Source organism: Aedes albopictus, chromosome 2 (genome assembly GCF_035046485.1).
Source record: "Aedes albopictus strain Foshan chromosome 2, AalbF5, whole genome shotgun sequence".
Taxonomy (NCBI): Eukaryota; Metazoa; Arthropoda; class Insecta; order Diptera; family Culicidae; genus Aedes; species Aedes albopictus.
In genome coordinates this window covers 73,272,399-73,394,294 of record NC_085137.1, presented here as the reverse complement: position 1 = coordinate 73,394,294, position 121,896 = coordinate 73,272,399, and the positions used below count along the sequence as shown (strand labels likewise).

Below are 121,896 nucleotides of genomic sequence, written 5' to 3'. Positions count from 1 at the left end.
TGCTGTTTAACATTGCTTTAGAGGGTGTAATAAGGAGAGCGGAGATAAACTGGAGTGGATCATCGGATGTCCCCTCAGCCATCTTCAAGTGTAGCTGCGCCAAGCCGCTCTTTCGTCGTTGGTAGGGCAACTGCTAGCTTGGGTTTAGTAAACTAAGCATTATTTGTGGCGACACTTTGAGCGGAATGTTGGAACCTTATCGAGCGACCACTAATGTTGTTGCATGAAGTGGGTGACGAGGTACATAAGTAATATTACAGCGTGCTTAGCCGTAATTGCAATATTTGAAGCACCCCAACTGTAAAATTTATTTACTGTACTACTTCATCATACTTTGGATTGGAATTCGCTTTTATCCATCTTGTTACAGAACACAAAATAGTTTACAAGGTTCACCACGAACACACCAGAAAAAAAAAATTTGTAATATTTTGTCGATTTCCTGGTGAAATATTTCAGTGAAAAGAACTGTCACTGAAATATTTCCAGGGACTATAAAAACACTTCAAAGCGTTACAGAAAGACAGTAAAACCATATTACCTACAGAATACCGATATAGTCATAAAATGATTAAGTCATTGCTGTTTAACGTCAGTGAAACCTGATGTGTATCAGTGGAAAACACCTAACGGCTGCAGCAGATCTTCTTCAACAGATGCCTGCGGTATATTATTCATGTATGATGGCTTCTCAATGTTGTGCTGTTATGGCCAGATAAAACCCATATGGAACCGTCTAGGTCAGTACGATTCAAATTTATTGAGGATTGGCTTCATCCACAAAAATAATACATATATGTATTCTAAAGTGAAAAGGGGCTTAGTTTCTCTTTCTTTCTCTATGCGTATCCTGGAGTACCACGTTTTAGAATTAGAGCTTCAAGTATTAGAAAATTCTACATATTCGAGTACGTAAAATTAATAATCCGACTACGACTCATATGATTTTTAAATCTCTTTCTGATTCCATCGGTTTATAGGTTTAAATACTTCCATCGCATCTTTCAATATATGTATAGGTAATCTATCCTCTGTGATTAATGTTTTTCTCACATTCTTTTAACAAGTTAATCTAGCCTAGTCTCCAGAACAATATCTTTAAAAGACTTACCTTTTCCCCATCGGGCTTAAAACTCGTTCCATCAACACTTGTTCCACCTTTTCACTAACACGATTTAAATATGTATCGGATTCCATTCATTCACACACGTTCCTGAAATTGCTTCTCTGTCGATTTCTGTTGTACCGAGTCCCATCGAAACGAAAACGTTCTACTACATTCAACCGAAAAAAAAAATGAGCCTGTGAGGGTGTCATCTCAAATAAAAGAAAACAAAACAACTTAAAAATCTGAACGCCTACCTGTGTGTGAGCGATTTTTGTTTTGCCAATTTCTTCTACATTTTATTGTTGTTGTTGTTCCCTCCCAATAGGATAAATACTACCACTAGATAATGGTTCTATATAAATTATATAACAGTTTTTTCTTTATCTTTGTTTTCGCTACTATCGCTGTTCTGCACACTGACTGCCCCGCCAAATGGTGGACAATAGAGCTGTTTCTTTTTTGCGTTCACAAAGATTTTCAGATTCTGAAGTCTACTTTCATATCTTGATTGGTTTCTTTGCTTGTTCGAAATTTTCGGATGTTTTGAAATATCAAAAATATATTTATCATAATTAACAGGAATCCTCTAATCAAATTACTGGAGGAATTGGTTGCGGAATTTCGGATTTCGGGAGGAAACCTAGAAGAAATTCTTGAAGGAGTCCTTGGAAGAATTACTACGAACATTTTTGGTAGAATCCCATTGGAGTCCTGAGAAATCCGTGAAAAAATTGCTGCTGCAATTTGTTGAAGCATTTCTGGAGGAAATCACGAAGAAAAATTTGGAAGACTTGGAGCATTTCCTGTAGAAATTCTAGAATTTCCTGAAGGAGTCATTTTAAAAAATCCTGGAACATGCATAAGAAAAAAAAAATCAGAGAACCCCTTTTAGGAATACTTGAAATAATTCTTGAAAGGATTGCTTGAGGCAGCCCTGCCTGATAGAACTTCAAGAGTGATCCTTGAAGGAAATCTTTGGAAACGTTCCTGCGGGAATCTTTGATGCAATTCCCAGAAAATTTTTAGAAAAACTTCTGAAAGATCTCTTTTTAATTTCCTGAATACATTTTTAGATATACTTCCGGACGAATTCTTAAAAAAAACCTGCAGAAACCCTCGAATGAATTTCTGGAGTGAGACTTGTAAGAGTTGTTAGATAAACTTTGCTTCGGAGAAACACCTTGAGAAAATCTTGGAGGAATCTCTGGATAATTTCTTTGAAGTGGATAAATTTCTGCAAAATTAATAGAGGAATCCCCAAAAGTCTTTGGCAGTACTTCTACAGAAATTATTGGAACAATTATTGGAGGATATTTATGAAAAACTTCTGGAAAACATCTTGTAAGAATTCCCGGAGGATCCATAGGAATATTCTTGGAGAAATCTTTGAAAACATTTCTGAAGAAGTTGGTGGAAGAATTTCGCGAAAAAATGAAAATTTCGGAGCATCTTTTGGAGGAAATCCTTTAAAGAATTCCTACTGAAATCATTGGAAGAATCTAGTTAGGGGTCCTTGGAAAAACTTCTGGAATTATCCTTGGAAGAATTCCCAGAGACATTTTTGTAAGCACTTCTGGAGAAATCCATGGAAGAATTCTTGAAAGAATACTTTGAGAATTTCAGAATAACCCTTGAAGATTCTAGAGAAAACCCTAATAGAGCTTCTGAAGTAATCCTTGGAGGATGTCTTGGAAGAATGTTTGGAATTCCTGGAAGAAACCTTGGAGAAATCGCAAAAATCCGTGGAAACATTTCTGGAGGAGCAAATTTTCTGAAGGAATTTTGAGATAAACTCCCGGAAGCATCCTCGAAATAATTCCTGCAAGAACCCCCGGGGAAAATTCTGGATGGAAGCTCGAACGAACTCTTAGATGAACCGTTGAAGGAAATCCTTCGAAGAAATTTTCTGAGAAAGCTTTGAAATTTATCTGGAGGAATGAAGGGATAAATTGTCGAATAAGTCCTTGAAAAAAATTAAGGGGAAATCCTTGGCAGAATTCATGAAGGAATCCCCAAAAAGAGTCCAGGAGAATCCATTGGAGAAATTTCTGGACGAATCTTTGGAAGAATTCTTAGAAAAAAATGTTGGAGGAAATTCTCCTCTTAGAATCGTTTTTGAATCCTTCTAGGATGGTTCCTGAATTTATCTGAGATGACGCCTGAGTCCTTCTGGTTCGATTCCAGAATCCTTCTAGAATGGCTCCTGAATTCATTTGGGATAGTGTTTAAATCCTTCTAGTATGATTTCAGAATCTTTTAGAGATCGTTTTAAAAAGGGATGGTTCCTGGGGGAATCGGCTAAGACAAATCCCTGGGACTCCTGCAAAAATGGAAGAATTGTCAGAGGATTTTTTTCCGTCTAAAGTAATTTCAGAATCCTTCTGAGATGATTCATGAATCCTTCTGTATAATACCAGAATCATTATGGGATATTTCCCTCATCTTTCAGGGACGGTTTCTGACACCATCCCAGGAATTATTCCAGAAGGATACAAGAATTATCTCAGAAGAACTCTGGAACCATCCCGGAAGGGTTCTCTCTAAAGAAGTATTCTAAGATGGTTCCAGATGGTGGTGGCTCCTGGAGGAGTTCTTGAAGGACTTCTTGGAAAACTCCTTGATGAAATTCTCGGAAGAATTTTTGGAGAGTTTCCAGAGTTCTCCTGATGTAATACCAGAATTGTTGTGGGACATTTCCCGAAACTTTCAGGGATGGTTTGTGCACCATCCCAGAAGGATTCTGGATTCTGTCTGAGCATTCCAATGTGGATTCTTGTAGGATATTTCCTGAATATTTCAGGAATGGTTTGTTGCACTATCCCAGATGGCTTCTGTAACTATTCAGGAACCATCCCGGAAGGATTATTTCTGAGGATTTATTCCATAATCGTCCTTCGATAGTTCCAGAATCCTTCAGGGATGATTACTGAGTCTTTCAGGGATGATTCCAGAATCCTTCTGAGATGGTCTCAGAAGGTGGTGGCTCCTTGAGAATGTCTTGAAAGAATCCCTGGAAGAATCGTTGATGGAATTCTAGAAAGAATTTATTGAGAGATTACTTCGTCTGGAATAATTCCAGAATTCTCCTGATATAATACCAGGATTCTTGTGGGATATTTCCCGAATCTTTCAGGGGTGATTTGTGGCACCATCTCAGAAGGATTCTGGAACTATCCCAGAAAATACAGGGACAATCTTAGAAGTATTCTTGAACCATCCCGGAAGGATTATTTCTGAGAAATTATTCAAGAATGCTTCTTGGATAATTCCAAAATGGTTTTCTTCGATAGTACCAGAATACTTCAGGGATGATTCCTGGTCTTTCAGGGATGATTCGAGGATCCTTCTAAGAAGGTTTCAGAAGGTGGCTCCTGGAGGAGTTCCTGGATGAATTCTTGATGGAATTCTCGCAAGAATTCTATGAGAAATTCCTTCGTCAGGAATAATTCAAGAATCCTCCTGATATAATACCAGAATCCTCCTGACACAATACCCGAATTCTTGTGGGATATTTCCCGAGCATCCATCCCTGAAGGATTCTGGCATCATCCCAGGAGGATTATTCGGGTATAAGTATTCGGGAACCATCCCGAAAAGATTATTTCTGAGGAGTTATTCCAGAACCCTTCTTCGATAGTTTCAGAATCCTTCGGGGATGATTACAGAGTATTTCAGGGATGATTCCAGAATCCTTCAGAGATGGTTTCAGAAGGTGGTGGCTCCTTGAAAATGTCTTGAAAGAATCCCTGGAAGAATCATTGTAGAATTCTAGAAAGAATTTATTGAGAAATCCCTTCGTCTGGATTCTAGAATAATTCCTGAATCCTTCTTATGTAATACCAGAATTCTTGTGGGATATTCCCCGAATCTTTCAGGGGTGATTTGCGGCACCATCTCAGAAGGATTCTTAAACTATCCCAAAAGAATACAGGAACCGTCTCGGAAGTATTCTTATACCATCCCGAAAAGAATATTTCTGGGGAATTAAATATTCCAGAATCTTTCATGGATAGTTCCAGAACGGTTTTCTTCGATAGTACCAGAATACTTCAGGGATGATTCCTGGTTTTTCAAGGATGATTCCAGAATCGTTCTAAGATGGTTCCAGAAGATAGTGGCTCCTGGAGGAGTTCTCGTAGGTGTTCCTGGAGTTGATGGAATTCTCGAAGGATTTCTTGGAGAAACTCCTTCGTCTGGAATAATTTCAGAATCTCCTGATATAGTACCAGAATTCTTGTGGGATATTTCCCGAATCTTTCAGGGATGGTGTTTGGCACCATTCCCGAAGGATTCTGGAACTATTCGGATCGAAGTATTTGGAAACCATTTCTAAGGAGTTATTCAAGAATCCTTCTTCGATAGTGCCACAATCATTCTTCAATAGTTCCATAATCTTTCAGGGATGATTCCTGATTCCTTCTGGAATGATTCCAGAATTCTTCTGAGAATGGTTCCAGTAGATTGTGGCCCCTGCAGGATTTCATGAAAGAATTTCTGAAAAAATGCCTTGAAGGATTTGTAGACATAATTCTAAGAGGAATTCCACCGTATGGTATATTTTCAGAATCCTGCTGATGTAATACCAGAATCATTGTGTGATAGATCTTTCACGAATCCTTCAGGGGTAGTTTTTCGTACCATGCCCTTCGGCAATCATCCCGGAAGGATGCTTTCAGAGGGCGCATTTCAGAATCCTTCTTGAATAGTTCCACAATCCTTCAGGATTGATGATGATTTGAGATGGCTCCAGAAGCTGGTGGCTCCTGGAGGAGTTTTTCAAAGAATTCCTGGAATAATTCTTGATGGAATTCTCGGAAGTATTCTTGGAGTAAATTCTTCTGTTAAAAATCCAGAATCCTTCATGGTCCTTCTGGGATGGTCACTGGATCTTTCTGTGATGGTTCGTTCCTGAATCCTTCAGATGAAATTCCAGAATCGCTCTTGGATGCTTTCCAAATTGAAGCGTTTGAAGGTTTGTTGAACCATCCCAGAGGGATTCTGGAACTATCCGAGAAGATTACAGAAGCCATCTTAGAAGCATTCTTCAACCATCTCGGAAGGATTCCACAATCCTTCTTGAATAGTTCCAGAATTTTTTTTGGTTTGGTTGCAGAATCAAATTAGAAGTTTTAAAATCCATCTCTAAAGGATTTTTTTTTCGGATGGCCCTTGAATCCATCAGGGATGATCCCAGAATCCTCTTAAAACATTTAAGAATCTTCTTGCTATGGTTTCAGATTTTTTTTAGACGTTCTAGAATCCTTAAGGTATAATTCTAACAAAAGTTCTAGAATACTATAGAGATGGTTCCTAAATCCTTCTGAACTAATTCCAAAATACTTCGGAAATAGTTTTCAAAATGCTTCAGTGATGTATCCAGAATAATTCTGATATGGTCACAGTATGCTTTTGAGATGGTTTCAGAAGCCTTTTGGGAATAGTTTTAGGATATTTCTGAAACTGTACCTGGAACATTTCTAAAAGTATTCAAATCATCCTAGAAGGACTTCTTTAGATATGTATTCTAAAACAAAAACAGTAGGATTCTGGAACCAATCCATACCCATAAGGATTCTGGTAATATTCCTGAAGGAACCTGGAACTATTTTTTGAGAATTCTGGAACTTTTTGAAAGGATGATGAAGGATATCGTTTCGCCATATTATTTGATATAGAGCTTTAGTAAACTTTAGAAAGGGGACATTGGATGCCAATCAAAGTATGAATGTGATGTTCAGAATCTAAAAACCTTAATGAAAAGATGAAACAGTCTAGTGGACATAGATCACACTCTGTAAAACAATATAATATCCTAACAACAGAAAAAAAAAACACTATCAACACAAAAAAACGGGCTAAACGCAATAAGGAATACTATTCTGTCTGTTTCTCTGGATATACATATTTCGTTTGTCTTGGAAACTCAAACCTAGTCGGAGATGAAACCTAAAATGCACATATCTACCATCTATATACCGTACACTATACAAACTGTACACCCAAAGTATACAGCTACGACGAAGCACCACCGGCAAATCTAGTGTTGAATCTCAGTCGAAGGTGGTCCACTTGCCGGGCGCTGCTACCCTGGTGCTGCCACCTACTGCAGAGGGGATGATACTGCTGCTACTGCTGGCGTTACTCGGGCGACCACCACCACCATTCGCAATGCCGAATTGTTTCAAACTGCTACCGCTGTCCCTATTGGCTGGAAGTAGGCTACTACCGTTAGCCGTCCCTAGAAGACTTGTCACGTGATGTTGTTGTTGTTGCTGCTTGCCGCCGTTGATGCTACTACTACTACTAGCGCTATCTAGGAGTGAGAACTTATCTAGACCGTAGTTTCGTAACAGCTCGAAGTCGTGATTGGGGATTTTAGCGGAACTGCTACCAGGACTAAAACCGGGGCCAGTCCCTGCACCTGAACCGGGTGGGAAGTTCCCTTGCGAGAGCGAGTGCTGATGGTGTGCTGCCGGGTGATGATGATGGTTGTTGAAGGTCGGCGGGGCGTTGAAGGACGACGACAGTGGCGACGAGGTGGCCGATTTGGTGCCATGAAGATAGGGTGGTGTAAAGTAAGGGTACACGGGATTATTGAAACCGTACGTGGCCGTTGGGGTCTGCGGCTGGGGTGATGTGGCGGCGCCGGAGGTTAGTGCACTACTGCGAGCCGGTTTCGTGACGGCGGCGGGGATTGGTCTAGCTTTGTCGTTCAGGGGATCAAAGTCCTCCAGCTCGAAGCTGGAGTTGGTGGTGTCCAGATTGATTAGGTCGTCGGAACCATTGGCCCCGTTGGATTGTCCGTCCGTTCGGGACGCGGGGTGATGTGCGGATGATGAGGGGGCATTGGCGGTAGCGTTAGCGTCAGCCACATCGACGTTAGACTGTGGAAGGATACGGTAGATCGGTGTAAGCGACAGGTATTTGTGAACAGACGTGGGTAGAGGGCGGGAAAGGTTTAGGCGGAGGTTGAGGGGGGTGTATTTCTAATAATGTTCGAATTAACTGCATTTTTTAGAACTAAGCTTGTGCTTGCCTTAACCAGTGATAGTAACAACGATGAGGAATTCATTTCAGCACACGATTGTGCAATTCTTTACACAAAGACACAGTTTAAGCTTGGACATCCCTAGAGAGAATTGTTAGAGGAATCCTAAGAGAGAACTCCAGTAGGAATCCCCAGAGGGAACTCCTGAAGGAATCCCCAGAGAAGTCCATAAGGAACTGAGGAAGCCCCAGAAGGTACTCCTGTAGAAATTCCTAGAAGAATCCCCAGAGCAAAAACTCCAGAATGAATCCCCAAAGGGAACTCCTGAAGGAATCCCTAGAGAGAATTACAAGAGGAATCCCCAGAGGGAACTTCTGGAGGAATCCCAAGAGGGAACTTCTGTAGGAATTCGCAGAGAGAACTCCTGGATGATGTGAAGCTATGCAACATAGGCTTGCGAACAGCATGTCGACTCAGTCCCACACAGATGAATCCCTAAAGAGAGCTCCTGGAGGAATTCCTAAAGAGAATTGCAAGATGAATTTCCAGATGGAACTTCTCGAGGAATCTCAAGAAGGAAGCTCTGATGGAATTCGCAGAGAGGACTTCTGGATCAATCCTTACTAGGCCTGTCCAGCTTTTCAAAAATGTTCTCTGATTCTCAAGTCCACCCCCATATTTTGATTGGCATCCTAAAAGAAGTAACTGGTCAAAATTTCAGCCAAATCCGTTGAAATTAAGAGGTGCATCAAATCAATTTTGTGTTTTTCGACTATTTTTGAACTTCAAAAAATCATAACTACTCTAAAACATGTCAAAACTTAATTCTTTCGGCAGAAATTAAAAGCTATACTTGTTTTCTACAACTTCTCCGAACAACGTGTGCCAATAAAATTGAAGGAAACATGTGTAATTATCACATTTGTAATCAGAAAAACCTTAAAAAGTTGATTTTTTGATAGATTTCGTTATGGAACACCCTAATATACTTAATAAGTTGGGTTTTTCAAAACGGCATCATATTCTCCAATGTTTTTTGGTTATTTGCTTCTTTGACACCAATGCTGTAGGAGTTGAGCAAAAATTACTAAAATTCGTGAAAGTCAAATGTGGCCTAAAAACTAGCTTTTTGGAGGCAATCACGTTGTGGCGCGAAATTGTACTGAACGTAGTAGCTTTGCTTTCTAGTAGTTTGCCTTGGCTACCCTCTACCACGGGTGATAACAAACAAGCGCGATGACAGGTGTTGGCTATCATATCAGTGCTGACGCGATGCCACTTTTTGCGCGCCAAAGCGTGATTGCACCCGAAAAGCTAGTTTTTAGGCCACATTTGGCTTTCACGAATTTTAGTAATTTTTGCCCAACTCCTACAGCATTGGTGCCAAAGAAGCAAATAACCAAAAAACATTGGAGAATATGATGCCGTTTTGAAAAACCCAACTTATTACGTATATTAGGGTATTCCAGAACAAAATCTATCAAAAAATCAACTTTTTAAGGTTTTTCTGATTACAAATGTGATAATTACACATGTTTCCTTCAATTGTATTGGCACACGATGTTCGGAGAAGTTGTAGCAAACAAGTATAGCTTTCAATTTCTGCCGCAAGAATTAAGTTTTGACATGTTTTGATGTAGTTATGATTTTTTGAAGTTCAAAAATAGTTGAAAATCACAAAATTGATTTGATGCACCTCTTAATTTTAATGAATTTGGCTGAAATTTTGACCAGTTACTTCTTTTAGGATGCCAATCAAAATATGGGGGTGGACTTGAGAATCAAAGAACATTTTTGAAAAGCTGGAGAGGCCTAATCCTTACAGAGAGCTCCTGGAGGAATCCCTAGGTAGAATTGCTAGAGGAATCCTGAAGGTATTCCCAGAGGGAGCTCCTGAAGGAACCCAAAAGAAACTCCTGAAGGAATACCCTGTGAAGTCCATGAGGAAGCCCCAGAAAGTACTCCTGTAGAAATTCCTAGAAGAATCCCCAGAGCAAAAACTCTAGGATGAATCCCTAAAGGGAACTCCTGAAGGAATCCTTCGAGAGAATTGCAAGAGGAATCCCCAGAGGTAACTTCTGGAGGAATTCCAAGAGGGGACTTCTGGTGGAGTTCGCAGAGAAAACTCCTGGATGAACCCCTAAAGAGAGCTTCTGGAGGAAGAGTCCATGAGGAACTCCAGCAGAGGGAACTCCTGGAGGAATTCGCAGAGAGAACTCCTGGAGGAATTACCAGAGAGAACTTCTAGAGAAATCCCTAAAGGCAATTTTTGGCGGAATCCCCAGAGGAAACTCCTGGAGGAATCCCCTGAAAGAAATCCTGGAGAGAGCTCCAGAGAAAACTTTTGGAGAAATCTCCAGAGAGAACTCCTAGACTCTGGAAGAATTTCCAAAGGGAACTTTTGGTCTCTAGAAGAATCTTCAGAGGACATTCCTGGAGGATTCCCCAGAAGAAAATCCTTGAGAAATCCTCAGAAGAAACTCCAGTACAAATTTCTGGAGGAATCCCCAGCGAGAACTTCTAAAGAAATCCCCAGAGGAAATTACTGGATGAATCCGAGGAGGCAACTCCTGGAGGAATCCCCGAAGAGAATTGCTGAAGGAAGCCCCAGAAGGAACTGCAGAAACTTCTATGGAAATTCTCAGAAGGAACCCCTAGAGGAATCCTCAATGGGCAATAAGTGGAGGATTGCTTGAAGAAGTCATAGAAGTTTCCTTGAGAAACATTTGCTGTAAAAATAATGAAGTTGAGCCCAGATACACTTAAAAGAAACTCTTCTAGATTTTTCTTGACGAGCTATTCCACAGACTTGTCCGGGAATTCTTACGGAGGTTTTTTTTAGAAATTTATTCTGGAACTCGTGCAGCCAAGATTCCGAAGTCTTTCAGGAGTCCATGTACAGATTTACCCCAGAAATTGTTTTAGGGACTTACCCAGATACTCTTCCATTCTCTATTAGGAATACCTTCAGAGTATTCTTCTTCTTCTTCTTCTTCTTCTACGTCCCCACTGGGACTTGGCCTGCCTCAGAGTATTCTATAATAATTATTTCAAGAATTATTCGAGTCATAACTCCAGATATTTTTACAGAAATTCTTTCAGACATCGCTTAAGAAACTCTTTACGAGCTTTATTCAGGAATTTTTGCAGAGAATTCTCTAAGAAGCTCCAGAAACTCGTCAATTTCGTCAGGAGCTCTTCCAACGAATTACCATGAATTACTCTCGAAGTACCTCCAGTGCTGCTTTTAGAAAAACTTCTAGGAACTTGTCCAAAGATTGTTGTAAGAATTTCATTGTTTTCTAGAAATTCCGCCATAAATTTTTCTTGAGTTTCCTTTGAAAAATGCATCGGAAAATGTTCCAAAAAACACTTCAGAGAGTTTTCTGGCGTTCTCCCAGATAAACCTACAGAAATTTTTAAACAATTTTCTCCAGGAATTCATTCACGAGATTCTCTTATGATTTCATCAAGCATTTCTCTAGAAGTTCTTCCAGAGATTTCTCAAATTATTTATTTAGAGACTTCTCCAGGGTTTTCTAGTGGAGTCTTTGAAATAATTCCCACAGTAATCTATAGTAGAACGTCTGAATTTCAGAAGGCTTGGAAAAATCCCTCATACAGTTTATATGAGAATGTCTGGAGACGTTTTCAAAGAAAATCTGTATAAATCTCGAGAAGAATTTTTTAAGTAATATTTATAAGAATATCTGGAAGAATTTTTAAGCAATTCTGTGAAAAAACTCTGGAAAAAGAGGAATTTATAGAAAAATTATAGTGGAATTCTGGGTACATTCCTAGAAGAATTTCTGGAGAAAGCATCGCTGAGAGAGATCTTGCAGAAGCTCCTGGAGAACTTAAAATTTTGACTTTATGGATGTTGACTTTCTGGAAATCTCGGCTTTCAGTCTCTGAAGAATTACTGGATGAATCTCTGGAGCTAAAATCCAGGAGGAATCCAGGAGGTTTCCTGGAGAAATAATGGAAGGTTTCCATGGGGATTCTTTGAAAGCTTCCTGAAAGATTTGCTGAAGAGTTCCTCTAGGAAACTCTGGAGTAAAACCTCAACAACTGTCTAAAGGAATTTTTAGAATAGTCTCTGAAACAGTTCTAGAAAAAAATCTGCAGAAACTCCAGTTTTCTAGAGAAATCTATGGAGAACATGCATGAGGAGTCTCGGAAAGAATTTCTGGTTGAATTTTCTGATAGATTTCAAGCGGCAATATCCTAATGAGTTCCTGGAATAATTCGTGCAAGAATCTCAGACACAACTTCTAGAATCTAGAGAATACTCCAGAGAGCAACTCCAGAAGGAATTTTCGGAGGAATCCCCGGAGGATTTCTTTTAGAGAAACCTGGAACCTGGAAGATTCTCAGGGCTAACTTCTAGAAGAATCTGTAAAGCACTTCTTAGAGTAAACTTTAAAGGAATTCCTCGAGGAAATGAGTTCAAAAGATTTCTGCAGGCATTTCCAAAGAAAGTGTACAAGATTTTTTGGCTGAATCTCGGGTGTAATTCATGGAGAAATCCTTGGAAGAATTCCTCAAACGGTATCTAAAAGAATCTCTGCAAGAATTTTTAAGCAATTCTGCGGGGAAACTCTTGAAATATAGGAATTTTTACAGAAATCGTGGAGAAACTGGATGGAAAGCATTCTGAAGCAAGCATCTCTGGAGGAATTCTTACAGAAACTCCCCAAGAATTTCCAGAGAAGTTCCTTGAAGAGGAATCTGGAGGAATCTCTTCCTAAATGTATCTTTGTTTAAAATCTTAAAGGAAATACTGAAACAGCGTACCTCCAGCTTGCAGGAATTCCTAGAGGAAGCTTCCAAGAAATTTCTCAAGCAATCCTGTAGGAACCCTCAAGTGAACATCTGGAGTAAATCGTGGAAAATTGTCTGAAGAAGTTTTTAGAATAATCTCTACAATCAGTTCTGAGTGAGTCACTGGAACAACTCTTGGAGAAATCTCTAACGAAATTCCTGCGTTTCCTTGGGAAATCTATGGGGAAAGATTTCACGTGAAGAATTTAAGAAGGACTATCGGGAAGAATTTGTGGTTGAATTCCTGAATGATTTCTCAGATACAACTCAAAGAGAAGACTCTGGAGCGACTCTAGAAGTAAATCACGAATGAATTTAGGATGATTTTTTGGATAGCTACCAGAAAGATCTCCTGAAAGAATCTCAGGACTAACTACTAGATTCTTAAGCATTTCTAGGAGTAAACTTCAAATGGTATCTAGAAAAATCTCTGCAAGAATTATAAAGCTATTCGGTGCGGGAAACTCTCGAAAAAAAAGAATTGTTGGAGAAATTATTATGGAATTCCAGATGGGAAGCATTCTGGAAAAAGCATCTCTGGAGCAGTTTTTGAAGAAGCTCTCCAAGAACTTAGTTGTGGAATTTCCTGAGAGTTCCTGAAGGAATCATGTAAAAACTCCTGGATAAGTTTCTGAAAGAATTCCTGAGAGTCTTTAGAATAATTTATAAAAGAATCTTATCCCTGGAATCTTTGTGAAATCCTAGAATATTTCCTGGGTGAATCTTCGGAATATTTTGTAGAATTTTAAGAAGATTCGCTTTAAGAATTCCTGGTTAAATACAAAATGCAAAAAATAATCAAGGGATCTTTGGGAGAATTCTTGGAACAATCTCTGGAAGATTTTTTGGAACAACCCCTGAAGAACTCTGTGGTAGAATCTCTGAAGGAATTTCTGAAGGATGAAGAACTCCAAAAGAAATCCCTGGAAGATTTTTGAAGGAAACTCTGGAGAATTCCTCGAGCAATGTCTGATGGGATATACAGGGTGTTAGGTTCATGAGTGCAAACTTTTTAAAGGGTGATAGAGGACCATAAATGGTGAAAAAAATTGTTCTACGCATATGGTCAAATCTCAACCGTTACGTAGTTATTGGGCTCCAAATGTTTTTGACACTTATTGCCTTACCTGGCTATAACTTTAAAATGGTCAAACTTATCGCAGTTTTTTTACTCTTATTCGAAAGATTATTGAATTTTCTATCAAATGGCATCTTTGAACCGATTGGTTTAGCTAAATAACTAAGTTTTCTAGAGCAAAATAGCTAAAAATAGCGTGTTTTTATTTGTTTATGTCCATTATCTTTAAAACATGCGTAATAAATTAAAATTATTTCTTTGGGAAAGTTGTGGCCCCTGTTCCACTCTACAATTTGTTCTTTGACGCCAAACTTCTAACTCTTATCGTTTACTTGCAATTTTGATTTAAATGTGCAGCACAGTGCGCAAAAAAGTGCTTACCATGATGATTGCAAATTTCTGATCTGAAATGCGACGTTTAAATCAAAATTACAAGAAAACGATAAGAGATAGAAGTTTGATGTCAAAGAACAAATTGTAGAGTAAAACAGGGACCACAACTTTGCCAGAGAAAGAATTTTAAATTATTACGCATTTTTCAAAGGTAATTGACAAAAACAAATTAAAACACACAACTTTTAGGCTTTTTGATCTAGAAAACTTAGTTATTTAACTAAACCGATCGGTTCAAAGATGCCATTTGATAGAAAATTCAATAATCTTTCGAATAAGGGTTAAAAAAGTGCGATAAGTTTGACCGTTTTAAAGTTATAGCCAGTTAAGGCAATAAGAGTAAAAAACATGGGGAGTTCAATAACTACGTAACGGCTAAGATTTGACCATATGCGTAGAACAATTTTTTTCACCATTCATGGTCCTCTATCACCCTTTAAAAAGTTTGCACTCAGGAACCTAACACCCTGTATAGAGGAATTCCTTGAGGGAACTTCGACGGAATTCGTTGTGGAAACTCCAGAAGAATTGCTAGCGCAGTCTCTGTAGGAACTCCTGCAGGAATCTCTGGAGGATTTCATGAAAGACTCTTTGAAAGAATCACGGAAGAACCTTTAGAGACGTATCTAAATAAACATGTAGGAATGAAAACTATAAAGTTAACATATGAATAATAGAGTCCAACATGAAAATTTCCTTGGCTAAGTTTTGGCGAATTTGCAAATGTGAAAATAGTCAATAATGGGGCACGTTCGGTGTAGTACTAGATTTGTAGTAATGAGCTGAATTTTAGTATGGTGAGAAGGTCAATTCTCCGTTTCTGCAATGAAATGGTGCAAAAAGCGTGGGTATTATGATTCCTTGCCTAATTTGATGCTGTTTGAGCAAAACTTTGGATAACTATATTGTTTATGTTGCCAGAAATGGAGAAAACAACAACACTGTTGCCCAAAGTTTTACTCAAACAGCATCAAATTAGGCAAGGAACCATAATACCCACGCTTTTTGCACCATTTCAATGCAGAAACGGAGAATTGACCTTCTCACCATACTAAAATTCAGCTCATTACTACAAATCTAATACTTCACCGATCTGTCCTATTGACAAATACGGTTTCCTGTAAACAACTGCAAAATTGTCCATAGAATACAAAACTAGAGCTCCAATTATAATTAAGTAAGAACATCTAATGAAAAATAATAGTTTCATTTAAAGAATCTGTACATTGGAGCAACACATTACCCATTCTGGTTTTCAGATCAACCATTTCATAAAAATAAACATATGTAATTCATTATAGATTTTTGCGAATCATCCAGCTGAGTGGAAGATAACTAACTGTTAACCCTCTACTTCCCATGGTTGCTCTAGAGCACCATCGATTTTCGACGAACTCCGGACAAACGGAATTAGATGAATATGATGCAATAATTTTTGGAATATGGTTATAACCTCATAAGGTTAACCCAACTACTACCTACTTGTTTCAATAGTTGAACTATTGATAAACAATCAAAAACCTATTGATTTACAACCAAAATTTTTTTCATTGATTTCGAAAAATTTAGCCAATTTGCAATAACTTTTGTTCTACCACTTTTTTCGGAAACGCTTTTTTGGCATAGATATAGCCGTTCAAAGTCGTGGGAAGGAAAGGGTTAAATTCTAGACCGTTCACAAACTGTCGAAATTTGCGACAAAGTGGCTCGTACTCTCGGTGAGACTCGAGCTTGCAACTCCTACTCATTAGACAGGCGCGTTATCATTACTCCTCTAGAAGCCTCGAATTCGAGTTCAACTCCAATAAGCACATGGTAATCTCTTTTTTTTTGTGAATCACACTTCTTTCAGATGAATCTGATATTCCCAAAAATGTGTTTTAAACTCTTCAGGGTTTCTCAAATTTTAAAGGATGTATCTTTCTGTTTCTTAAGGAAGGACTATTGATATCTATTATCTTGTCATCGATACTCATAGGAGTACTGAATTGATGCAGTGAGCCTCATCGTCGTTACTATCACAATAAGCTATAGGAAGTAGGAATTTGAAACAATTTTGAACAACTTCGCTGAAAAAGGGGTAATCATTATCATTAGTTGGGCTTATTGATACATTCAAACCAAGAGTGTAAAGAAAACCGTAGTTTCGTCTCAAACTAATACTATAGAAAAGCGTAAATTCTGAGTGCAAAATTGTGCTTGAAAAACTTGAAACTTTTACGATATTATTACGGTTTGAAACATTCACACATACATAAAAAAGAGTGAAAGAAATATCTGAAAACGCAGACACACGCACACATACTGGAGCTAAAAGAAAAGATAAACAAATTACACAAGCAAATGGAAAGAAAAACAAGCACGGTGATATAGGTAACTGAGAAGTTAGAACGTAAAGCTGCACGGAACAATGCAATGGATGATGTCTTCGATGGTGGAACGACAACTGATGATGATGAGTGAGCGTCTGACTGAACTGAACACCATCAACGAATGAACGAACGAACGAATGAACGATGAGAGTCGCAGTGACTGCTGGTGCTGATGCGAGAAGTGATGAGAATGAATGAAGTAATCTGAGTACACCAACTCAATGATATGAGAGCGTGAACATTGTGTGAGCGAGCACAGCCCAACCATGAAGCTTGAAGTGTGCTGATGGATGGAAGCTCTGAGAGAGGTGATCGTACATCTAAGCTAAGAATTGCACAGTGAGAGCCACTAGAAGCTAAATTCATATACAGGTGAGAGAGAAAATCAAAGTCTTACTCAAACGGTGTGATTTGTGCGTTTAGTAGATTCATTCGTTTTTATTGATATGGTGATGTTGGTTGGGTTGCTGGTTAGTTTGGGTTCGTTGGTGACTTTTTCGTTGTGGCGCTCTCTCTGGTTCTCTCGCTCATCGAAAATTGTGTACGGTTATTCTCTTCTATTGGTTATTGGTCGTAGCGGCGGCAGCGGTGGTGCTCGTACGGATGGCCGTTAGAAGGGCCTTTGGCATCTTTGGCACGTTTCGAGTTCAGTTGTTTTTTTTTTGTTTCGATAAGGTTGGCGAGGGGTTGCAAGAATGTGTTTTGGACAATTTTGTACACGGAGTGTTTGAAAAAGAAACGATATATGCAATATGGATAGAGAAACAGAGGTATCGTTAGGTTAGTGCGGATAGCATTCTTCACGGGTTCTGCCTGGCTTAGAAAAAAAAATGCCATGGATTTGGATATAGACGCTCATACGTCGTAGTTTACGACGGTGTGCATGCTCAGTTTACGCTCAATGCGGAATCTCGTCTTGGGATTTCAAATCAATGTTAGAGGTGTGGGTCATTCAGATTTCGGGATTTGAGGAAAAGGTTGTAGTGATACATAAATTATATAAAAAGAAGAAAAATAGAGTAAACGGTTAGCTATAGAAACAGCAGGGTTGATTTAGCCTAGTGTTTGGTGTAAGCGGATCATGGAGAGCATCGTGTTCTTGGAAATAATTTTGTACATCATATAGCTTAGATCATTCAGAAATGTTATACTCGTGTGTAGCTGAATTCTGTCTGCTTTCTGGATTTCAAACATTAACTTTTAGAATGTCATTGAAAATATCTCTTTTTTCGTCGGACCGGTTTAGACAGGAGGTTTCACCCTGAATTGCCAGGAAGAGAGACTGCCGCGTATTGTTAAGAGACATGAGAGATCATGATGTACTTCTCAGAGCCTTACTGAGAAGAAGCATACTCAATAAGGTCGAAATGTCAGCTACAGGCGTTTCTAAATTACAGAATGATCAAAGCTTCATTCACTCACAGACACACATTCACCCTTTCGAATACTATAAATATAAGATCAAAACCTTCATGAAGGCATCAGAAGCTTTTCGAAACGTTTTCGGCACGCACACTCTTACACAACCGTTCGAAAGACCAATATTGGGTACGTGATGGCGGGGGCCTAAGGATTCAGTCTTTCCCAAAGAAAATTTCCAATATTCACAAGCACTGGGTTGTTTCAAAAGCAATGCATGAGCAGATAGTACAATAGCAAGCAATGGATGAAGTAGTAAAGGAAGTAGGAGTAGAAAAGCGGCATTACCTCTTTGCGGAAGGTGGGCTTCGGTGCCAGCGGTGGCCTCTGCGGTGGCTGCGGGGCCGGTGGCTTATGATGGCTGTTAGCGTGGTGATGGTTGTGATGAGTAGAGGGAGGATGTGGCAACGTGTTCGAGTGTTGCTGCACGGTCGCGTGACCCGGTACCTCTGCGCCGGTACCGTTCGATAGCAAATGATGGTGGCCGGTGGTGGTGATCGACCGACCGATCGGATGATGATCACTAGATTCGAGTACGATTTGGCTACTAGCGTCGTTGTTGGTGGAATTATTTGGCGTTAGGGTGATCAGTTCGTCAACGTCAAACTGCGTCACCAGGGGGTCGTTCCGACTCGCCTTCAGTGGCGGAGGAGGCGGTGGCGACGGAAGCGGTGGCGATCCGGTCGTGTTCGGAACCGAGGAATGATTTGGCTTCGATTGCATCATGGCAGCGTGATGTAGGAAATTGTTATAGTTTCTATAGGGTGACGCCGAGGTCGACGAGGAAGACGAAGGGGGAGACATTGGCGGGGGTGAAATCTGGATGGCGGCGAGGGCTTCAGCCGCCGTTTGGAAGCGCCTCGGGGGCACCGGCGGACATGGCATGTCCGGCGAAAGGTCAAAGTTGTGATCGTCGTTGTTGTTGTAGTTATTTTCCACACTGTGGAATCCTCGATCTCCGTTGACCTCCGGCGTTCCGTTGTGGAGATCCAGCTGTAGAAGCGGTTGTGTGGAGGCTTCATGTATTCGGGGCAGTCCTGGGCCTACTCCAGGGGGACTCACCGGAGCTCCCGTTCGCGATGAGGGCCGATTCGGTGAATCTAGGCTGTACGTCGGCTTGAGCTATATGGGGGTTGAGGGGATGTTTGTGTTTGCGCATGATTCGTAGTTGATGGAGCACGAACACATGGACGCGTGTTTTGAACGTGAATGCATGTTACACGAGATATCGAGGTCGAGTAATGGAAACAGAGATATGATTGAATTTTTGAGTTTTTAATGACACAAAATGTGTTTTCGGAGAAAGAGATATGGGAAGCAGAAAGTATAAAAACAAGATTTAGACACACGAAAAGGTAGAAGTGTTTTTGGTGTGTTTGTTAGGTTTGTATGTTTGTCCGAAGGATGTATCTTAGTTCTAAAGGTAATTTAGAATTTGGAGAGCATCAAAAAAGTGTTTTAAAAATCCATCACCAGTGACCGACACCGTACAAGAACTCAAACAGCTGTTACCTACCATATTAAAGTCCAATTGTAATCTAATTTCATGTTCTGAATACTATATTGAACCTTTGCATTGGCTAAAAATGTCAACTAAGAACAACAACCATTTGAAAAAATCGAGCTGTACATAACACCATATTCCAATAGACATGTGTATGCATTGCATATTCTGGGACAGCTTATCTCTAGTACCACAATTCAGACAAATGATGCTGAGGCTGAAACTAAATATGTCAATATCTGGTCGAAAATCTTTCAAAGATCACGCCAGCAATTCACAAAGAATCTCATCACAATTTCTACAAGGATTCTATCCAAAATATCTAAAAAAATTCACTAAGGATTCTCTAGAAAAAAACTGCTAAGGATTAAGATATTAATACACAGAAAATGCGTGGAGGATCTTATAATGTCTTATAATGTATCAGGATTTGTCTAAGAACTCGCAACCCTAAGTATTCCAAAGACCCTAATCTAAGTGTGCAACAAAGATAACGCCAAGGGAATCCGGTCAATGCTCGAGATGGAGTTTGTAAAGCATTCCGTCAGGAACCCCTCAAAGGTTCTAGCAGAAATCTTTCAAGATCGTGGGAGGAGCTCGTCAACCGAGGATTATGTCAGGAATCCGATAAGGATTGTGCTAGACATAATGGTAGACGCCAGGTCTACATTGCCAAGAATTACCCGGAGCGAGCTTGTCATAAATATACAGTGTCGGACAAAACAATAAGACCACCAACCATTTTTCATACAACATGGCCAAGTTTGACGATGTGATGCTCGGTTTCTAGCGAACCGATTTGGCTGAAATTTTGACAATCGCCATAGAGTTACGCAAAATTTGATTTGTATTTAATTGATTGAGTTCCGTTCACTACATCAAAAGTTACAGATTTACGAAACGACAAAATAATAGGACCACTTTCAGATTGCCATTACCAAAGGATGCATCAAAGTATCTGATGATTGATATTCTAGTACTAAAATTAAGGATGTCATTTAAACTTGGGGACATTTGAATTGACCACAAAAAACCAGCATAAAAATCTGATGTTTTTGTTTTGTCGCACCGTATATCTGTAACTTTGGAAGTAGTGAACAGAACTCAATCAATTTAATACAAATCGAAATTCCCGTAAATCCATGTCGGCTGCCAAAATTTCAGCCAAATCGGTTTACTAGAAACCGAGTACCATATCGTCAAGCTTGACCATTTTGCATGAAATAGGACCGGTGGTCTTATTTTTTTGCCCGTCACTGTATATACATGAATTTCTGTCTGTCTGACCCTTATGGATTCGAAAACTACTGAATCGATTGGTACAAAATTTTGTATGGGTAAGTTTTTGAGACCGGGGAAGGTTCTTAGCATAGTATGAGATTCTTCCCATTTCTGAAAAAGGGGTCTCCCAAACAAAGGAACATCTCTAAGGAGTTGCATGTCAAAAGACACAATGGGCAGGCAGTAAGACGTTTGCCGGGACAGCTAGTATGCAATTAAAGGGATCCTTCAACTTTTATTAAGGCTTTACGGGGCGTCATCAGAATGATCAGTCATTGCTCTCAAACTTTGAAGATGCAAATCTCGAGTTCTATACTGCATGAAATGGGTTCAACAATTGATCGTTTGTATGTGATGAACAATCGACTAAGTTTTCAGTTCGATTAGTCCACTGGAACTAGAGATTTGCATCGTCAAAGTTTCGAGGGTGATGATGATGACAGTGACGGAAGATAGCAAAATTAAAACGGTGTCCCGTATCACCTTAATGCTGTTCGACAGGAAGTTTTAGATCTTACGCTTTGCAGCTTGCTTTGCAATTATCTGTTATCAGATAAGATCGCGAACTGGCATGTTTCTGATGAGGAATCATTGCCAGATCACAAACATATTAGGTTCGCTTATAAAGCCGGACCAAATTTAATTGAAAGCTATAGAAACCCAAAGAAAACTAACTGGGACCTCTACCATTCATTAAGGAAATTCATATAAGGGTGAACAGATCTTGTCATGCTAGCTGCCCAACCCGACAGAGGTAATTAACAGGGATGTCCCTTGATGGAATGATAAGCTGGCAGAACTGAGGAAGAAATCTAGATGGTTGTTCAATAGAGCAAAAGTTACATCTGATTGGGTTCCCGAGCAAAGTCCAGCAACAAAATTACAGCAAATCGAAAACATGATTTGTATTCAGCAACAAATTGATATCACATTTTGATATCATTTTATCTTTACTTAATTTGATTTCAAATTTTGCTTTCGGTTTGCTGTCATTTTGAATTAATGTAAATATTTAGTGTTACAATAGTTTTTAAATCTTTCAGGCTTTTAGTAAACTATGTGAAGTAATTCTAGGGATATATCATTAGTGCAATTGTATTATTGCATTTAGGATTTGATATCAACCGAAAAACTCTACATTCAACGATTTTTCATTTTTCTTGCGCTGATAACAAAAAGAGATATCAATTTGCTATCATCGATAGCAGGAATGGTTTTCAATTTGCTGTCACAGGAACATTTTTCTGCTCTCCTTTTTGATGTTTTAACCGTTAAAACGACCAAAACGACAACAACCTGAGTTATCAAAATTTGCAATATCACAACATCAAAATTAGTTTTCATTTTGCTATCAGACTTTGCTCGGGTTCAGTATAAACAAGCCCTTACAGAATACAACAGAGAATTGAGGCAAGTCAAACGGAAGGACCGGAGACGGGTATGTGAAGACATCAATAAGGCTCCTATAGATGCAAGGTTCCATAAAGTCCTTATTCGGATGAAGAACGAGGGTCGAATGGGCATTGAGTTCTTTCAAACGTTTCGCATCTGCCAGGAAAGATGGAATTTTCCCAGCTTTACTTCAACATGGAATAGAGGCAATTTGTGCAATCTTAACCGAAATATTCAGAGCCAGTATTACTTTAACCCTTCTTGTGCATTAGGGTCATTTTTTTGACCCAAACCGTGCACTACGTCAGCGAGCTGCTACCAACGTAAGAAGGTTTACTTACATACCTAACTCAAGTAACATTTCTTAGTCAAGTAGACGGGAAGCGATGATGGTTCTCAACATAAAACCAAAATAAAATGTAGTAGGTTTTATGACGGTTCTCAAAACTTCTACAAGATTAATTAGTCATCACAATGTTACTTGCGAAGGCGTGGCGTAAGGTTCGTGTTGCTTTTATCCCAAAAGCTGGCAAACGGAACAAAACAATTCCAAAAACCTTCAGACCCATAAGCCTTTCTTGTGTTCTGTTAAAGACCATGGAGTTTAGTAGAAATGCCTCTTTGCAAATTTCAATATGCTTATCAATGGGTAAATCTACAACAATGACGCTGCAGTCGTTGATGAGCAAGGTTGAGAAATCGCTTCAAGCCTAGGTAGTAGCCGTGGTTTGTTTTCTCGACATTGTGGAAGCATTCGACAATGCCTCCTACAGCTCCATGCGTTCAGCGATGGAAGCAAAGGGCCAGGAGAAACGCATTATTGCATGGATAACATCTATGCTAGAAGATCGGGAGATTTCTACTGATCTCGGAGGTGTGCGGCTATCTGTTAGATCTATGAAGGGCTGTCCTCGAGGAGGAGTACTATCGTCCTTACTGTGATCTTTGGTGGTGAACGAACTCCTTAAAAAGCTAATAAATCAAGGTTTTGATGTGATAGGATACGCAGATGATATGGCCATTTTGTTACGTGGGAAATACGGTACTACGATTTCAAATCGGCTTCAACGTGCGCTGAATGTTACTCTCAAATGGTAGAGGAAGGGGGGATTAGACGTAAACCCTTTTAAAAGTGTTATCGTTCCTTTTACCAGAAGGAAGAAAGTACATCTTACTTAGCCTTCTTGGGATGAAGTTCCAATTCCAATTCAGTTCTCGGAAGGAGTTAAACATCTCGGTGTAGCTTTGGAATTTTCATCTAAACCAGGTAATAACTAAGGGTACAAATGCGCTTTGGGTTTTATTAAAACAGTAGAGGATTGGATGATTACGAAGAACAATTATGATGTTCCCTTTCATGTGATTAAACCAAGCCGCATATTTGGGATTCTGATGGGCCAAGTTTATGTCCAGGTTCTATTGTATTTTATACTGATGGGTCTAAGATGGGTGAAAATACTGGTGCTGGAGTTTTTGGCTCCGGTATAAGTAAAGCTATACCAATAATGGGACGTAGTCCCACTGTGTTTCAAGCAGAAATTCAAGCCATATTAGAGTGTGGTAATACTTGCCTGAGGAGAAATTACAGATTTGCAAAAATCTGCATCTTCTCAGACAGTCATGCTGCTCTAAATGTGCTAAGGGCATTCACGTGCCAGTCCAAGCTAGTGTGGAGTTCCTTTCGAGATTTTTTCGGTGTTCTTTTGGGATTTCTGAGTTTTTTTCCTGGAATTTCTACTAGGATTTCCGCAGGAGTTTCCCATGGGGTTTCTGCTGCAGTTTCTCTCGGGATTTCTTCCAGAGGTTTTCCCGATATACTTCCAAAGGTTCTCGCTGGATTCATCCCGGATATCCCTCTAAAATTTATCCAAGGTTTCCTTCGGACATTTTTCTTATTAGTGTTCTGCAGAAGTTCTTCCAAGATTTTCTAGCAGAGTTTTTCGACATTTCTCTTGAATTTCCTCACGGGATTTTACCCGTAGTTGCTCTCACGATTTCCCCTAGAGATTTTCAGAATTCCTCCTTGAATTTCCATAATATTTTTCTTCCCGAATTACTCCCCTAGAGTTTTTTTCCGAGAAGTCCCATTTTTTTCGATTTTTTTCCAATAGGACGCAATCAGTGAAGTACTAGATTGAAAGTAGTGAGCTAAATTTTTGTATGGTGAGATGATCAGTTCTCCATTTCTGCAATGAAATGGTGCAAACAGCGTGGGTTATATGTTTTCTTGCCTAATTTGATGCTGTTTGAGCAAAAGTTTGGGTAACTGTGTTGTTGTATTAATAATTCTTGCAACTTCAACAACACAGTTATCCAAACTTTTGCTCAAACAGCATCAAATTAGTCAAGAAATCATATAACCCACGCTGTTTGCACCATTTCTTTGCTAAAATGCAGATCTGATCATCTCACCATACAAAAATCCAGCTCACTACTTTCAATCTAGTACTTCACTGATTGCGTCCTATTAGCTTTTGTGGAGCTTCTCGCCTGATTTCACCTGGATTCTCTCCGTTATTTCTCCAGGAATGTCGTAAGTTATCCCAGGACACATTTTGAAGAAAAACTTTAGGAAAAAATCCCTGCAAGAACTACGGGAGGAACTATTGAAGAAATCCTGAAAGAAACATGCAGGATCTCAGGGCAACTTCTGATAGGGATACCGGGAAGAGCTCTGGGATTAATACCGTGAAAATTTGTTAAAAAATGTTAGATGGATCACTGCAAGAAATCCGGTAAACAAGTACGATAAAAAGTTTGAAACAAGCTGTGAAAGAAATCATGGGAAGAACTCTATGAGAAATATCCACAATAGCACCTGCAGAAATACCAGAAGGCACTTCGGGAAAAAATCTTATGAAAAAGTTCCGGGTAAGTTCAGAAAACTCTGAGAAACATCCCACGACTACCACCGGAAGTAATTTTTTGAGAAAAGTCCCGGGAGAAACTACGACAGAAATTTGCGGTGAAACTTCAAAAGTAATTCGCTGAAACTCCTGTGGAGATCGATGGAAAAACTCTAGAAGAAAGTAAAAGAAAATCGGGAGTACTTACGTTCCTTTTAATTCCAGCTAAGTGCTGCTCTAGCACGATTATCAGGATTCCTTATTGCTTTTACTTGTTTTTCGAATAATCATCAGGAGGAATTATCAACAGCCACAAGTTTCCAGTAAGAAACTTCAGCATTACGAGAAAAATATTAGTTTTGACAGTCTGACTACAACCACGGACTAAAAGCTCATATCAACAAATGAGTAAACACTGATGTGGTACAGTCACAGTAGAGGTTTCAAAGCGCTTGAATCGAATTGCAACCATCGCGCAACCATAATGGCAATGTTGCATTCTGAATGTATTGCAACAAACCACCGCAAGCGACACATGTTTGTCCCACCTTGAACAGAATACGATAAACATTTGATAGTGCTTTTAGACATTTTTAAGCTATAACAGTTAACTTCGAGTAGGTGAACAGTTTTGAATTCGGCTTCTGTTTTGTCACCAACAAAAATTTTCGAGATCATCTATTCCAAATTTTCGACCACCCAGTCCTGCAGCGATCAAGATGGACAAATTCCCGTGACACCTAGGTCTGAGAGATCGTAGAGCTGTCTATATCTTTCTTAGGTGTCCAACTAACCATCCTTTCCCATCCCTCAGCAGTCGCAAGGACGTGGCCAGGGCAGTTCTCGACCATTGGATGATTGCGACAGTCTTGTCTAAGAGTAAGAGATTAGTCCCAAATTTTTTGTGCTATGGTTCGGACCGGAAGGAGGCAACCCCCATAACAGCGGTCTGGGACTGTACCACCTACGAATTTGTGCGACTCGCTTAATGCTAATGCTAATGCTAACAAAGATTTTCGAGATCATGTCATTATCTTTACTAGTTGAGACGAAGGATAAACTCCGTGTCTTCTTTGTTATTTGTTTTGTGCTCTTTTATCCAACAATTCCCGTCTCTTGTTTTAGTGAGTTTCTAAGGAGTTTCAAGACACAAAACAAACCTACTGGTGAACTCATGAACGCACCCGACTATGATTCACGAAGTAGCTCTGAGCTTTTTGCAGTTAAATGAAAAACGCATTTACTCGACTGGCAGTTCTGTTTCTCAGGAACAATGTAGCACAGAACATTATTTTGTCCATCATAAAATCATTTGATTGTCATGAAATGTACTTTTGCTAGTTTTGCTTCATACGCACAAATCAGGTGGATGCGAATGAAGAACTCACACAAGGATTATTCTTGAAACCATGGTATTCTGATTGTTGTTCACGATCAGAACATTCTCATCTCTGGTTTCATGAGAGCTGCAGATTTCAGATGGCTTCCAAGGCGTTTCAGGGGAATTTCCAAGGGGTTTGTGGGGGTTTTAGGAATCTATACATGGAGTTACAGGGAAGCTTCAGAGGTGATTCAAAGCGTTTCAGGGGATTTTAGGGGCTTTCCAGGGAGTTAAAGGGGATTTCAAGGCGTTTCGAGGGATTTCAGGGGACTTCAGGGGGTAATGGAGAAGTTTTCGTAGGTTTCAGTAAGCTTTCAAGGATGTTCCAGAGGGGCTTCAACATAGCCGATGCAGTGAGCATACGGGTATTCAGCACGACCATGCTGAGGGTGACGGGTTCGATTAAGGGTCGGTTATTTTCTTGACGTTCTTGGACATATAGTATCTTCCTGCCTGCCACACGATAAAGCGTGTATGTTATACACAAGCAAAATAGTCATTGATAGAGGAAGCTCTCAATTAATAACTTTGGAAGTGCTCATAGAACACTAACTAAGCTAAGTAGCAGGTTTTCAGATTTCACCGATCTTACTGTTGGGATTCACCAGCATTTGTAAGTTTTATAAGTCCACCTTATTGCTGATTTGAACAGTTGTGCTTCTGCTATACTCGTAGATATAGCTTCAAAACTTACCAAAACATTATTACGTATCTTAGATTTTTGGTAATATGTGATTTACTTCATCCAACGCTGCTAACATGCACGTAATTTACTGTTGATATGAGTGGAGTATAAACTATAAGGTGTATTTTATTAAACTGCGTATTAGATCTTAAAGCAAGATGCATTTTTATGATTATGTATTAGATTGCATATATAAATCGAAACCAGTCAAACTTATTTGATGCTCTTTCACTTTTTTTGTTTTGCCAAAGCCTATTTTTCCAATTTTACTATCCGATTGCTTTTCGACGGTGTTTCTAAAGTGAGAAGTAAGTGTTAAGATCCAAAACCAAACAAAATGTGTAGATTCCAAACCAAAAATGAGACGCTATGCTAACCAAAAAAACTGAAGTAAATTCTTGTTCAGTCTTCAAAAAACTAATTCAAATCAAATCGAAAAGAAAACTAATCTCAAACCAAGCAATCATCATTCGCAAGACAAACCTAAAAGCAAAACTCACGCAAGGTGGTGTTGGTGGAGGTGTCGGTACTTACATTCCGGTTGACGGCCGGCGACTTGAACAGCGCCAGGTGCTGCAGTTCCTGCATCAGATTCATCTCCGACGACGAATTCGAACTGGTGGGACTGAGGCTGAGCGAGGGACTCCGCACGTCGCTACTGCTGCTTGTGCTGTTGTAATGGTTATTGTTGCTGTTGAAATTGTTGTTCATGGCGCTGCTGCTGCTACAGCCGGTGATGGTGTTGTAATTGTTATGGCTACTATTGCTCATCATGGCGATGTGTGGCGAGTTGTACAGCGACGTGCTGGAAGGGGTGAGCATCTGGTGGTGATGGTTGGCGTGGTGGTAGGACGAATCGTCCGGCAGGGCAATCGTTTGCGGCCGTTTGTTGAAGACGGGCGAGTTCGGGGCCGACTGGTGGTGGCCGACGTCGTACTGGGACATGTGCGAGTGGATGCTGCTGTCCAGCTTCGATTTGGGTGGGGTGGTTTCGCGGAACTTGGACCGCAGGCCTTTGTAGGCCGTCTTCATGCCTTTGCCACCTTCCTTGACCTGTGTGCGGATGGATTGGGGGTTTGGATGAGTGAAAGAATTTACAAGATCGCAGTGGGTACTAACGAACGGATCATTTAACGGTAATAAGCTGCATATGTTTCCAGAGCGATGTTTCGATAGAGAAGATCAATGAATACGCAAATTGTTTGATCCGTTAGCTCATTTTCTCCCACTGCGTAATATTATAATAAAATAGGAAAACTTAGAGAAATAGAAAAACCCACTCACCGATTTGACGGCGGATCGTACCGCCGGATTGGTCTTCGCGATGAATCACACGGATGGTGGACAAACACACACATGATGAGCAAAGGGGGCACACACGCGCGATCATGATGACAAATCGGGAAGCCAGTCGTGATGGTGTGTTGATGAGTATAAGCGCGCAGCATCGGATATTGAGCGAGAGAAACGAAAGGTTTTTCGCATTAGAAGCCGCAATTGAAGATGAGATTTTTGATGTTTTTGCGAGAGTTTTTCAAAGCCGAAAAGTGTGATGATCGATGATGTTGCACCATGCCAGGCAATGAAATGAATATGGAACGAGAATACAATTGGAAGTTATTTTTTGGAACGAACTTGAAAGATTTCAAATTAGGGTGAGGTGATCTATGTACAAAATAAAAATAAAACTGAAAGAAGTAAGTGGAACAGCCATAGTTTATTAAATCTAACATACTTAAACTAACGTATCACAAATTAAGTATACATAAAAATATAATACTGATGTAAAAATGTTCAAATATAATTCCATTATTTTCCGAACACAATAACAATTTACTTAGGACTAGTGTTATGGTTGAGATGTATCGTACAATTCTGAATTTACTATAAGTTTCCAAACAGTTTGTGCGTAAAAGGGCGGTTGTAATTTAGGTAAAAAATTTGAAACAAAATAGGGGAACTTACGTATTTTCGGCAGTTTTGTTCTCTTCGTCATGAGGAGTTTTTTTTAAAACCTGTTGAACTCAGAGTTGTCCTCAAATCCTTCCCAACCAAGCTGAATTATATGCCCAAAATTTCAGGCAATTTGGTCCACAAAAACCCCCTCGATGACGAAGAGAACAAACCTACCTATAATACCCTTCGTCACCCTATATTTTAACATCAGTTAGTTGTCGTAAATGAGAGCAGATAAAGAGATCCTAGAACTGCCTTAGGATTGTTTAAAATTTAGGTTAATATTAAGGAATGCAATGATTTGAATGAGTTATGAGAGTTTCGTATCATGTTATGGTCACCATTTCTTTCAAACAATGTCATGGTCGCAGGCCCGGATTTAAGGGGGGGCAAAGGGGGCAAGTGCCCCGGGCCCCCCGATGAAGGGGGCCCCCCAAGAATCCGAAATACGATTTATATTTTTCAACGAAACCATATGAAATTCACGTGAATGAGCGTTCATATTTTATACAAAGCCCCTATAGCCACAGCTGTTAAGGTGTGGATATTCAGCATGACCATACTAAGGGTGACGCGTTCAATTCCCGGTCGTTCCAAGAACTTTTCGTAAAGGAAAATCCTTGACTTCTTTGGAAAAGAGTGTCTTCATGTCTGCCACACGGTATGCACATACGAAATGGTCATTGACAAAGGAAACTCTTTGTTAATAACAGTTCCACAGTTACTGTGGAAGTGCTCATAAAACACTAAGTTAAGAAGCAGTGACCCAGTGAGGACGTCACACTAAAAAAGAACTTATAATAGGATTCCTAAAGGTATCTAAACTATGTTTGGCCATTTATCTGGATTTTCTCTTAAGAATAATTCGAAATCAAATGTTTCATTATTTTTGGTGCAGTATTTGAAAATATGCGATTTTCTCTAAAAACCCTTGAAAGTTCTTATCGAGTGGAAACACTTTTCCGTGACTACAAGTTGCTACAAAAAGTGTCTCTAAGCAGATTGCAAGAAATATTAAGCTTTTGAGTAATTGTACATCAATATAAATTTCAATAGTTTCACAAATTTATCTATTATTTCACAATGATTATACAATTATACATACGTTTGTTGATTATATGATTATATTTTGGAAACAAATGTCTTATACTTATTTGCATCAGGTCGCTGCTATCATGAAAAAGAGAAGATGATGAATTCTGGAGATGTTTGGAAGTTAAGGCTAGTTTTGAAAACCAAGTGTCCTGGAAACTGTAACTTTCCATATCTTTATGTTTGGTTTTACTGAAGATATTAAGATTTATTGCTACAGTTGCTCCCAAGAGACTAATCTTTATATAATCTGAATTTTGAAATACTCGTCGATCCCGTGCAATCTCAAATAAAGTTGCTGCATGTTTTAGTATATTTTTAACTGAACGCTAAGTTCTTAAACTTGTATAAATGTTTTCAATTTGGATGAAAGTTTAAAATATATGTATTATTTGAACGAGATGTCATTTACGCTAGCATTTTGACATTTGAGTCAAATATCAAATTAAATGTTCGAATAATTTTCTATTTGTCGGAGTTTTGGAGAAGTTCAGAAATCAGAAGCTTTCAATATTAGGTCTAAAATAATACATAAGATTAAGAAAAAAACGTAATTGTATGGTTCATTTTTTTCGAAATTTTGATTCTGGGGGCCCACTTTTTAGGGTTGCCCCGGGCCCCCCGAGGCCTAAATCCGGCACTGCATGGTCGCCATGTTGTGCAAGTGCCTGAAATCGCGTAACTGTTCAATATGAATAGGAAACCCAGCAAAAGTGGGTCTGATATCCGGTTACAGGCAGATTAGCTTGTACAAGTAGGTATTGAGAAAACGGCATCTGAAGTTTACTAAGTAAAACTTAAAAAATCGCCATGATTTGAAAAAAAAACAATATTAGGGGGATTCACTTAACAGCGTAAACCTCTCATTGAAGTTTATTCTGATTAAACGTCACGATCACCAAGACAAACTTTGATTATTTCATTCGCAATTTCATAACCAGAAAATCATGGCTTAAGCGCAGTTTCGAGTTCAAAAGGAATCGCTCAAGAAGCTTCTTGAGCGATTCCTGGCAGAAACTTTCTACGGTGACTGCCATACGAATTGTCATTTCTTCGCAACTACGTACTGCGATGGAAGAAAAACGGTTTCTTGGGCGATTCATGCAAGGAATTTCCCATGCATCAAGATAGGCCAAGAAATTCCTTTTGAACTGCAAACAGCGCTTTACGCAGCAATTTCAACTGTTTAGTGAGTCCTCTTATTATATTTAAGAATGCAACCATTTAAACGAATTATATATTTTTTATTATAACATGTTATGGTCGCCATTTCATGTAGATACGGTCATGATCGCCATGTCATATCAATCAATTGCTTGCCCAACTTCGGACGGAGGATGCAACAACCGAAGTATTACTTAGAATATGCATTTCCTTTAGATGATTGGAAGCAAAGGGGTGTACCTAAGCGACAAAAAACCACTTTCGAGAAAACGAGACTCATCGTTTTTCTTCTCATACAAAATGTATATTGAAGCCCTAATCAACCCCTTTTTTCTCCGATATATCGTATTTTTCCTAAACAATGTAAAAAAAACCATGCAAAACTTCTGAAAAGCTTGAAATCTGAAGAATTTTATGATGTGTTTAACTTCAATTCGACAAAAATAATGGCACTTACACCCCTATGCATCTGGGCCTCTCTTTTAAAGTCGCATATGTCGGCCAAATCAACTTCAAGCATAATAACCGAAGCCAATGCTTATGATAACATTTGTTATAACAGGAATGCTTTTATAGATGCTACAGCAGTGCTATCATGGTAAAATCAGAGCTGATTACTTATGTTTTACAACTCTCGGTGGCCTTATACTAGTACGGTATAGAAATGACTTCAGTAGTTCGCACTAAAAAGATTTTTTCGATGGTTTTTCATAATCTGAATGATAGTAAAGAAAATTAGAAACTATCACTCCTCTAAACAAAACCTCTCAAAACTCTAAAAAAACGTAGGCCCAAAATAAATAACATATTTTGTGAAAATATCTCATCAAAACAAACGAGTGATGCATCCCTGTGGGATTTTTCATAGTAATTTCATAAGTAATTTTTGAAGAAATCCCTAGAGGTTTCCAAAGAAATATCTTAAAAAATTAAAAAAAGTCCCTGATGAAATACCTTAAGAAATGATTGGAACATACTGAAGGAGTCTCTGGACATATGTCTCGAAGAATCTCAGAAAAAAATCTAAATGAATTACTGAATGATTTTTTTCAGAAATCTCAAGTCCAATTCCTGCAGAAATCTCTGGAAGAATTCTAGAATAACCTGTAAAGGCTTATCTGAAGGAAAATATCCAAAATTAATTCTTAAGGAAATGTTAGAAAGATTAACTGAGAAATTTTTGGAGGAATACCTAAAACACTCCTTGGGAAATTCATGATGGAATTCATAAAAGAATCTTCTGAGATATTTTTAGAACAATTCTTAAAATTCCTGGTCGTCTTTCTGCCCTGAGGAATATCTGGAGACACAAAATCATAGACCTCTGTGAATATTCCTAGAAAAATCTGTTGATGAAATACCAAGAATTCCTGTTGAAACTACAAGGAAAATTTTTGAACTAGTTTCTGAAATAATACGTGAAAAATTCCTAGCGGTATCCTTGAAGAAAACCCTCAGTAATTTCTGAGAAAATAAAAACATCATTTATACATCTCTGGAGGAATCTTTGAAGAAATAGAGACATTCCTTTGGTAATTTTGAATAGAATCCTTGGAAAAATTGCTGAAGAAATCCATGGAGAAGTTCATCTGAAGAAATCCCTGAAGGAATGTCTGAACAAACCGCAGCAGGAATTTCCGAAAGCATTTCTGAAGCAATTGCTGGAAAATGTCTGAAGGCATTCATGGAAAGAAATAACTGAAGGAATCCCTAAAGAAATTTTACTAAAAATCTCTGGAAGAGTTTCTAAAGAAACCACCGCACTGTAGGAATTTCTGAAAGAAATCATGAACCAATTTTGGAAGGAATTCATGGAAGACTTCTGAATTTCTGAAGGAATCACTAGAGCATTTTTTGGTGGAAGGATTTTCTGGAAAAAAAAGGAAACTTCAGGATTTTCTTAAGGACAAACGTCTTGAAATCCCGCTTCAGCAGTGCATCAGAACTTCAGACGCACAAATCTCAAGAAGCAAGCTTCAAACAACAGTGCGTTTTATTATTCTGTTCTTGCTCACTTGTAATAAGCTTAAAATAAAAAGCTCAGGTGCGTTGGTTTTGTTTACGAAAAGATTTGTGCTTTCGAAATCGTGAGTAGGTGCCAAAGTCGACCATTGTTGCGGCCATTCCAGGATTCTAACAAGTCTGTCCTTAAGGTGTTCCCGGAAGAATTACCGAAGGAAACTGAAGAAATGTCTGAATGAATGCTTGAAAGTATCTGAAGCAATATTTAGAATATACTGAGACCCATTTATAAATGAATTTCTGAGGTATGTAATTTGAAATAAGGTAATTTTATTATGAAATCTCTAGTGGAATTCCAGTAGAAATGAAAGAAGGATTTTATGGGAAATTTTTGGAGGAATATCTGAAAAAAAAACTCTTTGCAAAACTCCTGATAGCCTTCCTAAAATAATGTTTTGAGAGTTTTAGAACAATTCAAGGAGACAACTCTTCACAAAATTCCTAAATGTATTTCTGAAGGAATCTCTGGACGAATATCTGGAGAAATAAATTTATAAACCTGGAAAATTTGTTAAGACACTTCTTAAAAAAATATAGAGGTGTCCTTGGAAGAAATCCTGGAGGCATTCTTGCGGGAATTTTTAATATAATCCTTGGAGAAATTACTAAAGATATTCTTTGAGAATTTTATGATGGAATACCTACAAGAATTCCAATTCCGGAAGAAATCTCAGAAAAAGTGTATGCAGATGAATTTTATGAAATAATCTTTAAAAATCTCAGAAAGAATGTTTAAAAACCTAGGAAAGTATATTTAGAAATTTCTAAAATAATTAATGCAGAAATTACAAGGAAATGCTTCTGATAAAATTTCTGATCAAATTATTGAAAAAAAAACTTGGATAACCAAGGTATAAATCCTAGAGGAATTTCTTAGAAGAAAATATAAACAAATCATGCAAGAATCTCTGGAGAAATCCCTGGAGATATTCCTCCGGAAATTTTAAATAACATCCCTGGAGAAATTGCAGAAGAAATCCCTGGATAAGATCACCTACACAAATTCCTGACGTAATCTCTAAAAGAGTGTCTGACGAAACCGCAGAATGAATTTCCGTAGTAATCTTTGAAAAACCTCTGAAGAAATTTCAGGTTAAATGTCTGAAGGCCTCCAAAAATGGCTTCTAAAGAAATACTTGAAAGAATTTCTGAAAAAAATCTTAAAGGAATAACTGAAGAAGTTTTTTACAAAATTGTTGGAAAAAACCTAATGGTACCGCTGGAGGAATTTCTGAAAGAATCCATGAAGCAGAAGATTTTCTAAAGCAATGCTTGGTAGAAATTTTTGGAGGAATCACTAGCGACATTGTTGGAGCAACCCTTGGAAGAATTTCTGAAGGATTTCATGGAAAAAACCATGAAGCAAGCTTTGGAGGAGTTTCTTAATGAATCTCTGAAGAATTTTCTTGAGGAATTCCTGGAAGAATTTCTGAAGGAAACAGGAGATATATCGATCCGTGGAGGAATTTCTGCAAGATTTTCTTAAACCATTTATACTAGATAAGTTTTTGAAGGAATCCGTGGACAATTTTCTAAGAGAATAAATGCAGCAATTTGGGAAGCAATCCATGAAAGGTTTTCTAAAAGAGCTCTTGGAGAAGTTTCTGGGAATTTCTAAAGGAATCCCTAGAAGATGGCGAAAAATCTGTGGCGCAATATCTAAAGGAAGTTATCTCTGGGAGAATTTCTATAGGATCTCTAGAAGGAATTTGTAAAGGAGTCACTGGAAGAATTTCTCAAGGAATCCCTAGAATTTTTTTTGAAGAAATCGCTGGAGGCGTTTCCGATAGAATCCGCGAAAGGTTAAAAAAAAAACGTTCAAGTTAATTCTGAAAGAATCCCTATAACATTTTCTAAAGAATTCCATTATAAATACTGAGAAGATCCATGGAAAAGTCTAAAAACTATGAAGAAATCCTTGGAATAATTTCTAGAGGAACCTCCGGCGAAATTTGTGAAAAAATTATTTGAGGAAAACCCATGAAGAATTTTCGAAAAGAATCTATCGAAAAAATTCTGAATGAACCCATTGTGAAATTTTTGAAAGAATCCCTGGAGGAATTTCTGAAGGAATCCCCAGAGAAAAATTTTAAAATCAATCCCTGCAAGATTTTTTGAAAGAATCGCTGCAAGAATTACTGAAGGAAGCCCAGGAGGAAATTTAAAGGTAAATTTTCTAATTTAAAACCGTTTGGTCGCTATTCACCGCTCATGCCCCATTCACTGCTCGTTTCATACGATTTATATTCAAATCGTATGAAACAAGCGGTGAATGGTGATCTCACAGTACTTGGAGAAACATCTAGGAAAATTTCTGTAGAAGTCTCTGGAAAACTTCCTGAAAGTATCTCTATAAAAATTTCTGAAGAAATCATTGTAGCATTTTTTGAAGCAATCCATGCAAGCTTTTCCAAACCAAAATATTGAGAAATTTCTGCATAAATGTTTATATAAATTTCAGAAGGAATTCCTGTTTTGGAGATTATCTGAAAACCACCCAAAAGAAATTCTTAAGAAATCTCTGAAGGATTATCTAATACAAGCAATCTCCTGCAATCCTTGGAAAATTTTCTAAAGGATTCAATGAAAAAAAAATCACGTAGGAAATTTTGGAGAAATTTTATAATGATTTCCTGAAAGATTTTTTAAAGGAATTACTGGGAAAATTTCTAAAGGAATCTGGAGATATATCTGATGGAATCAATGAACGATTTTGTAAAGGAATCCCAGCAGCAATTTTCATGGAAGATTTTATTAAATCCATGGAAGATTTTTTAAAGAAGTACATGGAGGTGCTTCTGGAGGATTCTCTAATGAAATTTCTGATGGAATCCCCAGAGAAATTTGTAAAGGAATCCCTAGAAGATTGCGAAAAAAAAAATCTGTTGCGCAATATCTGAGGGAAGCAACCCCTGGATGATGTTCTTAAGGAATTTTTGGGAGAATTTCTGAAGGAACTCTTAGGTGAATTTCTAAGGGAGTCATTAGATAAATTTCTTAAACAATCCCTGGATGATTTTTTGAAGAAATCGCAGGAATAGTCTTTGGAGGAATCCATGGAAGATTTTTTAAAAATTACGCTTGTTGATAGAATTCCTGGAAGATTTTCTTTACGAATCCATGGAGAAAAAGAAAAAAAAGAAGAAAAAAATGAAGAAATTATTTGAGGAATTTCTGTAGCAAGCCTTGGATAATTTTCGAGAAATTTCTGAATAAACTCCTTATGACAGCCTTTCTCAAACTTTTTTACGAACACGTGTATTTCTTATGGAGCTGGTGGGTCGCGACCAATAGTTTGAGAAAGGTGGCCTTATGAAGATCCTAGACGAATCGGAGGAATTTCTGTAGGAATGCCTGGAGCAAATTCCCAAATTAATCCCAGAAATATTTTTTGAAAGAATCCCTGGAGGAATTACTGAAGGAAGCCCAAAAGGCAATCTCTGGGAAACTACCTGAAAGTCTTTCTGTAGAAATTGTAAAGAAATCTTTTGAGGAACTTCTGTAGCAATCCATAGATTTTTTTAAATCCCTCGAGAAATTCCTGAAAAAAAATCCCTGAATTATTGAAAGAAATCCAGGAGGCATTTTAAAGTCAAACTTCCTGGTAGTCTCTCTGTAGAAATGATTTTGTAATATTTTCTAAAGTAAATCATGGAGGAATAGCATTTTCTAAAGCAATCCATGCAAGCTTTTCAAAAAAAAAAAATGAGATGTTTCTGGAGAAAAGCTAGGAAAATTATCAGAAGCAATTTTATGGAGGAATTTTTGGAAGATTTTCTGAAAAACCATCAAAAGAAAATTCTAAAGGAATTTCTGAAGGATTGTCTGAATGAGGAATCTCCGGCTAAATATTTGGAGGAGTTTCTGAAAGAACCCCTGGAGGAATTTCTGAAGCAGCTCTAAAGAAAGTTGTCAAATAAATCTATGGAAGATTTTTGAAAGAATTGTTGGCAAAATTTCCAAAGGATCCCTTGAGCAATTTCTGAAGGATTTTTCGTAAGATTTTCAGAAAAATCTGGAATTTCTGAAAAAATCAAAAGGATTTTTCAAAGGAAAAATTCCCAAGAATTACTGGCGAAGTTCTTGGTGAAATTTCTGGAGGCCCAGGATGAATTTCTGGAGAAATTAACCGAGAAATTAGAGGACGAACTCCTACAGAAATATCTGAAGAAAATCCGTAAGTAATTTATGTAGAATTCCTCTAGATTAGCTCCTGGATCAACTCCTTGAGTGATTTCTGAAGGAATATGCAATCCCCGAAGACATCCCTAGAGGAATTTCTGGATAAATCCCTGGAGTTATTCCTTGTAAAATCATTGGAGGAAGTCTATTGGGAAATCACTGTTAGGATTTTAGAGGAAATTCACGGAGGAATCCCTGAAAAGAGTTCTGAGAAATATTTGGAACAATCCCAGTAGAAATGGCTTGCGAAATTCTAGAATGGATTGCAGGAGAACTCCTAGCAAGAATAGCTAGAATAATCTGTATTAGAGTTTCGGAAGATTCTCCGGATATATGGCAGAAATGCATGATTTTTCCCTTCTCAAGTTCCACAGACAACATCCTTACTCTTTTACGTTATTTGTTCATTTTGAAACCCATAAGAGCAGAATATGAGCACAATAAAAAGAGAAATATGTGATTTCAAATATAATGCGTACTTTGGAAGGTGAAATAAGTGCCCAAAAATATAAAAATACTAAACCAATGAGATCATGAATAAAGCGGTGTAAAATTGACTCTCTGCCTTTCGGAAATCTATAGAACAAGCGCAATCACATAAGAACACCAATCTGCACAGAAACAGAAACTAATTGACCAACACCATATGGTCACCACATAGAACATAAATCAGAAAACGGACAGTACCTTATCCTTAAAATTCTTCAGCAGATCCTTGTACTGTTTCACCTTGCGTCCGGATTTCTCCGCATACCGGAAGCACTCCACTTCGAACTCGTCGGAAAAGCCCTGGCCGGTGTTCAGCATGTCCAGCCGTTCTTCGATGAACTGTGAAGGATAATAGATGCTCAATGTAGGATTCCAGCTAGTAGTGTTAGAAAGACTGAGGATCAAAAACTACCTGTTGGAATATCTGCAACTGCAGCATATTGGCTAGGAATGGCCTCAGATGCGACGGTCGGGTGTCGATAAACGTTTCCGGATCGAAGGTGATCTTGTCGTTGAACTTTACCGCGTCCCGGTAGCCGCCGATTAATTGCACTAAAATACCTGTGACAGAAAAAATAAAAAGATTGGTGATCTAGTTGGTGATTTAGTTAACTAACAGTAACATTTCACTCACCTAAAAATATCTTCGACACCCGGTCCCCCCGATGTTCGGTCGAGTTGGCCAGGTGTTTCTTGAGCGAGGCGACCAGTTCCGGTGGCATGTTTTTCACATCGTCGAACGGCGTTTCCAGCGCATCCGGCGTTCGCTTATCACAGTTCAGTATGACGACGTCGCCGATCTCCTCCTTGCGGAGCGACCTGTACACCGCGTCGGGGATCCCTATCAGGAAGGGCATCGGCGCCCCGAGGATGTCCTTCATCTTCATCGGCAGCACCGGGATGAAGATGTGCTGCCACACCATCGGGTAGAGGAATGCATTGGCCGCCTGGATGCAGGACGAGAGCACGTCCAGCCGGCGGGACATGAAGATGATTCGCCGCTCTGCCAGCATCGCGGCGAACACACCGATCATGGCTTTCGGATCCACAAAGTTGTAGTACAGGTTGAGGTTGTGCTGGAAAGGGAATTTGGATCTTGTAGGACAAATAACGGACATACCGGACAAACCAAACTCACGTTCTCCGGTATACTGGGAAGAAGGAACTGCTGGGGCCTCTGGAAAACGAAAGTCTGCACCGGCCGGTCGTACTGCAGCTTCAGACATCCCCCCGGTTCCGGCACTCCTTTGTTGTACGCTTCCGCTAGAAATGACTCGAATTCACTCTGGGAGTTTTTCCGCACATCGGCCAACACGTTCAGGAAGCGGATGAAGGTGTCGTGCCAGGGCAGGTAGGTGACGATGACCATCGCCGTCGGTGACTTGGGATCATGCCTGCAGAATCCGAACCGCCACTTGGAGTCGATGTTGGTCAGTACGAACGAGTGCACCTGGATCGTTCGGTTGCTGGCGGGAGTGGAAGGAAGAAAACACAGGTTAGATGAATCATGCCGTTTTTTTTATTTATTAGTCTGCTGGGCGCTGGCTGAATACTGAGTGTAGGAACGTGCCCGGAGATAACAACAGCACGAAACGGAGAACCAGTTCGGAGATATCAATTTATGACTCACTTTTTACGCTACCAAGTGTATTGGTCAGTGACATACTGGTAGGAATACGCGGAATCGAATAAATTAGAATGTTTATCAGCTGGAAGTAATGTATTGATTCAGCAGATAATGTAGGTTGATTCTGTTATTCTGTTATAATCAACGCACCCCCGGGCCGTGGCCAATCTGCGTTGAATCGCTGGGCGATACGTCTACCAGTAGACTTGTATCTGCCCTATGCTAAACCGATTAGCATAGCAAGTCCTTTCCACTGATGAGTAGGCTCGAATGTCCCGCTCCTCCCTAACCCATAGGGGGAAATAAGGAGTTTTCAGTTTCAAGTTTTGCATGAATCATGACACCAACTCTTTCTACCATAATGCTTTAAAAATTCTGAAATAAAAGAAAACTAATATGATGAAAATAATTGAGATGCAAGTTTTTATACAAAATTTAAAGATCAGTTATTTAAAGGTGAATTGAAGAAATGTTAAGTACGGTACCTATATTATAAAATGTTCCGCACCGCCACGAATGTGATAAATAAGCAAACACATAAATATTCTATTTGCCTAGTAGTAGAAAGAGTTGCGCGCCTGTTTATAAAAGTTTTTACTTATCTTGATTGCTCCGGACAATTTCCGTTTGTGTTTAGAAACTTCGTGGGTGTATCTTCAGAACTATGGCGTTTTCTGGAATTAAAAAAAAGGAAATACTGGGCCGCACAGCTCCGCGGCCCACTTATATTAGTATAAACATATATATATATAGGACGAAGTGGTCAGTTTTTGTCGATTTCGTCAAGTATGCGTCTTAAGTCTTGAGTCTTGATCACCCGTTGGCTTCGAATCTATAAGCAAGCACTATTAAATGCTGCACTTTCACACTATTGGTTTCGGTTTCTTAGTTATTTTAAATTGATATGGCAAGAAAACATTATTAAGCATTAGACATTCAAAACATATTAGGGTTTACTCACAAAACAACTATCACATATGAAAATACTGATATTGAAAATTAAAATTAATATTAATCACAAGTAAATACAATGTCAGCACTGTGAATGAGCAATTTGAATACACGAGATACTATTATTTGTTGCATATTGATTGTTAAAATTAACCAAATAGTGGAAAGCCCAGACAACAATATTCCAAGTCTGCTGACTCCAGAAAGATCCCAAGATTCGTCACAAAGCACAAATGCTTTCATTATGATTCACAACGACTCTCGCAACCCTTCCCGACTCAACCGACTGGAACTGTTTTCTGAGTATAGAAACTACTAAGCCCTAGCAGGTTCCTCCTGTTTATCGAGCATTTCTGATAAATCAGCTATACTCCATCTGTAGCAGCCGGTTCACAATGAACCGCTGGAGGCGCATTAAAGTGTTAAAGGTGATATTTTCATTACAAGAATTATAATTAACTTCCTTCACTTAAATACCGTCAAACCCTGTGATCTTGGCTAGGGAGAAAACAGTTACGTGAAGTTGTATCAAAATTCTACAGAGTGTTGGGGAAGGGAAGGGGAAATAAACATACTTCTTCCTACTCCTAGCAGTTCGGATCTTCTGTTCACACTGTCATTCCAACCTTCTTTCAGTGTGAAACGTTTCTGGATCTGTAACGGGTGGTATCACTTTACGCTACTCTTCTATCATGAACATAGATAACTACTTTTAAAAATAAAAGTTTTGTCCTACTACCTATTTTATACCTGAAAGATGTTAATTGGTCAAATGTTTCGTTCAGCAAGTCTATGTCCATATTGATGATACAACCTTTTATTAATGAGTAATAATGTTGCTTACAGTTGTGAGGCAATATAACATTCAACTCGTTGAGTGCAAGTTATGAACCTGCAGAAAATTTCTTATTAGGCTGTTACCTCTAAAACTACTAAACACATATTGAAACGTGAAATTGTATTGTAATAATTGATCCTAGTCTTAACCCTATCACTGGAACGCGTTTGAAGCAAATTGATATTGCTAATGATTTGGTTGGGCATTAAAAGTTTTTTTGGTTTCGACAATAGTCACATACTATGCCCTACGACATTGACGATTCTATTGTCTATGGCTCACCTATTTCGTGCCACCCAGCAGGGACTTGGTCTGGTACCCAATTCAGTATATCCGCTCCACTTAATATACCGCACCTCTTTTGATTTGTGATATATTACGCGGAACATTACTCTCTTCATTCGGATAGCGGCTATATAACCCATTGGATTAAAAGCCTCCATCAAACATGAAGCGATTAATCGGAGACTGAAGACTCTATACCAAATTTGGCTCAGAGACAGGTAATCAGTGAGGTCAGTTTTTCTCGTTTGTCAGAGACGATTGATACGTATTAAGACAAACTTTCCACTGCATCTGCCAGCAATAATCGGTGATCGATCAACATTCCGAGTACCCCAATTTACACAAGAATGCCAAGGATCACCGCTCATGCTTTACAATACAGTTGGAAAAACTAGAACAACACCTGGCCACAATGATGCATAAAGCACTAAAGCGGACCGGAAGTGTTGGTGAGCCAGCCCCCACCATTCAGCAGATAATGTAGGTTGATATGTACATTTTGACATGCTGTACATCACGGGATAATTGGGTTCTTTAGGGGTATCCGGATTATTCTATAATCAGATTCTCCACCCAAACATTAGTCGGAATCCAAAATTTCATAATTTTTGGAGTGCGGGAACTATTTTTAAAATGCATTTTAAGTTTGTATGGGAAAATTTTTTTGTTCGGGTCGAACTGTCATTTTATCGATTGAACTGTCATTCTATCGATGAAAATTAAAACTATTTTGTTATTTTAACCATCATAATAAAGCTATTGGAATCCAATAAAATCACGTTATACTCAGAAAAATGAGCTCTATCGATTAGGATATAGAAAATAGCAATATTTTGTTCACTAAACAACCCAATTCATGAGAAAGTCGTACCATTCAGCGAAGTTACTTGATATGCACCAGTTGCCTTCTTAGAAATTTTTCTGTAAAAACATACCGTAAACATAGCTTCTAAAATACGGTGGAGAAGCATTAATGCAATTGGAGAACACTACACTGGGTTATTCCCAAGATTTGGGAGGAGGAAGTATCGTGTGTCCCATCTACAAATAGGGTGACAAGTTGGATTGCGGGAACTACCGAGCGATCACACTACTGAGCGCTGCCTACAAGATACTCTTTCTAATTATATGCCGCCGTCTATCACCGATTGCATGTCACAATGAGCCATTTTACGAGACGTTTCGGATCAGCTGATCGCTCATTTCATGAATGAAAATTTGACAGGAGGTTGCGCGCAAGCCCGTGAGTGTTAATATCAATATCAACACTGTTGTCGTTTCGTAAAATAGACTATAGATCTAAAAACTGCTTGCAGTGACAGACCCGAACAGAAATTTAAAAAATACCTATATATCGATTGCAAGAGAGTTCGTGGGGCAATATCAGGCTGGATTCATGGGTGAACGCGCTACAACGGACCAGGAGTTCACCATCCGCCAGGTGTTGCAGAAATGCCGCGAATACAACGTGCTCACACATCACTTGTTTATCGATTTCAAATCGGCGTATGATACAATCGATCGAGAACAGCTATGGCAGATTATGCACGAGTACGGATTAAACTTATACGATTGATCAAGGTGACGATCGAGGAGGGATCGAGTGATGTGCGTAGTTCGAGTATCAGGGTCCCTTCGAATCTCGTAGAGGGTTACGGCAGAATGATGGTCTTTCGTGCTTGCTGTTTAATAAGGAGAGCGGGGATAAACACGAGTGGAACGATTTTCACGAAATCTGTTAAACTGCTTGGTTTCGCTGATGATATTGATATTATAGCTCGCCAAATTTGAGACGATGGCGGAAACGGCGTACATCCGGCTGAAGAATGAAGTCAGGCGAATCGAATTAGTCATTAATGTATGGAAGACAAAGTACATGATGGCAAAGGGCTCCAGGGAGGACCCTACGCAGAGTGCGGAACTGGAGACAAACAGCCATGGACCGAGTGGAATGGAGGCGGCTACTATGTACAGCAGAGGCCACCCCGGCCTTAGCCTGATCGGTAAGGTAAGTGAAATGAACATTTTCCAGAGAAAACTTTCACGCTTATTCCAAGAAAATGTACAAAATTGTATGTACCGTAAAACGGGGTATCTTTGATAATGCGGGTAACTTTGATAGTGCGACAGGCACTGTATAGTTTATCTTATAACTATGATTCCTTCAACCTGTTAAGAAAAAAGGCTATCGTAGATCAATACTATACATATGAAAGTTCATCTTAGACGTATTTTCAATAAAACTTAGTTTATATACAACTTTTTGGACAAAAATTTTAAACTGTCGATATTTTTGTCATTTGTCAACCTCTTCAAACAATCTGCTATATGACTTCATTTCAACTATTTTTTCAATGAATGGACTCTTATTCTCGATAGAATCATCATAGTAGATTCCAAATCTGGCCTTGAATCTCTTAACGAAGTGTGTTTTTACGAAATGGAAGCAATTTTGTAAATTGGGACAAAAATCTCCATACATCGATAAACGCCTAAAACTATGCAATGCCCTTGTAATTTCATGTAGATAAATTTGTGTTGTTCAAAATTTGTTAATAAAACAATCAAATACTACCCAAAAAAGGAAAACCCACCATGAATAGCATGTAATCATATGTTGATGTACCGTTAAACACATATTTTTACAAAGATAGTGATTTTTAACTGCTTAATTCACTGTGTTTTTCGCTCAGTACTTCGCAAATTTATTTTTATACGTAGAATTTATCAAAAAATCAATGTTTTGATATAAAAAAATCTATCTGATATATTCCACAAGGCTTCTCTCATCGTGTTCATACACCTAAGATTTCAATCTGTGATTATTATTATTATTTCAGATTATCGAATCTTTAAATTGCAATTGATAACTGATACCCCAGTACTTGTTTTAAAAATATAAAACTAGGGGGAATACTGTAACATGGAAAAATATTAAGAAAATTCGCTGAAAACCTATCAAAGTTACCCCGTTTTACGGTATATATTCAATTTTCTAGCATATATTATGCAGAACTAGATATTTAGACCAGAATAGGCATGAGGCTGATGAACGTAAATAGATGTGTTGACCACATTAACTCTTAAGTCGGTACTCGCAGAAACCCTTTGGGCCACATAGATGGAATTTCTTGGAAAATTCTTGATGAAGTTTTCAGAAGAAGTTAAAACGGATATCATTGATTTATTTTGTGGTCAAATTCTGGTTGATGAAGAAATTTTAAGCGATATTATCTGAGAAATTAAGAAGAAATGCTCAGAGCTTTATTGAACGAGTTTCTAAATAGATTTCTATGAACGATAATTCTGAATATCCAAAGCGATGTTAGATGAGCTTGTAACAAAACTCTAAATTTCTTTTAAATATTTCATAATTAAAGAGTCTATGAAGAAATTCCCAAAATATTTACAGATATTTTCATTTACTTCCTGGCTCATTCTTCAAGTCAACGGGAGAAGGGCTTTTTGTTGACTATCTAGAATTCTGGAATGTTCAGATTTGGCAGTCACAGGATCAATCGAATAGTTATTTTTTCTCCTTCAGCAGGCTATTTGATGTATTTATCTCCTTCTTTCTCAGGAAACTTGTGTTATTATTTCGTTTTCAATAAGCTTCATAAATGTGTGATCTGTCAGCATGAAATGTTAACATCAGAAACAGTTTCTGGTATAAAAAGTAATAGGGAATCGCGCCACTTGGGCGGTGGCTTCTATAATCGTCTGTTTTCCACTATAACTCAGTGAAATTTGAACCAATTGACACAACTTTTGGAATGTGGTGAGATAGGTATAGTATCTACCCGTGTACAACATTTCAAGTCAATTGGTTCAAATTGACTGAGTTATAGTGGAAAACAGACGAATATAGAAGCCACCGCCCGAGTGGCGCGATACCCTATTTTCCTTTTCTCCGATCTAAACAGAACAAGGGCAAATGTTTTTGTTGCGATTACGCCTGAGACAGCACAGCCATAGTCTCGACTGATTATGGATTTTATTCTAAGATAAAAGTGTCCCGATCAAAAGTTTGGGGTCACCCCCTCAAAAACATGTCATTTTTTTAGGCCCATATTTTCGCCAACTTGCGTCCGATTTCGAAACCCTATGTCTCATTCATGAGATAATAAGTCAAAGAAACTTTGAACATGATTTAAAAGAAACTTTTTCAAAAAAAAATGTATGTAAACTTAACCCAAAGTTGCCAAATTCTCTAAAAAATGAATATAAACTTACGGCAGTGTCGCTGGAAATTGGGTCGACCAAATTTTAAGATGAGAGCGGTAATATGACCCATTTTCTATTAGCTTTCAACTGCTTTTTACAGAACTTAGCTAAACATTCTAGAAAAAAAGTTAGTAAGTCAATTAATCCTTGATGTCATCGACCAAAAGTTTGGGGTCACTATCGTAAAACATGGAAAAGTGATTTGTTGATATCTTTGTCATCTTTCATTCAATTTTAATTCTTCTTGGCTTATTTGAAGCAAAATGAATGATACTTACTGCATAGACATTGAACCACACACATTAGTTGAAATTCGCATACTAAAACGTAAAGTTGCCTCATTTTTTTAAGTGTGGTGAAATGTGTTAACTTTACATACATAACATTTTTATGTTACAAAAATCGTTAAATACGTTAAGTTAAAGACATCAAACGTAAATTTAGTTAATTATCTTTGAAATGAGCGAAAAAGAATTAAAATTGAATTATAGATGACGAAGATATCACCAAATCATCACCGATATGTCATGTCATTATTTTTAATTGCTTGTGTTTGTAAATGCCAAATTTATCACGCCTAACTTAAGATGGTTTTATATGCCAACATTTGAACTAGTTACTCAATAAAGAAAATAATTCACATGGAAAAATATTTGAGTTTTTGGTCTAATACACGGTATTAGGAGGCACACGGTGTTAGAGCATGGCACGGTAGATTTTACACAGTAACGCACCATTCCAAGGTGATCTACCCACGTTACGGGGCAGTAACGGGGACTAACAACTAACAATAATACCGAAAATGTTTGGCTGTATCGAATCCGGCAAGTAAAAGACACATATGATAGAGCAGCAAGTAGAGAATCGTGGGAGACTTGAGAAACTAGAGAATATTAGTTATAGACAGAACTTACATTGTGACGCAGTTAAAATAAGCAACAACTCAGTTACTAGTTCCCAAATGTTCAAGCTACCCTTCTACTACCTACAATTTATCTCTCTGAATGCCCTTCAAGTTTCTTTCAATTATGACAAAACTCGGCCCAATTTCGATCCGCTGAGTTGCATAGTGCATATCGATTAGCTTCATCCATTCTCGGTAAGGAAATCCGTTGCAATCTCTTCCGTCACCAGTGCTGCTTCCAATTGCATTATGGCAACGACAAAGACACAGCGCTAAATGCCGGCAAATGCATTTATATATAGAATCCATTGCATTGTGGAACGCACATCACGCTACAGCACTACAGACACAATTCGGTTGGTTGGAGCATCCCCTACCAGCGGAACCACGTGTGCCAAATATACCATCTATGTATACATGGCTAATCGACAAAGGCAGGCGAGACTACGATTGCGAAAATAAACCTCGAACCATCGTTAGCAGCACGCAGCGCCGATATCGTCTTGCCGCGGCCCGGCTACTGAAATGCGTGAATAATCGAATGGTCGAAAAATAAGCGCTTGGAACGAAGTTTTTGCATAATCACGTCAACACCCCGTCCGTCGTCCATCCGATCAAACCAGTCAACTTCAGCTGTTGGAGTAGGTGGTGATGAGGTGAGGTGGAACGGAAAGTGGACGCAAAACTACGACGACGATGATAAAAACAAAAACCGATGGATCGTCGACACACCATTGGCATGGCGGTGATGCAGCATTGAATCAACAGTAGTAGCAGCAACAGGCTACAGGAAATAAGCAAAAGGTTTTTGCGACGATTGGAAGATTACTGCTGCATTGTAAATAATCTTGAAATACATCTTAACCATGTGGAAGCGCATATCCATCAGATATGATGGCCTGTTCCTTCAACTCTTACGGTAGAAGATCCATAATCAATACGACCCAAAAACACCCGGAGTGGCATTCAGCAAGACCATGCTGAGGATAACGGGTTCGCTTTCTGAGCGGTCCAGGATCTTTTCGTAATGAAAATCTTCTTGAGCTCTTTGGGTAAAGTGTCATTTGGCATTGAAAGCTTTCAGGTCATAGGCTGCAAAGCAGGTTTTATTCCAGTTGGGACGTAACGCCAGATACAAAAGAATATCATTACGATCAGCCGGTGCAGATATTCAAGGTCCGTCAGGATGGGTCCGACTTCGTGCCAATGATCTCCGCACTATTCAGGCGTTCGTCAAAGTGCTGCTACCACCTTTCCATCACTTCAAGCTGCATTGTCAGGATATTCTCGTTCTAATCTGTGTACATTTCGAACCATGGTCGTCCAGAAGTCCCAGTAAGCTTTCGGTAAAACTGTCGTGTGTTTTTCTGAGAACAACATAACAGTTCCATTATGTGGCCTCGCACTCATTTATTTTTTCGGACCGCGTCTTTCTTGCGGAAGACCCTGATTAGCTGTTGCAGTTTTCAAGATACTCATGTTTTATTGAAGGTGTTTTTTATACCGATTGTCATGGTAAGTAGAATTTGTATTCTATTGACACATCAATTGGGCTACCACCCGAAACAGTGGCAATGTTGTTCTGCGAATGATGGTAATGAACGGCGCACGGCAAGAGGGGTCGCGTTGCGGTGCGTGGTACCTACGGTGGAAGGCGGACAAAACAAATATTGCGAAGAAATGGAAATACGGTGACGCGCATTGAGGTGTAGCACCGGCGCGGCGGACAACCAACTGACTGGAACCAAACCAGAACCAATACGATGAAATATGATGATTATGGCATCGCACGTTGTCGACGACTTATTGTGTATACTAGTGGGCATTGGATGACTGAAGACGACTGCAGCCCGATCAGCGCTATTTGTATACAGGTGGGTAGATAATACCGACGCAAATCAATTGCCCGGTTGACCTACGACTGAGCTTCACAGGTTATGATGTAACATTTATGGAATAATAATTCAAACGTTGCTAATTGAACCAAAGCTTGGAAAAATATTAATTCGCATGTTTTGTGTGTTGGGAATCCCGGTTAACAAACTCGAATGTCTACTGATTCGGTTGCAGACAAATTTCCAAATGATTCTCCAAGTCTTTATTTATCATCATGGAAGCTTTTGAAGAAGCTTGCCTTCTGCGATCTGTGAAGGTTATATGGTGAGTTGGAAGTTGGAACAGACGTCGTTAGGCTGGATGGGAACAAGAAATCTCTTGGATCAGCTGAACGGTCCGGCTGAAAATACTTAGCGTTTGAGTCAAGTCAGACGGTTGAACGAAATTGTAGCAAAATCTAAGGATTTCCGAGTGAACAAGCTTTATATGACAAATGGCGATTTTACTTTCTCTGACGATGAAATTCCAGAATGCTTATTCACTACACAACACTTTCTCGGATGTGTAGATGTTACATCTCCGGATAAACCAGATGACTGTATTATAGATACGATTCCTTGGTTTCGGCTCGGAAATGCCGTGATGTTCATTTGGCTAACATGCCTCTTTATGTGAACCAACATGCTTGCCAATCTAGGAAGTCCACTGCGATTCTTTCACACATATGCCTTTACTCTAATCAAACCGACAATTGTACCGACATCGACAGCAATTCCCCACATGAACTTCCACGTTACTCAACTTAAGGTGACCAAACCTTCCCGTTCTGTAAAAACAAGTTTCACGTACCAGTTGGAGAATGCTAACGTACAGACTTACACAGCTTGTTTCAGCAGAGTGGAAACAAAACTTGCTTCTCAATCAGTCGGATTGACGTGTGTCTGCTGGACTTCCAACAAGGTGTAGTTTTGAATGAATCATCCATTAGCGCAAACTTACCACATACAAACACGCCCCTTTGTTGACGGGGGATCTCTATTTCAAGGAAATCTTTCGTTCCACACATCTCTAGGATTGGTTTTTGCGAACTGTGAGCAATGGCGTGTAGCGTGTAGCTGGTGAGGAATATCACGCAAGGTGTAGTGTTCGCGATTTTTCTTCGCTGGATGTAATAAATACAATAGTTTTGTTAATTAATTTTCGGGTAGGTTAATTTGTCACCAGTAGGACACACAACGTGGACACCAAGCCCATCTAACATTGAGAGACTGATTAGCACGTTCCTTTTTCGTTTGGTATGGTATGATTCGTTAATCTGCCTAATTGGACAAATTGGTACAATTAATCAGCTCGTCACGCAAACTTCCTCTTAAGGGAGTTAATGATGTGCGGGCTGCTTTGCTGCGAAAACTGGATGAACTGGGCGAAATCCCGTTTTGATCCACTTTCTTCGGCACGGGCAATCTAAGGCGGTGAATGTGTGACGCGGGTCTAACGACTTAAGTAAGTAGCTGCTGAAGCTCTCACTGATTACTATACTGAACTAACACCACACGCCATTCCATTCAGCGAATATAGAGGACGGTGGTCGATAGTGATTCGGTCACACTTTTATTTTGTTTCTGATAATTATTTATGATGATTCTTTCTCCAAGTTCATTCCAGCAATGCTTTACTTGATATGTTGTGGTTTTCTCCTTATTTCACAATTTTGATGCATGATTGTCTTTATTGTTTTTCTCCAAACTTTTGTGTAGCATACAACGAAGATCAGTGAACTCTGGTTTTGTTTGCTGTGCTTTTTGAGCATTTTACTACTAATCAACCAGTGATTGTTAATCTGGCGCTAGCTAATGGTGATCAAGATGCCTTTGTCTCACTATTCGGTCTCACAGTTAACCATCCTCCCCTACGTCTCTACACAAAGTTCCAGAAACAGGAAGCTTGACTCCAATTTCAAGCGTTTCCTACTTGTCTCTAGCAGCGCGATAGCCTACAGCATTTGAGATTCAATGACTTGGCTCAGATTGATGATCACCACCATCACTGTGCCGGCCCGGTCGGATTTCTTGGGTCATTTTACCCGGTGTGCGAGAGGCCACATAGTTGCAGTTGTCGTTTTCTTCGGTCGCCCAGTCAACCAGTATGAGCGCGGCCGGCCAATCCATTGTTGCTTTAATAAAAAATAAATTAAATTATTAGTCCGGTCGAGTCGAGTCAGGCTTTGACTAACCGGTCAACCTGCTTACTTGCAGTCGTCTGCTTTTGTAAGTAAGGAGAGATAATCCAGGCCTGCCGGTTCGTGCCGTATTGGTTCAAGAGCGTTGCGGTGGGTAAGATACGGTTGGCGTGTTTTAGGTCATACGAGGAAGTAATGGCGAGAAATAGAGTAGACACAGGCCATAACTATGCCACAACAGGCAATGAGCTATAATAACAATAAAAATCAACACTAATCAAATCATTGAGGATTCCAAATCAACGTCGTTGGACTTCACTTGGTAGTGTGTGAATAACTCTATATTTATATGATATTAATGCAAAGCGTTCTTCATAAGAAGTTGGAAACGAACACACAGTTTAATAAACATGCCGAAATAACACATCCGTGACTGTGATCATTCTTTCTTAACCTTTCAGGACACGCGCCATCAAGCAACCGAATCTGCACCGCGTTCGCGCTGTATACGACGAGCGAGGTTTTTTGGTAGTGTTGTACTTTTTACAACAGCGCGCGTCCTGAAGGGTTAAAGATATTGAAGAACAGAATGACATGCGAGAATTTTACGAAACTGTTAATGACGTGTGGAAAAAAACAGCACCTTATCCCGTCCTGTGCAATGTTCGACAACATAACTTGCTTTCAGATGGACAGGTGTTGTTGAATGGAGAAAACGTTAGCTACTTTACTTATTTTCTGTTCTGAGCACCCACGTTGGTACAGAGGACCGAATTGAAAGATCTCTATCCTGGACGATCGCCAGCCTGTGGCAAGGGCAAATTTCAGTCAACTTGCTTGATTTCGTTGTTGAGGCTGCACCGCCATAAATCTCTGGGTCTACCTCTGCTGTTCTTTTTTATTATTAAACTCGCAAAGGCAGCCTCCGCCTTCTTAATCCGTGCACCTATCGATCTTGGTGCCGCCATCGGCCGCCATTTGGCTACCAAGATATTGGAAGTTTTCGACATTCTCCACTACTTGTCTAGCTACCGTAAAGGTTGGAATGGTTGACTTTGTTTACATCCAAAATCATCGAGTTTACTCTGCAAATCAGAGCGCCGTTGAGCTAAGAGACTAACATTATTAGCCAGTTCGAAGTCATTTAGGTACTCCCAGTGGCGTCTCGTAACATCACTTTTTACCTGTTCAACGACCCTAAAACTTGTAATTGCGGAGAGTTCAGGTTTTGAATCCAATTGAAAATGGATGGAAACGGCTATTCTCGTCATTCTCTACAAATTACATGCCAATTTATTGAGAAAATTCAAAAATTTACATTTTTTGAACAGGTAGATTTGAGGTTAGGGAATCGCCACTGGGAACTCCATGGTTGGAGGAATTCTCGAATCGAAAAATCTCGAAAAATCCCGAATGAACCTCTGATTACATTTTCGATGGAATATTGGAAGGAATCCACATAGTAATCTCTTATGAACGATGGAATTTGTGAACAAAAATCTCCAAGAAATGTGAGAATCTATTTTTGAAAAGATTTATGGAGAGAAAAGTTTCCCAAAGAATCTCTGTAGAAAATTTAGAAGTATTTTTCAGAAGAATACCTTTAGCAATTACTATAAAAATTCTCAGAGGAATCTTTGAAGGAATGAACAAAGACATTCGTGGGAAAAATCTTGAAGGAACTTGTGAAGCAACTTCCGTAGAAATTTCTGTAGCAATTCACAATAGAGGAAAAAAACGAAAATGTAATGGAAAACTCTATGGAAAGCTCTATTGTCTTTATTGCTCATTATGGGTTGCCGTTCGCCGATGTCCAAGTATCCGGGTTCATCTGCGTCATGGGCTCACAAGAGGGTCAGTGTGTCAGGTGCTCTGAGGGGGAAAGAGCAATTGACGAAAGTGCCGGGGCTGGAATTGAACCCATGACCATCTGCTTATGAAGCAAACGTGTAGCCACTACGCCGCGGGCCCCGGCAATGGAAAACTCTTGAAGGGCAACATTTCCAAATATTATAAGAAGTAATTGGCTTAGCAATTTCTGGAGTAATTTTCTAAAGAACATCTGGAGCAAATTTTGAAAATATCTCTCGAGCTATTTCGAAATCGAATGCTTTAGAAATTTCTCATCCGGAGATCCAGAAAAAACCTTTGGATGAAATTTTGAAGGAGTATTTGAAATAATGCTTAAAATACTCGCGGGAGGAGAAAAACAGATTATTTTTTTTGAAAAATTCCAGGTAGAATCTAATGTTTGAAACAATCTACAGAAGGATTCCCAAAAAAAAAAAAATGTTGCGGAATTCATTGTTACGTGATATAATTTCAAAAGAATATTTATTAAAATAACGAAGTAATTCTTCCAGAAATCTTAAAATAAATTTTCAAAGCCGGTTTTGAAGAAATAAACATTTTTTTAATTCTTCAAGGAATCTGTTCAGAAATTTTCAAATGAATCTCTGGAGTAGTTTCCGAAAAATCTCTGTTGATTTTTCCTTAGAAATTTCCATAAGAATCTCAGAAGGAATTATCGAAGAAATCTCTAAAGTTATCCTATCCGACCAAAATACTGCATAATTTCAGAAGGAACTTCTAGAGGATTGAACAAAGAATGTTTGTATAAAATTCTTAAGCAATCTGTAAAGGTAATACAGTAAAAAAACTGAGGAGGCATGGCATGAACGAAGAAATATCTGAGAAATTTCTTGATGAATTTCCAAAAATGCTGAAAAATAAATCGCAAAAGAAGCTCTGAATAAATTTCCGATGGAATATTTCGGAGTATTTCGTAAGAAATTTCCCAAAGTAACTTGTGGACATTTTTTCAAATAGTCATCGAAAACAATCCCGAAAAATCTCTGGAGTAGTAAACGAAAAATCTGTGGGGAAAGTCTGCGGATAAATTTCCGAAAGAAAATTAATAATAATTCTATGATTTTCTGCAGTATTTTTATCAAAAATCTAGATACATTTCTGAAAAATTCCAGTAGGATTGTACAAAACAATTTTGTTGCTAGAATTTAAAAATAAATTTTGGAGTAATTTTCAAATTGATCTCTCTCTGGAGAAATTCTCAATAAATCGCTGAAGGAAATCCTGCAAAAAAAAAACCTTGAATAAATTTTTTATGAAATATTTGAAGGAATTCCTAAAACCACCTTTGGAGATCGGAAGAATAAACGAAGAAATTTGTTGGAAAATCGATATAATCATTGCGAAAAAGGGGAATCTCTGAAAGAGTTCCTGGAAATGTTTCCTTAGAAATGAACGAAAGAAACTCTAGAGAAATTTGAGAATCATATCCGAAGCAATTTCTGGAGAAACAAGAAACGTTTTTAGGAAATTATGAAGGAAATTGAAACAATACTCAAATTAATTTCTGGTGGAATTTCCGAAAAAAATATCGCATAAGGCGCATAAAAGAAAAAAATCTTTGGAGAAATTTCTAAATAAACTTCTGAAGGAATTCTCGAAAAATCTTTAGAGGAAATCCCGAAAGAAGCTCTGATTTTTTTTTCGATGGAATACTGGAAGGAATTCCTAAACTAATCTCTGGAGGAATAAACTATGACATTTTTGGGGGCAAATTCCCGAAGAAATTAGAAACTCATTTTCTGTAAAGATCTCAGGATAAATTTCCGAAAAAAATCCAAAGGAAATTCTTGTGTGAACGTGCTTTTGAAAAAATTTCTGGATTCAGTTCATTCTCAGAAGTAATTTCTTAAGAAATCTCTTTATCAATCGCTGGAAAAATTCTTATAGGAATCTCTAGAGCCATGAACAAGGGATTTGTGAGGAAAATCTTAGGGAAATTCGTGAAGCAATTTTCAAAGAAATCTGTGTGTTGGTGAAAAAACTGTTGAATGACGAAATTGAAAGTAATATTAGAAGTAATTCACTCAGCGGTTTTCCTAGAGAATCTTTTGGGCTGTTCTTGAAAATACCTTTTGAAAAATTTATGGAGGATTTCCCGAAATAATTCAAGAGGAAGTACTAAAGGAACTTCCACATAAAATTCGAAGGAATATTTGAAAGAATTCTTAAAATACTCTGTGGAGCAAAATACCGAAGCAGCTTTTTCGAAAATTCCAGAATTAAACTAATCTTCAGAGGAATTGTTGGAACAAATCCTAGAGAATTTACAAAAGAACATCTGGGAAACTGAACGAAGAAATCTTTGAGGAAATTCATTCAGAAATCTTTAAATAAATTATAAAATACATTTGTGGATAAATTAACAAAGCATTGGGAATTTCTTGAAGGAAACTTTGCAACAATTCTTAAAAGAATCTCTGGAAAAATTTCCGAAAGAATCTGGTGGAATTACCACCACTGTGTAGAAATTTCCGTACGAATCTCTGGAGGAATGAACGGAGGCATTCTTGGAGGAAATTCTGGAAGATTGAACACAAATCCTAGTTTTTCAACATACCTAACTGATTAAATATACAGCTCTATGAACCTCGCATACGCCGAACATCTTTGTCGAAGAGTGTCGGACGCTTGGAGAAAAAGTTATTCTTTAAAGACCTTCCGAGCTAGCTTCCATTTACATTTACCATGTAAAAAAAATGTAAATGGGTCAACGTTGTATGAAAATTTAAATTTGATCAGATTCAATCAAATCAAAGTTTTCCGGTGCCATTTGAGGTCTTTAACAGTTGTGCAAGATTTGGGAAGTTTGTATGGGATTTTATTTTATTATATATAATTTTGTTTTATTATCATATTTTATTATATTTTTCTTGAAAAATATCTCATATTTTTCCTACACTATATAACTGATTATGTAATAGTATATCCCACGATGTGCCGAAAACTTTGCTGATTTGAGATTTCATTATTGATGTCTTGATTGATGTTATTTCTATCTTTAAACGATCAGAAAGCCATAACATTTGTCGCCAGTCTCGGATTGCTTTGCGATCTTCGACAAAGTTTTTCGGGACATACTAGGCTATACTTTTAAATCACTGGTTACATGCTTTCACACTAATTTTAATCTCTTATTAGAAAAACGCAAAAAAGAAAGGTTTCCCATTAAGGTGGCCCACATTTATATAATAAAAAAAAAATCGAAAAATATCATGTCTTACCTCCTAAATCAGTTTTTTTTACTCCCAGAAGGTACGTTCAAAATTTGAGCTAAATCGGTCAAGCTTAAAGGGGTGCTCAACAGGCTTCAAGTTTGTATGGGAAAACGTGACCAAATGTATGCAGAAATCTTAAGTTTTCGACTTAAGCCACCTAGCGGCAACCGTAATGTCGTTTTCGATTTTAAACCTGGGTCAGAGCTGATCCTGACTCGCAATAACCCAACGAAAACGGATCTGAAACAAATCGAGTCAACATGTAAACATTGTGTAAATCAATCAAATTGTCAGTTGCACATTTTCGATGATTTCTTCCTTTAAGAAATTAAACTCACGAGGAAATGTTAGTTGACACATTAATTAATCAATTCAAATCACATTTAAGCGAATCCTTTATCTCTAATATGCTTGAATAGTTGAAAATTTGGATTTTTTGGTTTTGTTTTGATGGATTGTTTACATCCATTTTGACAGATGAGCCTCGATCGGGTTGAATAGGAAAAAATCAACAGAGCGAACCTCGCCAAGTTTTGGTCGGATCTGGGGCGGATCCGAATCCGACTCGATCGAATAAACGAACGTTTTGACAGCAGTTAGGGCGGATCCAGAGCGAAAATTGGTTCTCTCCACGAATAAACGAAAACGACATCAGTGTTCAACAATTAAACCCTTTGGAATTATTGTTGGTGCAACTTTTTTTTACAGTCGTCGGATCACTTTGCGGTCTTCGACAAAGTATTTTGGCTTATAGTCATCTACAAGAATACAAAGGGTTTAATAATTAAACACTGACAGCGCCACCTAGCGGCAATAATCGGAAACTTAAGATTTCTGCATACATTTGGCCAAGTATTCCCATACAAACTTCAAGCCTGTTGAGCGCCCCCTTAGGCTTGATCGATTTAACTCAAATTTTGAACGTAGCATCTGGGAGTCCAAAACAACTGATTTAGGAGGTAAGACTTGGTATTTTTCGAATTTCTTGTTTTTCATATAAGTGTGGGCCACCTTATTTCCCATATAAAATCCTATACAACCTACAATCGCGATGCGCAAAGTGAAAGCTATATGATCGCGTTCAAATGTTTGCACAGTCATTCAGGACCCAAAATTGAACTAAAAAGAGAACAGAGAATTGAGTTCAACAAAGCTAACAATCAGTTGCTTTTATATTTTTAATGCTATCAATGATGAATTGCTCCACCTTAAGTCTTTACGTGGCGTCATCAGAATCATCAATAATTGTTTTCAAACTTTGAAGATGCAAATCTCGAGTTCTACTTCATGAAATGGGCTGGAAAATCGATCGTTTGTATGCTTACATGTGACGAACAATCGTTTTAGTTTTCAGTTAGATCAGTTCACTGGAATTAGGGAATTGCATCATCAAAGTTACGAGAGTAATGATGATGCAAGAAACGGAAGATAGCAAAATTAACCCGTATTACCTTAAAACGAATAAGCGTGAAACTCTACATCCAATCAGATAGATGACCTACAAAAGATTGGCACTAGCTATCAATGTGACGTTCCATTTGAAAGAAATCCGAGTAGTTACGTTACAAAATTGGCACTACAATGCCAATTGTACGCTCATTCTACACTTCCAGTGAGACATAATGACATCATGGAACTAATTACCCATCCGGTCCTTAGGAGGTAACGACGACGTGTGCGCGAATGTTATCTCTGACTCGGATCTCCGTTTCGTTTCGGCTTGCTACCTACATATTTCGCCTCCATTCATCGTAAGTGACAAATTGCATTCCTAGACACAAAAAGAAAACATCCGAAGCCCCACTTACCTTTCCAGGGAGCAGGGAAATGCGAACGCCGGAATATCGGCAATCACCTTGGCATCCTTGAACGATTCCGGAAAGCTCTGTACGATGTAGCCTGCGTTTTTGCCACTACTGCTGTCCGCCGTCCCGTTGCTATGTGCGGACGCCGAGGGGCTCGCCGCCGAGGTCGGTGTGGCTGCCGTCGTCATCGCAGTCCCGGGAGCAATCTCGCACCAGTACTCAAACAGTCGGCTGACATCCTCCCTGAAAAAAGGAAAATGAAAAAAAAAAAATGGATAGAGTACATGAAACTTTGCTGTCGGTTTCAAACTGTGTCACGTTGAGGAAGTTTTTCTTCGGTGTTCCACACTACCGATCGAGAAGGCATCTAGGGCGGCAAAATAGTTGGAGTGGAATCGATTTCCCTTCATCTAGGATTTCCCGAACAATCATCCTGTTACGCTGATAGTTGATGTGATGGTACGACAGTGGAGAGAGGTTTTTGGTTTTCGTTACTTAATTTCAACGGAAATTATTAATACAGTATTATCATGAAATCATTCTGATGTTTCTTGCTGAGAAGAAGCGCAATTGACGAGTATTTTCGAAATTTACAGTTTGGTGATAGGCAAAGATGAATTTCGCTTGTCAGCAGTCATATGGGTAACCCGAAGAAAATTGCAGCTGTTTACTGCTAGAGCGAACATTGATTGTTCGTAGGCAGATATGGTTGTTGAATGGGTATGATGTTATTTATGGAATAGTTTAAAATCCTACCAACAAAGTTACGGGTAGGAATGACCATTCCATTCATCTGCCGGGCACGTATTTCAACAACTTTTTTTCGTGGAGGGTAATCCCAAAAAAATATCATCATTAGATTGGGAAACTCTGATGACCCATCGCAGTATTGATGCTCCCATTCCAGTCTATTATTGTAAGCAGGATAGGTGTAAAAAAGGGGCCATAAGGAGGCTGGTTGAAGCCGAGGCTGGAGATTGTTTCAGGGCACACCTTGTTCTACAGCACCCAATCTCAACGCCACGCCATCTTTGTCACTACCAGTGAATCAAATTTCAACCATCGCGCAACAATAATGACAATGTCGCAACCTGTATTTGTTGCGACAAAACAACCCATGCGACATAAGTTTATCCCAACTTGAAAATAATGGGATTAACATCATACATCACGAGCTTAGAGATTTTTAAGCCTTGCATTGCGATTTTCGAACGGTAACTTCGATTCGGTAAACACTGCCACTCCGGTGCAGCTCTATCATCAAACAGTTTCGACTTTGTGTTAGTAATAATTGATTATTCACGAGTTGAAAAGTACGCAACAAATTCAGCTTCCGTTTTGTCTGCAACAAAAAATTTCGAGATCATGTCATTATCTGTCACCAGTAGGGATAAAGACTAATCGTCGCACCTTTTTTGTTGCTTGTTTTGTGCCTCTTTTGTCTGACAATTCTCTTCACTGGTCACTACTGTAGTAATGCGAGGGAGGTTTGAGAAATTGTCGGGCTCAGAAGAAGGCAACCGTACAGCTTACGGCCGACCTAGATGAGAGCGGTGTCGAGAGGAGCACGGACCGGGGGTGATTATGGGTGGGCGGTAAGCTTCTATACCACCACATCGTAAGCTATACACTCATACCACAAAACGGACGGCCGTAATGGTATGGAGGGGCAATCCTGTTTATGGCTTTTGCTCTCAGCTGGTTGACTTCCGTCCGTACCGCGTTTCTCCACTTGACGTAGTTTCAACTATACCTACTAGGTGGGTATAATAGGAAGATAGCAGGAGGAAGCTGAGCTGGTTTTTCCAACAGTGTGACTGTGACTGGCTGGCTGGCGAGGTTGTTTCATTTTATTGCATATTCATTCAGCAAACGCATTTTGCTTTGTGATGCCTATTCATTGGGGCCGTTTTCCCGTTGTAAATGACCAACACAAACTACTGTTTCTGGTGGAAAGGTCCCCCGTGCCGTTCCGTGGTGACCGTCATCGACCACTGTCATTCAACTTGCTGCGCTGACAGGGTTGCCAGTTGGATTGGTTGATAGTCAAACACAATATATAAAAAAAATGTTCAAAAATAATGTATACAATAGATAGGTAGTGTTAATATTAATGATTTATTCCATTGAACCCCATTGTGGGTTTTTTTTCTCGGTAGAGCGATGGAAGCGCTAGTGCGAAATCCGGGAGCAGAATCGCGCGACAATTATGGTCTTCTACAAAGTTTTTCCTGATAATAACCCGACCAGAAGCACCTAACAAGATAATAACAAAATTGTAACAACCATTGTTAGAAATAACAGAATTTGATATAATTTTGTTGTAAGGATTCTTATATGTGAATGACCATAACAAAATTGTAACAAAATTTGTTATTATTTTAGAAACAAAACTATAACAAAACATTTATTATTTATTCAAACAGGTTTATAACAAAATTTGTTACATTATGCATATTAAAATAATAGCCTATAACATGATTTCGTAACAGATTTATTATAATATTTGCTATGATTTTTGCAACAAAATAATTTTAAAATTTGTTGGATTTTTGTATTGACGCGAAAAAGTTTGATCAATTTTCGTAATATTGACCATTCGAGCCAAAAGATTAAAAACAAAACGTTTAACATAGGTAGCACTCATTTATGACGCAACGCAACGCTAAAATCGTCATGTTTCAACTCCCCCTCCTCTTCCGGTACACTTTTTATATGAAAGCCCTAAAGTTTTTGCATTGATCGTATCGCTCGATTGTACTTCCCCCTCTCCCTTGAGCGATACGTAATTTGTGGACGGCGTCACATTTCTTATAAAAAAAGTAACAGAACTTGTTATCATTTAGTTTTAATCTACCAAATTCACAAACAAGTAGTGTTTTGAAGCTATCGTTATGCGATATCATTATAGCTAGAAGCTGTACAGGGTGCGGTAGGAAAAAATGCGAAAAGTTCAAGGCACTATTACACGCTAAATATGCGATATGTATGACCATTTTTTCATGACAGTATCAGTCAATGTCTATATTCTAGCACTGAAAAATAAAAATGAACATATTTGATGTTTAACATGTGATAATGTAAGCCTAATAAGCGGGTATCAAAAAACTGCGCGCCCAATGGTCATTAAACAAAATGACTATAACAGTATCAAAATTAGCTTAAATTCCATGAACAACCAGACCACACTGATCCAGAGCCATGTAGTTTCACATACTAGATGAAATAAGTTCATATATTTGATGATATTGTAGAGAAAATTAAAAAAAATGTTTTATAAGATACGAAATTTAGCGACCTGTGAACTTTTCTGCGGTTTAAAAATTCTGATTGTCTTCAGCTTCAGGCGCCGCCCTGTAAAGGTTAGTGACAAAAAAGGGAAATTTTTTAAATAACTTTTTAGAAAACTAGCCTATTATAGATCATGGAACGTTAAAACATAGATTGGTTAATGTCAAATGGACGAAAACGAGGTTTGAAGTTGAAAAACACTTTCGCATTTTTTCCTGCCGCATACTGTAGTAAAAAAAAACTCTTGGGATATCAACATGGCTTTTTAACAAAATAAACTGTAAGCTGGATATAAAGCTGCAAATCAAATGATTCACAGATATCTGTTTTCTAATTATTTGGGAATCTTTTATTGCACTTTAATCCAAATCCGGAATAGTTGCTGGATGATATGCCAATCGAATAAGAATCCAACCAACAAAACCGTTACTTCAATACAGTTTATTGTGGAATGTGAAATTAGAGTGCCGATGGAGAAAAAGGCTAACAGGAAAGAAAAATCTTCTCTAATGAACTTTGCGTAACTTCGAAAATGTGGAAAAGCCGCGTAGAGAAAGTCGTGTAGAAGTGAATCCACTATAAAGCAAATCTGCGCTAAATCGGTAAACGACAAAACTTTAATACCTCGGTTTCAGGCGAAACGTAGCTAACGTATTCAGCATAACAGTATACATAACTGATATTACGTGAGAAAATATCGTTTGGTTTCGAGAGTAACTTTTGAGAAGAACGTATGTATTTGACATGAATGTTCTTGAAAAACTGTTATACGGAAACTATTCGTATCAGAGAAAAAGTGTCTGAACAAATATGGTAAGGAAACAAATGGAATTCATGAAAAAATAAACGCAGAAAAAGTTTTTTTACTCATAAAAAACATATTTTAACACAAAAATTCCAATTTCCAAAATACGTTATTTTTTAACAGTGTATAATTTTGAAGGAAACTCGGGTATTTTGTTGACAAAATGAAACATGGAGCAAACATTATTTAAAAAAAAGCTAACAGTTTTTTTTTGAAAAAATCTCTTTCGGTTTATATTGATAAACTTTAAGTAAGAACAAAGAAATATAACTTTGGAATAACTAAATTGATGATGATTAACCTGGGCTTGTTAGGGGAATATCTGTAAGTAAAAAGAAAATCGCGTTAAGTACTGTTTCTTTGAATTCCACTAATATTTGCATCCTTTGACAGATACGTATTTCGACCTCAACTGTAAAGTCGTCTCAGTGTCTTGTGGAGTCAAGTACAAGACACTGAAGACGACCTTACAGTTGAGGTCGAAATACGTATCTGTCAAAGGATGCAAATTCTTAGTGGAATTTAAAGGAACAGTACTTAACGCGTTTTTCTTTTTACTTATAACTAAATTCTCAGTTTGATTATTAACCATACGTTTCATAATTTTAAACAAGCGTCATTTTTTTCTGCGTGAGCAAGTTTAAGGCAATGTGGCCGACAAAACCCTCATGACGAAAATAACAAACCTGCTGATAATACCCAAAGTCACCCTGTCTAAAACGATGGATATTGCATGTACTGTAATTTCCGACCTGATGAACAACTCTTCCGTTACATGGAACTTGCAATACTTTTGACTTGAATTTTACACAAATGACGTATCTCTACATACGAAACCATGAGATCGATTACAGAAAATACCAAAACAGTACTACTGCTCCTTGACGAAATTAATAAAGTATACCGAGTAGTGAATGTTATTGAACGTGGAGAGCAAAAGTGGAATTTAATAATTATTATCATTAAAAAATGCCCTCTATGCTACTAATTGTACTCAGTTAATCATGGAATTTATCCAGCCTATTTTGTTTTGACCTTAGGGAGCATCCATTAATCTTTCTGGACGCGCGCCAGTTTGATCCTGAAACTGCACCGAGCTCGCGCCGTATTCGACGAGCGAGCTTTTTTGGTGGTGTTGTACTTTTCCACCGGCGCGCCTCCTGAAGGGTTAAGTACGTCACGCTAAAATTGGAAATTTTCAACCCTCCCTGCCTCCTCTAAATTTGACGATATACTTAATGGATGACCACTTTTGTGATGGATTTTATTTCAATGCTTAAAATAAAATAAAATTTTGAATATAACTAAATTATATCTTAAGTTGTTACCATATCTGCCTATGTTATAATTGTGATCGATTAAAACAAAATCTCTATCGACAAATCAAGTCTATTATGTGTCAACGAGCTCAATGTGACGTCATACTACCCTTCTCGTGTAGGTCTGACAAACAAGGATTTGAATGACGGAGCTGGCAATACGTAGAACCAGTAAAGCTTTTATCATCGCCCTCCGCAAGAGCCGTGATGGCCTCATTGGCAGAGGCGCCAGATTTCTACCGATGGTAGGTGTCTTGGTTCAAATCCCGTTCGGATCTAAAGATTTTATAACGTTCTGGAAACTATTTTTTTATGTTACTTACTTTTTCTAAAAATAGAATAACACACTTAAAAATATTTACCCAAAAAATGAGTATAAAAAATAGTTTTTACCCTAATTGGTGTCAAAGGAATTATAACACAATTTGTTATAATTTTGTTATATTCTATCATATTTCATGGAACAAGTTTTGTAATATTTCTGTTATGATCATAACACAAGTTATTACATTTTTGTTCTTTTCAGTGGGAATTTTGTTAGAATTTTTGTTATTTTAACTACTAACGGTACATGTTTTATAACAACCCTTGTTATAAAAATTTATTGTAACAAAATAACACAGCTTGTTATAATTTTGTAATGTCCATCTAGTCGGGAAAGCTATCCTTCCAATGTATATAAAAAATAGGGTGGTCCATATTTTCAAAGAAATTGGAAACCAAACTTTTTCATTTGGAAGAATATCTATATAAATTCTTCGGTAGTTGCAGATCTATCAATATTGAGCATGTTTGCTGAAAACAGTTTTTATGTAGCCTCGAAAATGACCGATCAAGAGATATATTTCTGAATTAGCTTAGGGTGGTTCAAGAAAAACCGGTTTTTGGCTGTTACTTTTTCAGCTTCAATTTCTCATCAAAGTCGCCCAAGAATCACTTATATAGAGCATCCCTAAGCATTTTTTTTTACTAACTTTTACCTTCGGTGCCGCCCCGCGAAACCCCTACCCCCTTTCGGGGGAGGCAAATATGTCTGTTTTTTCCTATTCTTCTGCTAGTATTAGCAAATGCTTCAGATTTTTCAGTAATTTCAATAACCAGCAACCAAAATCCCACCGGAGAAGTGTAATTTAGTTGTATGACAGTGTCCAACATTGTTGGGGACCATTTGGTTTCGGTGTAAGAGTACCAGGCTCATCGGAAGATTCGGAACATCCGTAAAAATGGCCATTTGAGCAAAATTCCTCTAGAGCTATGCGATTTTTTCCAATACAATCAAAATTCTTGGTCTAGGACCATTTTCAATGATTCGGTCCTCTTATGGACCACAGTGGCTACTTATTAGCCTATCCTCTCTCTCCTCTTCTTGGCGTAACGTCCTCACTGGGACAAAGCCTGCTTCTCAGCTTAGTGTTCTATGAGCACTTCCACAGTTATTAACTGAGAGCTTCCTCTGCCAATGACCATTTTGCATGTGTATATCGTGTGGCAGGCACGAAGATACTCTATGCCCAAGGAAGTCAAGGAAATTTCCTTTTACGAAAAGATCCTGGACCGACCGGGAATCGAACCCGTCACCCTCAGCATGGTCATGCTGAATACCCGTGCGTTTACCGCCTCGGCTATATGGGCCCTTTTAGATGGTGTGAAAATTATAATTTCCATGCACAAAAAACGGAGGACGCAACTTTTTCGTGTAAAATCAAGTATAATTTTAATTTCGAATGTTTCTTTCCTGAAACTACGTTTTAGACAAATGGATTCCATTCATTAAAAGTTCAAAAAAGTTCGCATATTTCAAAATATTAAGGGTGTCCATATTGCCCCGCCTACCCCTAATCTATAATAATCATTTGCCAAGATTTTGTAGAGATTATATGATAAATGTAATTAAAATCCCAGGGTGGGCCAAACTACGTGCACTACCGTAGTAGTAATATTAATGATTTATTCCAATGAAATCTCAGATTTTGGTTTGTGAGTCGTTTTTCTCGGTAGGCGATGGAAGCGTGAGTGCGAAATCCGGAAGCAGAATCGCGCCACAATTATGGTCTTCAACAAAGTTTCTCCTAATAATAAGGCGATCTTTCCAATGTACATTAAAATTAGGGTAGTCCATATTTTCAAAGAAATTGGAAACCAAACGTTTAGCAATATGAATTCTGCGCCAAAGTTGTTTGCTGAAGACAGTTTTTATGTAGCTTTGAAAATGACCGATCAAGCGATTTTTCTGAATTTGCTTAGGGTGATTCAAGAAAAACCTGTTTTCTTGGCTGTTCCTTTTTTAAAAAAGACTATTACACCGTCTTCGAACTTGCGGCTTTCCACAGACTGAACATTACACTAACATTCGACAACGGATAACATATATAACACCCTGTAGCCCAGCGGAGAATTTTCCGTTGGACGAAAAGTTTTCCTCGACTGGAGTGGGAATCGAACCCACACTCCGAGGATTACGAGACACCCGAACGACTGACGCCGCTAACCGCTCGGCCACGAAGCACACAATTTTCAGTTTCAATTTACCATCAAAGTCACCCAAGAATCACTTATAGAGCATTTGAAAACGCGTCGTTTCGTTTTTGGTTATGAGTCATAAGCGTTTTTTCAAAAATTATAATTGATTCAAAAGGCGATATTATGGATTGGGGCAAAAATAAAAATATCTTTCTCCAGTATTCAAAAGAAGAAATATTTTTATAAAACGTATCAAAAAATTAGAGAGGTGTTACTTAAGAAAAAAAAGTTGAAAAATACCATTTTTTTTCTAGAAAATCATCAATTTCATTCATAAAAATGGAATTTGTATGGAAGGGGGCGAAGACTGGAGCAGTGGCGAAGTCTAGTGCTTTTACCTACCTTTTAAATGGAATGACGTAGCAACATTCTCCACGCACGAAAATGTGCGTTTTTGAAAGTGGTTCCATGTCGACCTCGATGAGAAATTTAAAATACAAAAGATAAAGCGAAAAAAAAAACTATTTCGACCAAACTAGAAGCATTTACCCATAGTTTTCAAAGGCTGGCGCTAGAACAAATCGTTTTATCGCTTTTTTAAAGACCGCAAAGCGATTCGATGCATGTGGAAAAAGATATATTCTTGGCAGTTCTGGCCAACAATTGAGATTTTATCATTGATGTTATTCCTTTACATGGTCAAAGTTAATCACGCTCAGGTGATCAGTAGGTTTAACTTTTGCGTCACAAGAGTCGGATCGCTAAGCGGTCTTCGGCAAAGTTTTTCAAGACATCCGGGGCTATATGTTTACATAATCGTTTACATACTTTCAGAATAATTTTATTCTTTTATAAGGAAAATGCAAAAAAAGTTTTCCAATATAAAATCCCATACAAATTATAATCACGATGCGCAAAGTGTAGGCATAACTGATCGCTCTCAAATTTTGTACAGTCACTCAGGACCCGAAATGGAATCAAAAAACCTTGATCTGAAAAAAGACCCCTATGACATGAGATGTATAGTAGAGTGGGTCAACGTTGTATGGAGAAACTTTAAATTTGACCGCATCAACCCGGAACAAAGATCTTGTACCGACTTTTCGAACCATTTAAACAGAATACCCTCTTCGAATGAGTGTAATCAGTTGCGTACCTTTTAATTCCGCCCTATGAACATAGGGCGGAATTTAAATGTACGAAACTGATTACACTCATCCGGAACAAAGCTTTTTTGATTCCTTTTTGCGTCCAAAACAACTGTGCAAAATTTGGGAGCGATTGATTGCATCCCCGTATTCGTGTGATTGAAATTTGTATGGAAGTTAGTATGGGAAAACGTACTTTTTTACATTTTACCCATAAGTTGCGGTCTTCGGCGAAGTTTTTCGGCATATCCTAGACTATACTTTAATGTCATTAGTTAGCTCGTTTTAGACAAAAAAAAATACAATTTAGGAGAAAAATGCAAAAAAGCACGTTTTCCCATACTAAATTCCATACAAATTTCAATCGCAATGCGGAATACGGGGACGCAACCAATCTCTCCCAAATTTTGCACAGTAGCTTTGGACGCTAAAAGGAATCGAAAAAGCTTTGTTCCAAAAAATCGACTTTGTTGACCCAGTCTAATGTATAGTATGTGAGGAAGCGAGAGAAAGTTGATAGAAAAATACAGAATAGTAGGAAAGGGACAAGCCTGAAATTGAACAGTGATATTTCCCATCCCAGCTCACATTTTGTGAGAATATCATGAAAGGGACTTGATCCCAGGTGTTCGACGTAAGAGTAACGTCACAGACAAACAGCGCTAGTGTGAAACGTCAAACACGAAGAAAAACGATGCGCACGCCTCTGGTTGTGAAAGCCACAACTATGAAGATTTAAAATGATTATTAAAAGCGTGCCCGATGGTATTTTTGCAAGTGTTACGTCTGTTTGTCTGTAGTAACGTGCTTTAACCATCTACGTCATAGATATCCTCGGAGACATTTTGTACCGGGATGCAATAGTATTCCTTGTGAATTTCCCAAAGAAATACATGGAAAAACAATATAAGGAATGCCAGGAGGAGTCCAAGTAGGAGCTTCTGGAGGAATTTTAGCATTAGTAACTGGAGGAATCCTAGTCAATTTTTTAAAGGGAACAAGAATCCATGAAAAATTATTCAAGGAATCGTTAAAAAAGTATTTAAAAAAAAAATGCAGAAAGAATTCTCGGAAAAAGCAAGCGGGCATTTCTGGAAGAATCCAACCAGGAATTCCTGGATTTCCCCCATTCGAAGATTTTTTGGAAGAATTACCGGTAGAATAAGAATACCTGAACGAATCCGTTCGAAAGTCTCAGAAGGACATTTCTAAGGAATCTTAGGAGAAACCACAGAAAGAGTTTGTCTAGAGTCTGAGGATGACATCCTGTAGAAATTCAACAAAAAGGTACTGAATACGTTTCTGCGGGAACTTTTGAGTGAAACTTAGCAAATACTTCTTGAGCAGCAATAGTTGACGTATTGGAGCATTTTTAGAGGGATCCTAGCAGGGGCTAGAAGACTCCCAGTAGAATTTTTTTGAAGAATGACATAGGAAATGAATCCTTGGAAAACTGGAATTTCTTGAGGAATAATAGAGAAATCACAGGTTAATATCAAGAAGTCCTAGCTGAATCGTATCAAGAACTTCTGCAGCAATTGTAGCAGGCATTCCTAGAGGAATCGTAGCAGATAGTAAGTCCAGTAGGAATTTATGGAGGAATCATAGAAGAACCCCTGGAAAAATCTCTCGAGGAACACCTCGGACAAATCGCAAGAGGTATTTCACGAGAATTTCCATCAGGTATCCCTGGGTAAATTGCCGAATGTATTCTGGAAACATCCCAAAAGGAAATCCTAGAAACATCGTCAGATGGAAAAATAAAATTTAAAACAAAATTTAGGAACGTAACATAAAAAAGCAGTTACGATATATCGAAGTATGACTGTATTTAAAAATGAGTTCCTTTCTGTCCGTCTGTCTGATCATTATAGATCCAGAAACTGCAGGACCGATTGGCGTGAAAATTTGCATGCGGGGGTTAATTTTTGGGACGGGGAATGTTCTTAGCATGGTCTGAGACCCCTCCCGCTCTGGAAAGGGGGCTGCCATACACATGAATTTGCGGGGCACTTTTCTATGGAGCTGTATGTCAAAAACACGAAGGCAAGCAGTACGACGCGACGTTTACCGGGACAGCTAATTTAATTTTCATATAAAAGATAACGTTTTTGCCGCTATGTTTTTCTTCGAAGTTACTTCCTAAGAACAAATTCAAAGAGATGTTTTCATTTCATTTTTTAATAGCTGCAAACTGATTGACAGACTCGTTCAGTACACATTCTGCCGAGGGGTATTAACAAAAACCCTAATTAATCCACCAAACGGTGATGGCGTTTTTTTCGTGCCTTCGAAAACCCATTTCAACTCAAGCGATATGTTGATGAATATCGCACTTTCATACGTTTAACAAAAACCCAATTTCATGGCACCAGAGATTTTGGAGATATGATTTATCGTTTATCTGCCTTTAGAGGTTTGTGCCTTACATTTTTTCAAAATAAGACGCAATCTTGAAATTTCAGCTGCCATTTTGGATTTAAGTCCGCATCTTGGAAAATCAGGTCGTCATTTTTGAACTCCAGAGACTTTTTCTTCATACCAGATATACCTATATTTAATACCTAAAACTCCTTCAAACAGTAGCCATATTGGATATTGGACCTCCATCTTGGTTATTCTAGATGCTATTTTTGGACTCCGGAGATCCTATTCAAAATATACCAAAAACACCATTGAATAGCTCAGCGTACGGAATGCTCACTCATTCTCACGAAAATCGAGTAGTTAGTGTGGTTAGAGTGCGTGTGTCGCGTTTGATTTTAGTCATGTTCCAGGATCGATTCCCGTGGCGACCACAGTTTTGTTAATTTGCTTTGAAAATCTTCTCGTGAAAATTTGATGAGTGAAAATTTGGCTGAACGAAAAAGAATTATCCGGTGGTTGATGCGATTTTCAGTGATCCTTTGTCGTTACTCTCCAGGAAAGTAGTGGGAGCGAAAAGTGTTCCTCATTCAAAAAAGTGAAAATTAACTCTCCCGCTAGCGTGAGAATAGCGTATTTCGTATCACTGAAACGAAAATTACGAACCTACCTACCATCTTGAATTTTGGGACGCCTTATTAGATTTTAGTTCGCCATATTGTATATTCTGACTACCATTTTTGGTCTCCGGACATATTCTCCATACTAAATATATAGGGTATATGTACCATTCCTTGGCCTAATTTGCAAGCCGCCTTGACAATTTTGACCATAACTCATGAAACCATAGCACTAGAAATAATATGTTGACACTATTACGCACTCTAGGCAATGCATGTTTCACCAATTGGAAGCAAACTAACGTAAATATTCAAGAATTTACTTAATTACGTTGAAATGATTCAATGTGATGGTATGCAACGTTGGTCTATGGTGCACAAATTGGCCTATTAGTGGATACAACGTTGGCCTATTGCTTCCCAAGCGCTAGATTCACATATTATCTTATTTTTTAATATTTCTGCTGCAGTATTATCGCTGTTTGTTCACCAATCTTTCTTACAAATTACATTTTTGGAGCCAAATTTTCAAAAAACTAAAAATAAATCACTTAAACTAAAGTTCTTTTTTAATTTAGTAACGAAAACAACGCAACCCTATTATTGTGTTTTATTTTTACAGTCAACGCACACGAAATCTTTCTTCCTGTTCTTTCTTTCTGGTTCTTAGACCAAGCCCACTCATAGGCTCAATCAAGCGTTTTAACGTTAAGTAGAGCCCCGAACAAAGAAGCGAACCGCACCGGTCGCTGCTAAATATGGCTCGAAAGCGAAAAGTTTACGTACGGTTCGTAGCAGGGCTTAGAATATAGAGACACGCAATGTACGGTCTCTATCCGTAGGCTCGTGCACTCTCTCGCGTTTAGCTCTCTGGGTAGCGTAAAGAGGAGACGAAAGAACATGAGTATGGATTTGTTGCCAGGTATATAGTTTCTAGAGAATGATTTTCTTGTTTTGTATAGGTAGGAATTTATTTTAGTTTGCATCAAATATTTGAAATTTTCAACCAATTAATATCATAGATCGTTACACGAATAACACAACAAATTGTCTGACATAGAATTGTAATAGAGTGACAATACAAACACAGAAAAATAATAGGTTTAAATTGACAAGCTTTGCTTAAGTATGTTATGAATAAAGTTTTCGCTTCTTCGCCAATTTTAGGATTATGCATATCGAAAATGTATTGATTTTCTTTTAAAAATAGTTACGATTGCTCATAATCGCACCTTTAGTTTTTGATTCGGCCGATCGTTTCGAAACTAATATTTGAAGAAATGTATAGTGATTCAGTGAGTTTTGCTGTTTTAACACGTGTAGCCGGGTTTTCTACGCAGCAAGTAAAGCTTAGTTTCGCACATTTAGAAAAATGTCCAAATAAATAACTCGCGAAGTTCGTTCCGACAAGTTTCAAAATTATCGTCATCCGACGCAGATTCCGGTGAGAAGATGTGCGTATTTTCTAACCCGAAAAGAAACTATTTGATGGTAATAAGGCTGATACAAATTTAATTTTAACTTTTTGTCTCCCCTCCCTTCAAAAATTTTTGGCTCGATTTTGCATTTTGAGGGGGCAGACAAAAAATATTTTGCAAAATATCGGGTTTTGCTAAAAATTCTTTAACAAATCCGATCAGTTTTTAATATTTTTCAGATTAAATGCTTTATTATTTTTATCCCCCCCCCCTCGACCAGCCAAAGAGTGGTGGGACAAAAAGTGAAATAAATATTTGTAACGGCCTAAGTGACCACAAGGTTTTCTTTCTTCACCTTCCGGGCTGAGATCCTCCGCTTTGAAAGAGCTGTGCCTCGCGTTTCGTTTTGTCGTGTATATTTCAAAAAGGCAAAAGAGTTTTGGTTTAATTTCTGTTTTTGAAAATGGTGGTCATCAGTGGGTGGTTTATTATATATAAATTTAAAAATATAAATTAAATAAACTAGACATTAGAAAGAAAGTGTGCGAAATGGGTAACTTCACCGTCCACGCATCCTTCCTCCCCTGTAAATTCGAGAAGTACCTTGCCGAAATAAAATATTCTGTACTCCAAGTATTTCGAAGAATCATCTTTGCGCGTAAATACAACGCAGTAGACCAGGCTGCTTTGATGCATGTGTCATATCTCTGATATGCTGCAAGCATCAGTATTTACAAGAAAAGTAACACGATTGCTTTCCAGGGTGATTCCGCGTATGTATGAGATTAGATAAGAGTAGTTACAATTTTTCAAAGATGCTTTGACTGTACCTAACTCAACTCAGATATCATAGCAGCATTACAGTTATTTATTTTTGTAAAAACTATATCATACCGATAAAAATCTTAAAAAATGTAGTCGAGATACCAAGTTTCACCAATTAAAATAGGCGGTGTGCAGGACTGTCATATTGTAGGTTCGTTATAGAAAAAGCAAGGCGTTGGATGTTAAAATACAACAATTGTTGTATGAAGTGCCAAAAAGGAGAGTGGGCTCATTATGTACTTTAACAAATACGCAGTCTACTTCAAGCGCATAGAATCTGCTTCCAACAAAATATTTATATACCAGCATCCAAAAGATCGCAATATAGGTAACCTGGGGTAATACGCACCCCCGGGGCAAAACGCCCTCACGCTATTTCATTATATATGAGATGTTCCATTCGATACAAGCAAACTAGACGTAAAACTGAGCCGGGCAAGCCCAAGAATGCAAAGAATATTCGAATGAAAAGCGTGGAAAACGATGATTTTCCACATTTGGAAAGATTGTCTAATTTGAAGCGCACACAATTTAAGCAAATGCGCGCTGATTATATGGAATCAACATATTAACTACCATCCGCCTCCTACTCCTTCCATTTGCTGCCATAAATAGTAAGATGGAGCCGCCTGGTATTTCATTAGAATTCAAAGCGGAAAATGCCAGAGGTCGTATTGCCCCACCTCACGGTGCGTTTTGCCCCCAACAGTTTTTCAGCACCCAAAACGTAACACTTTTTAAAATTGTTAATTTGATTCGGTAAAATTGATATCACATCGACCAAAAGTTGGCGTCTCTTAGTCAAATAGGTAAACTAACTTTCAAATCGCAAGACACCCATAAAATCATCTTAATCTTAGCTATAGCGCCACGTTTGCTTAGGGGGTGCATATTACCCCACCTTCCCCATTAAGATTTGCGAGTGATGCTTTGTAACTAAAAGGTTGTGACTGAGTATAGAATTAGCTGATGTTAAAATGCACGTTAATGAAAAAAGGTTGCGCAAACTTATCGCAGACTGTTAGAAGACAGCTTCTACTATGACCAGGATTCAAGAATCTTGACCTTCGCGAAGTTGTTAAGGAGACAACTACGTTAAAAATGTGTTGGAAATGCAAGGGATGTAATTATTCAATAAACCTAATTATTAAAAAAAGATGCTCATAATCTCAAATTCAGATAAATTTCTTGCGAGAAAGGCAACATGAATATTGAAGAGATGGATATTATTTTAGATGAAAATTCAACCTACAAGTCATACGGTAAGCAAAAAACATATAATTTAAAAAAAGATTACTTGAATTCCGGGATTAAATACAATCAAACATTATTGAGAAAATGATATCTTTAAACGCACCAAAACTGGTACAAATCTCCAAGGGAATTATTGATTTGAGTTAAATTTTTACTAACTGTTGCTGTCAGTCTTATCCAAAACCCCTTCTTTCAAAATATGAGCACAGATTATTATACTGAATAATATTCGCAATAACACCATAGAAATACACAAAATGCGATGATTTACAGAAGTGCAAAAAACCGATAGTACGGATAGAATAGAGACCACCGGTACGCAAAGGCGACCGATCATTATTTTACTCACATGGAAACGAACGACCGGTGCGAAAATGGGTGGATAACGAAATTAAAAATCGTTAACGACGTGCTGTTGCGTGTGTAGTATGAAGCCCACGAGTGGGCTTGGTCTTACGTAAGCAATGTAGTTGACGTCACTTTATCGGTGTTTTTGACGTCACTTTACTGATGGGCCAAGATTTGGGTACATAGTGAAAAAAATGTCCTCAACATTCGGCCCACATTTAATTTGTAAAATAATTATTATTTGTTAAAAACAAATATACAAGTTCAAAATAGCGTCTTTGACCGTTGCATCAAATGTTCAGTTATTGAAAAGTCAATTCGAAATGTTCCAGAATCATGCCATTTATAATTAAGTGTAAGACTACCCACTATCCGAAGAATCATGGCCTCTACAAAAGCTAAACAAAGTGACATTTTCATTCAATTTTAATGCTCCAAAGTGCTAAAATTGAAACGAAATGGTACAGTTGTTTGGCGCATAGCTTTTCCGATATCCAATTATGCGTGTTTGTTTGAGTTTTTGGTTTACGTTAAGATAGGCCGAACGAGGGGACCATGCCAACGAAGCATCCCGATACCCTATCCATATTGCATGGTTTAGAGCCTAAAACTCCATTAAATTACCGCCACTTGAATTTGGAGCACCCATCTTGGATTTTAGACCGCCATCTTGTATATTTTGGTCGCCAGTTTTGGACTCCAGATTTCTTCCCCATACCAAATATACCCATATTGCATAGTTTTAGATCCTAAAACTCTACCAGACAGCAATTCTCTTGAATTTGGAACCGCCATCTCGGATTTTAGACCGCCATCTTGTATATTTTGGTCGTTATTTTTAGACTCCGCACAAAATTCGTCAACCATGCTAAAGGTTTCAAAAATCTCCGCAGTTTGATGTGTCACATGATGGGGCTTTGTTCAATTTTATATGGCCAGTTCTACCGGTGCTAGTCCGGAAAACTGAAATGACCATAACTCCGGAACGCCATGACCGATCCGGACCATTCTTATTAACATACAATATGGTAAAATTTTGGTTCGATTCGAGCTATAATCCGTAAAATCGTCCAATGGAAAGCGCCTTAAAAGTGAGTGATTTTTTGCGCACATACAGTGTATCAAACAATTGTCCGTACAGCAATTTTTTAGTCAAAATAATTTTTCATTCAAATGATCATAACTTTTTTATACACCAATCAAATACGCTAAATTTTGTGAGATTTGAGATCATAGCATGCTCATGTAAAATGTAGTGTACGTGCCTCAATGAGACGTCTCGTGAGACTCGTCTCATTGAGATGTCTGTCAGTCAAAATCAAATTGCATCGAAGTTGTTTTAAAGGCCTAGATTAGATCGTGTGAACCTGATCCACCCCAGATTTATGGCAGGAATATAGAGATTGATAATCATCCGGGAATTCAACCCACTTATCCACGGGCGGTAATGCCAGTGGTTCGAATGTTAACGTTTCTTGAAGGAAAATCAAGGCGATTCGGTTAACCTTCCTTCGCCACCCGTTCGGTGGTGCCTAACGTTGCATTCCACGTCTAAATCGCAACCGCTCGCTTCTGCCCACCACCGCCATTACCGGTCGCCGATTAGTGGGGAAACTGGGCTCTGGGGATCAAATGAAAATTGGTTTTGATTGTATCGATGAAAATGGCAAAATCCCTGACCACAGTCCACATCATATCTCAAGCTACACGTCAACGAGCCTGTGTGGGCCATTTCACCCTAACAATTTAAATACAACTCCTTACCATAATAAACCTACACGCGGGATGTGGTGACTACTTTATTAGTCACAGAAGACACCTCAAAACTATTCCAGTTTCTAGTCGCTCTTCTTTTCAAATCGATGATGGTATTTGCAGGTTAAAAAATTAGGAACCATTGTTGAAACTTCCACTACCACGAATTATAATCAATTTTAAAGATTAACTTTGGTGCCATTTCCCGACAATTCAAGCTACGCTTCATTCTTGTCCGCTGGTCAAACAGAATACGCTCAGAAAATCAGCACACGAGTCGACCGAACGAGTACCAACAGCACTCTTACGCAGTCACCCGGAACAATATGGACATATGGAGTTGGGAAGAAACTCCTGCCAGAATTATTCCCCTTACCAGCTTCCCCGTCGTAAAACAACCTCCTACTGTATCATATCTGCCTCAGCATACTTATGACCCAAAGCTTCTCCGCTCTCGAATAAAGTCAATCTAATCCCAGCTGGACATCATCTGGAAAATGTCATTTTAGTGAAGGATTCGAGAGTAAATTAAACTGGTACTTTACCGGATAATAACAAGCTGTACGTGCTCTTGGTTGAGCTTGTCTCATTGAGATGTCTCATTGACAATGTGATGCGCCGTAACATCGCGAGTCTCAGGCTGTGACCATAGTGGGTAAGGTGAGATGCGATCGGATGCGATAAGTTATGAGATGAGAAGAGGGATGTTTGATAGGCCATAGTGCATGAGGTTTTCAATGAGGGTGCGCATGTTGTTTTCACATCCTTTTTCGCCTATTTCGTGCGCATCAACGACTCGCGTGATTTGATCGATGAAGTCGCTTGTATGTTGAAGTGCTTCTTTGGATGTGGGTAGTGAAATGATCGTTTCATCTATAAGAGGGGAAAGATAAAATGTACCCGCTTTTTGTTTTGCGCGGGTCGTTTTTTTTTGCTATAACTTAGTCAGTTTTGATCCTGTTGCAATAGCGAAAACCGACCAGTTCAAAAAAAACCTGGTGTAACTGTACAAGATTGAGATTATTGAATTAATTATTTGAGAAAAGAATGTATAACATGTAATCATATCCGCGTGAGCGATGTGTTTATGTATAAGCCCAGTTTCGTGTTTGAAAGAAATCGCTCAAGAAACTTCTTGAGCGATTGCTGGCAGGAACTTTCTACGGTGACTGCCAATTAAACTGTTATTTCTTCGCAACTGCGTACTGTGATCGAAGAAAAAACGCTTTCTTGAGCGATTCAGGCAAGGAATTTTCCATGCATCAAGATAGGCTTAGAAATTCCTTCTGATCTGCAAACAGCCCTATATACATATTTTTACTTTCCGAACTGGGCTATCTGAGTGTTGATTTCAATTTAAATCAATATGAGACGGTTTCGGCATTAAAACATTACTTGATTAGCACAACCTCGGCAAAAAAAAAACAAAAATTCGGCAAGTATGTATTATTTCAAATTTTCAGCGATATCTACGAGAAAAGATGTCTCTAATAAGTACACAATATTCATCATAAGGACTGTATCATTAATTATGAGTACATCTTTGAGGCCCTGTATTAAAAAGACTAAGTCTTATTTTGACAACTGCTGTGTGTTAATGTGTTGCTAGCGTTGCAAACAAAGTTAAAGTTTTTCCTCAAGTGGAGCAACGCGAGTGTTTACGGTTGAGAAGCGAAAATCGATTGTGACCAGGTACTGCTATGAAAAATGATTATCGCTAAGAAAATTAGCAAAAGTTGGAGGTGTTATCGTTTTTTCTGTCCAAAATGCTGTCAAACGATTCGGTATGCATAACACACTGATAAACTCACCCGGACGTGACAGAAAACCAGGTGCGTTCAAGTTAAATTTGGACAGCAAAATTTGCAAAATCTTCAAAAGAAAAAAGGAGGTATTCATCATAGATTGCGCAAAAAAGTGTGGAACGACTATTGGTATGGTTCAGCGCGCCAAGGAGCGTAATTCCCTAAAGACTTCCCGAAAACAGAAATGTCCAAAAAACAGTCAAATTCTGGCGAATTATGTGAAAACTCGGGCTCGGAAACTGTACGACGATGTTTTGAGCAAAAATTACATGTGCATAATCAAGGATGATGAAACGTATGTCATATTGGACAACAAGGCACTTTCAGGGGCACAGTTTTTCACTGTGAAGCGTGGCACTGATGTTCCGAATTCGGAGAAATCGAAGAAAAACTGGGCCAACCCAAGCAAAACCATCGACGGAACGGTTGTCCAAAACCTTATGTTGACGGCGTAGGTCTCTGACCCACTTGCGCTCAACGAGTGAGAAGAGAATCTCATTTCCGCACCGCGACTTACGCGTGACCGGTCAATAGAGTTTGGATATGTTGTTGATCGGGGTATTGTATTCATTCAATAGAAAAGCTTCGACGCAATCCAATGTCGAATTAGAAGTAAAGTAATAAGTCATTTACGAGTATTTAATTGGATTTAGTGTTTAGAGAGTGCCTTTAATTTGCAATACCGTAAGTTATAATAATAAAACAATCTTTGATAGTGGAATTGTCATCAAAACCTTTCTATCTAGGTTGCCGTAGACGATTGTCGGAAAGTGAGAGTAGGTCGAGGTTTGGTTTGTTTGAAACAGGGTGGACCAGGTGTAGCAAACTGTAAGTAGAAACTAATAGAGATTGATAAAAGGAAATAATTGAGAAATCATAATACATTTTCTAGAGTCAGAGCTAGTGCAGAGTTAATTGATCAAATATTGTCGTGCGAGTTAGGAAAAACTATTTCTTATGAGTGAATTGTATAATAATTGAATTACCAACTGTTTACTGAAGTCAAAATTATATTTCTAGTTTGAGCTGCACGTAAAATGTCTGCTACAAAAAAAAATAGTTATTTTCTATTCCGAACCTTATGAAGAACACCAAGAAGAAGGTGCGAGAGCTGGCAAGATCCACGAAAAATTAAATATAAAACGATACCATGGGCTTTTCTGATGGTCAATAAACAATGTAATTGAATTTAATTTACAAAACAAATAAAACATTTTCAGATACAGCAATTTTAAGGCGTACTCATAATCAACGATACAGTCCTTATATTAGGTAAAAGAGTATCAATCGAAATTGATGTCACACTATTTTTGTTAAGGGATCTGGTTTTGCCTGACAAAGAAAAAAGCAGAACGTTTCAATCATAATCCTTTTAGCAATTAAGTTGAATACCATAAAACCATAAACTTTCTAACTTGCACATGAATAACATGCACTGGACAAACGACCATATCAACATTGATCACTTGATTCAAATCCCGAACAGAGAAAATAAAATGTTTTCTTATACATATATAATAACAAAATTATGCTGTAAAAAACTTACACGATTTGATGGAATACTATTTTATATGCAATGAAATATGTTATTTTACATAGTGATCGATAGACAATATGATAAACTTTTATTACGTCCGGTCCATCAAAATGCATGTCATGTGAAAAGGCATTGAGTTATGTTTAAAAACAACATATTAACGCATTTTATATTACCTACTAGCATTCCCAACACATTAAATTCGCATTGCTTTACATACACAACGAGCGCAATCATAAAATCCATACCCGACAAGCATTCTCTTGCGTTCTCTTGTGATCACATGCGTCGAAGCAGCTCCATCGCATCTCCGCACTCATCGCAACTCATCTACTATGTTCGGTTCATGCGTTCTGCATATAGTTTCCACAGAGTGTGCTTCGACGCTTATCCGATCTCTTATCTCTTTGCATCGCACCTCAGCTACTATGTGCTCAACGTCAAGCTCAAGGAATTTTCATATGCTCACAGCCAACTTTTCTCAATCTCGTTTTGAGATTTGTGCGTACAGATACTCTGGTTACGGCTGATACCTAAGGCTTCCATATGCAGCTGCTTTTGAGGTTTGATATTCACTACAAAAAATATGAAAAATGTGCATATGTATGTAGTTGACGGTTTTTAAAAATTTATCATATTTTGCACATATAATCTGCCAAACATTTTCCGCCAATAAAAGTGCATTAACTGAACGAAAAATACATAGGACCTACTCTTCATATGTAGTTTAGTAGGTCCTGTATAAAAATATTACATTAAGAGAGTTTCAAAACGTTGAAAGCACTTTTATTGATCAAAATATGAAAAATTTCCAAATGACACTCTGAACATATACATATTTTTCATATTTTTTGTAGTGAATATCAAACCTCAAAAGCAGCTGCATATGGAAGCCTTAGGTATCAGCTGTAACACAAAAAAAAATTGAAAAAGTTACATGGAGTACATACTGAGATAATGTTTTAAAAATGTGTTCAAAAATCTTATAAGTTTTTCAAAAAGTTCTATAACTTTCAGAAAACTTATTCGATATCGCTCAAAATTTTACCAATGGAGCTTTGATATATGATTCATGATTGGTCAAAATTTCAGCGTATTTGATTGATGTATAAAAAAGTTATGATCATTTGAATGAAAAAATATTTTGACCAAAAAATTGATGTATGGACAATAGGACAGATCGGTGAAGTACTAGATTTGTAGTAATGAGCTAAATTTTAGTATGGTGAGAAGGTCAATTCTCCGTTTCTGCAATGAAATGGTGCAAAAAGCGTGGGTATTATGATTCCTTGCCTAATTTGATGCTGTTTGAGTAAAACTTTGGGCAACAGTGTTGTTGTTTTCTCCATTTCTCGCAACATAAACAATATAGTTATCGAAAGTTTTGCTCAAACAGCATCAAATTAGGCAAGGAATCATGATACCCACGCTTTTTGCACCATTGCATTGCATAACCGGAGAATTGACCTTCTCACCATACTAAAATTCAGCTCATTACTACAAATCTAGTACTACACCGAACGTGCTCCATTGTTTGATACACTGTACATACATACACACATACAGACATCATCTCGAACTGGGTTGATTGGTACATGCGACTCGACTCTCCTAGTCTTCTATCGAAAATTTGTTTATTGAGTCTTTCTTTGGTGTACGAGAAATGCAAAAAGGTATTATCCAAAATTAAAAATAAAATCTGTCCAGTTTTACTTGAAGAAACAAAAATATGCTGCGTCACAAAACCCAAATGTATCGAAAATAATCCCACCTGCAAACTGGCACCCCTGCCTCTAGCTCAAGGTCTTTTTGCTTTTCACACAATCGTTCTGCAGATGATGATTGTGTCGTTCGTCATCATCGCCCCCTATTCTCCTCCACTTCATCCCCCTCATTCAAAATAAGATTCGTGTTGTCGTCGTCGTAGTCGACATCCCATCATTCTCCCTGTTTCTTTTTTTAATTACACTCCCCTGGAATATCCCGCATGACCAACCATCAAGACCACTATGTAGTTAATGCTACATACAGTGTAACTACTCTGGTCAAAGGATGCTGTTTTTATCAGCGTTTCCTTTGATTATCGGGAACAGAGTAGGCGTACTACTGCTCAGTCACAACTCATAGCCTTCTTGAAAATCCAATTCAATGTAGAACAGAACCATTTGAAATGAATATTTAAAACGATACTCACTTTATTCGGGAGTTCATGGCACTTCCTTTCGAGAAAAACTTCTCCCGCTGTCTGCGCTGCTATTGGCAATATTTTTTTCCTTGGGCAAGGATGAAAAAAATGGGGCGTAGACCACTACGCCTCCTTCGAAATCAAAATGATTCTTTTTTTTTTTTACAGCCAACTAAACACACTTTTCTCTTCGCTTGCACTTTTTTGGAGACTAATTTGCACTAAATGCACCTTTATTTTTCTGGTTATTCACGCAAGAGCCCCTCCTCTATTTGACATTTTTTTCTTGCTTCACTCACAAAATTTGCTTGGAATGGGTTGGATCACTATTCTTTTTTCTTTCATAAATTTTCTTCCGGATTTTCACAATGGAATTCCATGATTCTTTCAAAAAGCCCGCGACTCGTACAACAATATTCCCATTGTCGTTGGTTGAACAATCACACTAGAGAACTTCCATCTTTTTTTTTCTCCCGATTCGATTCCAAAACGCGAAAATATTAGCACGGCCCCGTCGAAGTAGGCAGGGAACAGAGCAGTAGCAGCCAGTGCGAAAATTTTCTACACACACTACTTGCTCGCAGTAGGCCCCGATTTTTACTACTCCCGCACAGCGTTGCCAACCTTCCAGATTTATCTGGATTTATCCAGATTTTTGAGGTTTCATTTTGCAAAAATCTGGAAGATCCAGACATTTGTTTTCGGGATTTGTAAGGTTTTCTCGGAATTTGTAAGGTTTTTCCCGGAATTTGTAGGGTTTTTTTTACACGATCCAGACTTTTCCAGACAAAACTTTCTAAATCATCCAGATTTCTCAAAAATTGACCTGGCGACCCTGGCAGTCAGCACTCTGTCTCCTGGTCGACCGTCGTCCGTCGCCTACTTACTACACAAAAACGACCTGCGTTCCGTCGCGTCGCGAATCGAAGTACTGAATGAGTGAGTGGAAGATCGACGACGACGACAACGAGTACTACGACGATGATGTTGTTAGTAGTGGAACGAAATGAAAGGAGCAAAACAACAACAACAGTGCTCAGCGCGAGATGATTACTGCGCGAGCTGCGACTGCGAGATGAGCGAAACGAGAAACTGAGGGGTTATTCTAAAACAACGTCAATATTTTTGAGATTTACGAATTTTAAATCTTCACGAAAAGCGATGAAGGGTGAAAACAGTTGAGACTTTTCAAGCATTACATTTGAAAAAAAAAATGCATTCTTTTTATAACATAGCAACTTTACGAGCAACTCGTTGATTAACAAAATTACATTGAAATTATCATTTTCGTAGAAGTGAACATATTTTATGAACGACTCTCTGGTACAGGACAGTCAGCACAAAACCGAACGGAGGATAGTTTGACATTTCCATCGCTTTGACCGAGAGCCAGGTGCGCCAAATTTACTTTGCACGTACTAGATCGGATCGAGGCGACACCTAGATGTGAAAGTGATGAAACAGAAGTTTTCGAAATGACGGTTTTTGACAGAAGGAAATCCAGAGGCACGACCACGTGGGTAGGACAAAATGTATGAGATCGTAGTAACTTTTTTGTAGTGATTGTTGAGTTACTTTAAAGTCTTTCTTATTTAATCTAGATTAAAAATACAATACACGTTCGCTCGGTGCAAACGCTTAACTTGAAATGCTTTTTAACTGCATGTCCGCTAAGTGCAACAACTTTGCAGTTATCGCATCGCTATCTGTCAAAAACAAAACGTCAACAGAGTTGCGATGTTTTTCGGATGCACTACAGGTACATTGCGGTGTTTTTGAGTGCATTCTGGCTGCGTTCAAACATTCCATTGGATTACCGGCTTCGACGAAAATTGCAACAGATGGCGCTAGTGAGCAGGAGTTTTTCACCTTTGAAAATGTATGAGGAAAATAATAAAAACTACTTTTATTCAATAATAAAACATATTTGAGAAAAAATATTTGGTACAGGTTATAGGTCATAGTAATAGCTATCTGTGGTACCAAATATTTTTTGCCAACATTTTGTAATATTTGAAATATTTGAAAAAATGTTCAAATCCTCATACATTTTTTCAACCGAAAACTCCTGCCTCGATTTTGGTTGCTCTTCCCTTTCCCATACAAGGCATGGATATACATGGAGTCATGTTTACTTTCCAATCTGTCAAATGAACAGCAAAAAAAACAAAAAAAAGAACGAAAGCAAATTTTGGCATCATCAGTGGCAACTAGGAACGGAAAAATCGGCACGATCCGGAACGCCGGGAACATTATCTTCGTCGTCCGCAGGGTAATGGCTCTTGCTGGAGCTCTATCAGGTTTGTATTAACCATGGCTACGCTTTATGTTTTGATGATGCGAATATAGGTTTTCCAATGTTTTTGTCTTTTTCTGTAGATTGACGAAGAAGAATATGTAATCTGGTCTTGCCAGAACCATTCCTTTGGCCGCTAATATAGGTAAAACATTTAAAGGAAACCAGCCGCCTGTTTATGACGTACAAATTGATTGGTCCTGGCTGGTTTTTACATTGGAGCCCATTGCGATGATCCATGTACAATACGACGATACGGAACAAACTTCCGAGGGCGTTGTGGAGATAAAGATTGCCCAGGTATCGCTCACTTTTGTACTAATGCCAGAAAGCGTCATGTGCTCAAACGCAGCAACAAGGTAGGAATACGTAAAAGGTGGAGGGAGAGGGAAGTCAAGATGAGTCAATCAGTAGAAATGAATCACGATTTAAAAGCTCTACCCGATCTATGATATTTATATGACGATTGAAGGTCATACAATTTGATACCTGCTCCACCAGGGATTCTTCCAGGAGCTTTATCGGTGTTGCATTTGAGCAAATAATGAACTAAAGGTTGATTTCTTGATCTCTGCCTAACCGGTAAGCCAGGCTAAGCCAGAGTGAACAAATCGGCCCTACAGGCGTTTAATTTTCTGAACAAGAATGAAGCAGACCTTGAGTGTTTGAGCTTTTCGCTGCTCAAGGACACTTCGTTCAGATCCCCTTTGCATTGGTTCTGGAAAATTCAGATTTGCTGCAACATATCCTTCCAGTATACTAATACGTACATTGTTGGGTTTGGGCGGGGCCAGATCATAACGCTCAGGACCATAATGTCCCGGTCCTTATGACGTGTATTTATGCGAAATAACGTCCACAAGTTTAGATGCATCATTAAATCCTATGTGTCGTGTTTCCACTTTGTGACATGTCTGCATATTTGAACGTTAGACACGGGAAAATACGTCATAAAGACCTGGCACTTTATGGGCTCAGGCATTCAGATATTGCATCGAAATCCAGATTGCTCGAAACCCACTCTTCTAAACACTAACCCAACCTCACTCTTTCACTCTTTCAAAAGAAAATGTGTGTCTGAATGAGTTTTGGATTGCTAAAATTTAAAAAAAATAACGGAATATGACCATTTAACCCCTTATGGACGGATGGGTCACATTAGCCCAGCCGAGAAAACTGACCTTTACAAACGTGTTCTAGACCAGCGAGGTTGCATTCAGAAAGACGATAATACCGTCTCTAAAGGATTAAATTTAGTTTCACGGGTACCAGGATACCATGCTGGCATTCTACGGGTGTAATTTTTGCTATTCGTTCAAAATGCGTTTAATTGGAGCTCGCTCGCATTCCAAATTTTGAACTGAACCTGAACGCAAATCCTTCAAAAGCATCACTGCTTCCTGGCATTCCTTCAAAAGATTCTGCAGTGATTTCTTCAGGAGTTTCTTTGAAGATTCTTATTGGAGTTCCTACACGAATAGGAGTTTCTTCAGGGACCCAAAAATCGCTCTGGACCCTTCGAAGAGTGCTTCAGAGATTGTGTGCAGGATTACACTCTGGATTATATTCAGAAATCACTTCAGAGATTCCTTCCGTTATGGATTTTCCTAGGAATTCCTTCAAGGTTTCATCCACGAGTTCATTCTGGCATTTCTACAGGAGTTCCATCCGGGATTCTTCCCGGACTAGCTTCAGAGAATTCTTCTGGGATTCATCCAGGAATGTCTTCAAATATTATAGGCGCACACTTGTGACGTAGTTTAGGGGGTAAACTGCCCATGATCTCATATCAGTCCCATATTTGCTGGATTTCCTATTCATATGGGACAATTATGCGATCATAGGCAGTAAAGCTCTTTCAAATTGGGCAATATTCAACTAAATTAAATCAACTGCGTCGATATTTTAAAAAGACACTACATCGTCTTCAACCAGAGGTTGTACAGACAACACACATAACACCCAGTGGAGAATTTTCCGTTTGACGAAAAGTTTTCCCCGACTGTAGCGGGAATCGAACCCACACTCTGAGGCTTACGAAACGTCTAGATGACTGACGCCTCTAGCCGCACGGCCACGAAGCCCATCGAATTTCATTGATTTTAAGAGGCTCGTCCCCCCCCCCCCCCAACAAATAGCGCGTATGTCTTCAAGGAATCGTTTAGGAGTATTTTCAGAGATTTCTTCGGAAGTTGCTTCTGGAACTCCTTCAGGAGTTCCTTCATGGATTATTTTAGAAATGCCTACTGAAGTTCTTATAGGGATTTCTCCAAAGATCCTTTAAGAGATCTTTCTGCGATCCTTCAACACTCTCTTCAGGGATTCCTTCCAGTAGTTCATTTAGGTATTTCTTCAGCAATTCCATCAGAGATATTCTTCAAGAGTCCCAGGTTTGCAATTTTTTTTTTCATAAATTCCATGAGGAGTTCCTTCAGAGGATCTTTCCGGAGTTTCTTCAAGAATTACCCAAAGGATTTTAAAAGGGTTCCCCAGGAGTTTCTTCAGAGATTTCTTCAGGAGTATTCCACCATGGGATTCTTCAGGAATTCCTGCTGCAGTTTCTCCAAGTTTCTCCAGGGATTCCTCAAGAAGTTCTTTCAGGAATTGCTTCTGGAGATCCTTCAGAATGCTTTCAGGGATTCCTTTCGAAGTACTTTCACGTATTCTTTCAGGAATTCTTTCAGAGATTTCTTCTGAGGATTATTCATAGATCGGCTTCGGAAGTTGCTTCAGGGATTCCTTCTGAAATTGCTTTGGGGATTTCCTAAGAATTCCTTCTAAGGTTCCTACAGGATTTTTTTCAGTGATTTTTTTTCGGGAGTTTCATCAGGGATTCCTCCTTATCGTACTTTCGATAATTCTTCTAGGATTCTTTCAATAGCACCATCAGGGCCTTCACGAGTTCATTCAGAGATTTTTTTCAGCTCATTCAGGGATTGCTTTAGGAGTTTTTTTCTATTTTTTTATGGGATTCCTTTTGGGTTTCTTTCATGGATTCGTTCTAAAGTTCCTTCAGGAATTCCCGCATAATTTCTTTTAAGAATTTTCTTAAGAATTCCTTCAAGACCTCATTCAGGAATTTATTAAGGAATTCCATCTAGGATCGTATTTCCAGGTGCTCCTTCCGAGATTGCTTCCTGAGCTCCTTCAGGGATTCCTCCAAAAGTTCCCACAAATATTCCTCTAGGAGTTCCTTTAAGAGTTGCTTCACAGAAACCTTCTGGAGTTCAGAAGTTCCTTCAGGGTTTCCTCCAAAAGCTGTTTCATGGATTCCTTCAGAAGTTCTTTCCGAGATTCTTTCTAGAGTTCTTTCATGGATTCATTCTGGAGCTCCTTTGGGAATTCCTTTGGGATTTCTTTCAAGGAATTCCTTTAGGATTTCTTTCAAGGATTCCGTCAGGAGTTCTTTCAAAGATTCCATCAGGAGTTCTTTCAGGGATTTCTGCAGCAATTCCTTCTGAAATTATTTCAGAGATTTCTTCAGAGATCCTTCAAGAATTATTCATGGAGTTCGTTTAGCGATTCCTTCTATTATACTATAAGGACTATAGTTCGTGAAGGGTTTCCTGCAGGAATTTCTTTAAGGATGTTCCTAGAAATTTCGTCAAGGGTTCCTGCAAGAGTTCATTCAGGAAACTCCTGAATGATTTTCTTAAGGAACTCCTGAAGGATTTCGAGAAACAATTTCTGAAGTATTCCCTGAAGAAACTACTGAAGGAATCTCTGAATATGCTCTTGAAGGAATTCCTGAAAGAACTCTTGAAGGAATTCCTGAAGGACCTCCACAAGAAATCCTCGAATAAACTACAGGAGGAACCCTGCAAGAGCTACTTAAGGAATCCCTATAGGGACTCCAGCAGGAATTCCTGAAGAAACTTCTCGAGGAATTCCTCCAGAAACTCACAGAAGCCTACAGATGTTCTTTCAGGGATTTCTCCAAGGATCCTTCCAGAAAATTTTCTAGATTTTTTCCAGTAATTCTTCAAGGAAATCGTTCCTTCAGGGATTCCATCTGGGGTTCTTCCAAGAGCTCCAAGACGAAATTATTTGGTGATTCTCCAGGAGTTCGTTCATTGCTATAGAAGCTCTTGCATGGATGTTCCAGAAGTTAGGGAAATTTCCAAGAGCTAATTCAGGGATTCCTTTAACTGTTCCTTCAGAAGTTTTCTCAGGAATTTCTTCTGTGGTTCCTGCAGGAGTTCTTTCAAGTTTTTATCCAGCAGTTCTTTTAAGGATTCCTCTAGAATTTTATTTAGAGATTCTTTTCAGCAGTTCTTTCAGGGATTTCTCCAGCAAATCATATAAGGATTCCTCTTGAAGCTCCTTCAGGGATTTCTGGAAGACATCCTTTATGGATTCTTTCAGAGATTTTAGGCAGGGATTCATCCAGAATTTTATTTAGAGTCTCCACCTGGAGTTCCTCCAGAGCTTTTGTTTTTCAGAGTTTTGCTGTGTTTCGCCAAGTACTCACAAGATAATGGTAGCGGTCTTCACACAGGAGTAAAAACTATGGGAACGATGAATAAAAGAAATCTTAAATTAACCGTTCAAACTGTAAATAATTCAAATTAAATGCAAACTCTATCTGGCTAAAGAACCGTTTGAAAGTTGAGAATTCGCTCACGGTTTAATTATTTTTATTTATTTATTTATTATTTTTTCTTGCAGTTTCCTCCGGCAATCATGGATGTTTATCACTCCGGTTACCAATCCCACATGGCAAACAAAATCACAGACATCTTCATCCTGGCTACCTATAACATTGGACAAGTCCGGATATATTCTCAGTTTACTGTCATATTTGTTCATAAGTAATAAAAAGAATCTTAGGGGGTGGGGCACCATAAAAAAATCCGAAAACCTGAGGGTAGGTACACTGTATTCCCCTGAGCTGAAACTGTCAAATAACTCTTACATTTAATTTAATTTTAAAAGCTGCGAGGGGACGCCAGAGCTGGTTCACCAAGTTCTCCAAAGTTGTGAGGTGACGCATATTCTTTAATCTCAAACTTTGAAGTGATTCATGAGTGATTCTTGCGTTTAATCACAAATTACCAAAACTGGTTCACCAAGTTCTCCAAAGTTGCGAGGTGACGCGAATTCTATAATCTCAAACTTTGAAGTAGTTCATAAGTGATTCTTGCGTTCAATCACAAATTACCAAAACTGGTTCACCAAGTTTTCCAAAGTTGCGAGGTGACGCATATGCTGTAATCTAATACTATGAAGTAGTTCGTAAGTGATTCTTGCGTTTAATCACAAATTACCAAAACTGGTTCACCAAGTTCTCCAAAGTTGCGAGGTGACGCAAATTCTTTAATCTCAAACTTTGAAGTGGTTCATAAGTGATTCTTGCGTTTAATCACAAATTACAAAAACTGGTTCACCAAGTTTTCCAAAGTTGCGAGGTGACGCATATTCTTTAATCTCAAACTTTGAAGTGGTTCATAAGTGCTTCTTGCGTTTAATCACAAATTACAAAAACTGGTTCACCAAGTTCTCCAAAGTTGCGAGGTGACGCATACTCTGTAATCTAACACTTTGAAGTAGTTCATAAGTGCTTCTTGCGTTTAATCACAAATTACAAAAAAGTTTATAAGTGATTCTTGCGTTCAATCACAAATTACCAAAACTGGTTCACCAAGTTTTCCAAAGTTGCGAGGTGACGCATATTCTTCAATATCAAACTTTGAGGTGGTTCATAAGTGATTCTTGCGTTTAATCACAAATTACAACAACTGGTTCACCAAGTTTTCCAAAGTTGCGAGGTGACGCATACTCTGTAATCTAACACTATGAAGTGGTTTATAAGTGCTTCTTGCGTTTAATCGCAAATTACAAAAAGTTCATAAGTGATTCTTGCGTTCAATCACAAATTACCAAAACTGGTTCACCAAGTTTTCCAAAGTTGCGAGGTGACGCATATACTTTTATATCAAACTTTGAAATGGTTCATAAGTGATTCTTGCGTTTAATCACAAATTACAAAAACTGGTTCACCAAGTTCTCCAAAGTTGCGAGGTGACGCATATTCTGTAATCTAATACTATGAAGTAGTTCATAAGTGATTCTTGCGTTTAATCACAAATTACAAAAACTGTTTCACCAAGTTCTCCAAAGTTGCGAGGTGACGCATACTCTGTAATCTAACACTTTGAAGTAGTTCATAAGTGCTTCTTGCGTTTAATCACAAATTACAAAAAGTTTATAAGTGATTCTTGCGTTCAATCACAAATTACCAAAACTGGTTCACCAAGTTTTCCAAAGTTGCGAGGTGACGCATATGCTGTAATCTAATACTATGAAGTAGTTCATAAGTGATTCTTGCGTTCAATCACAAATTACCAAAACTGGTTCACCAAGTTCTCCAAAGTTGCGAGGTGACGCAAATTCTTTAATCTCAAACTTTGAAGTGGTTCATAAGTGATTCTTGCGTTTAATCACAAATTACAAAAACTGGTTCACCAAGTTTTCCAAAGTTGCGAGGTGACGCATATTCTTTAATCTCAAACTTTGAAGTGGTTCATAAGTGCTTCTTGCGTTTAATCACAAATTACAAAAACTGGTTCACCAAGTTCTCCAAAGTTGCGAGGTGACGCATATGCTGTAATCTAATACTATGAAGTAGTTCATAAGTGATTCTTGCGTTTAATCACAAATTACAAAAACTGTTTCACCAAGTTCTCCAAAGTTGCGAGGTGACGCATACTCTGTAATCTAACACTTTGAAGTAGTTCATAAGTGCTTCTTGCGTTTAATCACAAATTACAAAAAGTTTATAAGTGATTCTTGCGTTCAATCACAAATTACCAAAACTGGTTTACCAAGTTTTCCAAAGTTGCGAGGTGACGCATATTCTTCAATATCAAACTTTGAAGTGGTTCATAAGTGATTCTTGCGTTTAATCACAAATTACAACAACTGGTTCACCAAGTTTTCCAAAGTTGCGAGGTGACTCATACTCTGTAATCTAACACTATGAAGTGGTTTATAAGTGCTTCTTGCGTTTAATCACAAATTACAAAAAGTTCATAAGTGATTCTTGCGTTCAATCACAAATTACCAAAACTGGTTCACCAAGTTTTCCAAAGTTGCGAGGTGATGCATATACTTTTATATTAAACTTTGAAATGGTTCATAAGTGATTCTTGCGTTTAATCACAAATTACAAAAACTGGTTCACCAAGTTTTCCAAAGTTGCGAGGTGACGCATATGCCACAGACAAACAGACGTAACACTTGCGAAATTTCCATCGACCACGCTTTTAACGATCATTTTAAATTTTCATAGTTGTGGCTTTCACAACCAGAGGCGCGCGCATCGTTTTTCTATGCGTTTGACGTTTCACACTAGCGCCTTCTGTTGACGATATTGCACAACACAGTGATTCGTGCAACTTTTCCACCAGGTGATGGTAGTGTGAACTGGGCGATGGATTTGCATGAAAATCGTTCAAGGTGTTACGTCTGTTTGTCTGTGCATATGCTGTAATCTAATACTATGAAGTAGTTCATAAGTGATACTTGCGTTTAATCACAAATTACAAAAACTGGTTCACCAAGTTCTCCAAAGTTGCGAGGTGACGCAAATTCTTTAATCTCAAACTTTGAAGTGGTTCATAAGTGATTCTTGCGTTTAATCACAAATTACCAAAACTGGTTCACCAAGTTCTCCAAAGTTGCGAGGTGACGCATATTCTTCAATATCAAACTTTGAAGTGGTTCATAAGTGATTCTTGCGTTTAATCACAAATTACAACAACTGGTTCACCAAGTTTTCCAAAGTTGCGAGGTGACGCATACTCTGTAATCTAACACTATGAAGTGGTTTATAAGTGCTTCTTGCGTTTAATCACAAATTACAAAAAGTTCATAAGTGATTCTTGCGTTCAATCACAAATTACCAAAACTGGTTCACCAAGTTTTCCAAAGTTGCGAGGTGACGCATATACTTTTATATCAAACTTTGAAATGGTTCATAAGTGATTCTTGCGTTTAATCACAAATTACAAAAACTGGTTCACCAAGTTCTCCAAAGTTGCGAGGTGACGCATATGCTGTAATCTAATACTATGAAGTAGTTCATAAGTGATACTTGCTTTTAATCACAAATTACAAAAACTGGTTCACCAAGTTCTCCAAAGTTGCGAGGTGACGCATATGCTGTAATCTAATACTATGAAGTAGTTCATAAGTGATACTTGCGTTTAATCACAAATTACTTCTTGCGTTAAATCACAAATTACAAAAAGTTCATAAGTGATTCTTGCGTTCTATCACAAATTACCAAAACTGGTTCACCAAGTTTTCCAAAGTTGCGAGGTGACGCAAATTCTTTAATCTCAAACTTTGAAGTAGTTCATAAGTGCTTCTTGCGTTTAATCACAAATAACAAAAAGTTCATAAGTGATTCTTGCGTTTAATCACAAATTACAAAAACTGGTTCACCAAGTTTTCCAAAGTTGCGAGGTGACGCATATTCTTTAATCTCAAACTTTGAAGTGGTTCATAAGTGCTTCTTGCGTTTAATCACAAATTACAAAAACTGGTTCACCAAGTTTTCCAAAGTTGCGAGGTGACGCATATGTTGTAATCTAATACTATGAAGTAGTTCGTAAGTGATTCTTGCGTTTAATCACAAATTACCAAAACTGGTTCACCAAGTTCTCCAAAGTTGCGAGGTGACGCATATGCTGTAATCTCAAACTTTGAAGTGGTTCATAAGTGATTCTTGCGTTTAATCACAAATTACCAAAACTGGTTCACCAAGTTCTCCAAAGTTGCGAGGTGACGCATATTCTTCAATATCAAACTTTGAAGTGGTTCATAAGTGATTCTTGCGTTTAATTACAAATTACAAAAACTGGTTCACCAAGTTTTCCAAAGTTGCGAGGTGACGCATACTCTGTAATCTAACACTTTGAAGTGGTTCATAAGTGATTCTTGCGTTTAATCACAAATTACCAAAACTGGTTCACCAAGTTCTCCAAAGTTGCGAGGTGACGCATATTCTTCAATATCAAACTTTGAAGTGGTTCATAAGTGATTCTTGCGTTCAATCACAAATTACCAAAACTGGTTCACCAAGTTTTCCAAAGTTGCGAGGTGACGCAAATTCTTTAATCTCAAACTTTGAAGTAGTTCATAAGTGCTTCTTGCGTTCAATCACAAATTACAAAAAGTTCATAAGTGATTCTTGCGTTCAATCACAAATTACAAAAACTGGTTCACCAAGTTTTCCAAAGTTGCGAGGTGACGCAAATTCTTTAATCTCAAACTTTGAAGTGGTTCATAAGTGCTTCTTGCGTTTAATCACAAATTACAAAAACTGGTTCACCAAGTTCTCCAAAGTTGCGAGGTGACGCATATGTTGTAATCTAATACTATGAAGTAGTTCGTAAGTGATTCTTGCGTTTAATCACAAATTACCAAAACTGGTTCATCAAGTTCTCCAAAGTTGCGAGGTGACGCAAATTCTTTAATCTCAAACTTTGAAGTGGTTTATAAGTGCTTCTTGCGTTTAATCACAAATTACAAAAACTGGTTCACCAAGTTCTCCAAAGTTGCGAGGTGACGCATATGTTGTAATCTAATACTATGAAGTAGTTCGTAAGTGATTCTTGCGTTTAATCACAAATTACAAAAACTGGTTCACCAAGTTTTCCAAAGTTGCGAGGTGACGCAAATTCTTTAATCTCAAACTTTGAAGTGGTTCATAAGTGCTTCTTGCGTTTAATCACAAATTACAAAAAGTTCATAAGTGATTCTTGCGTTCAATCACAAATTACAAAAACTGGTTCACCAAGTTTTCCAAAGTTGCGAGGTGACGCAAATTCTTTAATCTCAAACTTTGAAGTAGTTCATAAGTGCTTCTTGCGTTTAATCACAAATTACAAAAACTGGTTCACCAAGTTTTCCAAAGTTGCGAGGTGACGCATATGTTGTAATCTAATACTATGAAGTAGTTCGTAAGTGATTCTTGCGTTTAATCACAAATTACCAAAACTGGTTCATCAAGTTCTCCAAAGTTGCGAGGTGACGCAAATTCTTTAATCTCAAACTTTGAAGTGGTTCATAAGTGCTTCTTGCGTTTAATCACAAATTACAAAAAGTTCATAAGTGCTTCTTGCGTTTAATCACAAATTACAAAAACTGGTTCACCAAGTTTTCCAAAGTTGCGAGGTGACGCATATGTTGTAATCTAATACTATGAAGTAGTTCGTAAGTGATTCTTGCGTTTAATCACAAATTACCAAAACTGGTTCACCAAGTTCTCCAAAGTTGCGAGGTGACGCAAATTCTTTAATCTCAAACTTTGAAGTGGTTCATAAGTGCTTCTTGCGTTTAATCACAAATTACAAAAAGTTCATAAGTGATTCTTGCGTTCAATCACAAATTACAAAAACTGGTTCACCAAGTTTTCCAAAGTTGCGAGGTGACGCAAATTCTTTAATCTCAAACTTTGAAGTGGTTCATAAGTGCTTCTTGCGTTTAATCACAAATTACAAAAAGTTCATAAGTGATTCTTGCGTTCAATCACAAATTACAAAAACTGGTTCACCAAGTTTTCCAAAGTTGCGAGGTGACGCAAATTCTTTAATCTCAAACTTTGAAGTAGTTCATAAGTGCTTCTTGCGTTCAATCACAAATTACAAAAACTGGTTCACCAAGTTTTCCAAAGTGGCGAGGTGACGCATATTCTTTAATCTCAAGCTTTGAAGTGGTACATAAGTGCTTCTTGCGTTTAATCACAAATTACAAAAACTGGTTCACCAAGTTTTCCAAAGTTGCGAGGTGACGCATATGTTGTAATCTAATACTATGAAGTAGTTCGTAAGTGATTCTTGCGTTTAATCACAAATTACCAAAACTGGTTCACCAAGTTCTCCAAAGTTGCGAGGTGACGCAAATTCTTTAATCACAAACTTTGAAGTGGTTCATAAGTGATTCTTGCGTTTAATCACAAATTACAAAAACTGGTTCACCAAGTTCTCCAAAGTTGCGAGGTGACGCATATGCTGTAATCTCAAACTTTGAAGTGGTTCATAAGTGATTCTTGCGTTTAATCACAAATTACCAAAACTGGTTCACCAAGTTCTCCAAAGTTGCGAGGTGACGCATATGCTGTAATCTCAAACTTTAAAGTGGTTCATAAGTGATTCTTGCGTTTAATCACAAATTACCAAAACTGGTTCACCAAGTTCTCCAAAGTTGCGAGGTGACGCATATTCTTCAATATCAAACTTTGAAGTGGTTCATAAGTGATTCTTGCGTTTAATCACAAATCACAAAAACTGGTTCACCAAGTTCTCCAAAGTTGCAAGGTGACGCAAATTCTTTAATCTCAAACTTTGAAGTAGTTCATAAGTGATTCTTGCGTTCAATCACAAATTACCAAAACTGGTTCACCAAGTTTTCCAAAGTTGCGAGGTGACGCATATTCTGTAATCTAACACTTTGAAGTAATTCATAAGTAATTCTTGCGTTCAATCACAAATTACCAAAGCTGGTTCACCTAGTTCTCCAAATTTGCGAAGTCACACATTTTCTTTCCCCTAAACCTTCGTAGTAGTTCTTATGGGCCGATTTCTTCACCTCGGCTGAACGGCGGTAATCCAGGCTTACCCATATAAACCTGGTGTAACGTTTAAGCCCGGGTGAAAGAATCCCCCCTAAGTGATCTTGCGTTTAATTACAAGTAACAAACGCTGGTTTACCTATGTAGTTCTGCCAAGTCCCGAGGTGATGCATAGTTGAAGTTTGAAGTAGTTAATGAGTGATTTTTTGCGTTTAATAACAAATTGCAAAAGCTGGCTCACCTAATTCTCCCAAGTTCGAGGTGACCCATATGCTTTCTCCTAACAATCATGTCAAAACTGGTAGTCTTTCGGTAATAAAAAAAATAACATTTGTGTTTTAAACATTTATTTAAAAATACGTCTTCAGTCACTCTTTAACCGTCGAATTTTGGGTTTCCATTTGTATGAGACGATTGTCACGGTTACCGCACCTTCCGGCTTTCGATGCTTCTTCTTGTAATGTCTTTCTTTTGCGCCCCAGCAGTTGCTGTCCAATATCCGGGAGTCATTCCGGACTCTGCTACGTGTTCAAGCATGCCCAACTAACAATCACTCATTTTACAAGCACCTTTACGATGAATTGATTCAGCATGATGCTGAATAACATTTGGATAATTTTCAGGCACAACCTTTGTTCGGGTTTTGTTCACACAAATTTGGAGAAACTTTAAAGCATAGTGTTGTGTACCGACTGAACTGTTTGTTGGTTAATCGTTTTACAACTATATAGTAAAGCTGTTATTCAGCTTTAACAAAAATGATTAAAAATTTAAAAAATGCAAAAAATTTCAATTCCACGAGAAGTTTATGATTGGAACTTAATGCTGTGAACAAATATTGTGAAATAATAACTACACATAAATTTACCTGAATCCAGATTCGAACTCGAGACCCGTCGATTGCCAGCCGCATGCCTTTCTATCTGCGCCATCCTAGAGATGATGAATTGCAGCGCTCAAATCAAAACATAAACTTCACGTGGTTTAATAATGATCAGACTTCGATTCCTATTCAGCAGTGGTGAATTAGCACAACATTATGGTTTACGACTGAACAACAGATTAATTCAGCTGTTGATCAGTAAAAAACACGTATTTTTCATCATGTACTCTGAGTCGAAGTATGATGAAACGAAAGCGCTTATGTGACTTGTGAAAAACACATTATACAGATACATGTCCTAATTTCTACATGTACTTAACAAGAAGCAGAAAAAAGTCTTGTTAAACTATGTTGTAAAGGAATTATTGCGAGTCGAATAAAAATCTTATTAAACGTTTGAAAAGTGTTTTAAATTATCATTGTTAATACCAATACGAAAAGTTGAACATTGGCTACTTTTTCAATTGAAATAGCATTTGTACAGTAATGTGTACAGCATAATTTTAGTTCAGCTAAAATTACTATTATAAAGCAACAATTCAGCATGCATGCTTGTTTGCGGCTGGCGATTGTTAGTTGGGTGGGCTGACCGACCTGAACAAAGCTGGCGTTTTCAGCATTGGAATGTTCCTCTTGAAAGTGGTTATTTTTTCTGAGTGGTGGGACCATCCTCCCGTCGGGTGCTCGGTCGCTGGCATCAACACATTCCACTTCTCAATCGACAATATCTCCTCAGATCTGTTACTTCCTGATGCTTTTCCTGCGGATTAATCACTTGTCCGTGCTCATTCGTATGATCTGATGTACTGGGATGCACAAATTCGAATTCCTGCGGGAGCTTTTGGATCGGAGCAGCTGACTGCTAACAAACTGGTTCAACGGGTAACGTTCTATGAAAAGACTTAGTTTTCACACGCGTAACTTACTTTTTCGCACTATTTTTCCGTTCATCTAAACGCACAATCTTCAATATTAAATTAAAAAAAGAAATTCTCCGTTTCTTTCATATCCTTCCGCAAATATCAACTAAACGGCGAACTTTTGTTTTGTTTTTGTTGTGGCCGTTGTGGCCAAGAGCAGAATGATTCCACCGCAAAAAATCATCTGTCAAAACGGTCTTGCCGCAACTTTACCGTAATGCACCAACTTTGGAATTATGTTTAATATTTTTATATATACAGTTATCATAATTTAAAGAAAATATGACATGTCCTCAATTTTATAAAAAAATGCAACGTAAATTTAAAATAATGCGCTAAAACGTGTTTTAAAATTTTCATTCAAAACTTAATCATGAACAAAAATTTATGAAATACCGACTTCCCTAATTTGGTGCATTCACCGTAAGCTTGTTTACGCTACAGAGTCACCATCTATTGGATTTTATTTGAACTTTTGATAGTTTTCGTTAGTTTCCGATAGAGTTTAAAACAAATGTGAAGCGCCTCTCGCGGTGGAAAGTGTCGGAAGCCGATGCAGGTAGTTCATTGGCAAACTGTTTGACGGCTGCCAGTCGTTACAGTTCGCGAATTACATTCGGTGACTGAAACGTAAACATGTTGCACTTATCGAACGTTTACTGTATTTCCAAACTACTCTAGAAACCAGAGAACATAGACGAACATGCTCGAACAAAATTTCCTAAAAATCTAAAAAAATATAAGCATTTTCATATACATACCTAAAGTCGCACTTTTTCAGATCCCTACTTCCCTCTTCGCGTTCGGCGTCATATTTGAATGTTCTCTAGTAACAGCCAACGAAACAGAAAATTTTATTTTATCTTAATATGGCATCCCAACTAGCAATCACTCATTTTACAAGCACCTTTACGACGAATAGGAGGCAATCAGTGAAGTACTAGATTGAAAGTAGTGAGCTTGATTTTTGTATGGTGAGATGATCAATAGGAAGCAATCAGTGAAGTACTAGATTGAAAGTAGTGAGCTGGATTTTTGTATGGTGAGATGATCAATTCTCCGTTTATGCAAAGAAATGCTGCAAACAGCGTGGGTTATATGATTTCTTGCCTAATTTGATGCTGTTTGAGCAAAAGTTTGGGTAACTGTGTTGTTGTATTATTTATTTCTTGCAACTTCAACAACACAGTTACCCAAAGTTTTGCTCAAACAGCATCAAATTAGGCAAGAAATCATATAACCCACGCTGTTTGCAGCATTTCTTTGCAGAAACGGAGAATTGATCATCTCACCATACAAAAATCCAGCTCACTACTTTCAATCTAGTACTTCACTGATTGCTTCCTATTCTCCATTTCTGCAATGAAATGGTGCAAACAGCGTGGGTATTATGATTTCTTGACTAATTTGATGCTGTTTGAGCAAAAGTTTGGGTAACTGTGTTGTTGAACTTGCATTAAATAAATAATACAACAACAAAGTTACCCAAACTTTTGCTCAAACTGCATCAAATTAGCCAAGAAATCATATAACCCACGCTGTTTGCACCATTTCATTGCAGAAACGGAGAATTGATCATCTCACCATACAAAAATCCAGCTGTGTGACACTAAATATTCACTGGAAAGGAACCACCCAGTGGCACGTCTTACCTGACCGGCTATCGACGAACGAGAGGCCGAGTGGCGTCGCCTGCTTAGATGGTTGCGTGTGCTATCGCCGTCCGCTCGTGACAGGCGTGAATACAGAATGTCCAGCAAAGTATACACTTTGATATAAGGGCTGTTTCACACCCACACATCCACCCTTCTCTCTAAAAAAAATGAGAGGGCCGCGCTTAGAAATTTCCAAAATATCCGTAGTTCAACCAAAAAACACGTTTAAAATAGTTTCTCTTGTAAATCGACGCTTTATAACATTTATTGCTATCTTGCTATTGTGCGGATATTCCCTAATCGAACACGACGGTTCGGAACGTTCGTGCCTCGAACAGTCCCGAAAATCGTCCGTTTTTGCCTTAACACCTTTGTCCACAGTCGAATGTGTCAATAGTGACACGCGTGGTTTTTTTTTTTTTTTTGCTGCCTCACTCATATTCGCTCTCTTTCTTTTTTTTATCGAAGTTTGTGCAAAGGTGGCAGCAAGGAGACTCAATTTGACGGGATTTGCAATTTGTCTTGCCCATCCCAGATCTGGCAGAGTTTCCAAAAGTATCAAATTTTCAAATATGTCAAAGTCATGTGGAATACGGTGCATCTATTCGTGGTTGACGTGTACTGAGGGCCCATGGGTTTCTGCTTTCATATTCGTACACGTTGCAGTTCACGAACACTGCTTTAATTGGTGGAAAATAGTAAAAAAAAACAGCTGTTTCCGGCAAAATCAAGCGGGCATATTTTCAATAAGTACCTTACCTTTGTTTCGCATTTATAAACAATGGCATAGACGAACCTGTCATGCAACGAAAAGCACAATTTCGGCGCATGTTTTCTAAGGCTTCGATTTTATGGTCAAAATTCATTCGCAGTAGAAATACCACGTGTAATCATAGCCGGCATCACAACACCACGCAATGTGATGACTTATGTTTATATGACATCAAAAAGCTAAATATTTTTTTAAACGGGTCCATTTTCTTATATTCATGTTTCTTTTTGCAATTTCTCATCGTAATAGGCTGGTTTACCTCACGCAAATCTGACAGGAAAAGGCATAATTTCCCACACCAAATAAACAGTGCGGTAATGATTTATTACAGCACTGATTTGCGTTGCGTAATGAACCATTACAGCACTGTTTTCAGTTTTGATCAATTTCTTGATGCTTTCTGGACGCAGTTTTGAAAAATTGTGACAACTGCACAGTATAACCTGCTATGATCAGATTTTCTTAAACAAGGCTACGAACATCAGTGTTCAGTTTGATGACAAAGTTTTGTTAAAAACTAACCTCAAGCGGTAATTTATGAAATTGCAAAAAACGTTGTACGCAACTCGGTGCAGAACACAATTTTTTTCAGCACTCTTCGTAATTATCCAACTCGGCAAGCCTCGTTGTATAAATGTACGACTCGTGCTGTAAAAATCTTCATTCTGCACCTTGTTGCGTAAACTACTATTATTCTACTCTTCACTATTCAACCACAGTAGGTGCTCGTTCGGTAAAAGCCCTTTGATTGCAATGCTTTTTCTTTTAATTGGAAGTCCGCTAAGTGAAACAGTATTGTAGTTATCGCACTGCTCTCCGCCAAAGTGAAACGTCTTCAGAAAACTTTTGTTGTAGCGCGATGTTTTTCGAATGGAATTTGTCTGCATTTTGCAGTGACTGACCGTTCTTTGACGTCTGTCAGGTGTAGCAGTTATCGTATTTCAATTGATAAGTGAAACGTAAACATGCTGCACTGCAGTGATCGAACATCTACTGTATCTACTCATGGACAGTTTGCATATCTGTCATCACAAGGCCGACAGTGCTGGCAACAAAGTTGTACATATTCAGGATGACTACCCAAGTAACCACAAGCATTATATCATTGCACGAATTAGACTGAATATCAACCTTTGCAATGCGAAATGCAGTAATTCCACACTTGTCATGCAATAATCCTTTAGATTGGCATTATCAATGTGATGATGCATTGCATTTTTCTTTACATTAGGGTTCATTAAATGGTGATATAAGATACTTCAATAATTCAACACTGCAAAAACTGAACAAATGCAATGCACAAACTAGCAAAGTTTGCTCTAACAATACAATTATAAAAGCTTGACTCTAATGGTAAACAAATGAAATCAAGAAGATTGAACAACTTTACGGTCAACTCAAGCGGTCTTCAACGTTTCTGGTTCGACTCCCGGCCAACTTAATCCCCGTTTGAGCCACCGATCGACGACAGCAAAACCTTTTTAAAGATGACCTTTTCTCTTTTCTGTAGGCTGCTATCACATGCCAATAATGATGGAAACCACAATTAGCATATGAGCAGTATGCGAAGCGAAGGGTGTTTTAATCGTGCTTTTCATTTTCTTATATTGATTAAATATCTTCGAAAATGCATTATGTATTTATCAGTAATTTATCAGATTGTGATAAATTACTGTATTCTATTACATATGACATAGTCGTTTTGCCCTCTACTGCAATGATTGAGACAGAAGAACAGTTTCCTTTAAGTTAATGAAATATCTGTTGTTATCACTGCAGCAGAAACGGTCCAAGGCACCAGCGCGTATGGAACTCATCTAGCGGTCTTCAACACTTCTGGTTCGACTCCCGACCCGGCGACAAAAAAATAATGGTCAAAACATTCACGTGGGCATCAGTACCGTCGATAACGAAACCGGTGCTAAAAATAGATTTTTGTTTTGGTTTTTCTAGTTGCACGTATCAAGCATGTGCAAATGCAAATGTATAGCACATGCATTTATGTTACTTTAGCAATGGCTGTCAGCGTGCTGCAATATGTGGCACTAATTGGATTTTAGTGGGGCCCTTTTCGACTTTAATATTACTTTAATGAGGTGTTTAAAGTAATGCAGCATTATATTCACAATTTTAATTATCAATATATGGCAAAATTGGTGCACTTATATACGGCTTCGTGGTTACTTGGGACGTTACGGAAACAGTCACATACTTGCAGAAACGCTCTGCGTATAGAAGTCTCGATGTGACGGCTGGCGGTCAGACGTCAAACTCGTTTTCACCTCGACAGTGCTTTTTAGTTGGGTTTTGCCCCAATCAGCAGCACCCAACCATTCAACGAACTATTCCAAACTGCATTCTTCAAGAACAAATGCTTGCAATGCAACGCTGTACTGTAACTACAACATGGTATGAAACTTAAGCAGAAATATCAATAAGTTTCAAATTTCTCATATCAAGCTCATATCAATCTCGATATCAATATTATAGAGGTACTTTGATTTACTTTTAAGAATAGAAGAATTCGAATGAACCCCAATTGTAGAGGCGCTAGTCGAGATAAGGACAAAATTGTTTGTTTACAACAAAAATTCAATTTTTCGTCTTCAAAATTAACTAACATTTTGCCTTGGTAGTTGCTATTTTCCATTGGTAATGGTTTCCATTATCATCATTCTTGATGCCCACGCCGACAGATACCGGATTGGCCAGCTAACAAAAAATCCGGAAGATCGCCCGCCGGAGGCATAGCAAGAGCTCCTCAAATTTGTCATATAAATTGTTTCGTACCTACCGGATCTAAGCGCATCTAAAAGAGAAGTAATTTTTTTTCCAAAAAGTGCTCGTTTGTTTCTCTACGATGCGGAATTCGACATGAAAAAGTGAAAAAAAAAGTGCACTTTGCCTATGCTGCGCCATGGCAAATTTTGGTGGAGTCACGTTTTTCGTAGGGTTCTCATTCCTGCCACCAGAGAAAAGATTGATTGTTAGCTTCCGTCAGATTTGCCTTTTGCGCCTAATTTGAATAAGACACTTTTTAAATCAATGCATAATTGGTATATCTGGCAGTGCACGATTCCGTCTACTTTTTTGGTTGGTTTTCTGTACACGAAACAAGAAATCAACCCAGAGGTTATTTTTCTACTCATATTGACCCTTGTGTGAGAGCTTCAAGTTTGGCCAAAATGCGTGGACGCTCTGAGTGGGTAGTTTTCAACTAATCGCAGCAGAAAATAGCAACTATGTCATAGTTGTTTCTACCCAGCGTTGACTTTCAAAGTACCCTAGGCCTAGTGGATTGATATAAACTCACTATTGGTTAACAGGCAATGCCAAATTTGGCTTATCGCACGGCCATTATCGGCGAGGTCGCTACCGCTAGTTTTGTTTGTTTTCGTGTGCCCTTCTCAATGCGCTACATTCCGTCCGCTTTAAATATCTGGCGCGACATTTTGGTCCGCCATCTATATGCGCGATTTGTTTTTCCGCTTTACCATGCGCGACGTTTCTGTCCACTATTTTATGCGCGACCCATCGGTCAACTTTTCTATGCGCGATTTGTTTATCCGCTTTTGTCCCATGGGCGACTTTTTTTTTATTTGCCCGCCACTTCAATGCGCGACTCTTCAGTCCGCTTTTCCATGCGCGGCTTTTCCGTCCGCTTTTTTATGCGCGACTCTTCGGTCCGCTTTTTTTTATGCGCGATTTATTTATCCGCTCTTTCTATGCGCGACATTTTGTCCGCCACTTTAATGCGCGACTCTTCGGTCCGCTTTTCCATGCGCGACTCTTCCGTCCGCTTTTTTATGCGCGACTCTTCGGCCCGCTTTTTATTCTATGCGCGATTTATTTATCCGCTCTTTCTATGCACGACATTTTGCCCCCACTTTAATGCGCGACTCTTCGGTCCGCTTTTCCATGCGCGACTCTTCCGTCCGCTTTTTTATGCGCGACTCTTCGGCCCGCTTTTATTTTTATGCGCGATTTATTTATCCGCTCTTTCTATGCGCGACATTTTGCCCGCCACTTTAATGCGCGACTCTTCGGTCCGCTTTTCCATGCGCGACTCTTCCGTCCGCTTTTTTATGCGCGACTCTTCGGCCCGCTTTTATTTTTATGCGCGATTTATTTATCCGCTCTTTCTATGCGCGACATTTTGCCCGCCACTTTAATGCGCGACTCTTCGGTCCGCTTTTCCATGCGCGGCCATTTTGACCCGCTTCGGAATGAACGATGCCAGCGATGGTAAAAAAAACTGCAATCCACAATTGCTTCACTTTGTTGCTGCTTTCTGCTGTTGCTGGGTGCGACGCTGGGTGATTCCTTTCCAATCCAGTTTTCGTTCTTTAATAAGGTTTCACGTTTATGTTGCGAAAATATTCGCAATACCTGGCAGGAAAGCCATTGTGTGACACTAAATATTCACTGGAAAGGAACCACCCAGTGGCACGTCTTACCTGACCGGCTATCGACGAACGAGAGGCCGAGTGGCGTCGCCTGCTTAGATGGTTGCGTGTGCTATCGCCGTCCGCTCGTGACAGGCGTGAATACAGAATGTCCAGCAAAGTATACACTTTGATATAAGGGCTGTTTCACGCCCACACACCAGCTCACTACTTTCAATCTAGTACTTCACTGATTGCTTCCTATTCCTTCAGAAATACATATGTATGTGAACTTCTCCAGAAATTCCATATGGATGACTTTCAGGAAATCTTTGCTTCACGAATTCATCTCTAGAGGAATTCCTGCAGGTATGCCTGGAGTAAACCCTGAAGGAATCCCTTGAGAAATTTCTGAAAGCATATATGGAGGAATCCCTGGATGAATCCTTAGAGCAGTTATGGGACAAATCGGACAAAAAAATTCTGAAGAAATCTTATGAGGGATTCCTGGAGGGATTCATAGACAAATTTCTTTAAATCTTTGTAAAAGTTTCTGGAAGAATTCCCTGGAGGAATCCCTAGCGGAATTCCTGGAGAAATCCCTGAAGCCATTTTTTTTTATCGTTGATAGAAGTTTATACATACATACATTTATTTGTTCGACATCACATTTAAGACAAGACATAATCAACAATAGTACGCCACAATACTCGGTTTGTGGCTGACGCTCTCTATCCTCGGTCGCGCCCAATGCTCGCCAGGTCACGCTCCACCTGGTCCGCCCATCGTGCTCTCTGCGCTCCACGCCTTCTTGTGCCAACCGGATCAGTTGCAAACACCAGCTTTGCAGGGTTGTTGCCCGGCATTCTTGCAACATGCCCTGCCCACCGTATCCTTCCGGCTTTGGCCACCTTCTGGATGCTGGGTTCGCCGTAAAGTGCAGCGAGCTCGTGGTTCATCCTTCTCCGCCACACACCGTTCTCTTACACACCACCGAAGATCGTCCTTAGCACGCGTCGCTCGAAAACTCCGAGTGCTTGCAGGTCCTCTTCGAGCATGGTCCGTGTCTCGTGTCCGTAGAGGACCACCGGTCATATTAGCGTTTTGTGCATGGTGCATTTGATGCGTGGGTGAATCTTTTTCGACCGCAGTTCCTTCTGGAGCCCGTAGTAGGCCCGACTTCCGCTGAGGGGCTGTCCATAAACCACGTGGTCATTTTTTTTTGGACTTTCAAACCCTCCCCCCCCCCTCATGACCACGTGGTTTATGGACAGCCCCTGATGATGCGCCTCCGAATTTCACGGCTTGTCAGCCGTCAGTAAGGATCCGAGGTAGACGAATTCCTCCACCACCTCGAAAGTATCCCCACAGACAAACAGACGTAACACTTGCGAAATTTCGATCGACCACGCTTTTAACGATCATTTTAAATTTTCATAGTTGTGGCTTTCACAACCAGAGGCGCGCGCATCGTTTTTCTATGCGTTTGACGTTTCACACTAGCGCCTTCTGTTGACGATATTGCACAACACAGTGATTCGTGCAACTTTTCCACCAGGTGATGGTAGTGTAAACTGGGCGATGGATTTCCATGAAATTCGTTCAAGGTGTTACGTCTGTTTGTCTGTGGTATCCCCGTCTATCGTAACATTACTACCCAGACGGATCCGATCGTATTCGGTTCCGCCTACCTGCATTGTACTTTGGCATTCACCACCAGTCCGACCTTTACTGCTTCGCGTTTCAGGCGGGTGTACAGCTCTGCCACCGTTTCAAATGTTCTGGCAATAATGTCCATGTCGTCCGCAAAGCACACAAATTGACCGGATTTTGTTAAAATCGTTCCCCGGCTGTTGAGCCCGACTCGTCGCATCACACCTTCCAGAGCTATATTGAAGAGTAGGCATGAGAGTCCATCACATTGTCTCAGTCCACGGCGAGATTCGAATGAACTGAATAGTTCACCCGAAACCCTTACGCAGTTTTGCACACCGTCCATCGTTACTTTAATCAGTCTAGTCAGCTTCCCAGGAAAGCCGTTTTCATCCATGATTCTCCATAGCTCTGCGCGGTCGATACTGTCGTATGCCGTTTTAAAAACGATGAACAGGTGATGCGTTGGGACCTGGTATTCACGGCATTTCTGGAAGATTTGCCGTACGGTAAAGATCTGGTCCGTTGTCGACCGGCCGTCGATGAAGCCAGCTTGATAACTTCCCACGTTTTAGGTGACAGACGACGGAAGATGATCTAGGATAGCACTTTGTAGGCAGCATTCAAAATAGTGATCGCCCTGAAGTTCTCACATTCCAAATGGTCGCCTTTCTTGTGAATGGGGCAGATTACCCCTCACGGTGTGTTTATAGAGCAACTTTAAAACAAAAAAAAATAAGTAAGTCTGAAATTTTGCCCACTGATACTTTGGGCTATTCCCTTCAATTTGCTGGGTCGGTGGAAAACATCCATCGGGGGGTCTAGAACAAAAAATTTTTTTGAAGGTTTTTCATGCAAAAACTGTTAAAAGCGCATATTGTGAATTATTGCATCTCCTACAAATAGTCACAACTTTTTTGTCTTTGAAGATAGAAGCATCAAATTTTCAGGCGTTTCGAAGTAGTATGCGTAGATGATTGTGTGAAAATTTCATTGAAATATGTAGAATGATTTTCAAATAATAGCAAAACAAGCAAAACTATCAAACGTATTCCAAAATACTAAGCTCAGTAGAAAAAGTCCAACAAAATTTCTATATTTTTTATGTAATAATACATGAAACATATTTAATTCTAAGCACCATGAGTCATTATGATGGCGGTACTGTGAAAACTTGATTTTCAAATGATGAACAGATACGTAGTCAAATACATGAAAGGAAAACACACACTGACATTATGTAGCTTTTTACTAAAGTATTAATTATTTATTTCAAGAACGTGGTTTTGCGTATGCATGTTCACAAGTACAAGTGTGCCTCTATTACGTATCCTATAATAAACACAATTATCACGATTGCTGAGCATGTCGGCCTTCCCTAAAAAAATATTTGAATGTTATTTGGCAAGCCATGAAAAGCACTCGAGGATGGGAAACATCTCTTTTTCGAGGAAAAAGTACGAAAACTAAATTATTTTGGAATTAATGTTTACAAGCTCAAAATTAAATAGTATTTCACCTTAGTCAAAGAATAAAAACAAGTTAACTCTGTTAAAGTCCCCATAATAGCATTGAAGTTGTGGGTATGAGTCTACATAAAACCACTGTCTTGAAGGACACAATATCGAGAACTGAATTCAAAACAGAATTCAGTTGGGCAATATTCGATCAAGGGCAACTTTCCGGTACTAAACATAGTTGCCGGATTATTTCACGATATTTGACGTAGCTGTTGGACCTAAACTTAAGTTTGTCTTTGGATTTAATAGCAATATGATGTTTATTGCTTATGCTACCATTTATTAATAAATAACTGATAATAAGTACTGAAAGAATAGTTGAAAGAACGGAGTACTTATTGAAAATATTTCTACATTAGGCCTGACAATTAGGCTGTTCAGCATAAAGCCTTGGAAAAACAATTTGATAAGAATGATTTAAATAGTCTTATCGATTTGCATATGATGTCTCAAAAAATATTTTCTGTGTAATTTGAATCCTCCAAGCATGAGAAAGAGTGATTGATCATTGTTAGGGCTTCGTTTACTAGTAGAATATTTTCAACAGAAAACTGTATCTTTCCTAAAAATAACAAACAGTTTTTTTGTCATCCAAATTATTGCGCCACGCTCCCCTAAAGCCTTTCGCTTGCAATTTGATATTTAGATATGACCTTAATCATTACAAAAATGTAAAAAATGAACATGTATACACAAATCCACGTTCTTGAAATAAATAATTAATACTTTAGTGAAAAGCTACATAATGGCAGTGTGTGTGTGTTTTCCTTTCATGTATTTGACTATGTATATGTTCATCATTTGAAAAACAAGTTTCCACAGTACAGCCATCATAATGACTCAGGGTGCTTAGAATTAAATATTTTTCATGTATTATTATATAAAAAATATAGATATTTTGCTTGGACTTTTGCTACTAAGCTTAATATTTTAGAATGTGTTTGATTGTTTTGCTATTATTTGAAAACCATTCAACATATTTCAATGAAATTTTCACACAATCATCTACGCATACTACTTCGAAACGCCTGGAAATTTTATGGTTCTATCTTCAAAGACAAAAAAGTTGTGATTATTTGTAGGAGATGCGAAAATTTACAATATGCGCTTTTAACAGTTTTTGCATGGAAAACCTTCAAAAAAAATTTTTGTTCTAGACCCCCCGATAGATGTTTTCCACCGACCCAGCAAATTGAAGGGAATTGCCCAAAGTATCAGTGGGAAAAAATTCAGACTTACTTATTTTTTTTATTATAAAGTTGTTCTACACAACACACCGTGCCCTTCCTTCCACTCCTCCGGTAGCTGTTCGGTTTCCCAGATCCTGACTATCATCCGATGCAGACAGGTGGCCAAATTTTATGGGCCCATCTTGATGAGTTGAGCTGCGATACCATCCTTACCAGCGATAGAAGTTTATGTTTTGTTTTTGTTTGTAAACTAGTGTTGTTGAGAAGGACAGAACAGTCCAGAAAAAATTAAACCTTCTGTTCTTTTATACGGCATTACATACTTCCATCGGTGTAGTCAATCCCATTCCATTCGACCACTCATTCCTCGCTCTCAGTTTCACCAGAATTCACCACATGAAAAACTGTTCAATCATCTTCGTTTTCAGTTTTAATAAAAAACCGGAAAAAATTATTCGCTTCATTACGCCTGCACGCACGACAATATGCCGCATCAGGCCAGAATTGTTTCCTTGCTCAATTGCAATATTGGCCATAACTCATCATCATCGACATCCATATGTGTGGTGGTAGGTACCCACCCACTTTGTTACTCCGATATCCTGAATTAATTACGCGGCATACGTACTCGTATTGAAAATTCTCCAATGGAGGGAAAAATTCTTGCGATGCCAAATTTTAATTGCCTTCATTATTATTGGTGATGCAGATATGGACTGAAATTTTTTGGTTTTTGCACTGCTAATGGAAAACTAATAATGCTGTTTCTAGTAAGATCTGACAAATAACCTGAGATGACTTTTAAGTGGAATGGGCGCCCGATATGTGAATTTGAAAATCGGCAATGCATTTTTGAGGAATCAAAATGACTGTTTTAAATTTTTAGTTCCTAGTTTCGTAAACTAGGATAACAAAGGGTATTAATATCGGCAGGTTCGTCATAAGGGGTTTTTGTCAGCCAAATGAGCCATTTTACGAAGTGACAACAATGTTGATGATGGTATTGATTTTCACGGGTTCGGACGCAAGCCTGTCAAAATTTCATTCATAAAATCGGCTCGTAAAATGGACTACTGCCCGAAACTTGGTCATATAGGGGAACTTACGTATTTTCGGCAATTTTGTTCTCTTCGTCATGGAAGGTTTTTTGAAACCTGTTGAACTCACAGTTTCAGGAAATTTCAGGACATTTGTCCCACAAAAACCCCCCATGACGAAGAGAAAAAACCTGCCGATAATACCCTTCGTCACCCTAATTCAGTTTGATTGGGAACGATTTGAAGCCAAATTTGAGTTCAATAGGTGTCAAAAATCCCCCATGACGAAGAGAACAAAACGGCCGAAAATACGTAAGTTACCCTATATGAGTATAAACAAATCCTCCAGGATTTTTTTTATAGTTTGTTGCAGTGATTCCATCATGGATTCCTCCAGAGATTCCTTCAAAAAATTATCTAGAGTTTCACCAGACATTTCTTTGGAGATTAGTCCTGGTATATCTTAAAATAGTGGTTCCTCCAGTCGTTGTTCCAGTGCTCTTTCTGCGAGGTTTCCTTCAGGAATTTCTCCAGAGATCTTTTAAGGCATTTCTGCAGGCATTCCTTCAAAGACTTCTTCAGGGATTTCTCCATGTATTCCTCCTAGAATTCCGCTAGAAATTGCTCTAACGGTTGTAGGTCATTTCCCAGGAACCCATTCCCCAGAATGACATTCCCCAGAATGCTGATCCCCAGAATCCCATTCCCCAGAATGGGACATTCCCCAGAATATGTTTGAAATATTTTCTCAATAATTTGTATCTCATTTAAATAGATTTTTAAACTATTTTAGCTTTATTTTATTGTATAATTTATTATATAAAACGCATTGAAATAATCAAATTTGTATCGAAGAGTTCTACTTGCTGCTTAAAATCGAAGCAATGCCTTGAATACTGTCTTGGATGCTTAAACCTTTATCAGCCCTGCGTTGAATAATTCGCTTCAACTTTTCATTTTTGTTCAGCAGAGCCTTATTAATCCGTTTCACACAATGCTCTCCTTGCAGAAACCTCATGTACTCCGATGATGTAGATTGTTCTTCTTCCTGAAATGCCTTGAGTACCGCATAGAACTTTTGGTCTCCTCCACCCTTGAATAGCGAATTAAACTTGTTATGGAAACCTTCTATCGCATTTGTTGTTCGTGGCAAATCGGATAAGGTATTCTGGCACACCGACCACAGTTTTGGAGGGAACCGCGGTGGAACTTTTTGCTTTCCCTTGCCTGTTTCCAAAACATAGTTCCTTTCCAAATACTTGAAGAAAGGCTGCTTGGACTTAGGCGATGATTTTTGGACAACCTTGAAGCCTTTCGGTACGTCTTTAGTGTGCAGCTTGAATCTGTTGCTGGCAAACGGGGTGCGTCCCAGAGATGACTGATGTTTCGTTAGACGTTTTTGAAGCAAGGCTGACTTGATCGTTTTGTTATGCCTGTTAATTGTAGATATTGGTTCATCAGTGGTTTGCAGTGCTGCTGACACCGGGTGATAGGATAATGTGGATTCACTATCACACATCCACCCTCTTCTCAGGAATGAAAATGAAAAGGGCATATTGATATTTAATATTTTTCAACTCATCACACATCCACCCTTTTTCATGGAATTTAGGGGGATTAGGGGAGAAAATTCATTGAGAAAAAATATCTTCAAAACACAATATTATTTGCTTTCTTTATTTCCTTTTCTCGTAAATAACCTTCACTGCACTAAATCCCAATCCTTTGAGAGCAGATTACAGTACAACCGTATCATTTTAAACAAATGCCAACAATGCCATATGCATGTATTTGGCATACACAATTAACACGTAAAAAACATGATGCTTAAAAACTACTGATACAGTCGCTATTGTTCAAACAGATAGCGTCATTGCAGACTTGTTCTTCCTCTTCCATATAAGAACGAACGTATTCGTAAGAAAGATAAAGATGCCCTAAACTGCTAAATTTGGACTTAAAAATGGGGCCATATTCATACTTCCGATGAGTTTTTCAACTTTCATAACAGATGTTTATTACGATGCATAAAACTATCGGTAATAAAAATAAAAAATAAAATCCTGGATCCACTGCCTTGCCTAATTTGATTCCAATGTAACAACTGCACTTTGAGTTTAATTGGAAGCTAAAATTTTGGCCTACATGAACTCACACTTCGATACAACTTGCCCGATCATGAACTATGAAGTTGAGACTGCAACTTACATGCGCTAGACAAGACTCCAAGCAGAAACACTAACGATTGAAAAAAATGGCTCCGTTGCACACTGTTGCGGATGGCCCAAAAACGTGATCGAAATTGTTTTGACCATGTAAACATGATTTTTGATCTTTGGTGTCTTCGGCAAAGTTTTTCTATAAAATAAGCCCTAATTTATGGAAATATCAGTTTTGTGATCAATCCCCCTAAAAGTGAGAAACGGTTTCTAACTTTTTTATTTGTAAACTAAAAAAATATGTTTGTTCAGAGAAGTTGTAGGCAATTTTACTAGAAACAACTTTGCCAAACATACAAAATTTCTATCTTTTGATTTGTATGTACATTTGAGGCGTTTTTTATGAAGCACCCCTAAAAATCAGTTTTTTGCTTATAACTTTTTCTATGATTTTTTCACGATTTTCAAATGTTCTAGCAAATGTTTCGCCTTATTAAAACGCGTAACTTTTGCGAAGAAAGTATATATCTATCTTTCATATTTATCATGTTATTGGAAATTTCACTTTAAAAAATGCTTATGTTTGACATACCCATTTGTTAACTTTCGCACGTTTTCGCAGACCAGGATTTTCACATTTGAAAATATGGAACGAGTTTTATCTATTGCAAATATAGCCAGTTTTAGCCTGATTTCGCCTGCATATTTAAATTTACATACTAGAAATGACTATCATTATAAAATGTGTTATTGTAAAATGATCAAGATATCAAAAAAATGTACTTAGTGCTTTTCTTACATGATTTTCCCACATGAACACGCAAAAACGTTTTCACAGAATCACTTGGAACTGCATCAGATGACTTTCCCATAAAATTTAAGTTTTTTTTTCAGATAAACAGTGGCTCTCATAGTAGTACGATAAGTCTCTTCCACAAAATAATCGATATTTTTAAATGCTCTTGATAATGCTCATAAAATTGTTCGTGTTCATGTACACTTTGCGAAAATGTTAATTTGCAGAAGGTTCGAATAACAACAACTGATGTTTCGATTAATATTGATTTTTAATTTGTTTACTTGAAAAATGAAACTTATCTGTTAATATTAACACATATATATCATTGATTACTATCATCATTAAATGTATTGATTCCAGTTACTGTATGTATGTTTTTCTGTCCGAGGAAGCACAAGAGTCACGCAACAAAGACACCAGGAATTACAGAGAGGATCATAGACGTAAGTTTCCAAAAATCTAAACTAACAAAGATCTCCTACATCGTCTGCTTGAAACATCTGATCCCATAATAAGGAATATTGGACTATTTCCTAAAAAAAAACTAGAACACCATAAACGTAGGATGCGAACAACCTTTTGCTCTAAACATATGACGAGATAGTAACTGGAAGCAATGAAATAAGTGATGACGTTAATCAATGATATGCGTTAATAATAACAGTATGTAATAATTTTCAAGTAAACAAATTGAGACCCAATTTTAATCGAATCATTAGATGCTGTTATTTAAACATTCTGAAAATTTACATTTCTGCAAAGTGTACATGAACTCGAAAAATTTTATGAGCATTAGCAAGATCATCCAACAATATCGTTTATTTTGTGGAAGAGACTTATCGTACTACTATGAGAGCCACTGTTTATCTGAAAAAAAAACTTAAATTTTATGGGAAAGTCATCTGATGCAGTTCCAAGTGATTCTGTGAAAACGTTTTTGCGTGTTCATGTGGAAAAATAATGTAAGAAAAGCACAGAGTACATTTTTTGACATGTTGATCATTTTACAATAACACATTTTATAATGATAATCATTTCTAGTATGTGAATTTAAATATGCAGGCGAAATCAGGCTAAAATTGGATATATTTGCAACAGATAAAACTCGTTCCATATTTTCAAATGTGAAAATCCTGGTCTGCGAAAACGTGCGCAAGTTAACAAATGGGTATGTCAAACATAAGCATTTTTTAAAGTGAAATTTCCAATAACATGATAAATATGAGAGATAGATATATACTTTCTTCGCAAAAGTTACGCGTTTTATTAAGGCGAAACATTTGCTAGAACATTTGGAAATCGTGAAAAATTCATAGAAAAAGTTATAAGCAAAAAACTGATTTTTAGGGGTGCTTCATAAAAAACGCCTCAAATGTACATACAAATCAAAAGATAGAAATTTTGTATGTTCGGAAAAGTTGTTTCTAGTGAAATTGTCTACAACTTCTCTGAACAAACATATTTTTTTGGTTTACAAATGAAAAAGTTAGAAATCGTTTCTCACTTTTAGGGGGATTGATCACAAAACTGATATTTCCATAAATTAGGGCTTATTTTATAGAAAAACTTTGCTGAAGACACCAAAGATCAAAAATCATGTTTTCATGGTCAAAACAATTTCGATCACGTTTTTATGCCATCCGCAACAGTGTGCGTTGGTAGCTCTGAGACAAACTCTTGACGAAAAACTAATAAAACGAATAAATAATTCAACAAATATTTACAACAGTAATCAAAATAAACATCATATATAATCGCATTGGTAACTACACATTGATTTGTCATTCCTTAAGCATTGTTTGGTATTCAGTGCGAATTGCTAAAATTTTAGATAAAAAAGACAAACAAATCCTTTGAAAAATTAATATTCATTGTTATTCCAGTCATTCAATTCCACTTAAACTGCTCTATCATTTCTGAACACTTGATCAAGCAGTACGCCCTTCTTTAGTTTGTCACATCTATTTATTTCGATATATTTAGGAGAAAATCCATGCAGTTTTACTTAGAGACTATACTAATGTATATTTAACCATGTTGAAATGCATTTTCCTACGCAGTTATTAGAAAACCTCCCTCATAGAAAAATATGATACTACGTGCTTAACAACCCTTTCGGGCTATCATCTTGACCAGGCCTGCTAAATATCAGTGTCAATGCCTCTTTTTCAGCCATTTAGGATAGAGACAAACCAGCCAAGGGCTGAAAGTCTCTTTAATAAAGACAAATCAATCAATATTTTTCAGCCAAAAATGAATGATTGCGGTGATCGTTTTCAGTTCCTCGATGTGAGAACTGACAGAGTCCGAGAGCTCCATTCGTGAGCGACCCAACAAGGTCAATTTCCAACCATCCACACACTACTCATGCTGACAGGCCATTCGTATCAAGTGGTGGCTTGTGAGAGTGAGTGCCCTATACGCTACCACAGGTGAAAACACTCAACTACAGACAATTGAATGGAAATTTAGCCCTGTCAGCTCTCGCTCTCAGCACGCTGCGTGCGAGTGTATTTCATTTCGACCCATGTTGCTGATCGGAAAGCAACATTCACAGGAAAACCAAATCGAAGAAAATGAAACAAGCAAAATATCGCTATCATAAAGGCCTGTCAAAAAATTGCAGCACTGATCTTGACCATACACAGAATAATACAATCATTCACCCAATCGCCTATGTATAATACATTTTTATTAGGGATGAATTCGCCGACAAAGGACTCCTCAAATGGTCTCAGTCTGTTGAACAGAACACGCGATAGTATCTTATACGCCGTGAAACAAAAAAAAACCGTCACAACTCCTCTGTATATTATTATGGATCGAGGCTATAATTTTCTCCAAAAAAAAATCTTGTTTAATCAAAGTTGTGTACAAACAGATGTAGTGAAAACTGCTTTCGCTTTCATTATTTAGTGCTAATGCGCGAGCATCTGGACGTCTTAAACTTTATTTTTAGTCGCCAAGAGACTTTTTTTTCTTGTCTTCAAGAGACAATTTCAAGGGTGCGGTCATCCGGACGCGCTGTGGGCCTATTCCTTTTTTCGCCAAGATACAATTTCAAGGGTGCGGTCATCCGGACACGCTGTGGACTTTTTCTTAATTGCCGCCAAGAGGCAATAACAAAGGTGTTATTTTTTTTTCTGTCGCCAAGAAACAATTTCAACAGTGCGGTCATCCGGACACGCTGTCGACGTTTTTTTTTTTCATTGTCGCCAAGAGACAATCACAAGGGTGCGGTCATCCGGACACGCTGTGGACTATTCTTTTGTTATTGTCGCTACGAGACAATTACAAGGGTGCGGTCATCCGGACGCGCTGTGGACTAGGGTGCGGTCATCCGGACACGCTGTGGACTATTCTTTTGTTATTGTCGCCCTGAGACAATTACAAGGGTGTGGTCATCCGGACACGCTGTGGACTATTATTTTGTTATTGTCGCCATGAGACAATTAAAAAGGTGCGGTCATCCGGACACGCTGTGGGCTATTCTTTTGTTATTGTCGCTACGAGACAATTACAAGGGTGCGGTCATCCGGACGCGCTGTGGACTAGGGTGCGGTCATCCGGACACGCTGTGGACTATTCTTTTGTTATTGTTGCCATGAGACAATTACAAGAGTGCGGTCATCCGGACACGCTGTGGACTATTCTTTTGTTATTGTCGCCATGAGACAATTACAAGGGTGCGGTCATCCGGACACGCTGTGGACTAGGGTGCGGTCATCCGGACACGCTGTGGACTTTTTCTTAATTGCCGCCAAGAGGCAATAACAAAGGTGTTATTTTTTTTTTCTGTCGCCAAGAAACAATTTCAACAGTGCGGTCATCCGGACACGCTGTCGACGTTTTTTTTTTCATTGTCGCCAAGAGACAATCACAAGGGTGCGGTCATCCGGACACGCTGTGGACTATTCTTTTGTTATTGTCGCTACGAGACAATTACAAGGGTGCGGTCATCCGGACGCGCTGTGGACTAGGGTGCGGTCATCCGGACACGCTGTGGACTATTCTTTTGTTATTGTCGCCCTGAGACAATTACAAGGGTGCGGTCATCCGGACACGCTGTGGACTATTATTTTGTTATTGTCGCCATGAGACAATTAAAAAGGTGCGGTCATCCGGACACGCTGTGGGCTATTCTTTTGTTATTGTCGCTACGAGACAATTACAAGGGTGCGGTCATCCGGACGCGCTGTGGACTAGGGTGCGGTCATCCGGACACGCTGTGGACTATTCTTTTGTTATTGTCGCCATGAGACAATTACAAGAGTGCGGTCATCCGGACACGCTGTGGACTATTCTTTTGTTATTGTCGCCATGAGACAATTACAAGGGTGCGGTCATCCGGACACGCTGTGGACTATTTTTTTGTTATTGTCGCCATGAGACAATTACAAGAGTGCGGTCATCCGGACACGCTGTGGACTAGGGTGCGGTCATCCGGACACGCTGTGGACTATAGGGTGCGGTCATCCGGACACGCTGTGGACTAGGGTGCGGTCATCCGGACACGCTGTGCTGTGAACATGTCATTGCATTTTAAAAAGAACAACTCTATCGCTACTATTTCATTCAATGTTATTAGTTATGGTATCAGTATCTGAACCAACTTCATGCAACTTAATTAGATGAAAAAAAAAGGCGTTCCAACAAAATCTAAGTCATGTGCAGATCACAAAATATGTATGCGCTGCCTTTTTTTGCAGGATAACAAAACAAGTACTGTTTTTTTTAAGATCCTCTTCTTAGAAAGCATGCTGTTCAAAGATCAAAATCTTTGGGAAGATCAAGTCTGAATTCAATAAGTGCATTTTCGTGAAAAACAAACAAAATCATCAAATCATTTGATTTGTGATCCTGACAAGTGAACAACTGGGAATGAAAAAAGGCCACATTTACAAAATTCATCCTTTTTCAAACGAGCTCATACTTAAATTGCACTACACGGAATACAGAATAAAAAAAACTTGGGTGAATCCGCATAACTACAACACAGAAAATCCTGGCATTTTACGCTTTTGCAATATGTGAACGAGAAAATCTTTTCCTTGGAATGCTACTGTCAACTCACATTCAGAGTTGGCATTAATCACAATATTCACGATACACCGAACGCTTCCAACCATTTTCACTTGGCTGTTTAAAACAACATCTGCTACCATGAAAAGTTTCATGCAGAAAAATGCGTCCAAGGAAGGATTAGGTAACGATGACGATTTTTTTTTGTCAGTCAATTATCAATTTTATTGTAGTTCGGATTCTTGATCATCATTCAGCGATAGGTATAGTTATTACGTAGACTCTCAGGGCTATACACAACTTGAATAATTCCTCTTTAGACTGTAATTAAACAGGCAGCAATCAATATATTTGCACAAGCCAAACATTTTGAAGTCTCAGAGCTGAATTTTCTAGCTGCCATTAGTAGCACTGACTCAGGAGACAGTATTGTAAAGCGTTAATCACAACACGAAGCGTCAGACCTTCGTATAGATTGGTCATGTTTCGGACTTTATGAAGCGTAACGAGGCTTTAAACATGACATTCACCAGCATACTGACAAACCCTGTTACTATTTGTATCGTTTAAATCAAGAATATATGCCCACTATGTGTAAAACACAATTACTACCCAAAACCCGCTTCAAAACAATATTCAAGTCTCCGTCATGATGCCATTGCGAAAGAACAAGATGACGGTTACAAATATGCATTTCATCTTGCGACAGTAAAAGGGCTATTTTTTTTCATATCATTTTTGTTTTCATGTAAAAGGCCTCGACAAATAAGAGCGCTAATTGGAAATAAGGTGGTCGATAAGCTAAAAATACATACTAGCAACTTATTTTTTTTGTTGTTCAATTGTGGCAAATTCCAACAATAACTGGAGAATATGGCAGGGCACTGAAAGCACTGCACACTGACGTACTTCTTGCGTGGGCATTACCACCAGCACTCACTCATTACCATTGAAGAAAATCTCGGGAGTTAATACGGATAATTTTACTCGGAAAACTATTATCAAACCGCCTCTCAAGCGCATCAAAATCTATGCTACAATGCAAAAGCTGTAAGCTACCGTAAAACTTTGCAATTTGCAAGGCAGTTGACCCTCACGATTCCCAACTCTGCTAGGTTCAATGTTTGAAACATTTCATTAACATGTCCTATGGGTACTACAGTCAATCGTTCAAAAATGCCCATAACCCGCAACACTCACGAGCTGGATGATTCAACAAAATATATTATTGGTTACGCGTGACGGTCAACGATGAGTAATGCCATGCTTACTCACATTCAATTCCTTTTTTTTTTTTTTTAATATTTTATTGCATCTTTTGCACCGTATTCGACCCCCTGCAAAAATTTTTTGTCCCACCACAATATGTTCCCACCAGCCCACAGTAAAGTCCACATTAGGTGAACTTACCGTGTAGCAATGAACACAAGATTTAATTCTCATAATTTCGAAATTTTGCTAAGTTTTTATAAAATACCGTTCTTAGCTTTATTTTTAAGCTCGAAAAAAACAAAAAAAAATGACCAAGTTTCTTTTTTAAATGTTTTAAAATGATCATGAAAGGGTTTAAAAAATAATTAATTCAACTACAGTCTATTTTTGTGGACTTCACTGTACCTCCAATTTGACATTAGTTTGTTTTGGTTCGTTCGGGAAATTTTACCTCTCGTTATTGATTTCCTAGTTTAATGCGAGCGTAGTGGCTACGGTTGTTCTACATTTATTTGGTAATTTTGATCGTTTAGGAAAGTAATTGGACTGTAAATTGATAATAGATGATTTTAATTGAACAGAAAAGAAAGTTGCCGAAATTATGAACGACGAGGAAGAAGCGGATAGCGATGCAGCTGTACCAGAAGCGGAATTTCTGGACGAGGATGAATTACCGGATGCATGGAGTACGCAGCTACCGGAGGACCCCTTGAACGATTCTCTGAAGGAAGCGGGCAATGCGAGCGGCACAATCAACTCACACAAATTTCGGAAAAGTAGTGTTTCTGACGATGGCTCGGAATCCAACCGTTCCGAGAATGATATTTTCGGATGTGTTCTTCTGGCCTACAAGCGCCAGTTCAAGGGCCAGTCGTCCGGCTCGTTCATTGCTCGCTGGGAGATTTCTGCCCATAGCACCGAAAGCTTCATCCACAAGATATGGAATCTGGCAAAGCAGCACCTGAATCGCGAGGTCATCTTCAGTGCAAAAGAGGACGGAACAACCTGCCCAGTGTGGGGCGAAAGCGAAACGCCGTCTGAAGAGGATTTCGATAGGTTTGTGCTGTTTCAGTCAGGACGCCGGCATTACGCATTGGACAAAGTACGCGAGAGCAGCAACCTATTGCAAAGCTGGCGGAACAAAGAAGTCACAGTTCTCCTACACGTTTATTCGTTATCCGTCAGTAATCGTACCATATGGAATTCGGTGAAGGAAAGTTTAATCGATCCATCTGAACGGGATCGTTCAGGTGCTGCTACAACACAAGCTGTAATTGAATTGGCGGACGAGCTCAGATCAACACATGGTTATCATCTGGATGCGCACGGCATGGCGTGGTCGTTTTGGGCGAATTCAATACTCAACGGACCAGCACACCTCAGAGAATCACTCAAAGACCACCCTCCGCAGCATCTTGCTCATCTATTTCGTGCAAAGGAAGGGCGATATGTGAATGCAATCCAAAGAGAACTGACAGTAGCACATAGCGTTAATAGCAGTTACCACGAAGAGGTTATCGCATTGCGACAAGTGTTCGATGTAGTGGAAGCAAATGTTGAGAACTTGAACGCTTCATTAAAAATGTTCAAATCTCGACTGGAGGCTCTTGAATTACGAGATAGGTTGAGTGATTCAATGATTAATGCCATGCAAACTGCGGTTAAGGTTCAGGAAGACCAGTTGGGGCAGGAATTGAAATCCAAAATAGTTGACATGGAGGATATGGATCACATGTAGAGAGTTGTGAAAGCATTCAGTTTTTATTTAGTTTTTATTTAGTATTTAGTCAGTTTTTATTTTACATATAGTAGTTCATATGTATGATGATTTGTTCAATAAATACAGTTATAGTTGATTGTTTTATTCAAATTGCACTTTTCTTTTGAGAGTTTTCTTCAAAACCCAGGTCGATTATGTCCTCTGGCGAAGCAGCAGTTGGGTCAAACTTTCCGCCGTTAATATATCCGCATTTCCGAAATAAATTGTCCATTTTGTATGAATGGAAACCATTCATGACTTCTGCAACAAACAACTTCATATCACGGGTATCGTTTTCTTTGTACTCTTGCTGCATTTTTCCTTTCACGATCCCGAAAACGATCTCGATTGGATTGTAGAAAGGAGTATATGCAGGCAGGAATATCGGGTAAATGCCCAATGATCGGAGATACGAAATGATACTCGCATCACAATGAATGCGTGCACCATCTAGGATCCAAATGGAGTGCAGTCCTGGATGTGTTTCAACCTTGTCGCTCCTCAGAGCGAATTGACGAATATGATTAAAGAAATGCAGTCGAGTAAACGTCCCTTCTGTAAAGCTGCACTCCAACATTCCATTTCGGCCAATCATACACAAACAAGAAACTCGAGGCTTTCGTACAAATTCCCCGCGGCAAATCAACCTTTTACCCTTTTCGGCATAGCCTCGATTTCGAAGCATTCCTCGGTTGTCGAATGAGACTTCGTCCAGAAACAGCAAGATCGAATAGTCCCAGGGCAATGAATTCAGTTCCATGAAGAATCTGTATACGTCATCTTGTCGGACCTGCATTGCTCGTCTTTCAAGACACTTCCAGGTTAATCCCTCACTGTGAAGTATGCGGCAGATTGATGAGGCCGATATCTTCATTCGGAAATGACCCTCGAACAAACTCGCAGCTTCATCAAGGTAAAGGAGAGGTTTTCGTTTATAAAGATCGACCAACCAGCGACGTTTCTCTGCTCCAAATTTTCGAGTGATCGTTTTATTTTGTGTTCTTCCGTAAGATCCATCCCGCTCATAAGCAGCAATCCAATTACTTATGGTTGTCTTATGTTTCCCGTAGATAGAAGCAAGTTTGGTACGCGAGAGGCCCAAGAAGTAATATCCATACAGCGCATGATACACTGTGCTGGATGATGCGCGGCGTTGCTTCACTGCTTGAATTATTGCAGCCATCCTAGTTATGCAAAACAACAAAAGTCGTTAAATTGGTCTAAAGTTTTACGCAAATCACTTGAATTAGAAAAACTTACAAAGAGATATTATTCAACGTTCGGCGTTGTTTTGATTCGTAGAGATCAGCTGTCAGTAGAACTGTCAACCAAACTGTCAGTTTGTGATGTGGGAATCTTTTTGACACGTAGGCAGATTTGTCGATAAGTCTAACAAAGAATGCAAGAAGCAATATTTGCGAATCACAAAAATACGCATCAAAGCAAGCTGTCGCTAGAGCACGACTTACGCACCACAACCGTTTTGCTTTGTTGCTCGAATGACGACACATGGTAACGTCAAACATGCCCGTTAAAGCATTAAAACACGAACACAATTTGCCATTGATACTTGTTTTTTTTTTTCACTGGGCTAGTAAGCACATTTCAAAATAACTTACCCCGTTTCACCAATCACACCAACAAATAGTAGTCAGAATGGAAGAATTAAAACTCTTTTACAGGCATGCCTTTCACATGTTTTTTTTACAAGTTTCTTCACAGCTGATTCTTACGAGTTACACTAGCAGTTGCCTTAGTTTCCACTAACATATCACTACCACCAAAAAAATGACTCTTCTTTCAAACGAGATTTCGACACTATTCGCACACTTCCACTTACATTTCTCTGTGAACACCACCCCGCTTGCCAACGAACAACTGGTTCCGCTGAAATAGGAACATTTTACAGTGAAAAAAACCTGGCAGGATCGCCAAATGTGCAGCTTGAATCTGTGCTGGCAAACGGGGTGCGTCCCAGAGATGACTGATGTTTCGTTAGACGTTTTTGAA

At 38.5% G+C, this 121,896-nt stretch overlaps 2 protein-coding genes across 7 annotated transcripts; one reads left to right on the top strand and one right to left on the bottom strand.

The window, feature by feature from the left end:
* Window positions 1–1,342: 1,342 nt before the first annotated feature.
* Window positions 1,343–81,655, bottom strand: LOC109427595 (DENN domain-containing protein 1A). 6 transcript variants are annotated; one of them, XM_062849915.1, is made up of 10 exons: window positions 81,056–81,655; window positions 57,916–58,155; window positions 39,315–39,642; window positions 38,811–39,252; window positions 38,589–38,737; window positions 38,375–38,515; window positions 28,556–28,588; window positions 27,806–28,324; window positions 18,471–19,304; window positions 1,343–7,992 (listed from the first exon to the last, which is right to left on the bottom strand). In XM_062849915.1, exons 1-10 carry the CDS (start codon window positions 81,070–81,072, stop codon window positions 7,159–7,161), a joined length of 3,537 nt encoding a protein of 1,178 aa, XP_062705899.1. In that variant the 5' UTR covers window positions 81,073–81,655; the 3' UTR covers window positions 1,343–7,158. The 6 variants fall into 6 exon arrangements, with proteins under 6 accessions (XP_062705899.1, XP_062705903.1, XP_062705900.1 ...); XM_062849917.1 differs by lacking the exon at window positions 1,343–7,992 and adding an exon at window positions 17,162–17,392; XM_062849918.1 differs by lacking the exon at window positions 1,343–7,992 and adding an exon at window positions 17,410–17,678.
* A 36,968-nt stretch (window positions 81,656–118,623) lies between these two features.
* LOC115260484 (uncharacterized) lies at window positions 118,624–119,865 on the top strand. The gene has a single exon (XM_062854883.1). It carries the CDS (start codon window positions 118,729–118,731, stop codon window positions 119,863–119,865), a length of 1,137 nt encoding a protein of 378 aa, XP_062710867.1. The 5' UTR covers window positions 118,624–118,728.
* The last annotated feature ends 2,031 nt before the right edge of the window (window positions 119,866–121,896 follow it).

What these genes read in the sequence shown, in the direction of transcription:
- LOC109427595 (XM_062849915.1), bottom strand. An exon ending in CGCCGGCCGTCAACCGGAAT is followed by an intron (nt 19,305 to 27,805) that starts GTAAGTACCGAC and finishes ACCCCCATATAG; the next exon opens with CTCAAGCCGACGTACAGCCT. An exon ending in AGCCCACCTTCCGCAAAGAG is followed by an intron (nt 7,993 to 18,470) that starts GTAATGCCGCTT and finishes ATCCTTCCACAG; the next exon opens with TCTAACGTCGATGTGGCTGA.
- LOC115260484 (XM_062854883.1), top strand. Translation starts at nt 118,729, where the DNA reads ATGAACGACGAGGAAGAAGCGGATAGCGATGCAGCTGTACCAGAAGCG.